The 141260-nt window shown below is 42.3% G+C and overlaps 9 protein-coding genes across 20 annotated transcripts in view; 1 reads left to right on the top strand and 8 right to left on the bottom strand.

Annotated features, from left to right (window-relative positions):
• tox4b (TOX high mobility group box family member 4 b) overlaps positions 1-8727 on the bottom strand; it is a 15991-nt gene extending 7264 nt beyond the window's left edge. The window contains exons 1-4 of one of the 2 annotated variants that reach the window (XM_085265016.1): positions 8594-8727; positions 4096-4164; positions 176-463; positions 1-90 (exon numbers count right to left, since the gene is read on the bottom strand). The exon at positions 1-90 is cut by the window's left edge and continues 171 nt beyond it. In XM_085265016.1, coding sequence (XP_085121142.1) covers positions 1-90; positions 176-463; positions 4096-4164; positions 8594-8599 — 453 coding nt within the window. In that variant the 5' untranslated portion in view covers positions 8600-8727. Of the gene's footprint in view, positions 91-175; positions 464-4095; positions 4165-5940; positions 8572-8593 lie in introns of those variants that run through there. The other variant, XM_085265012.1, reaches the window with a different exon arrangement.
• A 1406-nt stretch (positions 8728-10133) lies between these two features.
• slc12a6 (solute carrier family 12 member 6) lies at positions 10134-43491 on the bottom strand. 8 transcript variants are annotated; one of them, XM_085264990.1, is made up of 29 exons: positions 43331-43491; positions 38688-38704; positions 37968-38223; positions 29806-29900; positions 29200-29328; positions 27211-27357; positions 27073-27127; positions 25118-25248; positions 24605-24831; positions 24402-24520; positions 24102-24290; positions 22058-22222; positions 21512-21610; positions 20362-20419; positions 20084-20258; positions 19450-19568; positions 19263-19361; positions 19062-19181; positions 18764-18868; positions 17802-17970; positions 17523-17718; positions 17270-17439; positions 17059-17190; positions 16351-16458; positions 16155-16217; positions 13077-13151; positions 12708-12949; positions 12493-12626; positions 10134-12213 (listed from the first exon to the last, which is right to left on the bottom strand). In XM_085264990.1, exons 3-29 carry the CDS (start codon positions 38185-38187, stop codon positions 12122-12124), a joined length of 3633 nt encoding a protein of 1210 aa, XP_085121116.1. In that variant the 5' UTR covers positions 38188-38223; positions 38688-38704; positions 43331-43491; the 3' UTR covers positions 10134-12121. The 8 variants fall into 8 exon arrangements, with proteins under 8 accessions (XP_085121116.1, XP_085121104.1, XP_085121123.1 ...); XM_085264978.1 differs by having other exon boundaries at positions 37968-38704; XM_085264997.1 differs by lacking the exon at positions 16155-16217 and adding an exon at positions 15753-15776 and having other exon boundaries at positions 37968-38704.
• Positions 43492-45377: 1886 nt separating this feature from the next.
• nop10 (NOP10 ribonucleoprotein homolog (yeast)) lies at positions 45378-49613 on the bottom strand. The gene is made up of 2 exons (XM_085264964.1): positions 49378-49613; positions 45378-45699 (listed from the first exon to the last, which is right to left on the bottom strand). The coding sequence occupies exons 1-2, from the start codon at positions 49429-49431 to the stop codon at positions 45559-45561; spliced, it is 195 nt and encodes a 64-aa protein (XP_085121090.1). The 5' UTR covers positions 49432-49613; the 3' UTR covers positions 45378-45558.
• A 474-nt stretch (positions 49614-50087) lies between these two features.
• LOC146579781 (uncharacterized) lies at positions 50088-54403 on the top strand. Of its 2 annotated transcripts, XM_085264943.1 has the most exons (7): positions 50088-50178; positions 51140-51643; positions 51728-51828; positions 51968-52173; positions 52292-52420; positions 53467-53544; positions 53660-54401. In XM_085264943.1, exons 2-7 carry the CDS (start codon positions 51171-51173, stop codon positions 54164-54166), a joined length of 1494 nt encoding a protein of 497 aa, XP_085121069.1. In that variant the 5' UTR covers positions 50088-50178; positions 51140-51170; the 3' UTR covers positions 54167-54401. The 2 variants fall into 2 exon arrangements, with proteins under 2 accessions (XP_085121069.1, XP_085121076.1); XM_085264950.1 differs by lacking the exon at positions 50088-50178 and having other exon boundaries at positions 51144-51643; positions 53660-54403.
• Positions 52276-63594, bottom strand: LOC146579780 (lysophospholipid acyltransferase LPCAT4-like). Of its 2 annotated transcripts, none has more exons than XM_085264921.1 (14): positions 63191-63594; positions 61428-61791; positions 60967-61079; positions 60788-60848; positions 60397-60455; positions 59062-59096; positions 58531-58585; positions 58137-58219; positions 57242-57367; positions 56978-57131; positions 56696-56788; positions 56476-56614; positions 53395-55038; positions 52276-52390 (listed from the first exon to the last, which is right to left on the bottom strand). In XM_085264921.1, exons 1-13 carry the CDS (start codon positions 63278-63280, stop codon positions 54881-54883), a joined length of 1530 nt encoding a protein of 509 aa, XP_085121047.1. In that variant the 5' UTR covers positions 63281-63594; the 3' UTR covers positions 52276-52390; positions 53395-54880. The 2 variants fall into 2 exon arrangements, with proteins under 2 accessions (XP_085121047.1, XP_085121056.1); XM_085264930.1 differs by having other exon boundaries at positions 53449-55038.
• A 5862-nt stretch (positions 63595-69456) lies between these two features.
• On the bottom strand, positions 69457-80350 carry lpcat4 (lysophosphatidylcholine acyltransferase 4). The gene is made up of 13 exons (XM_085264908.1): positions 79879-80350; positions 78659-79022; positions 76695-76807; positions 75810-75870; positions 75574-75632; positions 74895-74929; positions 72941-72995; positions 72556-72638; positions 71601-71726; positions 71345-71501; positions 70507-70599; positions 70080-70215; positions 69457-69950 (listed from the first exon to the last, which is right to left on the bottom strand). The coding sequence occupies exons 1-13, from the start codon at positions 79969-79971 to the stop codon at positions 69799-69801; spliced, it is 1527 nt and encodes a 508-aa protein (XP_085121034.1). The 5' UTR covers positions 79972-80350; the 3' UTR covers positions 69457-69798.
• Positions 80351-83119: 2769 nt separating this feature from the next.
• On the bottom strand, positions 83120-89731 carry emc4 (ER membrane protein complex subunit 4). The gene is made up of 6 exons (XM_085264897.1): positions 89596-89731; positions 87844-87988; positions 86998-87112; positions 86230-86383; positions 85993-86153; positions 83120-83836 (listed from the first exon to the last, which is right to left on the bottom strand). Exons 2-6 carry the CDS (start codon positions 87945-87947, stop codon positions 83801-83803), a joined length of 570 nt encoding a protein of 189 aa, XP_085121023.1. The 5' UTR covers positions 87948-87988; positions 89596-89731; the 3' UTR covers positions 83120-83800.
• A 698-nt stretch (positions 89732-90429) lies between these two features.
• On the bottom strand, positions 90430-105336 carry cyld3 (cylindromatosis (turban tumor syndrome) 3). Of its 2 annotated transcripts, none has more exons than XM_085264877.1 (17): positions 105255-105336; positions 104786-105008; positions 104183-104300; positions 103688-103845; positions 100188-100688; positions 99901-100006; positions 98172-98632; positions 96507-96672; positions 96212-96353; positions 94995-95117; positions 94448-94539; positions 94290-94353; positions 92746-92944; positions 92549-92657; positions 92345-92463; positions 91723-91930; positions 90430-91639 (listed from the first exon to the last, which is right to left on the bottom strand). In XM_085264877.1, the coding sequence occupies exons 2-17, from the start codon at positions 104951-104953 to the stop codon at positions 91455-91457; spliced, it is 2919 nt and encodes a 972-aa protein (XP_085121003.1). In that variant the 5' UTR covers positions 104954-105008; positions 105255-105336; the 3' UTR covers positions 90430-91454. The 2 variants fall into 2 exon arrangements, with proteins under 2 accessions (XP_085121003.1, XP_085121011.1); XM_085264885.1 differs by lacking the exon at positions 105255-105336 and adding an exon at positions 105079-105228.
• A 225-nt stretch (positions 105337-105561) lies between these two features.
• Positions 105562-131020, bottom strand: LOC146579776 (adenylate cyclase type 2). The gene is made up of 26 exons (XM_085264863.1): positions 130792-131020; positions 127994-129244; positions 125152-125349; positions 124791-124952; positions 122641-122790; positions 121753-121907; positions 120284-120395; positions 120039-120166; positions 118355-118513; positions 118114-118273; positions 117208-117345; positions 117034-117059; positions 116835-116888; positions 115945-116008; positions 115738-115835; positions 115553-115637; positions 114852-114989; positions 113997-114074; positions 113494-113669; positions 111472-111556; positions 111204-111362; positions 109812-109958; positions 109588-109695; positions 109280-109394; positions 108923-109047; positions 105562-106928 (listed from the first exon to the last, which is right to left on the bottom strand). Exons 2-26 carry the CDS (start codon positions 128888-128890, stop codon positions 106794-106796), a joined length of 3852 nt encoding a protein of 1283 aa, XP_085120989.1. The 5' UTR covers positions 128891-129244; positions 130792-131020; the 3' UTR covers positions 105562-106793.
• Positions 131021-141260: the final 10240 nt, after the last annotated feature.

Genomic DNA, 141260 nt, shown 5'->3' with positions numbered 1-141260 from the left:
CAGTAAACCCTGGCCCATGTCACCTAGAGGGACGTCGATGGTTACCGGGGACGAGCTGCTGAACTGAGAGCCAATGGGATGACCGAGATCCTGGGATAGGGAGGAGGAGAAAAGGGGCGTTACTTAAAGAGGAGACTGAAGGTGGGTAAAGGTTAAAATGTCACGTATTCCTTACCATTCCCAGTGACGACCCTAACAAAGTATTCCCTCCTGACTGGGTCATGACTCCAAGAGTCAGGTGCTCCAGTCCCTGAGAGGCCGCACTAACAAAAGTGGACGCGAACGAGGGGTCGTCACCTTCAACGACGGCGTTCCCAGGTACCACCACGCTGTCCGAGGGTCCAGTTTCTGACAGCTCCCCGAAATGGGACACGACATCTGACACGGAGAGGGCAGAGTCCGGGTCCAGAGAGATGGGAGGGATCTCGAATTCCTCATCGCCAAGGCTGGGAGTGTGGAACGTCTGGTGAGCACGGGGAAGACAGAGGAGAGGAAGAAGAAGTAGTAGTTAGGATCTAACATCACTCCGACACTTGGTGAATAAACTCTCATATGTTGTGAAGATCACACTAAACCAACTCCAAACTTTTATCACTTCTAAGCCTCCCCGAGCCCCCACCCCTACCAAAGTTTTCTCTGACACTGATTTCATACTGTGTTTTCCATTTACAAGTTCTGACGATGATGGATTGTTCAGGCCTGGGAACGGGAAGCTCCTTGACAAGAACTTGCTAATAGCTGGAGTGGAAAACCAACAGAGGCAGCTGATCTTTGTTCAGTTAACCTATCAGAAGGAGTAAAGCTCAGTTCAATCAGGGTTTTTCCCTTTAATAAACAAAAAACTCACAGCTTTAGCATAGAAACTGTTAAAGCAGATTTAAAACCGGCTAAAACCAGGTGCTTGTTGAGATGTTTTACCTGATGATGCCATAGTCAGCTAAGCAGCTGCTTGCACATTTACATAATGACTGTTCCACAAAGTGCAGCCTGCTTCAGCTTTTAGGTTCCCGTCTATCCTGACGGGAGAGCAGCAGCGAAAAGATGTCAACTTAAACTCTGACTGGCCTCAAACTAAACGTCCATATTCATCATGTGTCTGCAGCTGCATCACTGAAAGCCCCCATCGTTTGACTCACACGCTAGATGAGTCAGTTTTGCAGCTTTTTAAATAGTGTCTCATGACTCATTCTCGATAAAAAGCCTGTTTTCTACAGGACAGAATTATCAAAAAGGTGCCTGGATTTGAGGCGGTGGGGTGTGACACTTAAAGCCTTTTTATAAACAGTTCACATCCCACAGGCTCAGGTGGACAGCAGGTTGAAATGACATGAACGTGGTTTAAATTAATCCAGCCTGTCTCCAGGAGAGTGGAACCAGAAAGGGTGCAGTGTCCACTCTGAGTCTGGGACAAGTTGTTGATCCAAGTGGAGAAAGTTTCAGGGTCTCCTTCATGAGCAGGAGAATGGAGCGGTGCACAGGCAATTCACCAGTCCATCTATGCTCCCACCCTCACCTGTGACCACGAGCTCTGGGACATGAATGAAGTTCCTGAGATGCAGGGGGGGAAACAAACTTCCTCCAAAGGCACCTCAAAATGCCCCGTAACATTCTGGAGAGATTACATGTCTCAGCTGGCCTGGTGTCTAAGCACTGAGCCCCAGAGCTGGAGGAGATGGGCAGGAGAGGGAGGTCTGGGTTTCTGTGCAGCAGAAGATTGATGGTTTAAGTAAATGCTAGAAAACTGCTGCTACTTAACGTGGCAAGATTGTAAACTGCTATCAAGTTGAGCTTCATTTGTGCTGTCGTAAAGGCTCAAGTTAAATTTACTTGCTTACGGTATCAAAACCTCCTCACAGAGAGCATCACTGTCACCTTAAGCTTACTGTCACAGAGGTGCTGTATTAATCATTGTAATCATCGTGAAAACCAGAGAACAGAGAAGGATATGGAAAGGATGCCTTTCTTCCTGCTCTATAAAGATATACCATCTCAAAATGAACAACTCAAACATGCACACAACACAACACAACACAGCCTGTTCCCCTACAGCACAGCAGATTTCAACATAAGCCATCTATTATTTAAAGCAGCAGCACTATAACCCAGCTCAGTGTATTCATCAGCAGAAATATCTTATTTTAATCGTTTTTAAATAGAGTGTTCGACAGCTTCTTGTGTCATTTTTCTCAGTATTAACTTTAGTTCCTCCTCCTTTTTATTTTGGGTAGTATAAAACTTTCTCAGGCAGCCTGTCTGCTGGAACAATGATGACTCTCTAAAGTTAAATGGACATTTCTCTACACTCAATCTTTGTCCCAATAATATATCTGATGAATGGCAGTAAAGGGTAGAGTTATTTCTGATTATTTATGCCCTGTTACAGTTTCTCTGATGCCGCTTGATTTTGCACCTGGTTTGGCTGCTGAACGGCTCTTTGGCATCTTTGCATTATGGCACTCTCCTACAGCTTTCCATTGAGGCTCTTCTGAGCTTTTTTTAAGACCACTCCTGCAACGCACATGTCAAACCTCACCTTTTAGTACCGGCTCAGCTTTTTGGGAAAGCCAATAATAGTGAGTTGTTTATTTTTTTTTACAAAAAAAGGGATCTATCTTCAAAGACAAAAAACCAACTGGTGTGAAGTTGAGCCAGACCATCAAGTGCAAAGAGGACTTTAGCTCCGTGCTGGATCAAACCCTCCCTGTAAACTTGTCCAGCCCCAGCTTGCGCTACAAATAACTCTCAAAGCTAAGTGCCCGTTTTCTCAAAAATAAACAGACTATAAACGTCTGAAAAACTCACAGGGTCACTTACAGTCGCTTATCAATGTTCTCCAGATGTTTTCTTAACAGTCTCTTTGAAACATCTGGATAAGAGATTTTACAGTGTGCCCTGTGGAAAAATTCTAACTGATGGCAAAGTGTGCAGTCTTTGAGAACGTTTGAAAATTTTCTTGAATTATTGGATATTAAATCTCTTCAGGTCTCCACACATTTTTCAAACTTAAATATATACATATATAATTAGCAAAAATACCCAAAACATTTGATTAAACTGATGCAAAATCAATGACAAGGGTTTCCAAAAGACCTTTTACCATGTGGAACAGCAGCTCTGCTTCCCTACTGTACAGTGCAGCTTCTGTTGATAAACAGTCTTACAAATGCTGGATGCTCACATTAAATGCAGCTACCAAATGACCTTTGAATATGTGCAAGTATCCAAATAGGACTAAATATTTATACTCCTGGATCTTTATGACATCAAAAAAAGGGGATGGCCCTAATATATAGTCATCTACTACGCTCAAGCCCCACCCACCTACCGTTCAAACCTCACATTTGCAGGAGGTAGCCAATCAGAAAGAAGCTGGCTTAAAGGTGGGAGGAACTGAAACAGCTCGTTTCAAAGGGCAGTAGAAGATAAACAAGGATTATTTTTGAACCGTTAATCATCAGAGTCCAAAAGTAAGACTTGGTCTTTTACGATCTTTCTAGGTGACCTATCGCCAAAATAAAAAACAGGAAGGTAAACTGTGCAGCAGGTGGTGAGATAAGAAAGAGCTTTTCAGTGACTTTTACAGTGGTCGGTTTTTCTTTTACATGCCTTTATAATGTCATTAAAGCCTATCACTTAAAATACTATGCACTGGCAGTTTAATACCATATTTTTAAAAAAATTGGTTTCTACTAAAGAAAAATCAAGTCTTCAGCAGATACATTTTTAGACAGTATTTTTTAGGGGGACAGAGTTTAATTTAAATCAGCTTAAACCCAGTTCTGTCAATAAAATGGCCAAAAATAACAGAACAGAGGCCAAATTTCACTTAACTAAAGCAACAAAGACTGTTTGCCTCAACTACATATGGACCAAATATGCATATGTCCACAGATGCCCTATCTGAGCCAGGAAAAAGCCTGTGTATCTATAAAATATATGAAGAAGTGACACAAAATTTTATCTATGCATTCCTTATTTTTGTCCTCTTTAGCACTCTTAGAGACTTCTAATGCCTTTAACTCTGGCAGGATCTGCTGAGAGGTGGGACCTCTGCAGAAACAGACCGATGCTCGTGTCTCAAGTATAAAGGCTTACCTCTGAAGAGGAGAGGAAGGGGTGGCCGGAACCAGGAATTGTCAGGTAGTTGTCGCTGCCTCCGGGGAACTGAAACGCAGGGGAAGAGAGTGTAACAGTAAGGGAGGAGGGGCGACACCATCATCACAGCAACACAAAGAGCTACCTAAACGCACCGCCAACAGGGGCACACCATAAAACACACATTTACCAGCAAATCTAGCTTAAACTGAGAGTCACAGAGGAGGCTGCCTCTTTACACCTGGTTAGTAAAGAAGAGCTAGTTTGAATATATTGAAAAATCTGCAATTGACACTCTGAGATGCATTTGACTTTAGTAAGAGTAAATATGTTTGTGCAGGTAAAAACAGGACTTCCTGTGGTGCCAGAGGCAAATCCAAAATGCGGTTTTTAAATGACGACTTCATTTATTAAGAGAAAGAAGTTATTCAAACCCATCTGCCCTGTGGGGAAGTAACTGCCCCCTAAACCTAATAACTGTTTGTGCCACTCCTAGCAGCAACAACTGCAACAAGTCTTTCACGTCACTGGAGGAGTTTTGGCCCCCTCTTCTTACCAGAATTGTTTTGATTCAGTCGCATTGGTGAGTTTTTGAGCATGAACAGTCTGTCTAAGGTCAGGCCAAAATGTCTCAATCTGGTTCAAGTCCGGACTTTGAACTGACCACTTCAAAACCTTCATTCTGGTTTTTGGCCTTGCTGGTGTGTTTTTGATCGTTGTCCTGCTGCACAAACTGAGCGCTCTTGAGCTTCCGGACATGAACTGATGGTCGGACGTTCTCCTTTATGGTTAGTCGTCCAAGTCCTGAAGAGGTAAAGCAACCGGAGACCATCACACTATCACCACCATGTGTGATGTTCTTTTTAATGCTGTGTTAGTTTTTTGTAGATGTAATGGGACCTAAACCTTCCAAATTCAGCTTCTATCTCATCAGTCCACAGAATATTTGCATAAATTCTTGGGGATCACCAAGATGTTATTTGGTAAATGTAAGACGAGATTTTGTGTTCTTCTTGGTCAGTGGTGGTTTGCTCCTTGACCTCTCCTCCCATGGATGCTATTTTCATCCAGTCTCTTTCTTACTGTTGAATCACTGACTCTGGCCTTAATAGAGGCAAGTGAGTTGCTTACGTGCTCTTCGAGTAGTTTTGGTAGGTCGGACACTCCTGGACAGGTTCACCACTGATCCAAGGTTTCTTCGTTTGTGGATAATGGCTCTCACCGTGGTTCAGACAGTCCCAAAGCTTTAGAAATGGCAGGGTAACAGTTTTCCAGATTGATAGATGTCAATGACTTTGTTTCTCATTTGCTTCTTTAGATCGTGGCATGTGTTGCTTTCTGGGATCTTTTAGCCTCCTTTACTATGTCAGACAGCTTCTACTGAAGTGGTGTCTTCATTCATCAGGCCTGGCAGTAATCAGGGCTGGGTGTGGTTACTGAAACTGAACTCTGCCTTCTAAAAAAAATGTGATTAATCACTGTTAATTCATGATTTGACAAAGAGGGCAATTACCTTTGTACACAAGGTCAAAAGTAATTGACTGAAGCTGAAACAGGTAGGCACAAAAAACAAATAAACCATCACTGGAGATCAGAGGGTTAAACAGAAGATATGGTTTCAAACAGCCTTATTTCAACACAGGAGAGGAGCATACACTCACATGTTGGCTCCTTAAGTCCAACATGCGTCTTTATCGATTTGTTTTAAGGATGATTTTTAGTCGCACAGATAGGTTAAAGGTTTCTAACCTAAGCTGAAACTATAACTCTCTCTAAAACGGAAATACTCCATTACTCAAGGGTCCAGTACTCGAATAAGCATGCACGGAGCGGCTGTTCAGTCACCTTGTTGTCGGAGTCGAACCCATTGAAAGACTGCGGATCCAGGAACTCCGGATCCCCGTCGTGCTGCCCGGTACCGTCCGTTAAATCCGAGTAAAAATTCAGATCCATCCTTTCAGCTGGGCCTCATGTGTGAGCTGTGAGGCCCCCCTTCTTCGCTGCGATACGACGTCAGGCTATTAACCGGATCTCCTTTCCCCTGATTTTTCCGCCCCTTGTCAGCGTGCGATTGACGGATAGGCTGGTTACCGACCAGCTCCGCCGTTAGCCCGGGTTCTCCTTTAAAAACCCGCCGACAGTGACAGCCGTGGCTGGCAGCCAGCTAAACTGAGCATGTGTGTGTGCGCGTGCCAAAAATAGCCCGGCCCGTGAGCTGGCCGGCTCTCTGACGAGGTAACGTGGCCGTTTAACCGTCTTTCTCGCTGACTTTGTCCTATCACGGTTTAGCGTTAGCTGGCTTTGACGCAAGCCTGCAGAGGCGCTCACATTTCAGCCCCCCTCCGCCAGACAGCCCGGTGCTCGTTTGTCTGTCTACCTGCCTGTTACTCCTCCGACGTCTCAGTGACCGTTTAAACGGCAAACCGACCGCGGTCGTGTCAAGGTGTCTGACAGCCAAGGGAAACACACAGAGTCCCCGATTTTTAAGCTTCGCTTTGGCTCGGGCCAGGATCCTCAATGGATCCCGAGAAACAGATCGTGGGTTGGATAAACAGGCAGCGGTCAAGCTACACTGGTGCAAAGCCGGATGTAGGGCGAAGCGGATTTCAAAATAATCGTGGACGAATAAAATCATTACTGGAGCTTCATGTCCTCTTTTACAACATCCATGGATCGTCTCTGTGGTCTTCCTCTTTTTCCTCCTCCCTGGCAACATCTTTTATCCAATATATCAATCACCCTCAACATTTCCAAACTGCTCAACCTCTTCTGTTACAAATCACCTGTCACACTTGTCTCCACCCTGCTTGCACTCTTCTTTACCTCTCTTTGTTGCTTTGTAAGTTTGCCCCCAGGTAACAAAAACGCCTGCACTTCACCCCTTCACTACCTCTAGTCTTTGCAAATGACTTTTCCCACACATGTATTCTGCCTCGCACCTACGGATTTGCGTTCACCTTCTCAACAGATCATACAGCCGCCTGCTCCTCCACCTGCTCCCTACTCTCACCATAGATCACGTTGTCTGGGACAGACTACCACCTCCCGCCTGACCTCATCTGTCAGCCTGTCCATCACCCTTGCGAGTATCAAGAGACTTGCACCTTAATAATGTCTCACTGTCCTCAAACACATTCTGCACCGCCCTCACATACTTCTCTACCACTCCTGACTTCCTAATGCAGTACAGGCACTGGAATTCGACTGGCTTGTTCCAGGTTTTTGATTTACCTCCCCTTATAAATCGAAAACCCTATACATAAAAACATTTCTATGGCAAACAGTAACTACATCTTATTTTGAAAGGTCAACTATAAAGAAATGAAGCATGGCTGAAAACGTTTACACAGTACTACAGTACTACTAACTATACAGTGCTCCGTGCATCACGTTTACCTTCATTTTAAAGTATGCTTTTTTTGCTTATGGTATCTAAGACAAGGATGTCAAACTAATTTGACATCATGGGCCACATAAAGCCAATTCTGATCTTAAGTGGGCCAGAACAGCAAGATGTTTAACTTCACATTTAATCCCTGGCATATCTAAATATAAGAAAAACAAGTGCAAGTGCAAGAAGATGTTATAGTTTTTCTATGTGATAAATGTGCACAATAACAGAACAACTTCTGGTAGCTAATTGCCCAAACAGTATAGTATTTTTAATGACTTCTTTTTTCCTAAAACAGAATATTTCTACAGTAGATATTGAAAAAAAAAAACTTTTATGTCATTTAATTGTTTATCTCTTGGGTAATTATTTGGTGTAGCATGAATATCAATAGGAAAAGCTAGAAAACTTGTGAGAATATCACTGAAAGTTTCAAATCTATTCTCTCCTTCAAATTCTCCACAGCATTCCAGTGGCCTGGACTGGAGTCTTTGTCGGGCTGATTATGGTTCCCGGCCCTTATGTTTAATACACCTGATATAACATGTCTAGATTGTAGAGAATTAATATTATGCTGCAGTAATGTCTCCTTTATTTTGAAAGGTTTAAAGGGAAGCTGGCTGCTACTGCTGTTCGGCATCAATTAACCCGGTTAGCACTCGTATGTTATCTAGATTAAGTCCTTTAACATAAAGTTTCCTGTCTGACATGGACTAACACCCCACATTAGGCTGGTTCTTACTGGATGGGGATGTTAGACTGTTTGTTGGCGTTTAACAGCCACCTTCAGCTGATTTAACTGCTCTATCCTGTGGCTCCTTCCTGGATACACGAGCTGCATATTTTTTTGTTGTTTAAACCGATTAAAGTTCACTAACACTGAGACTGCCTCAGGTCCGCCTGCTCGGACAGACAGCTGGGTTAAAACGAGGCTGAACATGTTAGCAGAAGTTAACGTGAAATCCGTGAACAGAGGAACAATGATCAGTGAGGTCAGCGCGTACAGCAGGCCGCCAATGATGTCTGACAGCCAGACTGCGCGTGCTATATTTTGTCATCTTGTGTGCGTGCGCAGCAGTTTATTTTGTTAACACCAGCCACTCTTACCTCCATGCTCACCCCGAAACCTGTTTAACTGTGTTTGTTTGTTTGTTTTTAATCCCACTTTTGCCAGGGAACTTCACCCAGAAGTGATTTCCTCAAATATCACAACATGGCACCGGCTTCCGGATTGTACGTGCAGAATCACGTGACCTCAGCAAGCACAAGTTGGAAGCTTGGCTTTCAAAATAAGATGTAGAAATTTATAGCATTGATAACAGAAAAGCAATTAAAAGGAAGTTCTAAAAAGGAGCTATGTTTTTTTATTCGTTTAAAAAACGAAATTGGGTCACGGAAAAGTAGTTTATAAGGCAAAAACAGTGTTTGTATCATTTTAATGAGCTTGAAAGTCAATATTTGTCTTTATTCTTCAGTACAGCCTGAACTCTTAGACAAGGTTTCTTGGATTGGATCAAAGACACATTTAAAACCTGCAGGAGACCGGCCCTTGAGGCCTGGAGTTCAACACCTGTGCTGTAGACCAATGGGCCTCTCTCCTGAGTTCTTCTGTACATTTTGACAATTTGAACCACAAATTTTACATTTGGATTCATCACTCCATAAATCCTGTTGTCACTGAATTTAAGTTAGTTCTGGTGTAATTTGGAATAGCTCAGCCTTTTCCCCATTTCCTTTCCTAATAATGGCCTCTTGACAACTTAATGAATCTTCAGTTAACAGTACATGCATCAGCTGAAGGTTCAGATGCATCTGTCAGGTCTTTGTTGGAGTGTTTTAGGGCATTTTTATTCACTTGTCCAGTTTCCTCAGATTCTTTTTGGGGTACACTGCAGGGTATGTCCAGATCTCTGCAGACCACTCACATCCCGGACACAAACTGTTCAAGCTGCTGCCCTTAGCCAGGTGCTACAGAGCTCTTTACTAAAACCAGCCGCCACAGACTTTCTTGCTCCGGGCTGTCACTCTGTTGAACACTAACCCACTGTTATGTCATTCAGGTCATATGCACATTGCACTATCCAGTTTGCACTGGTTCATGCTGGTTGCACTACACTCAGCCTATTTAAATATATCATTCACGCCCAGTTGTAGTTTTGTACAAGTTGTATAGTTTTAAAAAAACATTACCAAATTTAACAGTTTGACATTATTAACTGATTTGGCTGAAAAAATGAAAACCAGTGATGCGTTTTTTGACAGGTAGTCAGTAGATACACTAGTTCATCCCTTTAGTTAGGTGGCTTTTTTGGCTTGAATCATTCATAGGTGAGTGTTTTGTGGAGTGATAAACATTCCACTGAAAATGGTCCAGTACAAGGATGTGACTGAAAATGAGCAAAAAGAAAGCAGCTTATGTCCAAATAATTTTTTCTTTGGACAAACAGATCTTCATTTCAGTTTAATCAATTTAAAATCATCTGCTCAGCTGTTCTTGTTAAAGTCCACTGAAATGTCTACGGTTAAAAAGTCAAAACATAAAAAAGATTTGATAAATGTGTCTGTCTATAAACAGGCAAAATAATCCAACCACCTACACTATCAATCATCAAATATATACAATAAAACACAGATCACAGTTTGTGCATTTTTTTTTTCAAAACTGTTTTATTTATTCCCATTTTTTTTCCAAGCAAAGTTTTTTTTATTCCTTTTTATATTAATGTAATTAAAAAAAGATAAAACTTGGGATTTTTCATTTTTATGTACAAGCAAGAAAAAAAGAAAACAAAACAATGTTTAGGAAATAACAATGAACAGAGAACAACCCTGCACGGTAACACTGTAAAAAAGAAAAAAGAAAGCGTTAGAGTGGAATCAAACACCTGCAGTTCAGAGCTCCTCATTGTAGCTTGTGAGCCCACATTCTCTCTCTCTCTCTCACACTCACACACACACACACACACACACACACACACACACACACACACACACACACACACAAAAATGTATACACATGAAGTGTGGTGGTCCTCTCCACGATGGTCCAGTGTCTCCACAATACTGTTTCCCTTTACAAGGTCGTTATGGCAACAACCAAAAACTGTCCCCAGCCCCCCCCCCATCTCTAAACTGAACTCTACGCTAACGTCGAATAACTTACTAACTATTCAGGTGCAGTCCAGCGTGGGCCTGAGAGAAAACGAGAGAGCAGAGAGAAAACCTCTGACCATTTCCTTTGCACTGGTTTCATTTTGGTGTCACATCCACAGCTGTGAATGTGTTGAACCCTTGAACCTTGAATGTGGTGCAAAAGACCGAAATCCTCTTTAAGCAATTAAAAAAAAAAAAGGAAAAAAAAGAAGAAGTGGACACTGCTGTATCAGCAAGGTTTGATGGGTTTCCGGAATAAACCTTGTGATTTTAAACTGAGCTCTGACAGGTTTTCTTCTAATTATGGAAGTTCTGAAGGGGGAATTCTTGTAATTACCCTCTGCAAAAATGAGCTAAAACTTACCACCAGGGGGCAGCACTTCACCAGTGGGATGTTTGCAGGTAGGTGCCGCTTTGATTTTTAGTCCCACCCCCTCTTCCTCAACGTGCATTGCCTTTGGCCTGGCGCCACAGTAAAAAGAAATAATAATAATAGTAATAATTAATAAAGGTTACACTGACCCTGCAACACAAGGCCTGCGTGGCTGTCACTTTAGTTAATTTTTGATGTTTCAAACTATTTTTTAAAATACAGGAATTTACAAAAAGTACCTTTGAATTTTTATTTGATTTTTAAAAATGTAAATAAAACTCAGGTGTTATCAATTTTTTACACAACATAGTCCTGCTGAATGCCAATAAAATAGACCTTATCAGAATTTCTACTTATCCATTTAAATTTTATATATATAGCCTGAAATTCTGTCTTAATATGCTGTATTTATTAAAATATTCATCTGATATGAATAAATTCATTTTTGAGGTAAGATGTCTGAATTTTAAACACCCAACATTTTTATGTTAAAGGCTGTTGTGACTAAATTCTAAGTAGTAGCAGCGAAAATCAAAAAATAAATCCTTGTCAGTGCGTCTTAATAAAGCAGATTCTCGTCAGTTGTGTGCAAATACTCCTGGATATGAAAATAAAGAGTACCGATACGCTGGTAAGAGTAAACAGATGTGTTTGTGAGAAGCAACAAAAAGAAAACCATACTTGATTCTGACAGAAAACTGCTGTCTGCTTCCAAATTACATTCTGTACAAAAAGCAACCCTGAGTCTCATCAGCGGGTCAGCCGCTCCGCAGCCTCTCACCGTTAGCCTCTGTGGTCCGCCCCTCCAAACGCAATCGCTCCTAACACCACAGTGCTCCCTTCCTCATCGAGTCAGAGGACCCTCGGGTGGGTGAGTCAAACATAAACACACACACACACACACACACACACACACACTGCTCCTTGTTGGAATTGTGTTGGCATTTTTGTAGCTTGGACAGCATGTGGGATGGAAACCAGCGCCACGACAGGGAAGTGTGACAATCGACAATCGCTCTTTTTCAGGTTCCCAGATCCCATCGTCTTCACTCTGCTCTCTCCTGCACGACTGGCTGCTTGCTTGATGCTGGCTTCCTGTGTTTGTCTAATCAGGAGTAGATGGTGATGACTTCACTTCCTCCGCCTCTCACCAACAGCACACGCTCCAATCCTTCTGTCAGGACCTCCAGGAACTCCATGTCTGCTCACTGAATTAACGAACTTCTCATACTATGTTACTTTGATAATATAAATGAATTCTTTTAAATAAATGAAAAGCTTATACGTTTTAATAATCATGTTAGTAAGCAAAATTTAACTAAATTTCCTTTCGTCTTTAAGGCTTTAGTGATTTTGTAATTAATTTTTTAAACCCTGTTTAAGCCATCATAAAGGTGTCTGCTGTAACAAAAGTACACTCAGTGACTGCAAAAACAAGCGCCTAACATTTAATTTGGTGCAGACTCGGGGTTAAGGATACAGTTCTCATCTCCTTCGGTGTTCCTGGGAGGTCCAGGCATGTTGAGCAGGACGATCCGGGCGTCGTGGGATCTGTTGACGATGACCTCGTTGAGTTTGACGGCAGTGTGCATTCGCCTGACGTTGGAGTGGTCCCTGGAGGAAAAATGAGATGCGTTAAAGGACCTGGTTAGCGTGGATCTCAGTGTCACAGAGAAACCTGCTGTGTCTGCTCACGGCCTGATGCTCAGCATGTCCCTGAAGCCCTCGGGGGTGGAGCAGCCCGAGTGCGTCGCTCTGTATTGTGTGGTCTTCTCTTTGGTCCAGGTCATCTGAATGCGGCGGTGGTGCTCAGAGCTGCCGCTGCCGCCGCCGCCGCTCGCCGCCCGGTCTCGCTCGCCGCCGTCTGTGTCATCTTCGTCATCTGAGCCGATGCTCGTCAGACGCAGCATGGAGTTACGATCCTTCACCAGCTGGGCCTGGCGTGTGAAAACACACAAACACGCTCTCTCTCATCTCTTTTTCCAGCCTTTTCTTCCACCTCATTGGCAAACCTCTCTTTTCTACAGTCATTCCTGACTCCTGCCTCTCTCCGTCTCTCTGTACCTGTCTGTCTCTGTCTCCTCTGGAGGTGTTTGGCGTGAAGGGTCCAGGACTTTTGTACCTGGGGGAAAGATACGCCTACAGAAAACACAAGGTCACCTAACTCCCCAAAATCAAACACAGCCTGCATCTACTCTGGTGGGCACTGAAGCACAACTACAGGGACACGGCAGTAAATAAAAAAGGCCCGAGACAAAAAGCTTCTGAAAATCTGAAATGAGAATGAGTGTGAAGGGTAGAGGGAAACAAAGATGACAGAACAGTTAAAGGAAGAAGCATCTGACACATGTTAGCATTAACTGAACCCTTCAGATAAAGAACTGGACTGACAGTGAAATAAATGTGGATTTGATCTACATTAGGGAGGTCAAAGGATTCACTCTGTAACAATTCAGTGTTTTATTTAAAGCAGGGGTTTTCAAACTTTTCCCTGACACACCCCAATGAAGAACCCTGGAAAAAGTTCACCCCACCATCCTGTAATTATTAAGATCATATTATTTTATTGTGTCTCCCCATAGAGGAAAATCATGCTGGACTGCTGCATCAACGCTAGACAACACCAAACATTACGATAACATCACATGTAATGGAAGTGTTTTTAGGAGGCACAGGCTTCAAAAATTAAAGCTGCAGTTACATTAAAGCTGCTCCATGTGAATGTGACAGTGCTGGTGTACATTTACAGTGGGGCAAAAAAGTATTTAGTCAGCCACCGATTGTGCAAGTTCCCCCACTTAAAATGATGACAGAGGTCAGTAATTTGCACCAGAGGTACACTTCAACTGTGAGAGACAGAATGTGAAAAAGAAAATCCATGAATCCACATGGTAGGATTTGTAAAGAATTTATTCGTAAATCAGGGTGGAAAATAAGTATTTGGTCAATAACAAAAATACAACTCAATACTTTGTAACATAACCTTTGTTGGCAATAACAGAGGTCAAACGTTTACTATAGGTCTTTACCAGGTTTGCACACACAGTAGCTGGTATTTTGGCCCATTCCTCCATGCAGATCTTCTCGAGAGCAGTGATGTTTTGGGGCTGTCGCCGAGCAACACGGACTTTCAACTCCCGCCACAGATTTTCTATGGGGTTGAGGTCTGGAGACTGGCTAGGCCACTCCAGGACTTTCAAATGCTTCTTACGGAGCCACTCCTTTGTTGCCCGGGCGGTGTGTTTTGGATCATTGTCATGTTGGAAGACCCAGCCTCGTTTCATCTTCAAAGTTCTCACTGATGGAAGGAGGTTTTGGCTCAAAATCTCACGATACATGGCCCCATTCATTCTGTCCTTAACACGGATCAGTCGTCCTGTCCCCTTGGCAGAAAAACAGCCCCATAGCATGATGTTTCCACCCCCATGCTTCACAGTAGGTATGGTGTTCTTGGGATGCAACTCAGTATTCTTCGTCCTCCAAACACGACGAGTTGAGTTTATACCAAAAAGTTCTACTTTGGTTTCATCTGACCACATGACATTCTCCCAATCCTCTGCTGTATCATCCATGTGCTCTCTGGCAAACTTCAGACGGGCCTGGACATGCACTGGCTTCAGCAGCGGAACACGTCTGGCACTGCGGGATTTGATTCCCTGCCGTTGTAGTGTGTTACTGATGGTGACCTTTGTTACTTTGGTCCCAGCTCTCTGCAGGTCATTCACCAGGTCCCCCCGTGTGGTTCTGGGATCTTTGCTCACCGTTCTCATGATCATTTTGACCCCACGGGATGAGATCTTGCGTGGAGCCCCAGATCGAGGGAGATTATCAGTGGTCTTGTATGTCTTCCATTTTCTGATGATTGCTCCCACAGTTGATTTTTTCACACCAAGCTGCTTGCCTATTGTAGATTCACTCTTCCTAGTCTGGTGCAGGTCTACAATACTTTTCCTGGTGTCCTTCGAAAGCTCTTTGGTCTTGGCCATGGCGGAGTTTGGAGTCTGACTGTTTGAGGCTGTGGACAGGTGTCTTTTATACAGATGATGAGTTCAAACAGGTGCCATTCATACAGGTAACGAGTGGGGGACACAAAAGCTTCTTACAGAAGACGTTACAGGTCTGTGAGAGCCAGAGATCTTCCTTGTTTGAGGTGACCAAATACTTATTTTCCACCCTGATTTACGAATAAATTCTTTACAAATCCTACCATGTGAATTCATGGATTTTTTTTTCACATTCTGTCTCTCACAGTTGAAGTGTACCTCTGGTGCAAATTACTGACCTCTGTCATCATTTTAAGTGGGGGAACTTTCACAATCGGTGGCTGACTAAATACTTTTTTGCCCCACTGTAAGTTACTCCTCTGGTCTGAAAAGAGAAGTCACAGCTCACATTTCTAATATATGATTTGTTTTCCTTAAATGCCAGCAGGGGGCGACACCTCCTGACCCTGAGTTCAGCTCACTGTGTAAATTTTGTTTCTAAGAGCGTGAGAGGAGCGTATGCTTGCAGTTTCAGTCCCAGCTTCGTGAAGACACTTCACAAACCGACGGCTGACGTCACGGTGACCACATCGCTTTTTTCCCTCTCAACTCTTTATCTGAAGGGCTCAGCTGCACTCACAGCTGTTCAGAGGGTTTCACTCTTTACTTTGACAGCGTGTCCTGACTGCAGGCTACTCTACAGAGTCTAATCTGCTCTACTTCAGACAGGTGTTGCTTCTCTACTGCGCAAACTTACATCATCAAAACTCCAGCGTACCCTCTGAGGAGATGAGAGGCAAAAGGAGGCGACATGAACGTTTAACAAACATCTCAATGCAAGTTACCGTCTGCAGTGCTTTTTTTTGTCAGTAGCCCGTGTCCCTTACCATGAGTGTTACCCACCAGGATTTCTTTGCTATCACCTCAGTACACTGCACTTTAGTTTCTTTAGCAACCTTTGGACCTTAACACTGAGCTCTTTCTCCTTAAATCTAATTTAATCTGGAAGAAAACGGTGACCTCAAAGACAAAACATGGCGTCTGTACTGGGAACCTGATCTCCACTTTGTTCCAGCTTATTTTTGCAGAACAAAAAATATTATTTTTTATATTTCCTTAAACTCCTGAACTCACAGCTGACCTTGACCTCTAACCTCACCTGAGACCTTGTAGCTCCACCTGCCTCTGGCCTACCATTGTTGCTGCTACTGCTAGGGCTCTCCTGGTGAAAGTGGTGGACAAATGCTTGTTAAGACCCAGCTTGCATAAAGTTTCAAACTCCTAATCAACCCTACACAAACCTGCGGGCATTTTTCACACCACACAAAACCCCGCTGTAAGCTTTCCACACCTACCTCTCTGTCCCGATCAGATTTAGACAGTCGCATCTGTCTGAGCATCTGACACCTCTGCTCCATCATCAGCGTCCTCTCATAGGTATATGCACTGATGTCACTGTCGTGCTGAGAAGAGGTACATGGACATGCTCAGAAGAGGTGAGAAAACAGCTGTTGTAGAGATTAGTGGAAATCAGACTGGAATTTATATTTTACTGAGATCTGAGGTCCACATTTAACCTTATATTCACACAGTGGTTCAGTTTATGCACTTTAAGAACTTCATCCAGTTCAGAATTAACATTACACGCATGTCTTTGCACTGCAGAAGAAAGGGGGAGTGCCCGAAGGGATTTAAAGCAGGTTCCTTCTGTCTGTTTTCATGTTTAAAGAATTCAATCCACCAGAGGCCTCAACACAAAACTCTGGTGTACTCTGAAGTGCAGAGAGAGACACCTCCTGCTCATAGGCTTAATCATCACAGTAGAATCTCTTTAGTCAAGAAAATGAAAGTATTACCTGTTTATTTTTTATGTAAAAATCTGTGATTCAACAACAACATAAATACGATCTTAAAGGCTGTAAAAAATTATGCATCTACATGTTTCAGCTGGCGAACCAGTGCAGCCATTAAAGGTGAATATTTCAGTCAAAGTGCAAGTGGTCAGACCCGGTAATATGTATATATATATATATTATTTTTATTAGGGGTGCAACGATGCGTACCATCTCCACTACTTCCACCTCAGCATCGATGCGTAGCTGATAGGTGAAGGTTAACAAATCCTTCTTCATCTGGATGGAATTATCCTCCATCTGGGCCACTGTGAAGATTCGCATTGAACACTTGCGCCACACCTGGGCAGAGAGAGCAGAGGGTTCAGCGGAAACTTTAAAGGCTTTGTTAGAGTTTAAGATCAACACTTTGTTTTCTTGCCTTGTGTTGTCGCAGGAGGAAAGGCAGAAGCATCAGCATCCCGCCGTCATGGACGATCCACCACACATCGATGTAGCCCTCTGTGCAGGGCTCGGAGTTGCTAGGGAACAGGGAGATGTTTTTGGGCACCAGAAGCGCAAGGTGGGCCGCTGTGGTCACCCGCACTGTGTCTGAAAGGAGGAAAGAGGGCGTCGTTAGCTTGTTAACTCTGAAACAACCCCATTAACCACTTTGCTGTCCTCTCTTGACTCACTGATGAAGGTCTTCCAGGACTGTGGGTCCTCGCTTTGCCTCCAGGCGTGAGGCCAGCCCATCACCACAGTGTTGGGTTTCATTCCTCCCAGGCCACTTGACTGGATCATGTGGCTGATCCCATCACGTGGCTTTTGAGCCACGATGCACTGGCAGAAGCCCTTCACGCGCTCCTTATCCATCAGGTGCTTCAGAGTCTGAGGAAAGAAGGATAAAAGGTCCAACTCCACATTATCTGAAAGCAAATACATTTCCACCCATCAATAACAAACGGCCCTACCTGCTCAGCAGCGAGCGCCTCTCCATAGCTCTGCAGGTAGTTCCCGGGGACAACAGTGCCAACAATGGTCAGGCCTTTTCCCGCCTTTAGCTGGCTGGCAAACGTCAGGAGCCGAGGAGACTTGACGTGGGCGTCTTCGTCCAGTTTTAGTAACACCAAAAGCTGAGGCCTGGACACGGACAGACAAGGCGATGAACAAGAGCATGTGTGCGTTAGTGGATTATTCCTAAATATTAGTGACAGCAGAGCCTCAGATTGTCTGTCTTTATGCTGTCTACATTTTTGAATGGGTTTTGAAAACGTCACAGCCAAGTGCTCAGATAAACAAAATAAAAGTAAATGGAGAATTGGTCATCTATAATTCAATGCTAACTTGATAAACATCAGCTGAGGACTGTGAGACATGATGGAAGCGCTGGAAAGGGTAATAAAGAGGCCTTTCATTTAGCCTGATGTGCATCTCCCCAGTTGTGAAACCAAAGCACCACTATGAGGCAACTCATTTTCAGAGTTCGCTCACCCCCTGTCCTCCTGTCTTGATGCAGTTAGTTCAGCTCAGTCAGCATCATTTGAAGCACATAAAGAGACCCAACAAAGTCACACGGAGGCCCCATGGCTGGCTAACATGTCAAAATGTAATTACATAGCAACAAACTGAAATTCAATTTATTTGTGAAAGAAAACCAGTGTCCAGCAACCTGGAGCTCTCCCAGATCTGTTTGAAAGTGACAGTAGTGACCTGCAGTGTTTAATTTACTGATCTGCTATACCTAGTACTGCACACCAAAAGAGACTTGGCACATTAAAATCATCAGATTCTTGTTTATAATGCTAAATGTGACGCAGATTCTGATGATGTCTTGCAGCTTTACTCCCAGCACTGCACGCAAACTTAAGTGCAAACAGTTCATCAACTTCTAACAGGTCAACTTGCATCCTGTGTTTGTGAGACATTTCAATACCTCCAGTTTTTAGTATGCGGTGGTCCTTCTTCCAGCCTCAGCAGAGCATAACGGGCAGCGCTGAGTGACAGACCACGGATCCCATCTCCCCACTCCTTCTCTGCCCTGATACACAACCACACCCAGAAAATATAAGAGAACATACAGGTATATTTATTTATTCACAAACAGTATACACTGTACACTCTTCTGTTCCCCTGAAAATAAAATAAACATGTTAACACGAAACAGACATGTTTACACACCAGTCTGTACATGCACAATCATGTAGAGGGAGTACATCTCCATGGCAACATACCCTTGATACTCAATGTACTTGTAGATCATCCCGGCAATCACCATGGCAACGATTGCGTAGTACCAAGAGGATATGAACATGAGCGCCAGGCAGAAAGTCATCCCCAGAAAGGACAAGCTCCTGGACAGATGAGCAGAGCAGACGTCAGGGGGGGGGGGGGGGAGCGAGAGAGAGAGTGAGTGAGTGAGTCTTTGGTAGTACCAGTGGTAGTATGAGAAGCGAGGCCTCCAGTTGGGTGTCCTCAGGAGGGTCTGAAGGGCACAGGCCAGGTTCACAAACAGGTAACACATAAGGAAGAACCTGGAAAGAGGGTTGGAGATTCAAACTGAGGTGATGAAGGCAGACTAAATGTGCACATGCACACACATGTAACATAACTGCATCTTACATTGTCAGAATAGGAGCCACCATGTCCAGAGATGCGATGAGAACCCCCAGCTCAGCTATCAGAGCTGTCAGCAGCAGAGCCCACGTAGGTTCCCCGTTAGCTTTCCCGTGGCCAAAGACCTGCCAGAAACACACAGAGTTCAAATATACACACACAGACCCAGCAAATCACACTATGTTTAAGGAAATGGCAAGTACTGCAAATGAAAAAATAAAATCTGAGGGTTGTTATTACATAGAGAGTGGAAGGAGGCAATAGCCTGAGCACTGAGAATCAAAGAAATAATCAAAAGCTTCGGTGAAAGGCAGGAATTGGAGAGAATACAGCATCTCCAGGTAACTACAAATTACACTCAAACTACCTAAATAAATAAACAGAAAACACCATCACTTTAAAGCATTTTAAAGCACCACAGTTCCATCAAGGTATTTGCACACTGTCTTCCCCTGCTGCAAGATGTTTCTGTATGCAAGTGGAAAGAACTGAAGTATGCAGCATAAATACATCAGTAATTCAACATCAGTAGGGATTTCTGCTTCATACAGCATCATTAAGTTAATCCTGAGCACAACAAGAATAAAGGAGAAGTGCTTGGACAGTCCCTGTAATTAAACTGAAAACTAGCAGCTCTAACCCGGAGGAAGGGGATGATGTTGTCTTTGGCGATGGCCTGCAGGAGTCGTGGAGCGCCAGTCAAAGACTGGAGGCCCGCGCCACATGTGGAGAAGAAGGACCCGATCACAATGACCCACGGCGAGGGCCAAGCCAAAGTCCCCACCACCAGATTGCCTTTAACTGAATCTCCAAACCTGCAGAAGTAACAACACATGAAGTAGTTTAAGCATCAAAGTCCTTCTGCCTCACATACAACACAACACATGCAAATACAAACACAAGAGCAGGTGTACTGACTTGTCTCTGAGGACCACCCCCTCGATGCAGGCTCCAAACAACACGACATTGCTCAGATCTGGATGAACAGCAGGTCAGGAAAAAAACAAAACAAAACAATACAAAGTACTTTCAGTGCCACGAAAATCGGACTGTGCTGAGAAAATTCGAAGAACTGCCTCTCAGTCATACGCCTCCACTGCCCGGTCGAGATACGCCATCCAGTCTCTGTGGACTCTCCACATAAATCACAACAGCACTCGCCTCAAGGTGCTTTATATTGTAATATAAAGACCCTACAGTAGCACAGATGCCCCCCTATAAACAAGAACCTGAGGACAGTAGGAAGGAAAAACTCCCTTTTAACAGGAAGAAATCTCCACCTCACCCTCAGACACGACCAGTTGAGGGGATGAAGACAGGACAAAAAACACGCTGTGGAAGAGAGCCAGAGATTAACAGTAACTAATAATTAAATGCCGAGTCATGTGCCAACACTCAGAGTGAAAAAGATGAGTGAAGAAGAAACACTGAGTGCGTCACGGGAAGCTCACAACAGCCTAGGACTATTACAGAGTAACTAAGGGAGGATTCAGAGTCACCTGATCCAACCCCAACTATAATTCTTTTTAATTATAATTGTTTTATTTTCAAAAAGAAAGGTTTTAAGTTTTAAAAGCAGAGATAGTGTCTGTCTCCTGGATCAAAACTGGAAGCTGGTTCCATAGAAGAGAGGCCTGACACTGAAGCCTCTGCCTCCCATTCTACCTTTAAATACTTTAGGAACAACAAGTAAGGCTGCAGTCTAAGGGTGAAGTGCTCTAGTGGGGTAACAGCGAGAATGGTGAGCAAACTAAAGGTGAACTTTCGACCTTTGACCTTGATCTTAACCTTGGATTAGCAAATTTCAATCAGTCCACCTTTTAAAAAACAAAAAACACAATTCAAGGTATTCTCAGATGGATGTAAGGATGGACAGACAGCGTGAAAATAAAACAGGTGGACAGACTTAATCCACTAACAACACAACATTATTCTCATTAAATATTTCCATGATCAGCATTTAGGTTAAAAACTTCAGAATTGTGTTGTAGCATCTTAAATTGTGCTTTGAGTTGCTTTTGAATTTGAGTGCATGAAAGTTCAATCAAATTGTCAGATGAAAGGATACAGACTAAAGAGGTGGTGAGGATGGCGAGGATGGTTCCGATGGGGATGGAGCGCTGAGCATCTTTTAAATCCCCCGACCGGTTGGAGCCGGCCATGATTCCTGAGAAACAAAATCATTCAAAGGAAGAGGAGATAAGTGATAACTCAACAGCTTTGTGCTTAAAATATCAACTTTAATGTTACACTGAATATACCACAGTTTTTTAATAAACACCCTCATGAGTGAAATGTGTGATCAATATTTCAAATCAAAGAGAATCCATCTCCATATTTTTTCTTTTTTAAAGTGTTTTCAAGCTAAAAAGTGAAAATAAAGCCAACTGCACAGACACAAACAGAAATCCAAGAATAGATGCCTGACAGGTTTGATCCTGAATCAGCAGCTGCACCGTGAGCGGGAATCAATATCACGCCTACAGCGCTTTTCCTGTCAATGATCCGTTTTCATCACTGAACCAAGCCAATATTAGGTTTAAATTTCTTATATGCTTATATTTCTGAATTAACACTGAATGGAGCCCAGTTAGTATTTTAGGGGCGTCTGTACCTGTGACCGAGGGGAAGAAGATGCCCACGAGCACTGTGAAGGAGGTGGTGATGTCAGCAAACACGTACGGATAGCGATCAGAGGCTGGGTGTGCAACTTGAGAGGTGTGGAGGGATCTTTTCTCCAAAACATCCCCTTTGTGGAGGTATGTACTCCACAGGTTCTCTGTTAAGAGGGAGAAAAAAAAAACCCATGTAAGATCAGTCATTGACATTGGCAGAGGATAAACATTCACCTACACATTCACATTTATTTAGATTTAGAGGCCCTAATTAGTGTAGCATTAGTAAGCTGGTATAATATCTGCCTCCGTCTCCTTTGATAAAACATCCTCCAACTGCTGCTTATACAGGGATCAGTTGTAGGGGCGACAGCCCTAGCCAAGAAGTCCAAACCTCCCTCTCCATAGCCACTTCTCTACCTTATCCAGGGGGACATTGAGGCATTCTCAGGCCAGCTGAGATGTAATCTCTCCAGCATGCCCTGGGTCTGCCCCGGAGCCTCATTCCGGTATGACGAGCCCAAAACACCTCAGCCAGGAGGCATCTTAGTGAGATGCCTGAACCACCTCAGCTGGATTCTTTCAATGAGGAGTAGTAGTGGCTCTACTCTGAGCCCCTCTTCCATCACTGGACTCTTCACCCTTTCTCTAAGATAGAGTAAAGTCAAAGATTGACCAGTAAACTGTCAGCTTCACGTTTACATAGAGTTCTCTCTTTCCTACAACAGAGCAGTGCAGTGATGTGGTTCATTTGTCGATCTCCCTCTCCCCTCATTCGTGAACAAGACCCCCAAATTACTTAAACTCCTCCACTTGGGGCAGTGGAGGGACTCGTCCTTGACCTGGGGTGACCACTCCACTCTTTTCCACCTGAGGGCCATGGCCTCAGACTTGGACCTTCAAATTCTCATTTCTGTGAGCTGTGAAGCCTTCTGCCTCTCAGCTCTACCTAGAAATTCTGTCCTGTCTGTGATATTATGTTCATTTTATTCATCTAAGATGTTTGGCGTGTTCACATATTGGGGGATAAAAACTGGATTTCTTATCTTTCTCCTTAAAGCACCAACATAACTTCAGACCAGATTTCTTTTAAAGCATTCTGCTGCACCAGGCCAGCTGAGGTCCATTACTGTTACAGAGCACAGTATGTCAGGATTTATTTATGGGCTCAAATTGTGGTCATAAATATTTTGTACTTGTAAATCACGATTTGTATGTGTAAAAAGAATTTGTGTGTGTGTAAAAAAAGATTTGTGTGTGGACTCCATAAAGCACCCCTCCAATAGCCAAACCCACCTGTTCTCTGATTGGATAGTTAAATTTGTGATTGACATAACATTGGCCAATCAGATGAAAGGAAGAAAAACCGGGTCAAAATTCGTACTTGTAACTTGAATGCGCACACACGCACACACGCACACACACACACACACACACAGATTTACAAGTACAAAATATTTATGACCACAATTTGAGCCCATATTTATTTTACTCCTGTTATTCCGTCATTCAGCTGCTCAAGCTAAGTTAATAGCTACAAGGGAAAACATCAATACTAAGTTCTTCCTCTTTTAATCAGGAAGAATCAAGAATACATTTTGAGCCAGAGGGAGAGATACTGGTTACTTATCCTTCTTAAAGTCACTTAGCAAAAACAACATTAGCACAACAATTTAACGCCTGTTTAAATGTGACGGTTTAAAGTTTTAATCGATTATATTTTTTTAAATGCACACTCAGTAAATAAGTAATTTCATACTGGTCAGCTATAAGTGAGGTTCTAGCTTTCAGCCAACAACACTAACAGTGCAATCCCAGACTTTCCTGGAACTTCCATGGAGACCACAGACTAAAAAGAAGATGGACACAGCCAGACTTGGCTAATGACCACCCTCATCAGATTTAAAAAACAAAAACAAAGAGGCAATGGTAAAACACTCAGCTTGGCTTCGTAACAGGTGGATGATATCACATTGGCCGTGTCCATATTTTATATGATCTCTCATTCAGAGAATCACTGCACTCCTCATGCATGCACTCTACCTGATATGGCCCCACTAGTCAGTCCGGGGATCCCTTTAATCTCAGAGAAGTTGTTTGAAGTGAAGTATTCGTCACAGGTGGTGTTGAGCTGTGCGTTATGGCAAAATAACTTCCAAAGATGTGTGGTCTTCTCCACCATCACCTCTGGGACATGGCTGGGGTCAAAAGTGGGGCCCACTGTGCTGTTTTCTATCAGAGAGAGAGAAAAAAAAAAAACAGTGTTTCAGAAAAACACTGGTGTAACTCAGAGAGACACTCTTACTCATGACTCGTAACAGAAAGAAGCAAATCTGAACCCACCGTTAATCGTGAAGTTGCTGTCTAATTTCTCAGCTGGAACTTTAACCAGGACAGTTTTACTACAGTGGTTGTCAACAACATCATGGGCGTTGATAGTTCTGTTTCCCAGCATGCATACGCTGTGGAGGAAAGCCCAGTCAGTCAAAAATGTGACGCATAAATGATCGGTCAGCTCTGTGTTTTTCCAAATAATCAAGACTCACGGAAAATCCGGCACGCTGAAGGCAGAAACCAGCGCTCCGACATAAATGGATAAAATGGAGATGATGACACAGGCCAAGAAGACAGAGGCCAGTTTGTTCACATACTTGACCCCCACGAAAACCAGCAAGGCCATGAAGAGGAGAAAGATGGAGCCGTATATCCTCATGTTGTTCAACATGGCTGCTCCTTCACCTTCAAAGATCGCTGCTCTGGGTGCAATGTACATCTGTCAGAGGGAGAGGGAAGAGAGCAAGAAGCAGGCCTCACTTATCTGAAGGTTCAATAATATAAGTGTGTTTAGTGCAAATCAGCCAATCAGGTCACATGTTTATTTAAAATAACTGAGCTTATGGGTTTTGTGAGGTCCACATATAGTGAAGGCAATGAGTCGTTGCTACCTCGTATCGGTATAGAGTCACTCAATGATCACAACGTAAGCCTTTACATCCAGAAGAAAGTCTGGAGAACACGATACTAACTGGAACAACAACAAAGCAAACAAAGCAACTCACCAGAAGGATCTCGACAGCTCCCAGGATGTACATGGCTCCAGCGAAGGTTGTGCCCAAGTAGAAGCACAGGCCTACCGCCCCCCCAAACTCTGGACCCAAAGAGCGGCTGATCATGAAGTAGGAACCTCCCGCTGGAGGAGGAGGAAAGAAGCAGGAGGAGGAAGGTGTATTTAAGGGTTGGAGGAAGTGGAAATGAAGAGGGAGAAAGAGGGATGGAAAAAAGTGGGATGAAGACAGAAACAGATTGGAGGGGGGAAAAGAAGGGTGGAAAAAGAAAGAGAAAGAGCGGAGGCGGTGGATGGTTAGTAACATTATGATGTTGGGAGGCAAAAGGGGAGAAAAGAGGAGTCATACTATGCTTGTAGAAGTAAGCATAATGTTCTATGTGACACAAATACAGACAGAGCGGGCTTTCATTCAAACGGCATCTGCAAATGCACACGGCAGCAGCTGCTCAGCTCACTCCAAGTGCTGGACCAGGTCGAGCTTAATGCATCCAACCTTCTGACATCAAGCACCAGGCTGTACGTGAATAAGCCAACACTCGGGTAACACAGCCCAGCCCGCATTACGGTAAAATTAACATTGCCCCTACACAACTGCTACTCCAAGTGTGGCAAGACAAACAGCGGCTATTTGCTGATACCATTTGAACCACATATAACACAAATGAGGCAGTAAGAGCAGATACCAATACTCTGCTGACTGCGAGCATAATTCGGTGTTTGGTTTCCAAACAGCAGCATTGAACATCACACAAAAAGGAACACACAGCAGGGTCGATGTCACAAAAAAAATGTAATTGAATATGAATGTGGTAGATTTAGACATATTTAATGTGAGAAGTTCCTGAGCGAGGCCACAAAACCTGCTGGACTTTCAGGTCACTATGTCTGCACAGGCTGAGTGATTTTTAGTGCTGAGCTGTATTTGAGAACCCAAACACACTTTATTACTTGTTCAGCCTGACCTCAGTAAACCACACACACACACACACACACACACACACACACACACACACACGCTACCATCTGAGAATAGAAAGCATGACAGCTGGAAGCTGCTCAGGTGAGACAGAGCGTGGGGTAAAATGCCTGATGAGAGTCAGAACTTGTTAGATTAATTTTCTACTTTACAGAGGTTTTCTCGTTCTACATTCAATTATCAAACTGTGCCATGCTTGTTGGAAAATAAGTCAGTTAATCAAACTACTCTGACACTCAGGATATTCGCCTCGAGGCATTTCGGCGAGAGAAAAGGTCAATGGCAGATAAATATTCTAGGTTTTTAATGAAGGCACAGACAGAGAGGGAGAGCAGACAGAGGGAGAGACGGGACACAGAAATAACACTCGTTAGCAAAACGTCGTCAGCGCGCCCAAAGCTGGAAAATGAGAAGGACAACCGGGAAAGACAAACTACAAAAGTCAACACAACATCCACAGAGGCCACCAGACTCAGTCCACTGCAAAGTGTCCACATAAAAATGTGATTTATTGTGGAAATACACTTCAATTCAGAGACACTGAAGCAGACAACACAGAGGTGACCCTAAACTCAGCACCCTGCTGGATTTATAGCTTTTTGTAAAGAGTGCATTTTCTTTCTTTGCGTAAATAAATTACAGGATGAATAATATGAAGTTAAGAAATAAGTTACATTCATTATGTAAAGTTAATCTATGTAAATCACTTTGTGTAAATCTTAATCTAATAGATTAACAGTACCCATTGTGCTCTTCATACTGGTTCTAAGTGTGGATAAATGGGAAGGAAAAAAACATGGAAGAAGAAGAATGAGGAGGGGAGGAAAGAGTAGAGAGAAGAACAAATAAAGGGAAGGAAAGGAGGGAAAAGTAAAGAAGATGAGGAGGAAGAAGCAGAAAGACAAGAAGGAAGGATCTCTGGGCCATTGTGTCCACAGAATGAAGGAAGAAACATAAAGATAAAGGAATACCTGGTACGACTCCATTGGTTGCGATTGCACTCATTGATATGGCGGTCAACATTGTCTGGAGAGGAGAGACGGCAGTGTTTTAGAAAGGTTTCCTGTTTTTGTCTCCTTGGGGCTGCTTGCTAATACTCCAATACTCACACAGCAACAGCACATAAGAACAATACAGAAGGCCTGCAGCACGCCGGCAGTTCCCACCACCCAGGTCAACCGCAGGAACAAGATGACGCCGAAGATGTTCTGCAGACAAGGAAGGTACACGCCCATCAGCGTCCCCATCTGTGGCGACTGGAAGATTACACAGAAGAAAAAAGGTTTAAGCAGAAACGAAATCCAAAGACAGCACGTAATGTTACACTGAGGTGCTCATTTGGAATTTGTTCATTTATTTCAGTCCATCATACTACCTTCATCTGTAAATAAAACGAAACTAAACACATTAAACTGATGTTACATTAAAGGTTAATTCAGACTTTCGATGAACATCATTTTAGCCATTCTTCAACAACTTCATTTGTGTGGGCTCCCCCAGGGTACTCCAGCTTCCTCCCATAGTCCATGTTAGGTTAACTGGTGATTCTAAATTAGCTGTAGGTGTGAATGTGTTTGCCCCTTAACAGCCTCTCACGCCCTCCGACAGATGGGACAGGCTCAAGCCCCACAAGCAAATGCTAAAAACATTAGATTCATCAGAGGAAAGAGGAAGCTAATATTAGATACTGTAATTAGCCAATAAGCTTACATTCTGAATGATCTACATTCTGCTGTAAGCAGACCTTTCATACACTGCAACATGTTTTGACCTGCCACCTGTCCCACTTGGTGATGTGGACTTTGAAGGTTTACCCAAAAAGCAGTACTAATGCCTGGGCCCAATACTCTACAGACAGTCAACCGGAGAAGTTTTCCTATAGAAATGATTTATGCCATGATACTCACACACAAAGTTCAGAAAAAACATCATGTTGTACAAAAACAAGAGTCTAGCTGTATATCATGAGACCTGGAGTGGGTATAAAATGGATTTGGTTGCAGCTTTTAAACAGAGCCTAAATGTCTTACTGCTAGCTCAAAAATGGTTCAAAACTGCTGGAAAACAAACAAACAATCAAAAAAATCCCTCAAATCCATGTTTATGTACTCTGCGGACTCAGACAACTTTCCTGGTATGGTCAAATTGCCTCATTTAGTGGCGGGGCAGATGGCAAATATTTATTCCCATATGTGTCTGATTTTATATGGAATGACCCTAGTGTCCGAAAACCCATGTTTTAGGAAACCCATGTTTTTAACATTTTGTACATCTGCTTGCAGGAAGCACACATACATGGAGACCCATGAATCACTTCTACTCTGGTCCAGTTGGGATTTAACGCTGCTCCTTCTCCATTCAAATGTTTTCTTATCCAAATATTAATCTCTTAAAGCTGGTCTTTAAACTAGCCCTGCTCCACTGTCATCTTTCCAGGTAAGGTCTTGAAATCACTGCACGGCTCCTCCCTGCTGTACCAGACTTATGTTGATGCTTGTACTGAACACACGGTGGGGTCCAGACGGGAGGATTAAACATGTTTTGGTTTAACTTTCCCTGCCGTCTGTTGGCAAATGTGTCCGAGCAATCCGGCAAACGTGCAATTACTCTCAAACCGCCAAAACAGACAGGCAGTTCTTATCTGGGCCAGCCAGCGCCTTATCAGGAAGGATTGGGCTCCACACCAGGGTTACATCCAAACGCAATTTCAGCTGGAGGCAGCGAGTCAGGAGGGCGGCAGAAAGAGTCAGTTTTCTAGGACAGGGCCTCAAAAACTGATGAACAAATGGATGTCTTTATTTTTATTGTTTCAGGTGCAACATATGAACTAGTGACCATGTGAGGATCGTTACTGTCATCCAGATCAACTTTGTACTTACTACACCATTGCTACAACCAGGGCTCATCCTGGTTATGACACTGCAGTAAAAGATCATTGTTCAGCCAGACAAAGTACAGCTGGAATTGTGCACTCCATATGGGCAGATTGCCCAACATGCCTCGCCATCCAGTGAATCTCATTAAAACACTAAAGGGATTTAATGTTTTACGAGGTCACACTTGTGTTTACGTGTGTTTCAAGGTTTATTCGTTTGTACCTTGCTGGGTTTCTTTTTCTCGCCGATGCTCTCGGCCTCTTCATGCTCTTTGGCCCCCTGCGTCAGGTTGGTGTAGTTGACCAGGCGGCTGAGGAGAGAGGACACCTTCGGCCGAGTGTCCATCTCCTCCTGTGGGTAGAGGACGAACAAAAAGAGGAGACAATGAAGTATGGTGGAGCGAGAAAGAGATTAAAACAGATGGAGTAAAGATGGGGCAAATTTAAAAAAAGGAGGAAAGGCATAAATTACTGTGAGGCAGAGATGAAGTAAAGATAGGAGAACAAGTGAAAGAAAGATAAAATGACAACCGGAGAAAGGCAACAGACAGAATGAAAGAAGAGGAGGCAAAGAGGCATACTGAACCGGTAGATAAAGAAGTGGGAGAGAGAAGAAGGAACTCTGTAAGCTATAAAACCTGAAATTATCTACACCCACCAGCCACATGCTGGTTATTCTGGGCTCCAGTTAGCAGACATTCATCAAATAAACAGTCACCATCCTTTTCTATTCTTAGCCCTGTGCTGTATAATAAAACCATAAGAGTGAATACATTATAAGAAAGCAGCAAATACAGCCACTAGAAAGAGTGGCTGAAATGTTTTGTACCTCAAACAAGGCCAGGTTTTTGTCGTAGAAGTCGTCATCGTCCACCTGATGATTGCTGTTGATGTACACACTGGAGGTTTTCGAATTTCCCTCACCTAGCCAATAAAAGAAAGACAGAGAGAGAAATAATAAACAAAGGGAAAGAAAAGGAAAGGATGATGCAGCACGAATATGACTGAGCACAAAGGAAGCCTTTTTTTTTTTTTTTTTTTTTAAAAATCGCTGTCATCATGGCTCGGTGGTGTCGACTTTCAGCTGTTTCCCTCACAGACACAGTTTGATGCAGCGACCCCGTGTCGCTGGCTCGGTTCCTCCCGCCGGTGCAGACCGCTGCATCGGCAGCACCTGAGTCAGCAGCATCACTTCCCCCTCCCTGCTACGCCACACTCACGCTAACAGCAGCCAAGGGTCACACGCTTCACAGAAGGGCACTCAGAAGAAAACCAGAGACTGAGGGATGAGACAAGTTTTCCCTTCTTGTGTAACATTCCAATAGCAAAATAAATAATAACGGTGTGGATTCCCCTTAAATACATGTAAAGTTACCCCAAACTGAAATAATAACAATAAATAAATAACAAATCTTCCTATATTTACTTCATTTTCCTGTAAACACAGCAAACTTCCACCTCTTCACACCTGTAAAAACTGTGGTGCGGCCGGGGGGGGGGGGTTTGAGAGCATGATTCATTTTCAGTGTTTACTCTATGAATGAGTTCACACTAGCTGGTGAATCTAAAACTGCCTCAGCAGCTTTCACTGTCTATTTTAGAACATCTGCTGGTTACGTGCCAAAGAAAAAACGAATCAACGATCCCTGGGAGGAAATAAAGAAAAAAAAAAAGCCAGCATTTGTGTGGTGGGTGGTAACTTCCCATCCTGTTCGCAGTGCTACATTTGGCCAAAGATACCGAGTGTGATACTGACTCAACACAGGCAAAACCTCACTCCTAACAATCAACAGCTGAAGCACGATGGCATGCTGGGAGATTTTAACTAACGAGCTAATCAGGTAGCTCGCTCATTTGTTCATAAAACATGTTAACTGGCAGGTCATCTAATGCGTGCTCCTGATTTTCATGATGCTGCTCTTTACACACAGAAACTGAACCATGTCAGATGAACACAGATAAACGTGAATGCGCCACATCTCAACAAGCTCACACTCGCCCGGATAGATTTGAAAATGGCGTTGTCGTCTCCACGTCCACACTAGCGTTTTCAGTCGTTTTCACAGAGTTGTGCGTCCACATTGAAACGGACGAAAACGCTTACGGTCCAGTACTGTGCATGCGTGAAACGCAAGAAGATTCCACCTGCCTCATTTCTGTCTGCTGTTTCTTTACTTTCCGGCTCTCTGAAACGTCGCAGCAAAATGTCGAGGAAAAGCACCGAGTTTTTAAATGGACTAACAATGAGGTGGAGTTGTTGCTGTGAGTAACACAAAAGTACAAAGTTGCAAAAGCGAGTGAGAATTAAAGAATTTGAAGAAAAGCTATCTGAAGCGTGTACAGACTGATATTCATCTTTAATAGGGCTGTCAAAATTGAGCGCAAACAAAACAACTGCTGTATAATGCCCTCCGCTATCTTAGTTTAATTGGTCACATGACTGCATCACATGACTAACATGCGTCATCGTTTTCGAAAGTCTCAGTTTTCGCTGTCCACTCTGCGGCGCATAAGCACCCTCTTCAAATGTATGCGTTTTCGACAGCGTTTTCAAAACGCTGCGTTCTCCTTTGGGGAAAACGGCGTCTCAGTGTGGATGGGAGGCCAAAACGATGTGTTTTCATACAAAACGCATCAGTGTGGATGTAGCCTCAGTATGTTTAGCACTTAACCTGTTAATCAGGACTGTCGAGATTCACACTTTCTATCTGCTCAGGCTGTTGTGGAGAAATCATCTGAACTTTCAGTTTTCACAAGGGGGGGGGGGGGGGGGGGCGTTTAGATTTGCATTCTTTGGCTCGACTACATGAGCTCTGCATAATCAAGATTTCAGTTATAATCTTGAACACACTTCTTTAAGCCAACATTATTGGGATTCTGATTGGTTGGCCCTCACAAACAGGTTTGAACAGCAGGTTTACACAGTAAACTGTGACATCATACAAAGCCAAACTGAAACCAGCATCTAGGGCAGTCTGAAGTCTGAGCTTTTGGCTCACAGGGACCAATTAGGACATATTTAACATAGCGATCCACCATCAAGACAGGATACCTACTCACACTGTGTGCCTTCTTAAAAAAATTAACTCTTTTTAAATGTGGAAAATCATTTGACTGACAGTCAGCATCAGAGCTGAGAGCATCGGGGAAACTACCTGCTTCCATGTGGTTAGTTTTGTTGCGTCATTTGTGAGACCAGCCTTGGTGTGCACAGCTTACAGATGATGCTGCTCTTTTTAAAAAAGTTCAGTGATTCAGACAACAACATGTGACTCAGGTCAGACACTTCTCAACCGAACAGCCAACTCGGCTTACAAATACAGTCCCAAGTTTGTTTTTCCTCAAATATGAAAGTATACATTTCTGTTTCCCCACAAACAGGCTTTATTTGGGTGTGCTGCCAGGTATTTAAACTGCAACCCAAGAAATTGCGTGAGTCATTTAAGATTCTTTTATTTTGAAAGCTTGCTCAGCACTAACCAGTCAGACCCTGCTCTGCCCGTGTCAGCAGGATGTCATTTAGCTGAGTCTCTCAGCAGCAAGTTAATGTCTATGTGCCGTTATGCCAAAATCACTGATGCAGCAGAGCAAAACGAGAACTACTGTCGCAGCCTGCCGTTCCGCCCACGGAGATGCATCTGAACACCAATCCACTATTTATTGTCACCAAGTATGTTACTATTGCAAATAAAATAAACGCTGCAGTTTGACAGTATATTGGTGGATATCCATCGAGTTCTATACGCTTCTATCTACACCAGTACTGATCTGAAAACCTCCTCTTAGCCAAACTAAAAGCTGTCCAGAGACACATGTGAGCTCTTACTGCTGTCCTCTCTGTGCTCAGCTGTTCAACTTCATTCTATAATCCACACCCAGTTCAGCACAGGGGAACACAGCTGTGTGTGTGGCCCCAAGAGGACAGGTCCTCCGCCCACACCTGAGTATGATACTGTCTGTGTGTGTGTGTGTGTGTGTGTGTGTGTGTGTGTGTGTGTGTGTGTGAGAGAGAGAGAACGTACAGTCAGTGGAGCAGAAAGTTACTGGAGCCAGATGTAGCAGTGTGTGGACTATATGCATGCTTCAGTAGGGAACTTTATCGGTGTCAACATTAATGGATCACAGAGTCTATGACCTTTCTGAAAATAACTCTCCACATCTCCTGTCTTTCAGGGCTTTGGCTCATTTACTTCTACAACAGCATTTTTCTTCCTCTAACACGCTTGCTCTGCTATTTCTGCACAGACTCACAAACGGCCACCGCAGCATCACTAAAGCTTGACCGAAACTCAAGTCGGGTTAACTGGCTTAATATCTATTTATGGAAGCTTATTAAAGAGCGTGGGCCATGCTTACTACTATGAAAGAGCTTTACCGGATCATCTCTGCACGGTTATAACCCCTTTTGACACCTGCACAGTCACATCAGTAAAATGGAAGCTGTTTACCATTATCCTCTATTCTTCTGGATTCTTCTGAAAATACACATATCTGTGCATGTGAAGGGGTTTGTGATTAAGGAAAGAAGTGAATCAGTTCAGAACTGATGTGGCTGTATATTTTTTTGTATATTTTTATATATTTTATTTATTGACTCTATTTAATTTGTAAAATATGTGTACACACACACACACACGTAGAAAAACATTTAGTATACACATCCAGATTTCCCCCCCCCCCATATACTATTATATATTGTACATATATTTATTAGTTTCAGATTTAGCCATTCGTATATTTTGCCTGTTTACGTTGTTGTATTTTGCACAACTCTGTTGCTTGTGAAGCTCGCACACAAGAATTTCACTCGCATGTGCTGTACCAATGTACCTGCACATGTGATGTGACAATAAAAGTGATTTGATTTGATTTGGCAGTAAGGGAAGTGGAACATGCGCTACAATCACAACAGAATGAAATCCTCTTATTGTTCTCAGTTTCTGCTAACCGCAATGATGGTGAAGTTCAACTGTTGCTCAATTGGCTGACTAGCCCTGAGGGGAGCACTCTGGCCTCAAGTTCTCACTTAGAAAAACAAATGGAGAGCTTAACAGCCCAGAGAGCCATAAAACCTATTTAAAAATGCATTTTTCAACTTGAGACATGCATGAGCACATCTCAAGAATCTAAAAATAGCATTTCCCTTTTTATTTCCTAGAAAATGAACAGTCTGGGCAAAAAAAAGCTGTAGAAGACCTTTCTTTGTGTCCAGTGAAAACCAGTCTCACTAGTTCATGTGTGGGAATTTGTTGCATAGGAATTCAGCATTAGTTTTAACATGAGCCATCATAACTAATGTTCCCCTCATGAACCCACGCCCAGCGGGTGCCCTGCTCTTCCTGTTCAAACCAAACTAGCAATTCTGAATTTATTTATTTATTTTATTTTATTTATTTATTTATTTTTGGCCTGTCCCGTTTGGCTCTTTTGCCATCAGAATTGTTGTCTAAAGGCAAAGAAAGATGCCCAACGGATTTACTTTACCAAACTGACCATCCCAGCCTTGCCGTAATGGTCCATTTGATTCACCTTTTATTGTTTATTTTATTTTCACTTACTGAATACGGGACAGACTTGACTGGGGGAAAGAAGGGGAGAAAGAAAGAGGGAAAGAGAAACAGCTGAGAAGAGGGACGGGGGAGAAGGGCAAAAGACAAAAACCAACAGAACGGGCAGAGAAAAAAAAAAAAAAGCATATATCAATCACCTGGGTCACCTGCTGAGAAAGAAAAAAGAAAGCAAGCAGAAGAGAACAAGAGTAATAGAATAAACAATTCTGAATTTAGAAAAAGCGACAAAGCAAAGAATAAATTTTAAAAAGGCAAAAGAAAAACAAACAAACAAAAAACCCATACACAAACATACAGTACAAAGGAAGTACATGCTGAAGATCACCCTCTACAAATGCCTTCATGACTTAATTAACATGCTACAGCATGGTTCAGAACAATGGCGATGAATGAGTCTTCATCCTCACCTTAATGTGCCCACTGATCCCTGTCAGGAACATTAATTACAATCTCAACAATGTAACAGCTGATATATCAGTATTGCTTTTTAAATGGCAGATAAATGAAGAGAGATGAGAGAAACACCATTCAACACATTATGACTGTAGTTTTGGTTGTGCACCAGAGGGGGCACTCGTCCTCTAGGCAACTCGTGTTTGGAACGCTACAAACAACAACCCAGCTGATCCAAGTGGTGTCGAGCAGAGCTGCGAGTCGTAATATCTCAGTAAGGACTCATAAATGACTACACATAACAAATGTGAGGGAACTCTGTTCATGTTGTGTGTCTAAAAGGGAAAAAACAAAAGCAAAACAGAAAATATCAGCTGATATCAGATTTTTTTTTTAAATCAATAGATATCAATATCAAATTGGATATCAATCAATATAAAAATCTGGACTAAAAGCCCAACTAGTGCTTATAAAACTGTAAAGGCCTGAGAATGACAACTAAAAAAAGATCCAAGAATAACAACATAGTAGATGCTTGAACCTGGAAAAAAAAAGCATCTAGCAAGCAGACACAGAAGCACCATTATCAGCTCCCTTTCTAATATTGCATAGTCTTTATCTCACATTACTATGTTCCCTGAGATGTCTGCTGCTGCTGTCTGGAGGTATAAAAACAAAAACAAAGTGAACTGAACTAACGTGAACTGCATGAACTTGAACACAACTTAACTGACTTTACAGAGAATGTGTGGATATATGGATATTAGGGGTGCAACGATACACAAAATTCACAGTTCGGTTCGGTTCGATACTTTGGTGTCACAGTTCGATATTTTTTCGATACAAAAAAAATGTTCATGCCTTTTTAATTTGTCATTTATTAAAATTATAAATATATATTTTAACTCAAAAGTACAGTTTTTAAATTTAACCCTAACCCTTGTGCGTGTTTTTTTATTTTGACAGCGAATGCGCACCTGCGGACCACTTATGTGCAGCCCTGGTTATTTAGCTCATCATATTGCAGCCACAGAAATTATTTTGTCCATGAAGCCATAAAGCTGCACTTTCTTTTTGCCTTAAAGTCTGATTTGTCATAACTTCTCCGTTTTGTGGTAAGCTTTTCTTTGGCTGTCACTTCTTCACCCTGACCTGTCTTATTTGGCTCAGCAGAACTAAAATATATATCCTGCTGCTTTTACACACGCACTCACATAAGCTCAGCGATTCTCTGCGCGATCAACCTCTCACATGTTTAAGCTTGCTGCGGGAGATTTCACTTGTCATGTTTGCATAGTAAGCTAACGATTAATAAGACGATGTCAGAGGAATTGGTGCACAAATTATCATCACTCACAGATCAGTGCTGTCGCTCTCTATACACAGTTCGCACGATTGCAAAGTGAAAGCAAAAAAACAAGCGCAAATTCAAACGCAACTTCAATATGTCACATATTGACAGTGGCTCACCGATGCCAATGACATAATTACCCAGCTACATTTCTGAAAGAATGCAAAAGCATTGACATATATTTTTCCTACAATAGCCCGACGGGCAGGGAAGAGAAAGATTTTGGTAGCCCGACTGAAAAAAATCGCTAGCTCCGGGACGTCGGGCTAGCGATATTGCAAGCCCTGTATCTGATTGAGGAATCACTCATCTTTGGAAAAGAGAGTTTATTACAGAGAAATGGCTCTTTCCAAAATAAAAGCTATACTATCCGCTTCTTCTGGGCTATATTCTCAGCAGCATAAGGAGAATCATGTGCTAACAGCTGTCTAAATGACTCGGCTAAAGTTAGTAGCATGCTTGTTGTTTTTGTCTTTGCACTAGGATGATGTCAGCGTAAATGTGCAGTCATATTCGTTGTGTTCCCACTAGTGCTTTCAGGTTGATCTCGTTGAAATGACCTTAACGCCACAACACGGCAAATCTCCGTTAACGAGCTACCGCCGATCGCCCCGTGCATGGGGCTAGACGGCCAACACGTTAACGAGCTAACTGCGCTAACACACTAGTTCCCACCCATGTAATTGAGCATTGCATGGCACATCCAACATACTGTTTTACTTTAGTCCATGACTCGCTTACCTTCAGGGTCATACGTCACATGAAAACCAAAATAATTCCAAACGCCAGATCTGAATGTTGCAAGGAGAGCTTAACTTCTGTCTTGCTAGCTTGCCCTGCGCTCTTCCTTCTGACGATGCTGTCTGTGTTGAGTGCTCAGTGGATCTGCGCTCGACAGTGCAGCCTAGGCGGAGTAGTCGAACGCAGATTCACTGAGCGCTCAACACAGACAGCATCGTCAGAAGGAAAGTTGATAAAATAAATTACAAATGTTGTATTGTTCGATACATATGCGTACCGAACCGAAAGCACTGTATCGAACGGTTCAATATCGATACGAATATCGTTGCACCCCTAATGGATATATATAAATAACTAAAACAAACTGAACTGGGGCTCAAGTAAGACAGGAAAAGGACTGGCATTAGAGACTAGACAGTAAAATTCAGAAAAAAAAGAAAAAAAGCAGACTAGTCATAAGTCTCAAAGACTCATCAATATCTTTTATCGATGCCTGGATGTTTTTCTGACACTTGGACATTGCAAAGTCAATGACGCAGACATCATGCCACATAGGAAGTGACATGTCAAAGCTTTTTTCTGTTCTCTTGCCACACCGTTTTCAGACACCGAGCTGAAAAGTTAGGTAGGTCAAATTTTTTCCACAAAAAAAAAAATCAATCAATTAATCAATCAAACCTTATCAGAATCAATTTTAAAAACCAGTCATCATGTAGCAAAAGCCAGGAAACAACACACCGACTTAAGCAACATAAGCCTGATCCCAGCCCCCCTTTTCCGATGGTTAAATCATGGTCACTGCACAGGCCTGTCACACATAATGCAGCCAATGAAGAAACTTCAAAGAGGACGTGACAGCTGTCATGTCTCAAGTATAAAGAATAAACACCATCAGTTAAAAAGAAATGTCTTTGTGTTAGGTGTGTGTATCCTCACCTTGGTCTATGCTGCTGTGATCCGGGCTGTCAGCCCCTCCTCCTGCAGAAGTCGTCGTCACACCTCCAGAAACTTCGCTTAGTGGGTCACTTCGGTTGGCGCTGTCTGACTCAAAGCGCACACGGGAACCGGAGCGCAGGCTGATGTCAGGTGACAGGTCTGACCCCCCTGGGAGGTCCTCCGCCTTAGTGGGCGTCACGGTGAAGCGCACCGATGCCATTATAGCTCACTTGAAAGAGACAGGGGTGGAGGGGCACTATGTGGGAGAAGAGGGAAGGGGAAGGAGGAGTCACGGACTGGCCAGCAGGGCTGAGCTGAGCTAGGCTAGGCTATTTTGCAGTTGATGCTGAGGTAATGGCGTCCTCTACAATTTGCCCTTTTGACGCTGAAATTCTCCATTTAAGCAAACTAGACTTCTTCCACACGGCATGTGAAAGAAAAGGTACAACAAATAAATGTTTCCAGTGACACAAGCACAAAATGATCAAATCCCTGGCTATAAATTTGGGAATGTGTAGAATAAAAACTGAGACATGATATGACACAAACAGCTGAGGCTGTCTTTTATTATCAAGCTAAATCTTTAAACTGCCCTCAGTGCGTTCTCTCTTCTACCTGCACTTTGTTTCAATTCCTATGGCTCAGCAGTCAAGTGCATTAAACTTGTCTTTCTCTGCTATTTCTCAAGTAAACATAAGTAAAACTTGTCTGTCAAGCAACCTTAGAGGTAAAGATGTCTTTATAATGATATCACACATTAGAGGTCAGAGCCAGGGCAAAGGAAGGGAAGAAAGTGGTACAGTGAGGGGTACAGACAGACAGGAAAAACATAAAGCAGAATTAAATTTAAAAGAAACAAACAAACTGAAAGAAATCTGAAAAAAAAAAAAACAAGATAATAACAGCAGCTAAAATACTAAATGCATCCATAAACCAACGAGGGAGAGCTGGATGTGTCCATCTTTCATATACAGTGTGTGTTAACACCAAGCACTTCTTCTGTTGTACCATAAAATGCATCTATGCACCAGTCATGGTGCTTCTTAACTCAACATAAAAAACCCACACATTTCAACCCAATTCCTTTTCTCTACATGCCAATGAAACAACTCTATGAAAACGACTGTTCATCACAAGTATCATCTTCTCAGAGCAGCATGACTGCTCTCTAAGTAAAGGAGGTGTGAAACAGTAAGCACTGTGAACATCACTGTTGTCCAGCGCCTTCAGTGGTTAGTGAACTAGATATCCAGTGTGCTAACTAACCTGAGGGAAAGAAGTGACCCAGCACAGGTGGACATTGTGTATCTGAATTGTTGTTTTAGCTTGAATCATAATTTAATTATTAAAAGAGAGCGGTTCCAACCGGTTGTGCCAGTAGCTCCTGGCTGTTTTTTCTCACTCTGCATTCACAGACGTGGCCTCTCTTTCCTGTTTTATAACGCTACCCGTCTAACAGTCTTTGTCAGTCTGCATTCAGAAGTGGACGAGATGGGTGGAGAGGGGGTAAGGAGGGGGGTTTCTCAAAGATAAAGAAAGCTGCAGCGTGAAAAGCATCTGCTCTGAGGCGGGCGTGAGGTTATTTTCGTGAGCCTCCTCCAGCCATATTTGAGCTACACCCAAATTAGTTTCCATTATAACTCACCAGCATGTGTTTCTAATAAGAAAGCTAGATTGGGGGTGGGGGCAGACAACGTACAGCGAGGTGATAGAATGAGCTGGCAGAACATGTCAGAGCCTCAGCGCAGATATTACTACCTCAATCTTCAGTCTGACATTCACTGATAGACGACTGAGCCTTGCCTCCTACTAGAGATCAACACGCCCGTCTAAATCTAACCCAACTTTAAGTTCACGCTGATGTGTAGCGATGCCAACATACAGAGAGCAATGTAGAAACAATTCAGTGACCATGCTGTGGTCAACGAGCAAGCAGTGGCCTTTAAAACTGCCACTGAGGGCTGATTCCAAAATGACCCAGTCCATGTGAGCTGTATGTCTCCAGGCTTATCAGATGCTTCTATCAGTGTCAGTGTGTTTTTCTCACAGTTGTGCGTAACTAAATGACGCCATCAAACTCATGGCAGCAGAGCTTTCGCATGCCATGAGTCACATGCAGGATTTTATCAAATTCTGTTACTTGTCTTTAGAGTTTTGAAGATTCTCCAAACCTGTGGAGGCTTAAATTTTTCCACAATTAATCATAAAAGAATCAATAAAGAACGAGACAGAAGAACTGATAAATGCTTGGATATCCACCCAAATATATCCATCCCTGCTGAGAATGCCTCAATCCACAGATGCACAGTTTACTACACTTCTGATATAACACAGATACTTTGGCTTCAAATATGTGATGATACTGATCCACCACTGTGGTAAAATAAATCATCTGTAACCCTCACTGTTGCATGTTCAATGATCTTGTAAGTGAAATAACAGCTTCCCGACATGTGACAAGACCAACTATATGATACTGACCACCACCATGGAATCCCTGGGAAATAGCATCACTATTCCCAGAAGAACACTTGAACCTCAGGGCGCAGATAGTACGAGTGTCCAAAGTAGCTAGACTGGGAAGCCCTGGGCTGACCTATCCAGTTGATGACCACCTTTATGTGACTGCCAATGTTGGCTTCATAGACAGTAGAAAAGAATGACGTAGTGATCATGATGTCATGAGCTTGTTTCTGAAGTCTTGTTCTGAAACCTCCAGATTGATGTTTTCACCGACAACAGCTTGGTTTAAAAAACAAAGAAACAAAAAAAAAAAAAAAAAAAAAAAAAAAAACCCCAGCAATGTGAAGAGGACGAGGAAGGAGAAAGAGCAGGTCATCCACTAGTTGGAAGGTACTAATCATGTGTCTCTTTTGGCCCGTCTTCATCCCAAGAGTCTTTCCTCCCCACTATCACTAAGTACTTGTTCATACAGAGTCATCTAGTTTAGGAGTTTTCTCTGTATTATTGTAGGGTTATCTCTAGGGCTGCACGATTAATCGTTAGAAAATCGCGATCTCAATTCATACTTATGTGCGATCTCATTTCCAAATGACAACGATTTAAAAAAAGAAGAAGAAAAAAAAGACGACGATTGTACCGCATTTTGATCCAGGACGTAATCTGCATGAAAACAAGCGCTCACTCTTCCTGCTCAACAAATGACAAGGGCGGAGCCTTATACCACGTGATACAGAAGCTGGCTGCTAAAATTAGCAGGGAAAAAAACAACGGAGAGCACCTCAGGGATGACGAGAAAGTGACAGGAGAAAATCCGTCCCAGTCAACCACCCAAACATCAATAACGGGAACCTTATACAGCGCTTCCCCATACCCATCGACCTCCCGCAGGCACAAAGAAATTACGGAGGCTATCACTTATCACCTGACCAAAGATATGGCTCCCATCAACACTGTGCAAAACGAGGGATTTAGGAAAATGATCAACACCCTAGACAAACGCTACACAGTGCCGTCCCGCAACTATTTTTCTATTGTTGCACTACCTGCTCTATACACGCAGCGTGAGCAACGGTGGAGACGGAATTTCAAGCAGTACAACATTTTGCGGCAACGACAAAACGTGAGACATTTGTTGTTTTTATGTTTATTTATTGTTTTTATGTTCAGTCTCAACTGTTACGAAGTTGATGTGCAGTTAATAAGTGCAATAAATATTTATACTGGAAAAGAAAATCGTGAGAGAATCGTGATCTCAATTCTAAGCAAATAAATCGTGATTCTCATTTTATGCAAAATCGTGCAGCCCTAGTTATCTCACAATATAAAGCACTTAGAGGTGAATTCTTGTGTTTTGGCTCTAGAACATTTATAAATAAACCTGAAAACCTAAAATCATTCCAACCTGTGGCCATCAAACTTCCCATTACACCTGGATTTACTTATAATATTTTATCTATAATACACATAGCATTGCTTTAACCTTGGAATATTTAACACTGCACTTTTGGGTACATTAGTTTGACTGATTTTCACTTGTTTTACTGCATACAGTTTACAATATTTTCACTGAGCAGTGATTTATTTACAGTGACCCTTTACCCAAGCAGTGCCAGTAAAATTTTGGTGCCTCTTTGTTGGTCATTTTTTATTAATGCTGCCTTATCAACACTTACAAATGCCCAAGACAAACCCTCAGAGCTCAAACATTAGTCATTTGAAACGAATGCCTGGCTCTGGTTTCCTTTAAAGAATATGTTAAACACACACATTTACTCTTATGTGTGTCACTTAGATAACATTACAGCATATTCAGCCACCTTTTTTGTCCAAGCATAAGGATTGAGCACATTTTGTTCCTTTTTCGTGCTAACTCGGGGCCTATTTTTGTATTTTAAGCTGTTACCTTTGCATCAGGAGACAGTCATAATGCCTTGCTACCAATGTGGGCCAGTATTAATGATCATGGATTAGTTTGCCAAGCTCCCAGATCAATATCTGTGAGGCTACCTGACCTCCTAAACATATCTAACCGCCATGACTAAAGATTATTATTTTAGCTAAACTAGCAGTAACTAGCTTTAACCTCATCTAGTTCAAGATTTTCCCAGGTCTGAGATCAATTAAGTGAAAATACTGCCTTAATTTTACTATCGTTAAGGAACTTTACAGTCAAATTAGGGAGATTGGGTCCTCTTGCGCTTTTGGCAGGCAGCCTCCATCACGAGGGTAATGCGGCTGTAAGCAAATATGATCCAGAGACGAGGACATGGCCAAACACACCTTTACCAATTAAGAAAAGTCTTTAATTAACCAGTTTAGGGAAATCAAAGCTGGCTGGGATGCTCGCCTCTCTAACCACCGCCCATTGTAAGCCAATTAAGCTGGCCATAATAATTCTGGCTCGAACCGGTCACTGAACACCTGCAGACGACACGATATGGCCAGAGCCAGCGTTAGGATAAAATGCCAAGCAGACATTAACTCAAACCTCGTGAAGAGCGATTTTTACGACGTGGGGGATATGTTTAAGAGCGGCTTGAAAATAAAGACGTAAAAAAACGTCCAAAAACGCGTGGTTATTCCGGGATAAACCGGCCGGGTAATTAGCTCGTTACTCACAAAGTTGTGATTTTCCTTTCAACCAAGCGTCTTGTGTCGAAGAGCATCACGCCCAGCGCCGACCCATCAACCAGATAGCCATAGGTGGTAACAAATACACACACTCATACGTGGAGGTCGTATCGGGTGAAGCCGCTCGTCTACAGTCGGCGCGGCTAACCGAAGCTAGCTCAGCGGCTAGCCGTGCCATAAACTGTCAACTCCGCGGAGCCCCGGCTGCCTCACCGACACCGATAGAGAAAAAGCCCGGAGTTCAGACAGTTATCACATGAAACACATACCTGGCTCTGGCTTCCATGTGGCCCTATGCACATATGGCTGTTTTAAATCACTAAAAATTTGGGAGTGTCTCCCAGGTTTTCTCGGGACTTTTTTTTTTTTTTTTGGGTTGTTCAATCGACTCAACCATACACACGCGCGGGCGCCTGGGGGGTCCTCTATTCCTCGCCGTCGCTAAAACGTCTTGCGCATGCTTAGTGACAGACACGGGGTAAAAGATACTTGGGAAATGTAGTTCGAGTAGACAGCGGCTAGCTATCGAACAGTGAACACGAACAGTGCTGCTAAAAATATGAAATGCATCACTTATTTCTTTAAATATATTTTTGATCAATACCAGATTTAATACAGATTTACTTTTTACACACTCTTTTGCTATTTGTAATACATTTCTGGTACTTTTATATTTATCTGCAAGCTGTAGCTACTAGTTACTTTGCCATATTAAAAATACGTTTTAAGTACTTCTGTCAGCTAACATTAGTTTTGCTTCTTTCCTCACACTTATAGTCTGACCCTTTGGACTAGGCCCAAATCCACATATTGGGAACCAGTACCTGGCTCTAAAATATGTAACTTACATAAATTATCGGTGCATTAACAATTCAAGAATGTAAAATTAAATATCTGAAATACTATGCCCTTTGCTATTTTCTGAATTAAATTGTATGTTCTTCTAAAAATACTTCAGTAATCAATTCTTTCCATTGTTTCACTGTATTTTCTGCTGGGAAAGCTTTAAGTACTTTTTACGGGTAATTTGATTTTAATCTGACTAAGTAAATATAAGTAAGTAAATATATGGCTCAAGAAAATGAAGGGAAAGCTTGATCATTTCAGTGTAAAACGGTTCAACTTCAGGCATGTTAAGCTGTCTTTATAAGAGTCAGCCTGAAAATAGGTCAAAAATGTGCTGGGGTTAAATCCTCAGACCTTATGCTGATGCAGTAAACCCAGGGTTCATCTCATGTGGGAAAACATCAGGCCTCTTGTGATCAGAGTGTGCAGGCAGATTCTGGACGTGACTGTCCCTCACACACCCCAGACCGGAGCCCAGACCTTTCATCATGTCAGAAATGCTGTGCAGGAGCCCACAGATATCTTGATCTAGGACTGGGAGAAGATCCAGCAGGACACCATTCATCATCTCATCATGCAAGGTGATCCCTCAGGCTAACAGGAGTGACAACGGCAGTCAGAAGGGATAAGGAAAGAGCAATAGTCTGAGAAACCATTCCTCTTATTGGCTTTCTACAAATGATTTATGTTTCCAAACCGTACACTCTGATCTCCCTGAAGTTTATTTATTTAGCATAAATACTGTTTGAGTTTGTTTTTTTTAATAATATCCTCTTGTTTACTCCAAGGTACAACACCATGACATCTACACTTCCTTTCTATTAGTTTGCATCATGTTGTGCACACATCTTGTGATGTTGGAGTCACTTGCAGTTCCACCTTTAACATGTTGTCAGCAGCAAAACACAAGTGAAGTGTTAACCTGCTGGAGACCTCTGATCACAGCCACTCAGTACCAGTCAGGACTTAAAGTGTCTTTAACAGCACTGAATTTCAAAATGGAGCCAATCAGAATGTGGGACAGGTGGACAAAAGATATATAAAAAAAACAAAACAACACAAAACAAACAAAAAAAAAAAACCCTGTGCAGTCACACACAAAGAGTCACCTGGCTGTCGTATATCTACAAATCGATCCAGTGTTTGGCTGCAAAAGTAAAAGAATGATTTTTTAAAAAAGAAAGCTTTGAGAGGAAGTTATGGCTGTCTTGGGAAACAAATGGAGAAAATCTGCAGGCTCAGCTAAAGTGCTTCCTCAAATCTATCATCAGCTGTGTTTTCATAATGCCACAAATTACGTGATCGTGTTATTTTGGATATAGGGAAATCCTGTAGGACAACCTTCATACTACAGCGCCCCCTGGCTGGTAGGTTGGTGGCACATTAAAGACTATCTGCATTTAAATGCTTCATTTGTCCAACAAGCTGTCAGCCAGTCTGGATTTTAGACACACACAGGCAACACGTGAGGAGCTATGACGCAAAGATTTATTTAGCATGAACAAATTAAAAACCGCCACCCTTAAAAAAAAAAATGAACAAATTCCATCATCGCATCAATAGAGGGTACGAGCAGTCCTTTAAATCCGGCTCAGGTGTTTTCTCGCTCTTCTCCTTGTAGCTCCATCCTGATATGTCTTTCTCCTCCTCCTCACATGACAGGCTTGGGCTGCTGGGTCAGCAGTATGTTGAAGCGTTTCTTCAATATCACCCGGTGCCGGGAAAACTTGTCATCTGGGGAGAATCGAGCCGGGTGGGCCGAGCTGGTGGGCTCCCCATCTGGAGTCACCTTCTGTGGAAAGAGAAAAGAGTGTGCTTGTGCTTTTTAAGGGTTTCAAATCATGAAAATAGATTTTCAGTACGTTTTCAGATTTCTCCATGACAGCTGGCGGCGTTGCAGAGCTAACACAGGGAGAGAGAGACAACCATTGAGACCCAGGACCAGTTTAGAACTGCAGCAGTCAGAAGTCATGGTCCTCATAGCCCAGTGTTGGACCCTGAGACACAGACAGCAAAAGCTGTAGATGACGCTGAGGAGAACCACATCCAGCACCTGGAAAAATCAGCTGTAGTGGCCTCAAGAGTTGTGTCCTCTCCCTCTACACAAACAACTGCATCACTAAAGACCTGTAGGTCAAAATCATGAAATGTGCAGATGACATGACTGATGACTCTCCATACAGATGTGGGGTTGAACAGCTGTCCCTGTGGTGTAATCAGAACAATCTTGAGCTGAATATGCTCAGAAATGGAGACTTCAGTTGGAGCTGTTCAGCTGTTCCAACACAGACAAAATCATCAAGAAGACGCAGCAGAGGATGAACAGCCTGAGCTTTTGCAAGAAGTTCATTCTCTGCACTCTGAAAAACATTACTGTATGGTTTGGATTTAACAGGACGAGACCAGACTATAACAGACACTGGGGTCTGCAGGTAAAACAAACAAACGTTGGTGTCGACTCATCCTCCATGCAGGATTCGTACAAATCCAGAGTCAGGAAACAAGCAGGTGAAATTACTGCAGACCTATCACAACCTGAGAACCTTCACAGACATACCGCAAACAACCTGTTCCAACTCCTCCCCACTGGTAAATGCTACAGAGCACTTCATGCCAAAACAAGCAGACACCTGGATCGTCTCTTCCCACAGGCCGTCACCCTGTAACACCAACACTCTCATAGTGTTTGTACTTAAAACATCCATTATTACTGCTGCTGAACCAAATCGAGCTGTATACACCGTTTTGTTGTCTATATACCATTTACACAACACTGTCAAGTTCCCATTTATTTACTGTATGTATCGTAACCAGGTATCCCTTATTTATTCATTTAGTCCAACACCTTCACACTCATCTTGTTGCAATTGTCGGAGTCATGGTATTATTGTCTGAATTCACTGTTTGTCCAGTCTGAGCCCTATATTCCTCAATAAAGCTCCCAATTCAGACCAATTTGATCTTAAGTGGGCTGGAGGAATAAAACCATTCTCCAGTAACCTATATCTGAAAGAACAGCTCTAACAGTTCCCTTTTCTTTGAGTGTACAAACCATTTCCATGTTCACATTCAATCACTGAGATTTCCTGTGTCTGCAGACTGCTTCTGCCTCAGGCTGTGTGTTTACTGGCCCCAGGCAACTAGACCACCTCCCAACTTTACAAGCCAGCACAAGAGTTTCTTCACTTGTGACCTAACTAATAGGTAACCAACAGTTGTTGAGCTAAAACTTGCCCATAATTTCTCATTTCCTTCAAGGTGATTGGAAAGTCACAGGATGCAAGACGCCCTTGCTGTCGAAAGGGCTTTCCAACAGAGGCAGATTTAATAAACAACATGGTTAAAATGAAAAGCAACTCAAGATGTACATTTATTTATTAGGAAGAAAGATAAAACTACACGACAGCTACAGGGAAGTCACGCAAGAAAATGCTCACAGTGAATGTGACAAAAAAAGCATGAGGTACCTCAAAGTCGACTAAAAGCATTTAAGTAAAAACTGCCAAGTGTTGGACATGTCCTTACGGTGGACGAAACGCATCGAGGGCAACTCCAAACATTCGTTTGTGGGCGCATACCCTCTTACGTGCCCAACATATCTGGTTATTCTGTAATCGCAGCTAATTTCAAAACACCCCGATGAATACCACCAAACACAGAAACTGCGTCTGTGCAGTCCTAACCCAGGATCTGTCTGCTTAAAAGTTAATGTGTGATAACCTCACACTCAAGAGATGGAGGAAGATGGAAGCAAGAGCGGACCGCAGGGGAAGCAGGAGTTACGCTCTAAGGTAAGGACCGCTTAGCTGTGTGGGAATTCCAAGCTGAACGCCAACATCACCTCAAATTTCTACAGGTGTGCAATCGAGAGCTTGCTGACGAGCTGCATTACAGTTTGGTACGGAAGCTGCTCTGCCAGCAGAGCACATCACTGGCATGAGGCTTCCTGCCATTCAGGACATTTATCTTCAGCGATGCCTCCGTAAAGCACACAGCATCATCAAGGACCACAGCCGCCCAGCACATCAGCTCTTCTCCTTGTTACCATCTGGCAGACGTTATAGGAGCCTGTCTGCTCGGACTACAAGACTTAAAAACAGTTTCCACCATCAAGCCATACGACACCTCAACCACAACACTTAAACACACACACACTCTCCACAGGATGCACTCAGAAGCTACCCTGCAGCTTCACAAGTACTCTGTATAATCTGCACTGGTCACTCCCCTTTATTGGTATTTATATTTTTAAAAAGTGCAATACTGTAACAACTGCCACAAAAAACAAAAACTTTTGTACTGTTTAGTTTGTACTGCTGCTCATTCCTGTACAATATCCCATCTGCCCCCCACATCCCTATTTAAGATTTTCTTTATTTAATCACTAGTGTGTACATATATTTATATATACACACACACACATACACATATATATATATTTAGTCAGTTAACTGAAAATCTCCTTTTTCTTTTACTACATGTTATTAATATTTTGCTCTTACTATTTTTCTATTTATTTTTATTATATTTTATTTTTTTTCTACTGTACCAGTCTGCTGAGTGACTGTCTTCTGCTCGTCAAATCCATTTCTTTGCGATGTTGACCCTGTGCTAACTTGCATATGACAAATAAAACTGAAAGCTTAACGTCCCAAATTATCTCATGATTCCTGAAAATCAGACACTGAATCTGTGCATGCGTTGCTCGCTGAGGTTACCTGGTTGGTTTGCATTACTGAGGCACACTCCAGAGCAGTGCTGGACTACGGTGAAGAGGTGCAGTCCTCGTTGTTGGATTAGATTAACGGTGGTCTCACATTTATACAAAATTTACAGGGGCGACAATTATAATGAGCTCTTCTAATACAGCTGCTTATAGAGCTGGCTCTGCTGTGACCAGTCAAGCTCTAGACGGGCTGTCAGCAGAGAGCAGATATTAAAGAAAACTGTTGTTCCAACTTTCTGCAAAGTCACACTGCCCCACCACACCTGAGCTACATGCCAAAGCCTACTTTAACTTCTGCCCAATAAACTCTGTTAACTGTCGTGTTTTACTACTTTCAGCCACCTACTTTTATGTTTCACTTGCTCAATTTGACATATTTCACTATATTACACTGACCTAATAGCTTTAATTAAACGCATACGTCTTGTATTTTGTCGTGTTTATTTTGATTTCAAAGCAGTTTTACCTCAAGCTATGACAATTATCGAGTGATACTCCACTCGGGTTTTTAAACGTATGCGACTGTACAAACTGTGCGTATGGTGGCTTCGTGACGATAAAATCCCCGAAACGTTTTGCTGTAATGTTTACTGTATACAAACATACATATAAAAAAACAGACCATATTTTAAAGTTGGGCATTTTCCCAGGTGTTTCAGCTCTTTACATCTACGTTAACGTTAGCAGCGGAGACGCGTTTACAAAGAATAAAGGGAAACATGTCGGAGATAAACACAACTTTACCTTCAGAGTGTAGACTCTGTCCCCGTTTTCATTCAGGTAATACTGCAGAAACATCCCGACCGAGCTGGTTTGTTTTTACACTTCAGGGGTTCAAAATATGTATACGAAGCTGTTTATATCGAAAACAACGCAAAAATTGCTGTAATGCGCTCTTTTCTCTTGGATTTCCACGTGCAGCGGACGTTGGTTCGCTATGGGACGGAAGAGCGGATATCCGGTTCAGCACTTAGAGCATTCTGGGAAACGAAGTCTCACTAGCTTTTTCTACCCTTTGCATTCCGTTTGAATCTCAAATGATACCCTGGAGACAAGATCCGAACTCTGTTGCCATTAACGCGATCGCTTATTATTGTCACGTGACCCAGTTTTAAAAAATAAAATAAAATAAGATAAGATAAGATAAGATAAGATAAAAAGATTAAACCTGAAGTTTCTTGCATAATTTGCTTTTTTCTGTTAATGATTATGTTGTACTCCTTCATAAAACATTACAGCACTTTGTATCTGCAATCAAAAAGAGACAAATAAATAAATAAACAAAACAATGAGCCCACATGTCATAAAAAGTTGCAATGGATAAAAGCTGTACTATAAATAAAGTAATTTGTGTGTGTATGTGTGTGTATGTGTGGGGTGAGGGAGGGGGGGGGGGGCAGAATTCTTGTGCATCAGGTGGGTGAAATATGGAATGTTTACATACAAAAATTTGCCTTCATTTGGTTTCTTTTGAATTTTGGTCTGAGCAGAGTGTGCACCTACTACAGCATCTAAGAGAAGATTCGTTTATCTTCACTAACAAAGGTAAGGCAACCGAGAAATGCTATTAACTACAGTGTGCACTGTTTCTGTCGTGTGCATGTAACGCTGAAAGGCTGTCTTGTGTTTGCAAACACCACTGTGTGGATATCTTTCACTGAGCACTGATTGTTTTCATAAAGGTTGTCATAACTGCTCATGTTAAAATTAAACGGCATGTGTTGAAATTAGAGGTGACTCTGTACCACCAGTTCAGCTAACCCAGTCTTAAGCATCTAAACTCCCTCACCTAAACACTAAGTTAATAATAAAAACTTATCTGCATGCACTGAGCCCGGCTAAGTAATGTTGTTGTCTAACAGTCACACAGTTAGAGTATACTCTGCTAGAGCACACAGCCCACAGCATCACTGTTTTTATTCTTACTACGGTCTTTTCAAAGGCAGATCGCTCTTCTAAGCTTCTCAGGCTCGGCTTGTTTGTCGTTTCTGACATATGTCCACGTAGGTGACACGGTCACATCTCGTTGTGTTATTAATGACACATTTGTCTTTACACCACATTAAGCATTTACATGTTAGTTAATGTGGAGCTGTCCATACGTGGAGTTCCAAAGCACCTGTTTGCAAGAGTGAAAGCTGGCTTTAAGATAAGACACGAGCCTTTGGGCATCAGAAGAGGAAACGTTTTTATAATCTTCAGTTGTCTAATTTTGGGAATTGTGTATAAATTGGAGCCTCAGTTTCCTGTCCTTGGCTGCCAGCAGTGACACCAGATGTGGTCTTCTGCTTCTGTGCATTCAGATATGCTTTTCTGCTTACCTTGTGTGCACCTACAAGTGTTTATTTGAGTTACTGATGCCTTCTTATCAGCTCCAACCAGTCCGCCCATCATGCTTTCACCTCTGACATCTAAAAGAGTGTAACACAGAATGGTCTTTCTTGATCCTCATCGATCCTTTAACTGTTAAAATCACCAATATGAATCGCCCTATTATCTCTGACAGTAAAGAAGCAAACGAACCAGGCAGAACCAGGATGGATCCAGCTCAGTTGTTTCCATTCTCCCTGCAACATCCCAACCCCCACCAACACCTTCAGCAGCAACACTGGCAGCACCTTCAGCAACAGCAGCTCTATCCTGTGAGCTCAGCTGCAAGGGTAAATCCATTTGTCCCCCAAACAAGAGCTGCAGAAAGGCAAAGAAATAGAGTAGACTGGCATCCAGGAAAGGAGCAGCATGCTGTGCAGCATCTCCCAGCCCAGGTGGACTCCTTCCAAATCCTCCTGCCAGCTGTCTACCCGCCTCCGCTCCACCTCCAGCCTTTATCGCCTGGCGAGCCCCTGTATAGGCCCTACTCTTCTCAACAGTCCTACTGGCTGCCCATGCCCAGCTACAGTTACAAGGCCCAGCCCTACATACAGCTGCCCTTCAGCTCCAGGCCCGGGCACCTCCCACCAATTCTGTGTCCGCAGATCGTGCTGCTCCCTCAGACTCACTGTGCAAACCAGTAAGGGCTCTATTACTGCACATGTTACAATAACTAATACTGGATATGTCTTGATTGTGTCTGACCCCACCATTTGTGCCACAGGGTCTACATAAGTTCGCCCGCAGAGGTGACAACAGCATCAAGACAGAGGACAGAGGTGGATGCAGGGTCAGGAGGTCAGGGGTCAAAGAGCTGTGCAAAAGGTACCTGAACAGCTAAGCTGACCACCATCTGAAAAAAAATCAAATATGATTGAAATTTAATTAGACTTTTAGCAGAGTAGTGAGAAATAAAAGCTAATAGTTATTGTCCCGTTTTTACTATGTCTGTCTTCACTAACAGAGGACCAGAAGAACAATCCACACAAAGGCAACCCAGGCAATGAAGCCGAACCAGGCAATGAAAGCAAGACTCCCAAAGAAAACATCCCAGCCAGTCTTACAGAGGACTGTTGTTTTCCCGGACCTACAGCCTCTTTAGATGAGGAAGCAGTGAACAAACATTCCATTGACGAATGTTTTAGTCTCCTAGGGTCCTTCTTTGACCAGGTGAGCAGTTGTATTGAAACTGTAAACAGCCTTTTTCAACCAAGTCATCCACAAGTAGAAAAAATAAATTTTGTAAGCTGTGTTTGTGTATAGATATTTTACCCTTTGTCTGTTCCAGCTGCTTCCCACTCAGGCTGAAGACCCCAGGGAGGAGGAGCATGGAGAGGCTGGGTACCTGAACATGGAAAACAGTTCCTTCCTGGAGTATATGGATGAGCTGTGCAGAGACGAGGAGTTTGTCAGTAAGGTAAACTGTCCATGCATAACCCTTTCATTATATTTAGAGCAGGAAGACAGCATCACACCAATAAATTATGTGAAGTGTTATATATTTGTTGCCGTTAGCAACTGTTAAGAAAAAGCTGATGGGGACCTGTGATTTGAATTACTTGTAATAGCCAGCAGGGGGCGATGCCTCTGTTTGTAAACATTAAATCTGAATGCAATAGTCTGGAAAACAACCTGCTCCTTACTTGATCGGCAGGCTCAATAACCACCGTCATGATGAGTTCATGGCTCAGTCAATAATTTGAGGATTTACTGCATAAAACACAAAGCTATGTTTTGTATGTTTTGGGGCCCATTGTAGAGAAAAAGAATGATTAAGCAGGTGAGGCTTTAGTGTGAGTGGACAGTTTCCCTCAGATTGTCCACCATCCTCCAGCTGTTCAGGAAAATGTGTAACCTCCCTGTGGTCGGTTAGTGGTTGCTGGAGGTAGCTGGGTGTAGCTAGGAGAATGTGGTCCTAAGAAGGGTCTGGCATGTCTGCAAATACTTGTGGACTAATTGCAGAGTCATAGTGAAGCTTGTAAAAGTGCAGCTGACGAGTGTTTGCAGGCAAGCTGGCGTCTTCCATAAAAAACTACTGACGGAGGAGGTTTGCAACTGGTTAGCTACCACTTGCCAACTAGTTGGTGAATACAGATTTTTACTTAGAGTCCAGTTTTTTTCCTGGATGACCCTGAAGGCCCTTTCACATTGGACGCAGCTTACGCTGCGCTCACCGCTAGCTAAAGCAAAGGACACAAAATTTGTGTCCCGCTGACCACTACGCTCTGCTGGTACTAGATGTGCATGATCCTCGTAATTTCAAAAAATTGTATTTCTCTAACTTTGTATCCCCTACAAGAGTTTGTTTTGTATTATGTTCACATGTTTAATAAAAACATGTTTCACTCATAAAAAAGCTTTGCAACTATACTTGCAGCACATTTTGCTCACAGCACTTCCTGAGTATTAGCCCTTTTTATGATGTTTTGTTGTTCAAACTGTTGCCTTTGCTCTTTGTGCCAGGTGGAGTCCACGGTGAATATCGAAGCCCTCATGCCTCTCCTCTCTGCCAGCCAGGACCTTTTTGAAGAAGAGCAAGAGGTAGCATCCTTTAAATACTGATACAGTACAGTAACAATAATTAAAAAACAAAAACATAAGCATTTATTGAAAATGAATGTTTAGGGGATATTTTGTTTGTTCTCTTGCTCTACAGATGATCTTGCAGGAGGAGCTGCCTCCATGTCCTGCAAACAGCGATCATTTCTACGGAGAAACACCTTCGGTATCTTCACAGTCACTCTCTTTGGACGCTCCAGGCTCCCTCTTTGCAAGTAGCCCCAATAGAAACGGACAAAATTCATCCCAGAATGAAGTTGGGATCAGCTGCTCCCCCCTCCTGCTTTCAAACCTTTTAGAAGAACCGCCTTCACCCAAAACTCTCGAACAGGAGGTTCAGGCGAGCGAGGAGAACCAGACCAAACCCAAGACCAACATTCTCGAAGCGCTTGCTGCGGTCCTTAAAAGAACACGTGGAACAGAGAAAGACAAGGAGAAGAAAAAACTGCAGAAAAAACAAGGAACCCAGTCATTTAAGAGAAAGCGGAGCCGGGAAACAAAACTAATGAGCACTGCAGAGCAGTTTCTGGAGCCGGCAAAGAAGAAACAGCTCAAGAGTCCCAACGTTGAAGGGATTTTTCGCGACACAATGCCCCAAGTTTAAAAATCACCCGCGTCAAACAACCAAGCCGGCGGGAAGAGGGGACGCTCGGGAGAAAACGCAGGGACGGCAATGGAGCAACTGGAGTAGAGTCCCACAAAAAAAGCAGGAAAGCCAAAAGAAGCTAGGAGCAACAGTTTGAAAGAAAAATAAATGAGTAAGAGAAAAATGATGTTTATTTGTGACAAACACCTCAGGACTCTTAACGTCCATTTCCTGCTGCAGTTTGATCTGTTACAGGCGCTTAAGGCGGGAAAACAAACAAGGTTTTGTAAATGAATTCACAGTTTATTGTTAAATGTAAACATGGTTCATTCACACAGAATAAATCTTCCAGAGTATACTTTGTTTTTGCACATGCAATTATCATCATTACTATCATCATCATCATCGTTATCCCTTTAACAACACAAAAGTCACTAAAACACATATGAGTGGAAAGGTTATAAATAAAAAAACAGGAGCTGTCCTCACACCTCAGAGCACCACAGCAGCATCACTCAGACTAACTTTAAACCTCAGAGGTTCTTTTTTTGGCTTTTCTGTGTCGGTGCAGACTAATAGGATATGTAACACTTTTTGAAACATAACAGCTGGAAAAAAAGACTTAAAAGCTGAAAATACAATCTTTAGCTGTTTCTGTTCTGTTTCTATCTGGCCCCGCCATCGTGCACTCTGGGGAAACACAAAGAAGGTCCAATTACAGAGAGGAGATCATCATTCGGACTTCTTGTCCTCATTAACGGAGCTGTTCAGGAGGCTTCTATTGTTGTTCACAGACGTCCCGTTGGCGGATGGCAGTCTCTTGGACTGCAGGATCTCCTTTGTCACTTTCTGATATATCGGGTGGGTTGTCAACACGAGCAGCAAGCTCTCTATGGAAATGTGAAGACATTTTAGCTCCTCCCATCCCCCTCAGTTTAGTTTAACACAGCACAAGGCACCACAGCTCAGTGAAGACCAAGCTCAGGTTAAACACATGTATCCTCTAGGTTTGATGATTATTTTTTCTGATAGAAATTTGTAGTATAAAATATAAAGTTACTAATAAACTAGACAAAACTGGCTTTTCAGTCGGCTGATGCAGAGGCCCAGATCCCCAGGCTCGGGGAGCAAAGAGGTTATTTTAATCACTGTCAACAGTAAATAAGTACAAAAAACCTGAGCTGAGTAAAAGAGCTGTCACATTCAACTGAGGACTTCATCAAAGAAGCCCACAAACATGGTCCTGCAGGCTAGCTATGTGTTTATGCTCCTGTGTTAATGCAGCTAGTTTATTATTTACAGACGTAACTCTTTGCTGGTGGATGTGATGGCCCTCGTGGGTTCTTAATCCTTTGAGTTATCTTCCTTCCAGCCTTGTGTTTCATGTAGTGTTGCACATCAAATGTCGACATGCATTATTCCCATTGGAAACACGAAATTCAGTTGGAAATTCAGCCTCAATATTCCAGTTTGTGGTTTCAAAGTTTTTGTTATCCCGTGTTTTTCTGACACGATTAGTTGTTAGTGAGTCCAAACTCTTGTTTGGCTCCTAAGCTCACTTCACACATAAATGACAACAGGAAATAAACAGCAGCTATATTTGTGGGATTATTGAAGTTGGGCTAGCTGGGATATAACAGTGCACTGCCTGGTGGCTAGCTACAGGCTATGGTTAGGGTAATATAAACACATTAGCACAGTGAAGCTGGAGCATGAGCGTTTTCCCCTCAATAAAAATCAATGTGAAGGTCCCTGATGGGCAGAGACAAATGAAATCATATGGCAAACAGTCAGGAGAACAGCTGAGAGGATCGATCCACAACACAAGGTTAGTAATTAATATGCTGCTGTGTGGTTTGTATTACTGGCTATCAAAACGTCCTGATCCTCTGCTTCATGTAGCCACTGAAATCTTAGGCAGACTCAGAGTGATTCTTTTATGGGGCACTCACTTCTGTGTCTGGTGACCCGTGAACCTTGTAAGCCTTTAAACACTGAGCTTAAAGATGTGCTGCACATAAACGGTGCTAATAAACAGCCAGAGAAGCCCACAGTGACCACTGATTATTTTTAGGGGCTTGTTTAAATAAAATAAAACACAATACACTACAACACGTTAAAGCAGATATTAGCCTCAACCAAGCAAGGTCGATGCTTCATCACTTGACAAGCGGCTAAAACTTCCTGTGTCTGCACCTTTTTCGCTAATCCTCACACTCACCACGAGTTTGTAGTTTGTATGCAACAACGCTAACACGCAGCTCTATAATCTCCAGCGGCTGCACAGCGATGTGCCGTCAGCAGCTGCTTCGCCGTTTGACTCTCACCTTCAGTGAGCTGCTCCTGGTCCTCGGTGGCAGTGTCGTAGAGCTCCTCGGTGCTCTGCTGAGGAACACCCAGCAGTGCTCCCATGAGCTCGGTCAGCTCCTCTTTAGTCAGACTGCCTCTGCCCTCTCTGTCGAACGCCTGCAACACAAGACGGCTGTGTCATCACCGACAAAAACAAGAGGTCTGCTCGAAATATGAATCTAAGAGAGCAGAACTTACAGCGAAAGCAGAGTGAAACAGAGAGATCTCGTCCACATGTCCGATAAGGGCTGCCATATTGAAGTAGATGTGTCTGAGGTCCACAGTGTCATCCTGAAACAAAACAAGCACACAAAAACACGTTCTCTGTCACCTGAGCTTTTATTTTGGTGGCCTTTCTTCTGCTCTGCTTCCTTCAGCAAACTCATATGCTACTGAATAAACTGACAAGCCTCAAAAATCAAAACATCTGGAACATCTGTGGCTGAGGAAGAGCTTGGCTGCCTCTAACAATAAGAGTACCTTAGAGTAGAGGCTGCAGATGTGGATGGCTGTCTTTTTGTTAAGCCCGAGAATGGAGGCGAGCTCCTCTGCGTTGGCCTTTGCGCCCTCGGCTCCTGAGCGACACCTGTCAATCATCCTGTCCAACGCTGCCTCTACATCACGTGGGCCCAGACTGATAGGAGAGGAGGACAAAGACCACAGTGTGAGGAGAGGATGAGGAGGAGTTTCTCACGTGATAAATAAACCAGATTTAGTAAAAGGTAAATCCAAACGGGCTCTCACCCTTTTCTGTATAGAAGTGTCATTGCTTCTTTCCCAGGAGACTCAAGCGGGACAGAGAGGTCATTCAGCTTACTGACTGGAATCCGGCCTGCCATCACGTAGTCTGAGGCAGGGACTCCCAGAGCGCTAACATACAGAAGAAAAAAGCAAACAGATTACAACAACTGACACAAAGTCAAACAAAGATTTCCCTTTAATCTGCCTGAAGAGTCCTTTCAGGTCTGGAGTGATTCTATTTGAATTACTGGATGATTCTGTTATTATTCTAACATTTTCTTCTTTCTAAATGGAAACACTGGCTGTGAGCTCTGTTAGGATCAATGTGACTCCAAAGTGCAGTTTACACATACACCAACAAAAACAACTAATGTAGATATTTATTCTTCCTACACTGAAGTCATTATACAAATATTTGGTCCCTGAGATACCAGAAAAACCAACAGCAGGTGCCTTTCAGCAAGCCTTTTTTATTTAAAACAGCTAAAGCTAGTTTGAGTTTCATTTCAGAATGATAATGAGACATCTTTAACGACAGTACACTTATAAAAACACAACATCCAAAACTCTTATGAGGCGATCAATGAGCCTTAACTTGCTATAATCAGGTGGATTCATCTTATGTAAAGCACAATACTGCTAAAACAGCTGAGTGTGACATGTCAGGGTCTCAGATGAAGGCCCAGCTAAGCCGCACAGTCCTGCAGGACACTGGATGCAGAAAATAAGCAGTTTTTGTCATGTGTTCAGTGGTGTCTGTGATTCCTTTTAGTTTGGAGGGACACACGTTTTAGTTCGGCATGGCTGATAGCAGACGGCAGTTTCCAGAAGCAAGTACTGATACACTCAGGCGAACGAGTGAGTCATAATAAAAGCAGCTGTGTGACGTGGGTCTCACCTCGCCATGACTTTCTGAACGTTGCCTGCAAACAGTCTGGAGTCCTTCTTCTCCTCCTCGGACGGAGTGTAAACCGGCAGGAACTGCAGCACAATAAACAGGCAAACATTGATTTGTGTGTTTACAGCGTCTAGACAACAGTAACAGCTCAATAGAGAGGCAGGCACACGAATCAACACAAACGCACGCAGAGGATCTCGTCTGCAGACACGTGCGCTGTCAAAGCAGCTTCAAAAACTGAACACATAATCTCTGCCACACCTCCGCTCACACCCTCCACTGCTGATATCACCTGCGCCAAACGCACATTGTGTACACCTTTACATCATCAGATGTGCTGATAACGTCTAATGATTGATAACAAGCGTGGTGGTTAACCTCGGTGAGCTCTTACCTCAATAGTGATGTTGGTGCACGGCTGTGAAAGCGTGTGAAACAGCACCTGAAACCTAACGAGACAAAAACAGGAAGATATTGGTTATTTTTCCAAAATCCACACATCCATCTATTTTTTTTTATACAACTTTCAGCCCTAAGAAGTAATTCATTGTAATATATGTGACTCATTATTACATATTTTTCTTAAATAAACTGATTGCTGATGCTAAAAAAGGGACCTGTGCTTACATTCAGTCTCAGATTTAACTGTCTGAACTGTCTGTTAAATTCATTCTTTTTTAAGTAGCCCTCTGTATAACTAACCATTCAGGATTTATAACACTGATGCAAAGCTAACAAGCTAATACTCACTTTCTGTGTATTAGTTAAAACTCATGAGCAGCATTTCTCAGGCCCATGAGCAAATTCAGAAAGTAAAAGAGTTAAAAAAAAAGGTCCAAAGTCCAGGAGGCTTCCAGCTGATTCCTTGTGCTGCCTCAAAATGTCAAACACACAGATTCTGAGCTGGAGAAGTGAGCAGACTCACCAGTTGCTTCCTTTGTATGTCCAGCGAATAGTATCCTGAGGGAGAGTCAGAGAAAAGCTTGCATTAAACTGTTTAGCATCAGTCTGAGTGACGCATTTTCTCACAGCATGTATGACTTTAACAGTATTTCATTTCCCCCGTTTGCACACACTGACAGGACCCAGCGTGTGCAAACGCCACAGTGTGTTTAAATGGTGCCTGGCACCACAAACAGTTTCCTTTTAGACGGCCTCACAAGTACTTGTCAGTCAGTGACTATATCAAAGGCTCCCACGTGACATTAATAATGCTGATTTGGCTCTCTCAGTCTAAGATTAACTCTCCTTCAGTATTAAGATTATCACTACGATTGTCTTCATTCTGTTTTGTTGTTTTGTTTTATTATGTAACTTTACTGTCCTCCTCTGTGTAAGGACCTCTGGTCAGCCTGTACTCTGATGTGTCTGCAGAGCAGTTTAGTTTCATCGCTCTGACAAAGAAACTCTCTTGGATACTTTGAGGTCAGGAGGTAGAGCCAGAGAAAGCCCTGCTCTGTGACTCTTTCGCTGTGCTAGCTGAACAGCTGCAGATAGATGTAACCTTTTGACTGCAGCCATCTCAGCTAAAATAACTCACAAACCCTGCCTGGTACTGGGAGGAAAAATTACATTTCTGGTCTTCGCCTCCTGTCAAACTAGACTCGTATGTACGTCGCTGCAGAGGATGCTGTTATGGAACGAGATGCATGTAGTTGGCGGCGCTATCGCAGCGTGAATGTGATCAACTAACCTTCAGGCTTAAGTTACAACCTTTCATCTTGACTAATTTCTTAAAATGTTGTTATTACCATATAATCTGCCTTTCCATTAAACTGCTGCTCGTCACTCATCAGTGTCACGGCTGAGCAAACATCCTGATCTCTTACAGAACTATGCATCTCTTTAAGCAGAGACCAAGACCAGGAAATATTCACCGACAGATAAGCATTACTTAATGGAGTCCAGTATGATGTTATTAATATGCCAAATCATGACAGCCTAAGGTGCGAGGCTTAAACAGCTGCAGATAAATGTCTTTATTTGCAGCAGGTTTAACTGCATTCATTCAGATTAACTACAGGCAGCAAAACAAGTGAAAGCTTGCCTGAAAAACCCACCCCCAAATCAACACATAACTCTACTGGCAGGAAACTAAATGTTGCCTCTGCATTGTTGTACAATTACAATTTATTACATTTCATGTCATGGAGGTTTTGTCCTCGTCGTAATTGACAAAAAAGTTTGGTTTCATTCACAAAAAGCTGCTGTGTTGCTGATAACTAGCAGATCAAGCTGCTGCTTTAATGATTTTACTCACCAGCTCGTTGGGGTAATGCAACACGACGGGCTGGACGGGGACGCCGGGAACGAAAGCACCTGATGTGACAGAGACGCAGAAATAAGACAGAACTCCTCACTCACTTCTCAATCTTTGATTCCTCCTATTACGTCGAGTGCTCAGCGCCTGAGACACGGAGTGAGAGGAGTCGAAGCTCAAAGCATGTAACACGATTAGATATGCTTTTAACCTCCATGTATTTGTTCTTTTACAACCCAAATCTGCTGCTTAAGATCTCAGAAACAGTGTTTTTAACTTTTTTTAATCATCATTATTATTAGGTTTAGTTTTTAATGAAACATGGCATCACGTGAGATTTTATTTATGTTTTAGGGGGTTTTCTTTGTCTCTGTGTGTAGATTTAACTCACCAGTCTTGAATCTGAGCAGACAGCGGCCATTAGTTGTGGTTCCTTCAGGAAACATCAGTATCTATGCAGGTATGAAGAAAGGGCAGTTTCAGTCTTTATACTTGAATATATTAATGATCCCTTTTAGCAGAAAGACGACATGACCCACAAGAGTATCGAGTGACACAAAAACATCTCACCTGAGGCCAGGATCCATCGGAGGTGACCCTCTTGTTTAGCTCTGAGACGGCTTCTTTCCTGGACTCAGGATCCCTCCTGCTCACAAGAACAGACTGATTGCACTCCAGCAGAGCTGAAACATTTAAAAAAAATCCCAGAAATCTAATCAGGAACTATTAGAGCAGATAGAGCAGATTAGAAGCTCCTGATCTTGTCACTGGATCATCTTCATTTTTTACTTTAGATATTACTACACAGTACGTGGGCATCCTGTCTATACTGCAAACGCAAGCTAGACCTCAATAAATGACTAAAGTGACAGCTCAGCCTGTAAAATGTGAACTGTGTCTCAGTCAGCAAAACAAAGAAACACCAACAGCTCCCATCAGGATACTTTAAAAAGAAACTCTTTAGCGATCCAACAGGTGCTTCCAGGTGTATAAACAATGGCAAAGTAAACAAATTCCATCTCTCTCTTCACCTCCTATGACCGGCAGGTTTATGTTTTCCGACCGCGACACAACTGACGGCACCCCGGCTGGAAACATGATCACCATGTCCAAGAAGCTGCTGTGGGGCGCCACTACCAGGATCGGCGCCTCCTTCACATCCGCCTTACGACCTTTCACCTTAACCCAATGGAAGCCCACGCAGAAGAACACTGCACGACCCAGCAGCCACAGGATCGGGTGGAACAACCAGCGGCGCCAGCCTGATAAGGGTTTGGAGCGTTCCTCCTGAGACAGGCCAGCCAATCTCGGCACAGCGACGATCCAAGCAGCGATTAACAAGATCCACGCCAGGAAGACCCGTATGGGGAGCAGGGTGCAGCCCAGGATTATGCCCTGCAGGATCAGAGGGCTAAAATTAGAGTTGTTTAAACATAATGCAGGGGTCCCATCAAGTGAAACACATCATCATGGCTTTCATTCATTTTTAAGAAAAATAATTCTTAAAAAACACACAATTGATGAAAAAAACGCTTTAGTTCTCGTTTGTATGCGTAATAGTATGTTAGCATCATTAGAAGACCAAAATATAGATGATCTGGGTACAAGCAACTACAGTGAACTCCTCCGTGTCAAGGTTCAAACGAACTTTTCAAAGAAGATCCAAACAAACATCTGGTTTACAGATGTGTAATATTTATATACTCTGTACAGAAACACTATGATTTGGATTTATAATCTCTATAGCAAAACAGAGATGCCTCATTACGGAAGAACTGAGTTTTAAAAAAGTAGATGTGAGTTTGTATGTTAGCAGGTTAATGTGACTTGGTGTATAACCCATTATAAAAGGTCTATAAGGCTCGATAAGTGGCATGGGTAGATCTGACCATGAAAAACCTGACAAAAGATTTAACGTCTGACCTTCACTACATCATTTGCCTTAAGAAAAGTCACCAACATACAGTCTGAGAACAGACCTAAAAGTTAAATAGTTTCACCCCATCCCTGAATCAAAGCATTTACCTCTAATATAACCTTTAAATTCACTGCTGCTCCTAGAGACACACTTCTCTAAAATCACTAATGGAGCATTTTCCTCAGCCTTATTTAATCTGTTCAGTTTGTTTGGTTTTTAATCTATTTACAGCAAAAATATGTAAAAATTGGTTGATGATTTAGGTTATATCAAGTTATACATTCAGAGAAAAAGGTCAGAATAGAAGTTTTTAGATATTTTTCCCAATTTTAGGTAATTACTATTGGGTCCTTATACTTATTAAGTAATTAACTAATTTTATTTGCTAAATTTGATTACTAATTACAGTAAAAGCGTGGGAAAATCAGGTTACATTAATTGAGAAATTCATACCAAAATTTACAGAGGAAATAACAAAAAAGGACCAGAAAAGGAGATTTTTACATACTTTTTCTAATAATAGTAGATAATTTTCCTCAATAAATAAATATCCATCTAACATTCCCGTTTCATTTACTCACTTTGATTATTTAATTGGATTTTGATTATTTTAATTCTGATTATGTTTTAAGTTAATTTTAAGCAGAAATATGTGGGAAACTGAGCTTTTAAAACAAAATAAAACAGGCGATCACATCTGGTAGCATAAATTAGCATTTTGCGGATTACCTTTATAACCTCCAAAAACCGGAGACAAACCCAGAGTTAGCAAGGGTCCCTGGTTAAGCAGAAGATTAACTGTTTCAAGCAGGGCAGTAGGTCTGCCTGACATCCTGCCCTACTTCCAAGCATAAAATCAATACATGTAATGAGTACCTTGATCCACTGCGCCTTGGTCAGCTTCAGCTCATGAATGAAAGGGTTGGGGTACTCCTGTGTAGCAGCCCTGCTGCTCTTCCTCTCCATGGCGAACTAGCAAAAAAAAACAAGTTTTACTAACTATAAAAAGTTCAAAATGTGATTCAGGCTCCTTTGCTGCTGAAAGTTTATCTAAAAATGCCAGAGGAAAGAAAAAAAGAAAGGGAAAAACTGGTCAGGGTGCGCTCATTGCTCAGCACCTCTCTTTTTTCGGAAAAGTGTCCTTGGCAGTTTGGAGTTTGAAAACCTGAGTGTTAGCTGATGCTAGCTCGGACACCCTTAGAAACAAAGATAAGCTAGCAGAAACCACGAATTTTTCAGTTTCTACTGTCCTCATGGCCAAACCGCACACATACTAAAGAATTTATACCCTCTGTTTGTTACTTCATCACCTGTCCCGCCCCTTTACAAGTCGCTCAGCCCACGCCACTGAGCCCTGAAGTCAAAGTGCTGGGTGAGAGGTAAACTTTACCTAGGTGAAGGTACAGAAGCTCACTTACACCAGGGAACAGTTACAAATTACACTTTAAAATGTCATTTTAATTTCATAGAAGTCCCAAATACCCATTATATGCATCTCAGCCTGTCAAATATCATATTAGCTCTGTATATAACATACGGACCATACAGGTTTTGGCTGCAATTTAGTTTGGAGCCACCAGGAGGTGCTAGAGAGATAGTTACTTACGCTGAATGAGGTGGCTGAGTTAAATTAAAATATAATTTAATTTATAATTAAACTGAAATATTCATTCAAATGAGTTTCTATATTTAAAAAATAGAACACATTTTATTTTAGTTTTAACACAGCATTGACAGTGTGTTCAAATGCTTGAGTTAAACTTTTATGCTGACTGGTTTTATAAACCCACCTTCCATTGGCTATATGTTATTAAGGCACAGTTTTCTCCATTTCTATTTGGGATTGTACTTTTTCAAGTTTTACTACCGTCAGGCTAGTAGTTAGTGGGTAAAAAAATTAAAAACTGGTAATCTAACAGCAACCAAAGCTATACTCTTATTTGCAACCAATCAGCAACCTCCACTAACCACTTTTATCCAGTTTTTCCATATACATTTTTCCCTAGAAACTGGTGGTTGTATCATACCCAATATGAAAGACAACTCTCAAATATGATGTGACGCATTAACAAAAGATTTTTGTAGCCACAATAAGGCATCCACTGGTCTTGGACTCAGTTTGACGCCTCAGTGTTAGCATGTTAGCTGCCGTACTGTCGATTTTTGCAGCCAGAAGTTACTATATTTGAGTGTCATCAGTCATCAACACTAACAAACTACATTCATAAATGTGCTCAGAAGGGAAACCAGATGTCACCAAACTAAATGTGAGGCAAACACTGTGTATGTGGTGCAATTCTGAGAGTTAGCCTGAATATTATTTCAGTTATTTTGGCTGCACCTCTGCTCTTCTTTGGGTTTCAGTTTGGAAGCGTAGATAAATTGGCAAACCTTTTTTGAGCCATATCAGAAAATTTTTAGTAATTTTATGCAGTTTTGGGACACACATATAAGGCTAGCACGTATCTGTAACCGGAAGGTCGCCGGTTCGATTCCCCCGGGCTCTCTGTCGTTGTGTCCTTGGGCAAGACACTTTACCCTACCGCCTACTGGTGTTGGCCAGAGGGGCCGATGGCGCGATATGGCAGCCTCGCTCCTGTCAGTCTGCCCCAGGGCAGCTGTGGCTACAACTGTAGCTTGCCTCCACCAGTGTGTGAATGAATAGTGGAATTGTAAAGCGCTTTGAGGGTCTCGAAAAGCGCTATATAAATGCAATCCATTATTATCATTAATTTTAGTCCAGTCCTTGTACTTGACCATTGACAAAAGGTAGATTTTTTTGTTTGTTAAGCCACTTGGTACTCTCCTATGACCATTCAAGCATAAAAAGTCACCTAACTGGGCTCTTTGTTTCTAGCAGTTTGTCACAAAAACAAAACATAATCAGCTCAGATTTCTTTACTCGAATCTGTGAAAAATGTCAAAGATAACGCAGCTTGACATGAATAATTTAATAAGCTTTAAAAATGTGTTATTTGCAGAATTCCAACTTTTCTGCTACTACAAGTCAAACAAATATCCAACAATTGCATTTTACAATTAATACAATGTCATATGAGCCGAACTTCGCCAAAGCTTTGGAAGCTAACTGAAAATTAGCACCTGCCCTCATTTTCCCTCCAAATTGATGTTGTCTAAAAGAACCTCAGTCATTATGGGCATCACATCAGAAAACATATCATGAAAATGAGACAATCAGTTTCAGGACCCAAAATTAATGGAGGTGTTGGGGCGATCGTGGCTCAAGAGTTGGGAGTTCGCCTTGTAATCGGAAGGTTGCCGGTTCGAGCCCCGGCTCGGACAGTCTCGGTCGTTGTGTCCTTGGGCAAGACCCAGGACCCGTTGCCTACTGGTGGTGGTCAGAGGGCCCGGTGGCGCCAGTGTCCGGCAGCCTCGCCTCTGTCAGTGCGCCCCAGGGTGGCTTCGGCTACAATGTAGCTGCCATCACCAGTGTGTGAATGGGTGGATGACTGGATATGTAAAGCGCTTTGGGGTCCTTAGGGACTAGTAAAGCGCTATATAAATACAGGCCATTTACTAGTATCAGAGACAGCTACAGTAGTTCCAGTGTCTGGTTGATGGTATACCTGCTCACTTACAGTTATATATACAAACTCTCTCTTCTATTTTAATTCAGTTGCCAAAAACAGACAAAAAATACAGCTTAGCGCTATTTTTTATTCAGTTTTTATCTTCTGTACCAGACATCCAATCATATCATTAAATGATTTTAATCATGTGAAGAAAATCTGATATGGTGACAGCCCTAAATAACTGAGTGGTTTACTGTAAGTGGTCGGGGATGAAGTTAAAGTCCACCTCTGACTAAAGAAAACACATTTTCAAATCATAAAAACTGCAAATCCACCAAACTGATTTAAAACGAAACTAAAACCTAAACTAGTTATCACAGTTACAGCTAACACCAAGGTGTTTTCCAACCTTCCCACCTTCTACAACCTTTTCTCACTTCAGTCCGTATTTCTTCTGGCTCCTAACTCTACTTCTTTTGTCCTACTTTTCTATTTGCATAAACCCACTGGGGGTTATTTATTAATAGCTTGCTGAGGTTTCTCCCCTGCCCCTGTCTCTCTCTGGATTACTGTCCCTGCGTTAAAGGCCCTCCTTTCACCCTCATTTCATGAATCTACGACTCGTTTGCTTCTGCCTCATCACTCAACAAAATATTCTCCTAAACTCTTGGAGATCATCAGGATGTTATTTGGTAACTATGAGACAAGCATTTGTGTTCTTCTTGGTCAGCAGTGGGTTTCCTCCTTGGACTCTCCCATTTCTTTCCAGTCTCTTTTTTATTAATCAATCGTGAACTCTGACCTTAACTCAGGTTTTTACATGTTGTTCTGGGGTCTTTTGTGACGTCCCGAATAAGTCGTCGACGTGATCTTGGAGAAGTTTTAGTAGCTCGATCACTTCTTAGTGTTCTCCATTTGTGGATGACTGTGAAGTCCCAAAACCTTCGAAGTGGCTTTATAACCTTTTCCAGACTGACAGATGTCAGTGACTTTGTTTGTTAGCTGTTTAGGATCTTTTAGCCAGCCTTACTTTGTCACACAGCTCCTAATAATGGCTGGGCGTGCCTACTGGGCAGCTTTAAAAACAACTTTTTACTTGGTTTATCTTTGTCTAATATTAAAATCTGTCTGAAATTTGTCTAAAAATTTGTGAAAAATGTAGGTGTGACAAATGTGCAAAAAAAAAAACAAACCCTCAGAAATTAGAAAGTGGGCAAATAAGTTTTCACAGCTCTGTCTTTTGTTGCACACGTACACTCTTTATAGAGGCAATTTGCTATCAGCTGTTGATAGCAATGAGTTGATAAATCTGCACTCGACTGTGTCATCCAGATAAGGTGACTTCTGGCTCCAAAACCACCAAATGGCAGATGCCAAGACACCAAAGTTGAGGCTTCAAAATGAAGAGATTAGATCCAAAAATCAAGTCACAGCAGCTATGTCCATGTTTTATGCCCTCTGTGGAATACAGAGGGCACTGGATCACGGTAACAGCTAATTTAGAGCTCTGCAGTGAGTCTTGGTAGATCCTACAAACCAACTTATGTATTGATCCAGCTTGTGTTAATTACCGCATGGTTGTGTCCCAATGTGTTACACGTGGTACCCGACAGTAGAAACAAATACAATGCTGCAACTTTCTTGTTGATGTGCATCTCTATGGAGATATAACTGCACAGAGAACACAATCACATGGTAAATAACACAAAACGCAGCACACACGACCATAAATGTGGCCAATAAAGCGTTTTCAGAGGGGTTGCATTGCAGCCCCGACACTGACTGGGATAAACAAACACAACTCCTGATCATCACTGCCTGATCAGTGCTGCAAAGCAGACATAGATCATAAAAAATGTGACATGTTCCTGATTCTCTTCCTGAAACGAGACCTGGTGTGCTCCCCAAAGCCTTCCCTAGAACAGATACTAGTTTGGTTTTTCACAGAAACAGGATCAAAGACTGTCCCGATTCTCTCCCTGTTCCACTGAGTCATTGATTTTAGAACGAGCTTTAATGTTTTTTTCGTCTCACTCTGTCCTGTTTCCCTTTGTTCCTTTACAGCCTCACGCCACCATTCCTCTCCTCGTGTCTCACAGTCAAACTCTTTAGACACTTTCCTCATGTCCTACTTTCCAGCTTTTTGAACTTTGCCTTTTGCGTGCCCTCTGCACTAATTGTTCACTACGCTGGCAGAGACGTATTTATACAAGATTTGCCAGTTACTACTTGTAGGTTAAAAGTCGGTTAACGTTTAGCTTTCTCACTTTTCACCTTCAACCTTTGAACATGAATAATTAGGCGCTAAGAAGCAGAGAGAGCAAGATCAAAGTATGCTCCAAATTAACCTGCGGATATATAAAATTGAAGAAATTGAAGTATAAAACAGGTCAAATGTTCTAAAACATTGATTCTGTTCATACAGTTGTTTAATGTTTTCTATTTTTTTTTCATGATGTACAATTTTGGAAACTTTTGTCAACTTTTTCCCAACAAGCCGGATATTTCAAAGGGTGAGAGGACTCTTTGTATAGAGCTGAATTACTGCTGAACTTATCCAAACGCAAGGCTGGAACAAAGCGTGTAACATACTGTGTTTGTGGGCGACAGTCCATCTCCTCTTTAGGGATGAGGTTTCTCTGATTTCGAGTTTTTCGACCTGTCTCAGAGTTTAGAGAGCGCTGCAGCATGGTTCTGGATCTTCTTTATTATCTATATGTTTTTTTTCTTTCCTTGCATGATGGAGTTTTAACTCGCCCTTATAAACACAGCGATGCTGGTTTTGTTTGCGTTTGAGACGGCGTGCCCTCGAGGGGTAAAAGGTCACATACATTCACCCAGATCCAGTGCGTGTTTCAGAGATAAATTTTAACCCAGACTCTTTGCGGCTTTATTTTTTTCTTTAAATGTTCAGCTACTTTGCTCATGCTCTCTGGGAATCCTCGGTTTACAGCAGGCAGTGTTACTGATTAACGTGAGCAGTTGTGAGATATTCCACCAGATGTTTTAAGAGGTTTTGCACTACTTTTGCAGCCTTTTATCTATTTCATTGTGCTCTTCAGTTTTTAAATATCATTATCTTGCCCATTATTACTCAGCTTCTTTCACAACCCTGTGGAGCAACAGCGTGAGCACAAAGAAGTTAACCAGCTCACCTCCTGCAACCACTATATGCGCTTCTTTTGCAGTTTGGACTCCTGACATTTCTTTGGAGGTGGAGGAACACCAAAGTAATTGCTTAAAGGAGCTTACTTCTTCGACATCTTTAAGAGTTCTGAACAAATGTCTGTCCTCTTATGAAAATCTTATGTACGCAAACACGCGTTGCAACTTCTTATCTGGTCTTTTATTTTGACAGCACATGCGCACCTGTGTACCACTTATGTGCACCCCGGTTATAGTCAACTTTTTTAAAACTTATATTAGCTTTGTCATGTCTTTTATTGAGCTACACATTCAGATGGCACGTTATTGGGCATACGTGTGCAACTGTTTTTGAGTGAGTGCATATACTTCTCAAAACGATTAAAGGAACACTTCAAGATTTGACTATGTGAATGAAAGAGAACCGAGTCAGAATTCAGGAATGATGGAGGACATGACAGCAGCTCATTTACTTGACACTTTATTTGTCACGTGTAAACAAAAATACACAAATTCATGTAGAAAAATAAACCTTTGGACTCCTATAAAAACCCCACCTCAGCAAACATTCAAAGAAACTTTATAAATAACACGTTCAAGACCTTTGGACTTTAACAGCATCTGAAGCAAAGATTTATTCAGAGTAACACACACACACACACACACACACACACACACACACACACACACACACACACACCTGAGAGAGGAACTGTATAAATACTTCAATGAACACATCACGCCTCACATGTCTACAATCTTCTGTCCAGTATTCTGCCCCCCCTAAAATAACCCACTGCGAGGTCCTCATTCAGACTTCTTGCTGTTGTTGTAAACTGATCCGTTATTGTTCACAGACCTCCCGTTGGATAGAGTACCTGCAGCCTCCTCGGGCCTCAGGTACTCTTTCGTCACTTTCTGAAAGGTTGGGTGGGCAGTCAGCACCCGCAGCAGACTCTCTGTGGAAACAAAGCCACAGCAGGGATGGTTTTTACTACTGTCTAGTAACAGGCATTCACTGACCGCCCTGGTTCTTGAGGGAAATTTGTTCTTTTGCAGCTCATCTACACTGTTCAGCTGATTCTCACCTTCAGTGAGCCGGTTCTGATCGGAGGCGGCGGCGTAGAGCTCGGCAATTCTGTGCTGAGGGATGCCCACCAGCGCCTCCATCAGGTCTGACAGCTCCCTTTCACTCAAGCTGCCTCCGCCCTCTCTGTTAAACAACTGAAAAACAAACAGTGAACAATCAAGAAAACAGCAGGAGGTACAAAAAGGCTCCTTATGGAGGTGAAGACTGTTTTTGTGCAAGCCGATCGAGCCTAAGTTCCACAGTTTGAACTCAGGGAAAAGTCACAAATCCCACTGGGGGAGTCCGTCTTAAAAACTAAAACATGCAGGGCTCTTTAATTCTGTAATTTCTTACTGCGGAGTTAAAATTATATCCTGACTATGTGTCATATTTCTAAAGGCACACAGGGGAAAGTGGAGAAAGGTGAGGCGATCAGCAGGACTTACAGTGAAAGCAGAGTGAAGCAGTGTCTTCAGGTCAACACATCCAGTCAGGGGTGCGACACTAAAATAGATGTGCCTCAGGTCCACAGAGTCATCCTAAAAACACACAGATTACATCAGCACCTTCTCCCTCTCAGCTTTTTAAATGTTGCATAATCTGAAAAAGCACAGATGAGTTATTATAACGCCTCATTTATAAATCAAAACACCAAAATCACAATGCACTCCGCTTTATGATATGCCCCAAGATCTGTTTGCTCTCGGTAAACACAGCAGGGCTTTTTAAATCCAGGATCCTGTGGTTAGAAGAAGCAGCTGCGAGTTTGTGACTTATCGGTTAACATTCATCAGGGTTTAGTTTGTCCTTGCTCCTCTGAATAGATCTGCTCTTTCTGTGGATTGTGAGAATCATCTGTACCGTTCTCACTCGAGCGTCGCACAAACTCTTTAACAAGAAGCTGGCCGACGAGCTTTTAAAATGCTCTGCTCAACCTGCTGCCAGTAAGTACGAGTTACAGATGGATGGAAGGGTTTGTGTTTCACCTCGTCACTAATTGCTACACAAACATCTGCAGTTTCTAACGGCAACAGAGAAACGCGCTGAACCTTTGTCGTGCCCTCCCTCCTTGAAGAATCAGTTCATCGAAAGCGGCTGAAGCATTTCATTTTGAATCTTGTCGGCTTATCGACTTCTCAGATCTGAGTATAGTTGACTCAGCTGTCGCGAGTTCTTGTGAAAAACAAATATTTGGTGCACACAGTGTGCACTCAGGCGCAGTTTATAGCCATAAAACCTAAGAGGACGGTCTGACTCGGCTGCAGCGCGTACACCCGACCGTACCTTGGAGTAGAGGCCGCAGATGTGGACAGCTGTCTGCTGGTGGCTCAGCCCGAGCATGGAGGCGAGCTCCTCTGCGCTGACCTTTGCACCCTGAGCTCCTGAGCGACACCTGTCAATCATCCTGTCCAGAGCAGTCTGTACTTCATGTGCTCCCAGACTGACGGAGAGGAGGATAAAGGAGGTGAAGTAAGCTGATGTGTGATGGAGATGAAAGGTTTTAAAGTTTAGTAAAACATGAGCAGGAGTAATCTCTCACCCGTTTTTGTGCAGCAGCGTCAGCGTTTCTCTGGCTGGAGACTCCAGCGGGAGGGACAGACCACCGACTTTGCTGACGGGAACCCCACCCTCCATCACGTGGTCTGTAGCGGGGACTCCAAGGGCCCTAACACACAGGAGAAACAGCTACGTCACAACAACCAGCAGACACAAATCCCTCACCAAGAGAAAGCTTTTACTTTTCTCCTCTATCTGCCTCGTACATAAGATCCAACCTAAAACTACATGAAATATAATTTCCCGTGACCGCTCACACGTAACTACACATCATAAAAATGTGACATTGCAGAGATAACACATAAAATCACCAAACAGAGCCAGAAAGTATTTAAAAACTCAGAAATTCAAGGACCAGAAGGCATGTTTAAACCTGCAGTTTCTCTGCATGCCACCAGGTGGTGACAACTGTTGGTAAAAGATACGTTCTGGTGCTTTTGAGGTAAACTGCTAACCACTTGTTGGCCCTCTGGGATGTGTGATAGGTAGGATCAAGTGAATAAGGTTCCAGTCACACAGGCCTAGAGACTGGTCTGCAACCATCTGGCAACCGCCTGTTGCTATTGACATATGTGCTGCTGGGGCCTTGTGAGACCTTTCTATTGGCTTATCTGAATAAAATTAAGCTAAACGTGTGCAGTAAGTCTGTGCTTCAGTTTTATTTGTAACAATACTTAGTTGATGTGGTCAGTAGAAGTACTGCAATTTTTGAATCTCCACTGTTGGTTTTGCTTACATTCTTTTGGTGCTTGGACACAGGAATTACAGGAATGTACCTCCATTGTAATGCATGTCTACTGTAACATGAGCAACAAACCAGTTCCCCATAACAGGGAGAACCAGTAAGTGGGATTATTAAAAAAAAGAAAAAAGGAGGCATTCAACAATCCACTTTAACTTTAATTAATCAGCGGCTGCAGCAAAACTGTTAGGCTCACCTGGCCATGAGTTTCTGAACGTTGTCTGCGTACAGGTTGGGGTCCTTCTTCTCCTCCTCTGAAGGGTTGTAAACTGGCAGGAACTGCAGCACAATAAAGAGAAACACTGTTTGTGTAGTCACAGTAACAGTTCAACAGAGAGGCAAAAGTCAACACACACACACACTTTTTTTTTTTTTTAAACCACGCCAACTCTGTCACACCTCTGCCCACACCCAGTCACGACTGTAACCTGTCACTACAATTAACAATAATGTCAGATTGTGCTAAACACACACATGGGTGTACACACCTACATCACTGAGGTGTGGGTGTGTAAAAGGACATTTCCACAAGTTGTAGATATATACGCTTTTGTTTGATAAGCTGAATGACCAGTTCTCACCTCAACAGTCACGTTGGTGTACGGCTGGGACACCGTGTGCCACAGAGCCTCGGTCCTAACACACAGAGCAGAAGATTAGATTCATCATGAAAAATTAGCATTTTGTTTTGACTAAATCACAGTTCAGGCAGGATCCTGTGTGCAGGGGTGCTACTGTGGAGAAATATGTTAAAGGGATCTTGGTGTATAGCGCTCGATAATACTGTTTAAGAACACCTGTTTTGGTCCCGTCTGGTCCAGAGTCATTTTTGGAGGGGTATTATATTCACCTGAATAACAATGGCGCCATATTTGGCTGCTATGATGGGACAAGATCACATCTGTCCCACCAAAGACGAGCTGTGAGAGAAGGCAGGATCATTGGAGTGGAAAATCAGCATCCCCCCCTTCCCTGTGTACACTAGCTAACTTCGATTAACATTTTCCCCACCTACGTTTGTCCTTTGTTTTCTGTTCTTGTGTTTTGGTATACAAAAAGAGTAATTCTGAGTTTTGATGTTGTATATTTTGTGTCAAATCTCTAAAAACGCAATAACGAGTTGTCAGGTGCGGTCAGTATTACGCTGGAAAAAACGAGCACATTTCCTTAGAGTGCAAAGTCCGGAATGCTTCAGCCTCGTTTAGCTTCACAAGGGCTTCGAAAGGTCATAAACAAAAATGCTCTCTAAGAGGAAGGCTTCCTCCACTACCATGCTCTGACAATATCACACTTCTTTCTTCACTAACTTACATTTACACACTTATTACATTAAAATGTTGACCCTTATGCAGAGCTTTTTTAAAATAAACAAAAAAAACCCAAAACAAAACACTGGTTTCTGCTTTTTAAATTTTGCTCCATTCTTCTATATTGTCTACATCATAAAATTTATACAAATGACTTGATTATTTGCAACAATATTGCCAATATCCTTGCATTTTTCCCCCCAGTGTAATTGAATTATTGATATGTTGTATGTGTTAAAAACAGAAGCTAAACCTGTTGGTGTGGTGGGCGGTTCACCATGGCAACGTACGCTAGTCTGGAGCAAGTTATGTTGGAGATTAGCGACAGACAGGTATGAAAACGATGGCTGCTGACTAATCTGAAGAATTGCATCGACATTCCTGGATGATCTCTCAGCTCTGTGTACAGAGAGTAGGACAAACTTGAGTTTTTAAAGTCTTTTTCTCTCCCTGATGAGCATCAGTAAGAAATACAGATTCTTAAAAGCAACTTCGAAGGTTTATATTCTCTTCTTGCTCTCAGACTGTTAAACACCAACAGAGCTGCAGCTGGAAGGAAAAAAACAAACCATCTTCCAAACAAAACTTTGATGGGACCCTTAACTGTAAGCACATGTCTCTTAATATTCGAGCCGTGGCACCGAGAAGTCTTTTGAACTTGTGCAGTCAGACTTTTTGCCCACTTTCCATCCCAGCTTCAAACAGGCCAAACTTTATTGATACAAGAAATCTTTTCTAGTCTGACAAAAGCACTTGAAGCTCACACACATTGTGTGTTTGTTCTCTTCATATCTCTCTGACGTAGCGGTTTTATCTTTGTAAAAATATACACCCGTGCCCGTGATTGGTCAGACTGGCGACGCCACCTTTTTCCACACGAACGCGCTCATCTCAAGCGACGTTCGTGCGATTGCTTATCCTGATTGCAGATGGTAGCATAAGTGAAACCAGATAAAGCCAGACGTCTTGGTTGTGTTGGACTTGTTTCATAGCACAGGCCCTGCTGATCTGTTACAGCTGACAATGATAAGCACTGCATTGAGCTTCTAGAAAAAGCATAAGTATTGCTGAAAAGCTGCTCTTGCATAATTATTTTAAGCACCAAGTTCTTACTTGGAGCTTACCTTAAGTAGATTTTTATTTTCATTTGTTTCTGGGGTTTGCTAAACTAAACCCTGACATTAAACATGTGTGACAGATGTGCAGGTGAAGCAATGAAGGAACTCACCAGGCTGTGCCTTTGTACGTCCAGCGAACAGTATCCTGAAGAAGAGACAACAAATTTAAATAAAAATTTAAAGTTTTCTTATCTTTCCTCTGAGTTGCTTTCCCAGAGTGGGAGGGGTTATTATTCTTTTATTTTATAGCATATATAATACCAGTCAGTCCCGGCACACCTCAGTAGTACCCAGTGTGCAAACACAGTGCCTGAGTAAACATCACAGTGTGTTCACAAATGCAACCTCAGCTGATCCTCAAGACACGTTACGAACCCTGAATGAACACCAAGGCCATCCTTAAAGACATGATTCATTAAAGCCATTCAATCATATCATGTATGGGGTGCATGGGAAACATTTGGATAATGCTTGAGGCCCGTTTACCCAAACAGCACCTCCCTGGTACAGATCTCTCTGTGGATGAACAGCTGCAGTTTCAGGCAAACCAGCCCAGTGTGGCATAAACCTGAGCTGTGATCACAGACCTCTTTAAAAACAAAGACCCAGGAACATTTGAGAATATCTGTCACAGACCGAGGACACGGTCCAGGTACGATAAACGGAATCAGAGCCGACAAAAATGGCAGTCCTGTGTAAAATATGGAAGGGCTCAAATGATTAATATAACCTAAAAGAGCCAAAGAAGGCGTCTGCTGTCACCAGCAGCACGCCCATGGTGTTACTCACCAGCTTGTTGGGGTAATGCAGCAGCACAGGTTGGACAGGAACTCCAGCGAGAAAGGCACCTTTCATGACACAGATGGAGACAGGAGGAAGAGAGGAGCAGTTAATCACACAGCAGCAGCACAATGTGCAGCTTCGCCCTTCCCGCTCACACAGGTCATTCCTGCATCATTTGTTCAAACGGCTGGAAAACCAGCATGATGTCACCTACGTGAGTCGCACGCGTAGGTCCCACTCACCGGGCTTGAATTTGATGAGAGCACTGCCGTTAGTCGTTGTCCCCTCGGGAAACATCAGCATCTGGACAGAAATGAAAAGAAGCGGTGAGCTGAGAGAGCGATTTCCAGGCTTGTGAGGTCATGGCAGTGTTGCCACCTCACACGGGACTTTCAGACTGCTTATGGCTCCTTTCACTTTAAGCTCTTTGGGAAACATCAACATCCCTTATCTTCTCATCCACAATTTCACATAGTTATTTTACTTTTCTCTTCATAAACACTGAGTCTTTTAATCTGTGTCCCCTCTTTTTCTACCAGCAGTAACAGCTGCCCTGAGGTGACTTTTTCAGTGTGTAAACCAGGGGTCCCCAATCTCAGTCCACGAGGGCCGGTGTCCCTGCAGGTTTTAGATCTCACCCTGGGTCAACACACCTGAATCACATGATTAGGTCATTACCAGGCCTCTGGAGAACTTCAAGACATGTTGATTGTAATTTATCCATTTAAATCAGCTGTGATGGATCAAGGATACATCTAAAACCTGCAGGGACACCGGCCCTCGTGGACTGGGATTGGGGACCCCTGGTGTACACTGTCGTTAAGGACACAAATGTAAACAAATGTGTTCCCGTGAGGCAGAAAAGTGGATCATTTCCCTCTTCTTCCATCAAGAGGACCTAATCTAATCATGATCAACTGCTCACTTGTGACAAACTACAGATTTTTTCTAAACCACAAGCAGTAAACAACAGAAGGACCATTCCCATTAAAAGATTATCTTTAATCTGCTTTGCATTCCTCAAACTGCTGCAAAGTCTGACGGGATAATTTGGTAGAAATTTCACTTCTGTAAACAAGAACCCAGCCGAGGGAGGAGTGACATTCTGTCAGCCGCCAAAGTCTCACCTGAGGCCAGTAGCCGTCGGAGGTCAACCTCTCATTGAGTTGAGCGACAGCTTTTTTTCTCGACTCTGGATCCTTCCTGCTCACCAGCACAGACTGGTTGAACTCCAGCAGAGCTGAAACACAATTAAGAAAAGAACAAGAATCAGAACCAGAAAGCAAGACACCCTGTAAGACGCAGCAGATCAGGAGCGAGCGGTGTGGGCCGCTTCTTTATCTTTGGATCTCCTCGCATGCTTGCAGAACACAGGGGCGCTGAACTCCAGGCCTCAAGGACCGGTGTCCTGCAGGTTTTAGATCTCACCCTGGGTCAACACACCTGAATCAAATGATTAGTTCATTACCAGGCCTCTGGAGAACTTCAAGACATGTTGAGGAGGTAATTTAGCCATTTAAATAATCTGTTTTGGATCAAGGACACATCTAAAACCTGCAGGACACCGGCCCTTGAGGTCTGGAGTTCCCCCACCCCCTACTCTAACTGTTCGATGGCCAAATATCGCTCTGGATTGTTTGTGTGAAAAAGGTGGAGCGCGAATGCCTGCTGTTATCAGCACACTGCACTGTGAATACCTCCACAGCACAGGAAAATATGATGTCACCCAGGCACTTGTCATTACAAAAATGCAACCAAGTGACTAAAAGCAGATTTACAATCCAGAGGAGAAAAAAGCTTTCTTAAAAACTTATTTGGGGGCAAAGTTGGGAAACTTTTCAGGTGTTTATTATCAGTTGTGTGGTTGTTCTATATGTGCAGTTTAACCTGTGAAATTAAGTTAAATTCGATAATGCTGCAAAATAACAGCTCAACTAGAAGTGCTGAGGGGTTTCAGGATGGATTCCCAGCAGTGAGTTTGTTTTACACTGTGGTGGAGCTTTCTGACTGTCAGTCAGAGAATTCAGCTAATTCAGATGTAAAGACATGAGGATGAAAAAAGAGAGAAACAAGAAAAGATATAACTATATCTATAACTGCAAATACTGCGCATTACATTTGGACTTCTATGAAATTCAACCTAGATAAACAAGTAACTGGATAAACAAGTAACAAGTTCCTTGTAAACAAGGAAGTCTGCACTTGAAGCCTCGACCTTCATGTTGTCATCGGAGGCTGAGTCAGCAGAATAGCAGAGGGGTTCCCGTAAAAGATAAAACACGCGATCAAAGGCAGATTTCTCTCCTACAGCAGACATGGAGACATCTGAAAGGAAGCAGCATGTACGCCCTATGTAAGACCATAGCTCAGCAGCACCTTACATCAGCATGCAATAAGCTGTGTGGGCAAGTTTGCAGGGCTTCTAGCACGGCAGCAGCAGAATTCTCAAGAAAAGGAGGCACACATTAATCTAACAGTTAATTCCTTTATTCATTATCGGTGTCAGAAATGTGCGAGTGTGCTTCAGCTCCTCAGAGGCTACAGTGATGGCTTCAACGCAAACAAATTCACGGATCATCTGCCTCCATCTCCACCCTGTTCCTAGCATCCTCCTCTTCTGTCACACCAACCCTCTTCACTATATCCACAAATCTCCTCTGAGGTCTTCCTCTTTGCCTGGCAGCTCCATCTTCGACATCCTTTGTCCAATATACCCAGTGTTCCTCCTCTGCACATGTTTAAACCATCTCAGTCTCTTTGTCTCATTTCTACTCTTGTCCATTCTGATCATTCCCAGGGAAAATCTAAGCATCTCCATCTTTCTGTCAGTGCCATTGTCTCCAAACCACACATTACATCACATCACAGCAGGCCTCACTACCATCTTGTAAAGCTTCCCTTTCACTCTTGCTGCTATGCTTCTGTCATGTCATAGTTCTCTGACACCTATCCCTGTACAATGTATGTAATTTCTAACTGTTTTACTTGAAAATTGCCATTATTGTCGAGCCACAATAAAAAAAAAATGCGCGTGAAGGAAATGTATACATTGATAAATCTTAAGAACTAGCTAAGAGCTACTCTTGTTTACCTCCTATGACCGGCAGGCTGGTGTTCTCTGACCTCGACACCACCGTCGCAAGCTGGGCCGGGCAAAAAACCAGCATGTCCAGAAAGCTGCTGTGGGGCGCCACCACCAGCACCGGAGCCTCCTTCAGGTTTGCCCTGCGACCTTTGACCTTAATCCAGTAGAAACCCAGAGAGAAGAACACAGCTCTGCTCAGCAGCCAGATGATTGGGTGGTAAAACCAGCGGCGCCAGCCTTCTACGGGTTTGGAGCGCTCCTCCTCGGACAGGCCGGCCAATCGCAGCCGGGCGATGGGCCACATTATAAGGAAGAAAAGGACCGCCAAGGTGACGCGTATGGGGAAGAGGATGCTGCCGAGGATGATACCCTGTGAGATCAGAAGAAATACATTAAATGCGCAGTCACACATACGACCCAATAAATCTCATACCGCTCAGAAACTGGACTTTGCATGATTTGAAATTAGCAGCGCTGCGATAAATACATTTGTTTAAACCTAGTTTCATCAGAATGAATCACAGTGGACATTTTTGCTTAGCAAATATTTACAAATGAGGCACAGATTTCTGTCAAATAATGTAACAGACGGACTCCTTTATTGGTTAGTTAGTTCATTCAGTCACCAAAGTCCCATTTTGTGACAGGAAAACCCTGATTTGTGGCTATTAAATAGCCTTTTATTTGATGGTTTTACAACTTTAGTCTGAAACTACTGAATAAAATTAAGATTAGAGCTTTGCACCTGTGAAGTTCGTCCTGCGTATAAGGGGAACACACTCAGATGCCCATAGAGGTGCAGTTTTACACCCAGCCACACTGATTAAGTTTTCCAAAGTTGTGGAACCCTCTGGTATGTTGTTCTCATCATCAAGCCCGCTTATCCGTGCTGGGAAACATTTATGACTTTGCTCATTTGCTTATGATCTCAGAGAAACAGGGAGCTGTGGAAGCCTAAACTGAAGATTGTATCGATATGAGAAAAAAAAATTGGCAAACATAGAAGAAAATGGGAAACCGGAAGAGTCGCTTGATAGTAAATACTTCGTAAATAACTTTTTAGTGACTGGCTCCTCTTTCCGTGTTGGTAAAAATCATCATATGGTTGGTTTCAGGTGTTAACACTCGATGTTTGAATGACTGATGGTCACTAAAATTAAACACGTCATTATATGAGTTTTTCTATTTTATTTTCTATATTAAATCGATATATATTTGAGCGTTACCCGGATCCTTTGCGCCCTGGTCAGCTTCATTTTGTGAATGAACGGATGTGGATACTCCTGCGTTGCCGAGTAACCGTCGTCGATCCTCTCCATGGCGCGAGGTAAACTGGAAAAGTTTATTAATTTTCTTAAAGGAATTTTAACACTTAAAAAAGTAATTTACACTCCCTGAGGGGTTGATTAAAAAGTTACATAAAGCTGTCACTTCCCCTGTTTGCTTTTATTTTAAATTAAAAAGTTAATTAAAGTGCCTCGCGCACTCTATTAAAAAGAGCAGTTAGCTAGTAGAAGCCAAACGCTCGCAGCAAAAACATAAGACGACAACCATCTAAAAACCAACTTCTCCGGTCCTTCTCCTCCACATGGCCAAATAAACGCCACAGCAACGCCACCCAGCCTCATTTAAAGCTTCGCCTCACCCCGTCCGTCCCCTACGTAAGCTCACAGCCCGGCCCACCAGCAGGACAGCCAAGTCGGACCAGACAAACCGGTCGGAAAGCATGTATGGAATTGTTATTAAAAAAGAAATAAAAATCTGTGTGTGGGGGGGTGTGTGTGTGTGTGACAAATTGAGTGTTACCATACGACTGTCAAAAAAGTGACAAGTGATGTCATACAAAAAACCAAAACAAATTTCAGTAATTTTAACACATCTAGATTAACTTTAATAAATATAACCATAAAGTGCATGCGCAGAACCACCGCTCGAATCAGGATTGTCTCTCCCTCGAGGATCTCATCATTTGGATATTTACCAGATTTTTACCAGTCCTAGCTTTTTCATTTGCTACTTGTGACTCTTATACCAGTATGCTAGCTGGCTAAAGCGGGATTTATACTAGTCTCAGGTTGGGGTGTGCAGATGTTGGACAAGGGATTTAAACACATTTAGACAGTGTGCGAGACTGGGTGAATGAAGCTGGTATTACAAAACGCTCCGACAGCTCAGTTAGAGGAGGAAGGTGCTGTGTAAGCACCAGTCCCTCAATCTCTCAGAAGGATGAAGTCTGCTCAGTCCTGAAGATGTGCAGTGGAGGAGAGAGTGTCCAGATGTGTAACTTTGTGTCACTGTGTGGCACGGCAGCTGCTCCCTGACAGAGAAGAAGGCTCTTTAAACATAATCTCTGTACCAGTAATGCGGACGATGCTACCCTCTCTGTGTGTCCTCTGTGCTGTTTGTAAATTTAATGCACACTGTGTGGCAGTACTGTGATAAGATGAAGATACCTGTGAAGAAGACTATATTTAATATGTTTTGGCACATTTCTGAATCTCAGATGTTACATTAAGAGCCAAGCTTTCATGTTTATTCACTGATGACTACCAAACGCTGTGAAAGCCTCATGGCCTCTGGGGTTTCTGCCATACCTGATCCTTCTGTTCTGGGTGCTGATAAATCCACACCCACAAGAACAAGCAAAAGGAATGGAGGAATGGAAAAGTTTGGAATGAGGCAAAGACGGGAGTTGAAATTCACTGCTGGCTGAGCTGAACTTTTATTTTGATACTTACTTCCTGTAATTGGCTAAATGTTGATACAAGCGCGTTGTAAAGGCCTGCTTTCAAAACAGGCTCATAAATGTTATTCACCAAGACGGCTCTGTGTGAAGCCTGAAGCATCCATTCAAAAATTATTTACTGGTATCATTTATGTTATATATATGTATTTCTTATTTTCCCTTTAAACATATATGATTTAACAAAACACACATTTTTAATCTTCTCATCAGGGACCTATAAGTATATGTCCTGATAGCCAGCAGACACACACCCACGCATCCTGCTCACTACAGCAGGTGGTGAGCCCACGTCTCCTCTTCAGGCTGGGCCCGGTTGGGTCTCATGGGGTAAGACCCTGGCACTAGGCACTCTCCCTTGAGCTCCCTGCCAGGCCTGGCTCCAGGATGGGGCTTCAGTGGTTTTCTGAATCCCTCCACCAAGGTGTGGGGAAAGAAGCCAGTTGAGTGTGTACATACATATATAAGAGGTAGAATGTGAAGCCCAAAGTGGTCCAGGTGGTAAAAGAAGGATTAGGAGCTAATGTGATGTTCTTTGGTTTTACTCTGTTAGTGTTTTTGTTAGTTCCTGCAGCACAGTCAGGTATATCAAGAGTATAGAGGAGTTCTCCTGAGACAGGCTGTCACACAAGGAGAGCTGGATGGGGCTGTAGAGCGACTAACCCAGCAGGAGCTTCTGCTCCAACCAGTACCTTCATTTACACCAAAACAGCTAAAATGAATTCAAAGTGGTTTCTGCTTCTGAACCGGAGACTAATCTCGCTGAAGGATCTTTTAAAACCAGTTACATTAAAGGAATATCTTTGCTACCTCTGTGAATTCATGACTGTGGTTCAGGTTATTTATTTCCAGGATCTCTGAAAACATTCAGGACAGTGGGACTTAACTGAGAGTGATTAACATTTGAAGCCAACCCCAGTATAAATCCAGAAATCCTTTAAAGTGTTCTTTATGACTATGATAGACAAACATTTGAAAAAACCAAAAAGAGACTTGGGAGGCTTTGTGACATCTCAGAAAATCCAACAAACTAAATCAGATTCAGACCTTTTGAACTGGGTTTGTGGACAGGGTGCGGTAAATATCCAACTAAAAACAATCTTATCGGCCGTGCCTTCAGGTGTGCATTTTTCTCTTGCAACCAGTCATATTGTGTAATATCATATCACTCTGACATATTAAACAACTCTCGTGCTTATGGCTGAAAAATGTCATAACTGAGCAAATAAACTGAAGTTTTTCCCTCCAGATTTAAACATGTTGGACAAGAAGATCCAAAGTCTGACATGGTCCCCAGTAGTTCACACCTAAATCACCAAAAACATGAATGGTAAATGGCCTGCATTTGTATAGCGCTTTACTTAGTCCCTAAGGACCCCAAAGCGCTTTAGTCATTCACCCATTCACACACTGGTGATGGCAAGCTACACTGTAGCCACAACTGCCCTGGGGCGCGAGGCTGCCGCCACCGGGCCCTCTGACCACCACCAGTAGGCAAACACGGGGTTAGTATCTTGCCCAAGGATATTTGGCATGCAGCCAGGAGGCAGCCTGGGATCGAACCCCCGACCTTCAGATTAGTGGCTGACCTGCTCTGCCACCCCTACAGCCTTCATTAGAAGTTTTATAGTTTAGTTTCTGTGTAATTCCACTGAACATTAAGTATCTTCATGAAACAACTTACCAAAAAAACCACTGCAAAAATAATCAAACATCCAAACTCATTTGAATTCAACCAATAAGGATTTATTTCCTAGAATATTTTCATAGGGAAAAAACAAATCTGCATAAATTAAACAAACCTATAAATTAAACAGGTGAGTAAATGCTGTGGGCTAGCTTGGTGAGTTCATGTTAACATAATGAAGCGTTCACAACAAACTGAACGACTGATGGAAGAAAAACAAAAAAGAAAACTACTCTACTATTCATGAGAAATGACCTCCTCCCAGGGACTCCCTCGGGAGTTACAGGTAACACTCTGCCATTAGTGATGTTTACCCTCCAAAAATAACCTTGTCGATAATCTTGTATTTTTAGCATGTGAAGTATGTGTCAAGTGAAATTACAGTAGTTGAACAGAAGTAAATATGATGATCAGCTGGCTTTAAGAAAAGAAGAACGTCAGAGGTGACGGCAAACGTAAGCAGAGCAGCTGGCGGAAGTAACGTTTCTCTGATAAAAGGCAAATAGTGTATGTGTGTGTGAGATGAAACCCTGGCGGTGCCATTTTAGCTGCCGCGCTCGAGCCTGGATCTGCTGAGGACGGGAAAAAAAGCCAGCTGGATTTTCCTCCATGTCAGCTTTGCCGGGCGGCCTCGGTGGTGCGGCTCAGGTGGAGTATTTACAGTATCTAACCTCTGAAGGTCAACATATCAATCCTTTGCATGCACACGTGGTCCTCTTCACAACACCATCCCTCCTCCCATGATCTCCATCCTCTGTGGAGAAGACAAATGTGGGTACAGTGAGAGGCAGTAACCAGTGTGACAAAACACCGCAGGGACCTGTGTGACAACTGAAACACTCAAACTGGGAAACACTACTCGGTTAAACTAATTACCCATACTTAATTAATTGGCAGTTAGCTGCTGGTTTCAAGCTCTTATAGTCAGGAACACGTGGCTGTCACTGTGACAGGAAAATAAAGAAGCCTGAAACACTGCGAGCTGGAAAATGAGTGGACACTAGAAGGAGTTTTTTCACTAATAGTGTAAAATACAGACAATGTTTAACCTCGTTTAGCTCTTTTCCCCATACAGCCGACATCTGAAGACCTCCCCTCTGACACCTCAGCATATATCAATAAAAAGGTGCTTTGACCACCGTTAGAATATTTTCTGGGTTTTTTCTGGGTAGCTCCACAGGCAGACACCACCCTCACTAACTTCTGATGCAAACAGTCATTCATATCTCCCGTAAACAGGCCTTAAATATGACATAAACCACTCAGTGATGAAAAGAGCTTCAGATGTTACTCCAAGTCTGCTTTCAAGGGGTAAAGAGGTAAATGATGCCCAAGTTGGACTGTTTTCTAATTCACACAGGCCTACACACCAGTTAGCAACCATCAGGCAACCTTTCCCAACTGGTTGGGAAGTGGTTGCAGGAGGTTGCTGGGTAATACCAAGTGAAACTGGTAACAAAGTTACTTCCGGCTGTGCACTTATACAAGCGGTTGCCATAGCAACTAGCTCCGTATGTTTGATTCAGGGACATTGCATACTCTTCCTGAGGGAAATCCAGAAGGATGTGCATCTCCTCCCCAGAGCACATCAGGGAACTTTTGCTTACTGCACCTAAAACCAACTTGCAATCATTTTACTTGCAAGCAGACCTGCAAATGATTCAGTCACACTGTGAAGGAAGGAAGGAAGGAAACAGACTCTCAGCATTAACTGTTTGATGTTTATGTGCAGTCACCCCTCAAAGGCCCACTCTGAGGTATTTTAACATTAAAAAGGTAAGATTTTATTTGTTCCTGCATGTTACAAAGATGTTTCTGACGACCAAATAAATACATCATTGATAACGCAAGGTGTCTTCCATGACCTCAGGAGAATTTGAAACTAAGCCAATTCTGCCCCCTACTGAGCTAGAAACAGTAGTTCAGCAGGTTGAGGATCGTGACACGTCTGTTTTATAAGAACTTAATGAAGAAGCCAAAAAGCCTGAAAACATGAAAAAATTACTTTACAGACCAAACCTACTGGGCCATTTTTCAGGTATTGTGTTTCTGGCAGACAGCGCAGTGGTTCACACATTCACAGAACAAGTGAAGGGTCACCACTTCCACACACATCCCTTCAAAGGCTGCATTAGAAAGAATCTGCCAAATCAAACATGTAGCGCTGCTCACAGCAGCTTTTATCAACAAACAGTCCGATGAAGCCAAAAGCTGAGCTAATGGAAAGCTTGTGTCAGACTCTGTACCTCATTTTATTGGCTGTATTTTTAACTAGAATTACTCAAAATGTGAACAAAGTGTGAAAATCTGCTCAGTGGCAGATTGTACTGCTCCGTCATGACAAACAATGAGGTGTTTTTATTTTCCCCTGTAAACAAACCACTTACAGCTTTCCCTTTTTATTTGTAAGCAGGGGGTCCACAGAAATTTGGGGTAATGAGCTGCAGAAACCTTTATCTAATTTAATAAAGTTTAAGCCCAAACATCGGCTGTGCTGGTGGATTTCTTTGTGGACAAACTGAGACAAGTTTTATAAATATGAATGTACTTAAACTTTACACTTAAACAGAAGGGACAATTCTAAAGGTTAACATCATCATTTATTATCATTTTTTACTATTACTACCATTATACCCATTCTTATTACTACTATCATTATTATTAATATTACTACTAAAAACACTGGGTACCAGCAGTGCTACCTGTCAGCCTCCTAGTACACACATCTATGGTATCAATTATAGAATCTGCATCTCAGCCCTTGTTCAAGTCATTGCATATACAAGATGTACAGAAAACTTGACCTCTGGCCTTCAGGTCAAGGTCAAACTCATCTTAGATTTTTAGTAGATACAGTTAGGGTATCAATTTGAAGAACAATTTATCCCTGCTGCACGTTTACAACCTTACCTGCGGCGGATCTATGAACGCCAGCCAATCGGACGAGTGTGTCGGGAGCAGTCCCATCGACTGACACTTGTAGATGGCCAGCGCTGAGCCCAGGAGGTTTCCGATCAGGTAGACGAGGCCTTGGAGCCACTGCTGGCTGGAGCTCTCCAGCAGCTTGAAGGCTGAGGCGGAGAGGATGAAAGGAGCAGTTAGCATCCGGTCAAGAACATAAACGGTGTCTGAGCGCTGGATACTCACTGGCAGACATGGACATGAGAGCCTGGATGGGCCTCCAGGCCATCATGCACACCATCATGATGGGGAAGATGGAGATAGTGTTGCCCGACATGTACATGATGAACAGGTTCATGGGGATCTGCTTCAGGGGCCCAAGGGCCACGTCCCAGCACCTCTGCACCACAGCAAGACGAGAGAGTGGGCGGGGTCAGGCCAACTATCACATGTTTGATTTAAATCCCTGCTAAAGACCCTCTTACGTCCACCCAAAACTAAGCCTCGCTTTCTTTACTGAGCTCTTTTCTTTTCATTCTAAGCAGATCACCTTCATTCTAACACTCTTGTGAGGAAACATTTTGACTGTAGTCCTATCGTTTTAAATGTCCTATCAAAATAAAAGCGACTGTCTTTAAGGCACCTATTCCAAAGTACGGGCTGACCGCTCATTGTGAGAAGGCACATAGACTCTCCTCTGTGCCAGTTCCAAAATCCACATCCAGTTTCTGCCCAAAGTACTGATTCCACATGTTTGACAGAATAACTATGTACACCATGGTTATTATAGTCATTATAAAGCTAGTACAAAAACTATAAAACTACAGTAAAAACAAAATCTGGATGGTCACTATAAAAAGATTTGTTATTGTGTTTATTTCTCACAAAGTAAAGCATAACTAATTCAGCAATGGTAGCTTCACCTATGAAGTTAAATAGACATTAAATCCACAGACTGGTGGTTGGGACCATTCGAACAGGAGGGAAAATGTGTGTATCTGGAGCTTTTCTCACCTTCTCCACCAGGTTCTTGTCAGTCTCCTGGATGCTGGTGTCGGGGACCGGTTTCTCAGAGTAGCCGATGGGGTAAACCACATCTCCCTGACCGCCCTGCCGGTCACCGCGGCTCCTGCAGCGGGAATAAAAATGACCAGATTTAACCTTTATTCACCGTCTCATAAGCTCTGCCGTTTAATTTAATATCAGCATTTAAACCACTCAAGACAAGAGTGTAAAGCCCACATGCACACACTGTGAGGACGCCCAGGTAAACAAAGAGAAACTGGATTAGGTGATTTCTAAAAAGTTTGGAGGCAGAAATAATCTGTAGTTTAGGCGGGACATAAGTAAAAGGTTGCTAGTTTAAGTCTAGCAGGAGACACAAATGCCCTTTGGCGTTGAATCAAGATGAGCATTCGATGTACAACTTCTAAGTTTAGACAGGACACACTCCCAAACTGTTCACTGGGAATGGGACAATTACCTGCCAGGAAAGATTTTGAGCCATACTGAATGTAACACAATTACTTAAATTCTCAGTTTATGAAACTTTAAATAAAAGCAGCGACCTGTACTGAACTGAATGGACTTTTTTCAACTTTAATTACACCTGGAACACAGCAGTCTGGTAATGCAGGGAGGCAGAAATATTGAAAGGGACGTGCTGAAAAGTGAAACCATTACAGGATAACAGACTTGTTGTTTAATAATTCATTAAAGCCAGAATCATATCTTACATGTAAATTCGATCACCTGGACAGAGCTGTTACCTGCACTACTCTCACCTCTACGCCAGAGCTTTAGTCCACACCTCCTGGTGGTGTGGACAAATGTTCAGGGTACGTGTCAGTTTCCATTTACCTGGTGTTGCCCAGGCTCAGCTCCAGAGCCCACTTCATCCTCCTGGCACCGCTTCCTCCTCTTGTTGACAGAGCTCCTCCTCCTTGTCCTCCTGGAGACGCCATGGCAACCAACTACACTGCTGGACCTCGGAGACAGAAAGCACCTGCACAGATAGGATGCATAAATAACTGCAGACGTAAAAGGCTTGTGCAGCTTTCTGTTAAGCCAAAGACAAAATATGAGAATAAAACACCAGTCGATAAATGGAAGTCATTGATTTCAGACATCGAACAGGTTTCATCCTTTTAATCTTCCCCAAAAGGAAAACATTTTAACCACTTATTATAAAGTAATGTTACATTTAATCAGGAAAATAGAACCCACAAATCCATCAACACAGGCAACACTGCCTTAACACCACACAGCCACCTTTACTACTGCAGAAGCAGCAGCTATACAGTTGCTGTCACTTCAGACCTGTTTTAAATCTTCACAGAATAGATTAAAAGATGCTCAGTTGGTACCAAGAAGATGTTATGGACACCACTACACCACCAGCACCTGAACTGCAGATAAAGGCAGAATGGATCCATGCTTTCATGCTGTTTACTGGTAACTCTGACCCTACCATCTGAACGTCGCAGCAGAAATGGAGGCTTATCAGACCTGGCAACATTTTTTGTTGTCTAGTTTTTAAGTGCAGCACGGCATTTTCACTCAAAGAACTTGGCTCGCTACATATTTTCCATGCAAACTCTAGAGATGGTTGTGTGCCAGCAGATCAGCATTTTCTGAAATACTCAGACTAGCATGTCTTGCAGCAGCAAGCATGCCACGTTTAAAATCACTTAAATCAACTTACTTTCTTATCTGATGCTCAAGTTTGAACTTCAGCAGGACGTCTTGACATTCCTACTTGTCTAATGTATTGAGGGCAATGGAGAAAGAAAGGTGTACCTAATAAAGTGACCAGTGACCTGTCACCTTGTGTGTGTGTTTTAATGCTGTCAAATATCAAATCAAATCAAATCACTTTTATTGTCACATCACATGTGCAGGTACATTGGTACAGCACATGTGAGTGAAATTCTTGTGTGCCAGCTTCACAAGCAACAGAGTTGTGCAGAATACAATAATGTAAACAAGCAAAATACAAGAATGGCTACATCTGAAACTAATAAATATATGTACAATATATAATAGTATATGCATTTCTGGATGTGTATACTAATATTTTTCTACGTGTGTGTGTGTGTGTGTACACATATTTTACAAATTAAATAGAGTAAACAATAAATAAAAAATATAAAAAATAATAAGAGAAACAGAGAAGACCTTACTCTGCAACTAGCAGTGTGTGAACACACTGTGATCTCTACATGCTCTAACAGAGGAATGGCCCCTAAACAACATAAATTATTACTATCAGAGTTCCCAGTTTGTCTCCAACCTGTTCTTTCTGTAACAGATCGATCCTGGGATAACAGCCAGTTCTGTTTTTTCTGCAGATAAAATGTCGGAACAGCTTCGGTGTCTCTGCACCTGCTAACAGCGGCCACCTCTGTTGTTATAGACCTAAAACACTAAGCACAGTTTCCCGGAGAGCTAACATTAACGGTTCAAGTGTGTACTCAACACACTGCCAGCTATAAATACAAGCGAGCCGACCAGAAGCTAAGCAGGAGGTCACCAGCGCCTCACAACGCTGTCACTAAGCAGCACGTTATAGGTGAACGAGGCAGCGGAGCGTTATTTCAAAAAATGTTGTACCTTACAGAAACATCCAACACTCTCAGGAGCTTCTTTAATCGGTGTCGTTTTAACGGAAAGAGTCAAAGCTTCCGACGTACGCTCAGGTTTAGATAACCCCCTCGTCGCTCTCTCGACGTTTCCGGGGCTCTAAATGATGACGCAGTTTGCTGATACGGATATTACGTCATATGTCCGCTAAAATAAAATAAAATATTTCCTCAAGGGGAAAATATAATAATTAATTTTACTTTTTTAAGTTATAGAAAATAATTTGCGGGTTAAAAAAATTTACCATGTACGGAGAAGACTTAAAGTGAATATTCATTTAAATAACATGGATGGTTAATTGTGGCAAGACTATTTAATTTGAGGAAAATTGAACGGCAGTTTTTTCCCCCCAGGCGGTGTAGACAATATAATATATAATGTAGACTTCACATGCTTGTGATACCAGTGTTCTGTTTGTGGTTGATAGAGAAAATCCACAGAACAGTGTTAAAGGTATGGTGGGTCAGTGATTTTTTGTTTTATTTTGATATATTGATAATGTTTCTTGTCGTTTCCCGTTTAAATATTATATATTATAGTTTATTTAGCGAAAGCTTCACTGGAAGAACGTATAGAAAATATACAGAACCCATGTTTTTAAGGAGCAGATTTGGGAAAATTATGATTATTTCTCACTCAGCCGTTTAAGAGTTGGGAAGCACAGCGGTGTGGATTTTTTGCTTCACAGCAAAAAGGTCCTGGTTTAAATCCACCATAACCAGAAGAAGATAGATGGACATGTCCCACATGTTTTAGATTTCTTGACAAATTTGAACAATAAAAAAAAAGAAAAAAAAAAAAGGCAAAAACACTAAGACATAGGAACAATATCAAATCTTTATTCTCATTGCGTGTAGCTGGATTGCATTAAAGAACCTGTAAGCAATCTAACAGTTTAAACATCAATGTGCAATCTGTGCTGTCAGTTACAGGGAATGCTATTATATACAGATGAACTGACGTGTAAATAAAGCAGTGCAAACTGAACTGTGCAGAGTACAAGTGTTACATGTTACAGGCACAGTGGTTTCATACAGTGTGAGAGCATCATTAAGGCACAGGTAAACTCACCAGCAGGTTGGCAAGTGTACACAGCTCTTTACCTAAACATAAGGCTCTTTGTTCAACAGGCACAGTAGAAGTGTGGAAGTATGGCTGACTGCTTTCTGGATGGACGGTGGTTTATTCTCAGACCCTCACCACTTGTCGTCCTTTACTGGGCAACACTTCACGAAAGAGTTTAAAGTGCATCTTGTTTGTAGACAAACTGCAACTCCTGATATACAGAAGATGTGAACATTAAGGCCGTGCCATAAATCTGCAGCAGTTTGGCACTTAAGCAGTTTTAAACATGGATGACCCAAAAAATTAGCCCCAATAACAAACGTCAACCAGCTTAACCTTTGCTGTTTTACACCATCTTCTTAAAAACCTTTGGACTCTTGCTGCTACATCTGCTATTTTTACATCTCTGAGTGTGTGAAGCTGCGGGCAGCCAATTCTGGAGAGTGTTCCGGGTGATGAGCAAAGTTTCTGTTACAAAAAACCTCCTGGGTCTGTACATGAAGGCCAGTTTGTGTGTCTAACATTACCCACAAAGAAAAGAAGCTGCACTTCAACATTCCCGTCTCACTGGGAACTTCAGTCTCTAACCCCACTTCACAGGAGGGAGTAATAAAAAAAAATGCTGGTCATGGTGAGAATAAGGCAGATTTCATGTTACACCTGATATTCTGAAGTGCAACGTTTTATTCAGACAGCTGTGCGAAGGGAAGAACCTGAGGACAACACGTCCACTTCAGTCTGCACGTCTGTGCTGAGTGTCCGTGTCACTTGTACAGGCTGAGCTCGGGGCTGTGGTACAGGCACATGTACGAGTCGCAGAGCAGGCGACGCGCAGCCTCCCTCAAGGAGCTGGGGTCCACTCTGCTCAGCTCCTCCTCTGACAAGCTCAGGTAGCGGCCCACCTCGGGACAAGCCTTCACTTGGGGGATGTTGAAGCCGTTCTCTCCACCTGTGTGAGAGCACATGGAGAAACGTGAGCGCTTGCTCCTCGCTGGCTGAATGTAAGATTCGGTTATCGTGTTTGAGTTTCACCTTCCCGATCCGCCATGCTGTCGAAAAACAGCCAGTCGGTGTCGAGGGGCCCGTTCTTGACGAAGCTCACGTAATGGCTCGTCTCGATGCACGTCACAGCGAAGAGAGACATTCGCTGTCGCGTGCAGTGCAGGGGGCCTGTCCACTGTTCCCCGGGGACGCCAATCTTCACCGGGCTGTGGGACGCTCGTTTCCTGTGACTGTGGACCTGGTGATCAAAGTCAATGAGTAAAAAACACAGACTGTATATAAAAGGCGGCAGCAGCTACCATGAAGCCAACCACTGAATCACAAGTGCCCATACTTGGATGACAGAGTGGAGTGCTGAGATTATGTGAGGAGCAAGCAGCAGCATCTAGCAGTTACAGTTATAAACATATCTGATATTTAGTGCAGAGTAAGACACAAAATAAGAGTGCTTATTTGGCAGCCAACTTTCAGCACAGGGTACAATCTTAATCTGGTATCATGTACAGAGTACCGAGCGAGTCTACAGAGTATCAGCGATCCAGAAAACCACAACACTGGGCTGAATTAAGCTGGACTGCTGCAGACGATTCCATCTTTAAAGCAGAGGCTCTTTGGTGCATGTCTCTATAAACCTGAAGCAGTGAAGGGCTACCTGAACGTTGCAGGTCTTGCAGTACTGTTTCAGATGTCCAGGAGTGATGTCTACATCATCGTAACACTGCAGACACTCCCACTCGGCTACAGCCTGACAGATAGTACACTGCCTCAGAGCTGCAAGAGAAAGGAGAACATAAAACTTAAGCTACTTCAAATCTTCAATGAGCAGGAACAAATCGCTCCCTGTGATCGTCCTTACTGTCATCCAGCAGGTCTGTGATGTCCAGGCTGAGGGTCGGCAAGATGGCGTCAAACATTTTGAAGTCTTTCCCGAACCTCGGCATGAGCAGCAAGAGGCAAGAGGGAGCCTGGTGGGCACATCAAGCCACACATAAGAAAATATAGCAACTCCTTTTTACTCATATTGATGTGAAATCTCTGGCTTATTTCTATCACCTCAACAAACTTGAGGCCGGAGTGGAGAAAGGAGGACTCCAGCAGGGTCTGGACGCTGGCGACCCTCATGGATGACGCTGAGGAGAGGGGGATCGGGGAGTTGACTGGGGAGAGAGCCTCGGGCGAGGAAGGAGAGGGGGTAAGGGCAGGAGGGAAGAGCTGATAGAGGTGACACTCCTGTGGCTGCTGAGACATCGATCTGAGGAGAGGAAGAAGGCAGGGAATTAAATATGTAGAATGAGCTCAAGATTTAGGTGATGATCAGGCCTCAGCTCCTCTAACTCGAGCTACTGAATTTGACCTTTAACTGCTAAACCTTTAACGTTCGATACATTGTTGTGGAATTCATAAACAAATATTACCTCCTGAAGCATGTGGTTTTCTGTGTGGTGCAGCCCATCCAACATGTCTATGCTTCAGGTTTTATCAATGAAACACCAGCGTGTGTGTGTACGGTTTTTAAATGCAGTCTGCAAGCCAAGCTTGTGAGATCTAGCTGTCTAATTATGCTGCCCTCTGGCTGCACTGTGGATCATGTCTCGTTCAGTGTTGCTTTGTTATTGTTTCCCTCAAGACCTTGTTTAACACCAGAACAAAGCCACTGGGTGCAATCCTAAAACACTGACAGAGCAGGCATTACAACAATGACCACCTTTGATGCTTGGCTGTGTAAGCATATAGTTATCCATAAATATTTGGATAATAACAATTTTCCTTGTAGTTTGTCTCTGCACGCCTTCACAGTAGACTTTAAATCAAACAAGATGTGAGCTAATTTCCAGCTTTAATTCAAAGGGTTCAATGAGAGTATTGCATTAACTCTTTAGGACCTGCAGTCATTTTTACCCTTCAGCTATAAAAGACTGATGGGGTATTGTCATTACCCTGCCAACGATAGACAGGCGGGCGGGCCGCGTGGTCACGATAACTCAAGATCAGTGCAACACAGGACTTTCAAATTCATAAAACAGGTGCATCTATTAAAAAACACTGGCAAGTTTGAATAACAGTGACCTTGAAGTCAAGGTCAGAGGTCAAGTTTGAGATCCGTTGAGTCACTGAAGTACATAAAAGGGAGGTGAAACACTTCATGGAGCTCTAAGCAAATAACAACATGGACAAGCATGAAAACACTGAACGCAGTCTTCACAGGGACACTATAGATACAAGAGGCAAGTCAAATAGTTTTAGGAAGAGCCACAGTCTGTTTGACCTCCAGGCTGGAAGTCCCTTTTCCTTTAGTTAGATTTAGACAGTGTGAACTTCAACAACAACAAACAACAACCAGGCAAATATTTCCATCACCTTTGAACAAAAGTGAACTGGTGGCAGGTTGTGTTCTCACAGAGGAATGCATGAAATGTAGAAGAGCGACAGTGTTGGAAAAACGTCATCCAAATTCAACTTCCAACCGCGTCGATGCAACAGCTAACCTGTGTGTGTGATAATGACTGTGTGCAGGTAATCTGGGAACAACAGTCCAGTGAGAAACTGTCCATGCAGACAAAAAGAAAAGAAAAAACAGCAAGTGTCGGCAACATTACCTGATCTTGAGAAGCGGCTCGACTCGGAGAAGCTGGAAAAGCTTGTTGAGAAATTCTTCAGGATCTGACAGAAAGAACAAGAGAGGTATGACAGCATTCCTCGAAGTCTTTAACTATGTTTGCAGCACAGTCCCTGGTGGAGGAGAACACTTGCATACCTTTCTCCTGGTTGGTGAAGCCCATATCACTGTTCGCAGCTTCCAGCAGTCGCCTCAACGCCATTGTCTTACTGGCACACACATAGCCGTACCTTTAAAAACACGGCAGCACAGGAGCGCCTCAGACACGTCACACAGATATATAACAAGAATGTGAGCACAAACTAAAGTTATGAGCGCTTCAGCCTAGCGACACGTGAACATGTGGTGTTTAATGACTGCAACCTTTTGGGCCTCCTATTAGAATGACATTTGTGTTTAACGACCACAAACAGAACACTGGATTAAACTCCACATGCTTGTGATACCAAAGGTCACTATTCTGGATAAGTAGCAGTAGTGTTAGTACTGTTATCAGATAACCATGGCCACTGACTCGTGTTTTAAAGCCAGTCTCAAGTGGTCACTAGAGAAACTTCAGTTTTTGTTGTAGAGATGGTGACAACAGAAACTGATAGTAAGGAGACAGGAAATGGGCACAACAGTCCCTCCATCATACCTCCCCATTCATTTTAACCAAACAATGACCAGTGACAACAGCACAGACCTCCGCAGTGGGTTGACAATGTCGCAGCGTAGAAGGTCCTGAGCCTGACTGGAGCTCTGGTCGGTTTTAGGGTCGGTGGGCCAGAATAACACACAGTCAGCTGAACTGCAGCAGGAAAACAGACTGTGGAGACAAAAGCACACAGGTGGGGTTTAAAACAAGCAGCTGGGTGGAATCTTGGTGCACCCCCTCATTTAATGCCAGGCTCCTTCATTTCTACCTGTAGTTAGATTAGTTCAGCAGTGGTGAATCATCCATCCTCACGTGCACACTCTCAATGCAACAAATATACATCATGCAAAAAATATTAAAAGTGAGAATTATTAATAATTCATTTGGGGCATCATGTAGCCCACAAAACTGGCAAAGCTATAATTTGTTTATCTGCGTGACGGCTGCATAAACAAAGCTTTTTTTTAAACCAGATATCTTTGTCCAGAAGGAGGAAACTAAAACTCTGTGCAAAAAGAAATCGAACCAGTGAACCGCTGCAACTGTCTGGTGTGCAGGGATGCTTGGGTTCAGCTGTGCTTCACCGATCAGCCTGTTAGACCACTTCACCATTTGACTGAGCGATATTCTGTTCTTTACATGTAAATATCCAAACCAGGACACCAAGAAGAAAAAGATAAGAACGATTCAGTAAAAGCGCAATAAAATAAAATCATCATTGTTTTTATCAACGTGGAAGAAAAGAAGCCTTCTCAAACATTCTTGCACACAGCTTCACAATAACTGCTCCAAGATATTTATAACACTGAACATATTCCACAGTCGGACATGTGACATCATATGCGAGTGCACTTTCATGTCTTTGCTTTTGATATGTTCAACTGAAGGTAGCAGTTTTAGACTGCTGACCTTCCTCTAAGTCCCTGGTTTCCACGTGGGCGGAGTTGTGAGATGACGGTCTTAGTCATATCTACTCTCTTCCTCATCCAGCAGCAGAAATAAGCCTGTCACATGCATCACTTCTAATGGTCACATTTAATATGTATTGTATTGTATGTACAGTATTGTAACAGTATACACAGCAGAGGCACAGCATGTCTGCTGTAGATCACAGTGACAAAAAACATTCATTATCAGCCTTTTTGTGAACCATCTGAAAGATCTGGTATAAATCTGAAAAACCAGCTTTTGTCAAAACAACATATTTACACCAACAGTCTTCTTTCTATGAGATGTAGGACAGTAACTAATGTCTCAGATGTTACCTGAACAGCGTGGCATCCAGGTAGCAGGAGTTGAGGTGACCCTGGATGCCTTTCTTCCAGCCCTGGTAGAGCTCCCGGGCCTCATCCCCCTCCACAGGAGGAGTGTGCTCCTCCACGCGCTCACTGCCCCACTCTGCAAAGGCTGGCAGCCACAGACACAGAAGATGGTATTAGATATCAGAGCGTCATAAATGCTGCTTTAACAGCGATCATCAGCACGTAAGCAAAAATGAGACAGAGAGCTTTGACGGCGAGGTGCTGGCGTGGCCTTGTGTCAGATTACAGCCTACTTTACCTATAGAGTTGCATCGCTCCACTTGATTGACAGGCATCTCGGGGGCGGGGAATCTGGAGTCCCGTCTACAGTTGCGAAGCTTTACGAAAAGCCCCTTGTTGGCCGGGCAACGAAAGTGACGCTCCCCGAGGTAACTGCCATCCGTTCCAGCAGACAGCTCCTGTTCCTGACACACACACACACACACACACACACACACACACACACACACACACACACACACACACACACACACACACACACACACACACACACACACACACACACACACACAGAGTGGGGATTTATTAGCCTATTGCAAACCAGCATGATAGGAGGTCATTAAACTAATGGAGTGAAACCTGTGACCTGCTCCAGGCAGGCAGCCTGAGCCCTACGTACTGACCTGCCTTGCAAATCAAAGACATCCTCCCTCTGGGGCTCATATCACCCCCCTGTGTGATATGCGGCATATTTGTGCCTAGAGCCCACACATCAAACTCCAAGTTTCCTCTGCTGCTGTAACAAAGTATTTGATTCAGGTGTTGATGGTAAAAATGAATCCATTGGAACAATATACTGGAAGAAATCAGTTTCTGTACTGATGCTTGATGCGCCATTACAACTGCTATAGATTAAAAAACAAACAAACAATTAATGTAGCTGAAGCTGTAACCTCTGTAACAAAAAGGTGAAACCACAGCACAAGTGCCAAAAACTGCAGTACCTCTAATGCCCACTTGAGGCTGTCTCTCAGGATGAGTCAGTCCCCACAGACTCCTACATAGCAGATCTATCTCTATAACCTTAAGCTAATCTATACTTGGAGTGATTCATAGTCACATGGCCACCAGATACCACAGACAGTGAGCAGCATACTGCAACTTCAAGTGCAGGGGGCTAAGTAGTTGATGAGTTCCTGATGCCTTCATCTCTTCTTTTCAGTGCATGTGTAGGTCAAACATTTGTATATCCTCTTTTGAATCTGCGAGTTCAGCAACTCAAACCCTGCTTTGTTTGACCTATTTCACTCTTAATGGGACGATAATTTACAAAATGGACATCATGTTGTAGTAATTCAAACTCCTAACTAAAGACTGGGCCCATGAACCCGCCAGGTAAAAAATTGCTGAGGTCATGGATCAAGTGACAAGAAAAATATATACAGAGTATTTATGTAATAGGAGCTGTCCTCCAAAAACGCAGCATTAAAGCACTTCTGCAGAGGCTTCTCAGACCACCTGCAGCCAGCAGAACACAGAACAGGATCAAGAACAGGCAAGACTTTATCAGGAATCAATCCACAAGAACTGCCAACAGTTTCTTTGAAAAGAGAACATGCAGAAACATGAATGCTTGGTATGAAAGGTATCCTTTAACAAAGAGCGAATGATCTTAAGTGTAAACAAACTGCGGCTTCCTTTTCCGTTGCCCTCATAAAAGTTAACAGGAAGTTTGTGTAATAATGAAAAAGGATATGTGGTGACAAATGTGGTGATGGAAATAACCCGTTTTTGTTTAAATAATAATGCTAACACGACTTTACCGGCATAAGAAAACAATGATTCAGTTATAAGTAGCAACTGCTTTCAATCCGTCTGGGAAGTAAAAAACTGATGTAGAAAACTCTGTATGAGTGTACAACCTCAATAAGGGAATAAAAACTGAGGCACAAACTGTCCTTACCAGTTCGATTCCTGCCACTGGCTCTGAAATCCCGTTTATCCATCCAATCCAGCGGATAACTCCAAACAGCGGCGGATCATTCACTTCAACCATCGACCCGACCTCCAGATTGCTGCCCGATCCTGCCTCTCCATTCTCTGCTGCGTCGTCACCGTTACCCGGAGCCCTCAGCGGTGAGGCGGGTCCGTGAGTACCATTGGTGTGCTGCTGCTGGCCGGCTGTCAGGCCTTGCGGTTTGGGAGGGGGTAGAGGAGGAGGGGGAGGAAGCCCGGGTTTCTGGGTGGGTTTTGGCAGAGGCAGAGGGGGAGATTTAAGTGCTGGTTTGATTGGGGGCATCAGGGCTATCTTTGGTGCAGAGGCAGGCGGCGATACAGGGACTGATTTAGTAACTGGGGGGAGTGCCACCTTCAGGACGGTTCTGGAAGATTTCTGAGTGGGGTTGGTTCGATGGGACTTTGGTTCTGAGGACGCAGAAGTGAAGATGTTAGACGTTTATTTTTACTGTTATGCTCCTGCAACGCTTCGTCTCTACAAAGCTCAGGTGTAAACACAGTTGTGTCCACATAGCCCTCATTCACGTCCACTCGGCCCTTATGACAAAACACAATTCCTTGTTTTGACTGCGTTTTCATTTGGTTCAGTTACACATCTCTGTATTGCTTTTACTTAGTGATTGTTGGTGTTAATTGTTTCTTTTCTGCAAGATGTTTATAAAAAGGTGAGGTCAAAAAAAAAATGTGGCAAGTGACCCATTACAAGCAAAAACACTTCACAATTTGATGTAAACTTGGTAAGTGCCTCCTTCAAAGTTGTCATTTGCTGCTTTCTAGCTCTTCTAGCATAAAGAAAAAAGACAGCGACTTATCGAGCTTCGTTTCATTTTAGGAAGTGTATTGATTCACAGTTCATTTTAATTCCATATTTATTCATATAGTGCCAAATCACAAAAACAATATTGCAAGTGAAAGAGCCTACAATAATACAGAGAAAACCCCAACAATCATATAACCCCTCTGAGCAAGAGCTTTGGCAAAAGTGGGAAAGAGAAACTCCCTTTTAACAGGAAGAAACCAGAACTGCTGTCAGGTCGATCTGTGCACGTTAGGTGGACAGAAAAGAGGCACTTGTCTTTTCCCTCTTGGTGACTTCAGTTTATGAGGGAAAAGCAAAATTATTTCATCACCTCATGTAAACAGTTTAAACGTGTCTTAGTAAACCAATGAAAAGAATCCCCCTTAAGACACTGTGTGGTTATGTAGGCCCAAGGTTTATATGGTTGACGTGATGCAGGTAACACAAAAGTAATACAAGTATTGTAATGACTTACTTTCTGTAATGAAAGAAAAAAGCTAGATTTGCGTAGTTTGTAAAAGTTAACAAAGTCAGGTGTAATACAGGGTTTTTTGTTTGTGTTTCTGACTCAACCACAGAATCTAAAAATGGAAGCAGTGCTGAAAAAGGCACAAGGAAATTACCTTGATGTGGACAGCTGCCAAATTTAGGCAGGTTAGCCTTATTGTTTCTATGTTTCTCGGTCTATTCTCATTTGACCGTATTAATTGTGGAAAAATACTGGAACTAAATCTGCCATTTTTTAATTAAATTTTTCTATATAGAAGTCAATTTATGTTAAGAAGAGTGATTAAAATCTAAAGTTTAAAATCTAAATTTGTTGAGTTACCTGAAATAACTGAGGCCTGAACTTTCTGAGTGTAAACAGCTGCTTTACCTAAGGAAACCTTGTTGACTGACACCAGCGCTCCATAAAGGACTGAAGGAATGTGGCAGAGCTTCTCTCCCTTGTAAGTCCCGTCCCAGCTACCATCAGGAGTGTCCTAATGTACATAACACAGAGTCAAACATTAAATGCAAATAGAACGGCTTCACCATTACACTGTATAAGACCGTCAAAGCGAGGGAAAATATTTTTTGCTAACAGTTAAAACATGTCCTATTTTCTACAAAAAAACAAAACAAACAAACAAACATCTTCTCTCTCTCATGGGTCATACTGACCAGAATGGCTCCCACGTACATTCCTGATGAGGCCCGGCCTGGCAGGGGCCCACAGAACACCACTTCCCCTGCACAGACTTTGTCATCCAGGGGGAAACACACACGCTGACCAGGGCGAAACAGCGGGGGTGACGCAGGGCCTCGGACATGGTTTTGAGCTGTGATGGGTGCTGAGTCTGCAGTTCGTGGAAGGATGCTAAAGGGGGACACCTGAGAAGAGCTGTTGGGTGGATGCTGGTGGAAACTAATGTGACGACTGTGCTGGTGCTGCTGCTGCTGGGGCGGCAGCTGAAAATGGTTTGGGCGGCCATTGCTGCTATGGTGACCGTTGCTGCTGCGGTGTTCTCGCTCACGGGGTCGCTGGTGTCCCTCGGAGCTGCTGGACCACTGGCGGGGCCTGATGTGACTGGCCGGGACGAAGAGGGCGCAAGCTTCGGGGCAGGTGAATAACCTCTGGCCTTTGTAAGTGCCGTTGCTTTTTCCCCTACCCACCGCTGAGCCCTGGAGGACAATCACACACACAGTTAACATAGTTACACTGCAAGTGACACAGCAACTCAGCTCCTACATCTGTGGTTTGTATATAAACCTATGATTTGATTCCCCGGATATTTTGGTGCAGTTTTATGCTCGCAAACTTTGGAGCTTTATGTATGCAGTAATTGTGATGATTGTGCCAGCCACTGATTATTGTTGGCAATGGCACTCCCTGATGGCAGCAGCCTCCCCATCAGGACAGCAAACTGTAGGAAAAGTGTGAATTAATGAGTTACATTATTTATTTTTATGAACTTCCAAATGTTTCTTTTCAGATAAATGTAGCTTTGGTTAGTCTCCACCCTGTTCATTTTAGCTTTTATTTATTTATTTTGTTTTTTAGAAATGTTCAATAGAACACATTTAAGAAACTAATAACAAGTACTACAACATAAACACTTGAGTTAAAGTCACACCAAAGCCTCCTCACACAGGTTGACATAATTATCTGAAGAGCGTTCATGTGTACTATTGTTTTATTTTAGTGAGTACACATCTAGTTTTTATTTGTATTTCTGATACCTGTATCTTTTTGTCATATTTCATTTTAGTAGCTACAAGTCAAAGTCAGAGTCAACTTTACTGCAGCAGACATGAGGACTGCACAGTGGACTCAACAGCTTTACAAATATGAAAACACAGCACAACAGCAATGAAGGTTAGTCATCATATGTGAATGTCTGTACTGATGAATATTAAACTAAAGTTATGCAAACAAAACTATTGCACAAGCCAGCAACAGTTAAAAAGGAAGCATTGTGGAGGATGACTGTGTGTTTTCATGTATACAAACAATTATAGGATTGTGTGTCTGTAGTGCATGATTATGTGTATTTAAAATGAGTACACAATCCTGACTGCCTGTGGGAAGAAGCTCTTGCAGAACCTGGCAACCTGGTGCCTCAGGCTGTGACAGCGTTTGTCAGATGAACAAGGTCCAAACTGGCCAGATCGCAGCCTGATCAAGCATTGCTTGAACGAACCTTATCCATGGAGGCCTCACCCAACAACAACAACCTTTAGGACACAAAGAATCAGCTGCCAACACCACACTGCCGAAGGTATAGGACACTCCCAGAGGTTCACATCCCAAAGGTCTGCAGATAGTTTGGCAGCACAGGGGCAACCTGAACAACATTAGGAAGGGTTTTTATAAATATCTGTGGGTCACTTGATTTCACACACAGGGGTGAGGATCCAGTGGTTATTTTATGTAATCTGATGTGAGGAAAATACAGTCAATGGACGACATGTTTAACCAGCATTCAAAGTGGATATTTTCCAAATAGGTTTAAAAAAATTAATTTCTAATTTAATTTCTTCCTGTACTTAAGTACAAGGATTTCAGATGTGTCACCATTTTGCCAATGTCTGGAAGAAGATGGGAAAAACAAAAACAAAACAAGAAACCTCTGATGGAAGGAAACTGGTTGGGATGTTTAGGAGCCACCAAGGCTCAAGCCTGACATGGAGTGGAAACTGCTGCATGACCAGTGCTTCTGTCCACAGTGAAGACAGCGTGACCTAACAATGCACTCAGAGGGTGCTGACCAAGAAAGAAGCCCCTGCTCCATAACTGACACCTTCAAACGCGATTGAAATGGGGAACTTTTTTTTATAGTCAGACATGCAAACCAAAGAACACTGTAACAACTGTAAAGCATGGTGGTGATAGCATCATGCTCTTAGGCTGTTTTACTGCCAGTGATACTGATACATTGTCCTAAGTGGATGGAATAATGAAGGAGGGCTCCCTCCAAATTTTTCAACTTCCCCTCAAAACAGCTGGACAGTTGAAAGTTTACATAGTTGGGTGTCATCAGGACAATGTTCCCAAACACACATTAAAACTGGAATGGATGGATGAAGCTCACACTGAGCTTCTTGAATGGTATTCCCAAATCTCTCATCTCAACCCTAATAAAAATCTATGAACTACACTTAAAAGCTGGGCCTTGGCCAGGAAACCAACAAGTTTAAATAAACTCTACCAATTCTGCCAGAACAGTGGACTAATGGACTAGTTCTTATATAGCGCTTTTCCACTCTTCTGAGCACTCAAAGCGCTTTACACAACTTGTGCATTCACCCATTCGCACAAGCACAACTGACATTCACACACATTCATACTCCGATGAATGCATCGGAGAGCAATTTCTGGTTAGTATCTTGCCCAAGGATATTTGGCATGCAGACTAGGGGAAGCCGGGAATCGAACCACCAACCTTCCAATCAGTAGATGACCTGCTCTACCACCTGAGCTACAGCCACCCAGTGGCCAAACATTCAACCAGAATAATGCCAGAAGCTCGCTGATGGGTACCAATAGAGTCTGGTCATGGTGCAACTTGCAAAGCGATCCTTAAATATATATTAGTGGGGTGTATGTATATATTTGAGCCTGTATTTATACTTTTGACAATGTGCATATTAGAGAAAATCCAAACATTTTTTAAAACTTGTGCACCCAATTCTTGTTTTTTTTTAAGTCATTAAAGATGTATGCTGTACAATTATCCCACCCTGGAAAAAAGAACAACTGAAAGATATAATTATGAGTCCAAAATTACCCTGACATTCATTCCAGTGAAGAGTGGATGTAAACTTCTGACCACAACTGTAAATATTCTGCTGTGGAGGGTGGTTTTAACAGTGTAGCTGACTGGTGTACAGCTAGCACCCACAGAGCAATATCAGCACTGATCCTGTGAAGCTTCTGGGTAATGAGTCAAAAAAAAGATCCCAGGAAGTCTCTTCTTTTAGCGATTTTATACTCTGGCTCTTTAGCTGCCATCTTTTTTTTTTGCCCAGGTTTGGTAACGAACAGCTATTGTAGGTAGTGAGAAACCGCAAAGCAGGTTCAACAGTATCAGCTATACCATGCAACGCATAAGTAGTTCAAACTGCTGATTAAAGCAACTTAAAATATTTGAAAATTCAAACAATCCAATGATTAAGCCAACCTTGAGTTGGACCCCAAAATACACAGCGCTGCTTCCTCTGGTTAAGGGCCCGATGTACTTCAGCTCTGCCTCAGCCAGCTCATCCTGCTGACCTATTTGGACCCACAGCGGGGAGTCAGACGGCAGAGAAGCCAACTGCTGCAGCTTCCCAGGCTGGTCTGAAAAACACAGAACAATACAACAAACAAACAAATAATTAGCAGATTACAAACTTCTAATTACATTTGATTAACATCCTCTGGGACAGTTTTTGGTCACATTTCAGGCCATAAATGTACTTATAATAGAGAAAAGCTTCAGTGTGCTCTACAATTACTGCGATAAACAGCCATTACAGTGTGCACAGTGTGCAGTAAAAACAGGGCAGCTTATGAGTAACTGGCAGCACTTAAGAGACACAAATCTGAACTCTCTCTCCTTAGAAAGTGAGTTAAATCAAGCTTCGAGCACATTTTAAGTAAGCAGCTGTAAAATCTGCAGTATTTTGCTTCTTACTTAGAAGTTTTAGTCGAGCCTCTGGATCTCTAACAGCCTCCAGCAAGCCAGTGAGGTCAGTTGGGACATCAATTAAGACTCTCCTTTCTATTTTTCCCATGAAGTCATTGTCCAACACCTGCAGGAAAAGAGGAAAAACACATGTGGGAGAAAGAAACAGGGAGAGGAGGGATGGTGGTGTGGAGTATGAAAGAAAAATTAAGAACAAAACAACAGGAAATTTAAGTCTGACGATTTTAAAAGCAGGAACTCAGCAGCGGCTGGTGGATGCTCGAATCTGAAGTGGAACATAGTGAATGTGTTAGGAGCAACATAAGACATGGGCCACCCAAGTGATGCATAATGTATATAATTAACTGAGATTGCACAAAAACACCACTTTAAAAGTCTTTTCGAAATATTATCGCAAAATACTCAAGATTACTCCACCAATGTTAATTAATTTTAATCATTCTAAGTAAGAGAAATAAAAACAGCTTGTATTAGTAAAGTTGACGCTGACAAATGGTAGCACCTTTCAGACTCTCCTCCTAGCACTACACAACAAGTTCCTCCATGTGTCAAATCTTGTGTAAATCTGTGAATGCAAATATATGTTAATACCTTAACCCAGGGGCTGTCCCCTTTTTTATCCAAATCTTGCTCCTGGCAGATGAACCCCCGCTGTAGCGAAATGGTACCTTCCAGCTGGTCGCGCACCTTTATGTCGGTCGAGATCAAGAACGTTTTGGGGGGGCGGCGCTTCCTGATCTGCTCATGGGCCCCTGACATCTTACGTGTGTGTGAAGTGTGGCTGGTTCACAGTCGAATTAACCCCTTCATTTTTCTAAAAAATTGAGAAAAATAGTTAATTAAAAGATACGTAAAGAGGGTTTAAAAAGAAAAAAAGAAACAACCTGTCTGTCGGGCCAAGTGGCAGCAGCGGCAGGTAACGTTTAAATTTTCCTCACTGGCGTTCAAACTCAAGGTTTGTCAAAAGAAATGGCAAAAGGCTAACTTTCCGTCATTTCCTCAACAGACAAAGACACACGGTTAGTTTTGTAAGTTTTGTAGGCGTCTATCAGAAACTCACCAACTTCATGGGCTCCGACCGTCAACATTTCCCCTCACATTTAAAGGAGCTTCGCTGCAATAACAAACCATACTGTGAAGCAGGAAGCGGGCTGACTGACACCGGCGGGGGCCAATAGCAAGTTAGAAGCCATAACCGAGGGAGGAGCGTAGACCAATCAGAGCACTTGTGGGCGTCACCATGTTAGGCAAAGGGGGAAATTCCACAGTTCTTGTTAAAGTGCTCACTGATGCACGTAGGAAGCTTCCACACACACACACACAAACACCACATGTGTTTTTTTTTTTTTAATTTTTTTATTAGCTTATAAATAGAGTGAATTCTTCAACTTACACAGAAATACACATCCAAAAAAGAAGACGAAGAAATATTCTGAGCACAATCAGAATAGGATCCTTTAAAACATAAAATAAGTCTTTTTAAAGTGCAAAATTTCCAAATGTGCATCATGTGACTCTTTTTTAATGGCGTAATTATACTGATATTCTGATGTTTTACAGCATAATTAATGACAGCTATGGGGCCACACTCGATAAATAAATCATATTTCAGAGCTATATGGTTTTATTAAATCTCTCTGGCTCCAGCAGTGAGGACATATGACCAGCCAGTCCTTTTTTTTCAGAATTTCACAATAAAAGCACAGGTTAGAGAATAATAACAATAACTAAAAAAAATCGCAAAAATAAATATATTTTACACAAATATTTTTCTTTCCTATCCAATGGAACAGCTTGTGATTCCCTCAGGTTAAAGCAAAAATATTACCAAACCTGTTTCCAGCTGCACATATAAACCCTTTTCACAGGCGTAGCTAAAGTTATGAGCAGTGCCAGTGTTTTTCCTTCAATGACGAGTCATTATATCAGAAAACAGCAAATGCAGCAATACAGTAAAAAAAAAAAAAAAAAAAGTGAAAAATGTAAAGATATCTGAGCTAAAACCTAAATGTCTGTAGTGAAAAACATAAATAATCTAAAATAAAATCCTCTAAATGTAAATCCTATATGATCCTTCATATAACAGCAGTGATCTTTGGTACCTTCTAACTTCATACACGAGTACTGTGTGATTCAGCCACGATCAATGTACCAAAAAAAGCATATTTCATTTAATGTTTTGATAATAATACAATGAAAAGTGTCTGCAGCAGTTTCACATGAAACACAGATACAGTACAGAAACAGTAGGCAGCATGCGTGGAAAGCTCCCTGCTTTCGGCTGCTTGCTCGCAGTTGTGCGCCTTCCTTTGACCAGTCTGAGGTGGCTTCTCTTCGGTGAATGTGAATGATTGCCGGGTGTTGACCTTTGCCGTCACATCACACAGAGGCCGTGCAGGTGTCTATAATGACTGCCGGCCTGGCTGAACATACAGTGGTGTTTTATTTTAAGTCCTTCACACTGATTGTGTTTCTCCGTGTGGAAAAAGAAAAAAAGAAAACCCCAGAATGAGTCATGCAAGTGTGAGCTTGGCTGCTACAGACAAACAACAAGCACCTGCAGCTTGTGTCTGGGCCGTGGCCTGCAGTGAAGGCTTGATCAGAAATCAGGAGACGTGTGATCCGTGTTAACAAAGTAGGTGGTGAGCTCCCCCTTCCCCTTCACATTCACTTTTCCTCTGAGAGTGACGCCGTATCCCACAGTCTGAACCATCTGGGACGTCTCCTCGGTCACCTGCGAGCCAGAAAATGACAATAAAAAGAGTTAGGTTATATGTCTCTCCAGGCATCTTTAAGCTGCTGTGCCAAAAAAAAAACCACACCTGAGGCAACAGAAAAGCACAAGAGGCAACGAGCTGCCAAGGCAGAGCTCACAGCTCAGTATGAAAGAAAAGATGGTGTTGTGCTGGAGTCACATTAAGAAAAGTCCTGACCCCAGTTAATTCGATTATATGAATCCGACCACGTCCTGTCACTCAGCACGTCCAACCAATGACGAGGGGAGTAGACATCAAGACCTTATTGTAACGAGAACCCGATGGTGCTATCAATCAATCTATCTATCTATCTATCTATCTATCTATCTATCTATCTATCTATCTATCTATCTATCTATCTATCTATCTATCTATCTATCTATCTATCTATACATGGTACAGTATGATGTTAAAGCCTTAGATTTGCTTCCAAAGAGTCAGCTTTCTTGTCATTCTTAAAATGCTCTTGGACAGTAGTTCTCCAGGTTTTATGAAGGTATTTCAAAGTTTTCTTTGGACATTGGCTGCTTTTTCACTCGTTTTCAGTTCATTCTTTTTGCCTTTTAAGAGTAATGTTTGTTGTTTTTATGCTTGAATCCTTCAAGCATAAAAAAGGCTCCCAAACAAAAAGCAAGGGACCAAATTTAGCCACTTTGTTACTAACAACCTGTTGTAAAAACACTTAATTTGTTTTTCATTTCTTTAGTTGAATCTATTGAAAAAAAGCCAAAGATAGCATAGCTTGTGTCATGGTTCTGGGTCAATTTGACCCTACATTTTGAGTCTCTTGTGTTTTGGTAATATTTTGTATTATGGTTTATGTTCTGGTTCACTAGTAGTCTCTGTTTAGTTCCTTGATTATTAGATTCCCTCTTGTGTCTTGTTTTTCTTGCGTTCCACTCTACGTTTCCCCCAGCCCGTCATGTCCCCCCTTTGTCTGCCGTTCCTCCGCTCTGTCAAACTCGTGTGTTAGTCTTGCATTCCTTCATTTCCTGTTTTATTGTGAAGGTCTTATGTTCCATGTTCAGTGTGCTTACTTTAGCTTCCCTGGTCTCGTCATGTCTAATTTGTCTCAGCTGTGTTCCCATGTGTTTTCTGTTCCCTCGTCGTTGTACTGTGTATCTAAGCCTCTGTCTCCCACTGTCCAGTGTTGCGTCTCCTTCATTCCCTGCTGTGTGTTCTGCCTGCCTGCCTGCTTAGTTACTTGTACATTCCAGTTTTAGTTAGTTTTGCATTGTCTGATATTCTGCAATAAATTATAATTAACTTAAAAAATTTATTATTTGCCTCCATGAGTCTGCGCTTGAGTCCTCTCTTGCCTGCTTCACACAACCAGCACATGGCAGCTTGACATACATGAAATAGTGTTTTTGGACCAACAAGGTGATTCACAGGCAGCTATTGGCTGAAAACTTGGCATATCTCAGCCTGATGAGCGGGATGTCCTTAAAATACTGAGGAAACCGGACAAAGGAAGAAGTTGCAGGCCTAGAAAACCATTACATTTATTGTAGTGTTGTTGTGTGGCATTCTTACCAGAAAACTAAAAATACCCCTAAAAAACACACAACAAAAATAGTCTCCATTAAAATTTTATTAGATTTTTTTCTATCTAATAGAACTTTACCTTGAAATATTTGTTTTGTCGTATTGTGTCCTTATGTCATTTTATTGAGCCATATATTTTGTTCTTCTTCTATAAGCTATTTTAGGTCGTGTTTGAGTTGTAGCCGCTGTAACAAACCACTTTCCTAACCTTTGAGAGTCAGTAAATAAAGTTTATCTTATCTTACTGAACAATATTGAAACTTTCATCAGACTGGCGTCCTTTAATAATGCATTAATGCCTTTACAAACATCAATAAACCACCATACAATATTTTATTATCATATTATAGGCTTGTTACACCAAATCCATCAAACACTGGTGAGAGAAACAGACTCAGGATATATTCCAAAAAACAAAACTGACCTGGATCTTGTCCAGTACTCCTGTACTGTCCATCCTGCTGGCCACGTTAACAGAGTTCCCCCAAATATCATACTGAGGTTTATGGGCTCCGATAACTCCTGCAATCACTGGGCCGTGGTTGATCCCTGAAGGTGAACAGCAGACAGAAGTTATTTCAGGGTTATCAAGACTGTCTGAGGAGGTGAGATCAGCACCATCCATGCACCCGTGTTGTCTTTCTTTAAATCATTTAGCTGTTTATAAAAATGAAAAATAAACAGACATCATGCAACTTCTGATTCGACTCTGAAAATAACAATAAATAACCAGACTATAAATAATCTGTAACATCTGCATTATTCTTCTGCAGAGACTCACCAATCCTCAATTTAAAGCTGTTAAAAGAGTGTGTGTTGATGTTTTCTAGCTTGGCCATCAAAGCGATGGCGAACTCCACCATGGAGCGCACGTGGCTGTAGGACATGTCACATTTCTGTAGGGGGAGCCAGAGATCACAGTATTCAGTCAGAGGGAGCGTGTGCAGTTTGTTTACACTTTAAAAGTGGACCAGAAGACGGCTTTGCAAGCCTGGATTTGCAAATCCAAATTCCTTTCCTGAGTATGTCAGTCATCCTGTGTGCAACCTGCAGGTAATAACCTAAAGCTGTGACTTCAGGGTCACAAACCTTTCTTTCATCCCCCGGAGCCAACTGTGTCAGCCCTGCAGCGGCCATGTAGGTGCTGCCGATGGTCTTAATCTTCTCCACCGAGGAGAACTTGGGCTTTGAAAGAAGCTGCGTGAAAGAGACACAAAGAGGAAGAGAGAGTGAGAAAGAGGCAGAAAAGACAAAACGTTCCAGCAGGCTGGTGCTGACAGCAGCAGGACTTCACACCGTCAGCTTCCTCATACCTCATCGAAGTCTGATATGATTTCGTTGAGGAATCGCAAACACTCCAGGCCGTCTTTGTTTTCGCTCGTCTCGTTGTAAAACTCCTTGAACTGAGGCACCGATGCAAACATCACGCACACGCAGTCATATGACTGACTGTACAGGTCCTGAAAGGATGTAAAATAAAATTATGATTAAAAAAATAATTCCAGCATAAGCCTATTTTCATCCAATTTGCATGCAGGAGCCAAGTCAAACCTGTTCTGCTGCTTTTTGCACATGAAACTCCAAAAAGGTTTCATAACTGGAAACTAGCGTGTTGGTGCCAACACTCAACTCACTCAACATCCAAAAATCATTGATTTTTTTTCCCTCCACAGTGTTTTCAGACTAACTACTCTCAAATATGGCTGACTGAACGATTGAGGTGGTACAAATAGTAAGAAAAATATATGAAGCAGAAACTTTTTTCCCTTTATTTCCTGTCAAATATGTGCTGTTAACCAATAATTCACACGAGGTCAGAGTATGTACAAGTAAAGGCCATGAGAATTAAAACCACTCTAAGCACTGTTTTTGAGATTGTCGTCTACTCTTTCACTGTATGATGTCAAACAGAGTGGACATCCGTAATATGGCCATCTCAGCCAAGAATGCCCATCGTTCACAAACCTTCTGTTTGCAGGGGACAGCCAATCAGAAGAAAACTGGCTTAAAGGCAGAGATAAAGCAGCTTGTCTTTGATAGAGGATGAACTGAGGAGCTGCACCAAAGCCAAAAGACAAATATAGGGGTGTGCAACCGACTAGATTTAAACCTAAATTCTCTTTTTTGGCTTTCAAATAAAGTTTTTTTTCCCCATCAATCCATCCGTCTTCTGTCATTTATCCAATTCAGGGCTGCAGGTGGGTGGCCGAAACCTATCCAAGCTGCCACAGGGTGAGAGGAAGGGTACATCCTGGACAAGTCACCAATCTGTCACAGAGCTAACACAGAGGGAAGAACATGCAAGCTCCACACATAGAAAGACCAGATGGTGGATTTAAACCCAGGACCTTCTTGCTGTGTGGCTAAATCGCTAACCACTGTACCACCGTGCCGGTTTGTTAAAAATATTCCTTAAATCTATGTTCAATTGTGCCAAATAATCAAACGGGATAACTGATTTTTGCCTCAATCGAGCAGTTCTTGATAAATAAGAATTATTTTGAACTGTGAATCATGCAAAGCTCCAAGGACAAAAATGTGGTGCTGCAAATCCTCCTTACACACCCACTTTCATATTTCCTCATTAAATTCCTCGGAATGTCACACAGTGGAAGATAAATATGAATATCAGGCTTGTTTCCAACTGGATCTGTATTGAACAGATAAAGGACAGAAGCTGTGCACCTTGGGAATGTCTTACTTACCTGGTTATTGATGTTTTTGCCCACGAAGAAAGAGGCGACGTGGAGTGGCAAGACGTTCTGCAGGAGGAGCTTGTTGACGTTCTCCATGGTCTCCATCTCATCTCTCTCTGTCTTGAAGCAGCGCTCCAGCAGGAAATCTACACGGCAGCTCAGCTCATCCTGAGAGAGAAGCGAAGAAGCATTGGTTTAAACCCGGATCTGACATGCACGGCATTTCCTTTGTTAAAGAACTTCTTGCACACGGACACACACAAACACACACACTCACCTGTCTGGCCAGTATGATGCATACAATGTAAAAGATGGACAGCCAAATCCCAGACATGATTTGAGGGTCCTTCAGGACTCCGGGCCTGTGGAAAATCCCATGCATGTTATTATTTGTAGAACCGTGCAGGCTTCTAACATGTTTCCATTACATATGTTCAAAGACCAGTGTCTTGTATCACACACAGCCGATGCGGCCGGCGCCCCCAGGCGGGCCTCAGTCTATAGAAAGCCGATGAATAAGTAATGCTGATGTGAAACTCCAGACCAGGATTCACAATCTGGACTCTCAGAGGTAGACAAAGAGTAGGAAATCCAACACTTTGGCTTGGCAAAGCACACTATGGCCCAGTTCCACCTCATCTCCTACACCCTCTCCCTGCACACTTTTACTTCCTGTGGAGGCTCGTCCACATTCAGTGCTGTTCTAAAACAAATAGCTTAAAGCTGAAGTGGATAATTAAGACCCCCCCTATTAAAGATTAGCAGCACACTTCTAAAGTGGAGCGGCTGATTTGTGTCCGATCATTTATAAACCAAAATCCTGGTGATGTGTTTACCTTTTTTTTTTTTCAAAAAGGTCATGCTTCTCAACTGGAAAAGGGTGGAGGACTTAGGCTACGTCCACACTAATGGGTTTTCATTTGAAAACGCATCGTTTTCTCTCAGTTTTGGCCTCCCGTCCACATTGACATCGAGCATTTCGAAAACGCTCACGAAAACACATACATTTGAAAACGGAGCTGTCCCGTCGCAGTGCGGACACTCGAAAATGGAAACTTTCTAAAACGATGACGCATTTTAGTCATGTGATGCCGTCATGTGACCAATTAAACAAAGATAGCGGAGGGCATTATACAGCAGTTGTTTTGATTGCTCTCAATTTTGACAGCCCTAAAAAAGATTAACATCAGTTTGTACATGCTCCGGATAGCTTTTCAAACTCTTTAATTCTCACTCGCTTTTGCGCATGCGCTGTACTGGAACGTAAGCGTTTTAGCCGTTTCAATGTGGACGCACAACTCTGTGAAAATGACTGAAAACGCTAGTGTGGATTTTCAAATCTATCCGGGCGAGTGTGGACGTAGCCCCAGAGTTAGGAGCTCAGGGGCTCAGAGTAGACCCAATACTCCACATAAAAGGAGGCAGTTGAGGTGGTTCAGGTATTTGACTGGGATGCTTCCTACATGAAGTGTTTTGTTTGTAGATTACATCTGTCAGCCAGCTTGAGAACACCAGGGTGTCACACTAGATAAACTGAGACTAGAGGAGGCAGCCTGGGGGTTGAGGGAGGTCTGGGCTTGTCTGCTTAGACTATTCTTATTGTGGAGGGGAGGGTGGTGGTGGTGGTGGGGCTGGGGGGTGTTAGTAAAATACTGTTACACTTTTCTTTCATTTTTGGCTTTTTAAAAAGACACATGAAAACACATGTAGATGTTAGTTGCAGCTTTATTTATCATGAAAAGTTTAACATAAGAGGAAAAGTTCTGTCTTTAAAATCACATTTACAGCTTAAATGTGGTTACCAACATTTAAAAATACTAACCACCACCCCTCATGTCCTTTTATTTGAAAATCGTTCCTTCCCAGTCATCGTGTTCACAGCATTTTCTGAAAACCTGAGATTGACCTTGAGGTTAAGATTCAAACTCATTCAAGATTTATTTATTTTATAATTAAATTTTATCATTTTATTTTATTTATTTGTTTATTTATTTATTTGCATTTCATTATTATTATTATTATTATTATTATTGATCGTTTTACAATTCTTTATTTTTTTAAACATATTTATTTTTATTATTTTTTTCATTTTCATTTAGACACTATGGTATCAACTGATGCAATAGTGCCTTTTGAAATCTATTTATTAAAATCTGCTACAAACATGAGATATTGGAGGACTTGAACCTTGCAAAGTTATTGTAACCATTGCTCTGGGAAATGTGGAGAATGAGGCGAGTGCTTTGCTTGTTTATCAGCGTTGGCTTTTTCCATATGTGGAGAAGTGAAATGTACTCACTTGGAACCATTATAAAACAGTTCGATGAGGCAGGTTGATCTTGACTCGAAAACATAGAGGAAGAGGGCGAGGTAAACCACGACAGCCAGCGTGAGCAGCAGTGTTTTCACAGACATGCACGTCCTGGTGAACACAATCACTCCCAGCATGGCCAGCAGGCAGCAGTACAGGTAATACTGCATGTTTGGACAGAGGGAGGTAGCAGGAGAAATATGTGAGTACAACAGGTTAGGCGTGACTTGGAATACTTCGAGTGAAATGTTCCAATAAGTTCAAGCAGCTATGTAACTCTCTTGGCCAAATATCTTTCAGAAATGTAGGAGCTAAATGTCAAGTATTTTAGCAACGTTCAAGTCTGTGCAGAGACAAAAAAACAAGTCACATAGATCTATAGATAACAATGTTATGAAGAAATCTAACAAACTATCATACTGCCCCAAAGAAATGATAAAGTACATTATTTAACATGTAATAAAGGTGCAGTGAAGCATTTATTTACTCACAGGCAGCGTGTGGAGTTTCAAACTTTCCCACACTGTGGTGTTGGCTATGCTGGTGCAGTTATTTCCAGGAAGGAAGTGCTGCAAGAAATTTAAAGTTAAAACAGTAAATGAGATATAACAGAGTAAAGAGGCCCATTTAGTTAATCTACAAAAGATCAATAATTATTTAGCCATAAACTGTTTTGTTTTGAATGAATTTATAGCTAAACGCTATTCTGTGCCAAAGTCTTGAGTCACCCCTAATTTCTTTTTATTTTGTTAGGAATATAGGAAATAATTGCAGTGATTTACTGAAACAGATGCAAACGTGCTTTGAAATACATTATATAGGGCATATGTTGAGATCTGGGAGAGTTCTGGGGAGGCTGATACTGTTTCTACACTGAACAAAAATATAAACACAACACTTTTGTTTTTGCTCCCATTTTTCATGAGCTGAACTTAAAGATCTGAAACCTTTTCTACAGACACAAAGGACCCATTACTATCAAATACTGTTCACAAATCTGTCTAAATCTGTGTTAGTGAGAACTTCTCGTTTGCCGAGATAATCCGTCCCACCTCACAGGTGTCAAGGTGCTGATTAGACAGCACGAATACTGCACAGGTGTGCCTTAGACTGCCCACAACAACAGGCCACTCTGAAATATGCAGAGAAAAGTAGATTGGTGGATTTTTTCTCTAAGGATCATCTGCTGGTGTCCAGTGTGTCCTTAAAAAAGGTAACACTCATTATAATGAGAACTGTTGGTCAAGAGCACTTTAAAAAAATAAAAATAAATAAAAATGAAACAAAAAGAGAGTTGTTTTTTACTCTGAGACGTTACTGGCAGAACGACCGATGAAGGAACTTACAAGGTTGAGCATGGCCATCAGCAGAGTGATGAGCACACAGATAATGATCACAAACAACCGCAGCACAGCCCTGGTGGCGACGCCGCGGGATAGCCCAGATATCCACTGGACACCCACCGGCATCTTGGAACGCCATTTCTGTGAAACAATAAAAAAAAATGCTATCTTAATAAAGCTATTTGCAGCGATTTTAGTTGCTTTAACTGTGCATAAACAAGTGTCTGCATATTGAGACGTTTGCACTTTTCATCCAAACTGTGAAGCACTATTTAATTAAATTAAACTGAATTTAAATCGCTGCTCTTTTCAGAGTTAAAGTGAGATGATAACGTTGATAACACTCGGTAAAAGTGAAGGGGTACTCTTGTGCAGAAACGGACTGAGGAGATGGACAGAGGCGTGTTAAATGTGTCTCAGCGAGAGTTGGTATAAGATTGGGGTGTGCATGGTTTGGTTTTCATTGTTTTCTTTGCTTTTGTCTTGTATTAAAAATAAAAAATGCAGGACTAAATGTGCAAAAGCTCCTGTGTGTTCCTCTGGAGCCGTCAGTCAACCCTGAACCTGGACCGTTCACACCGCAGGTGCACGTACGCGTGTTTTCTCTTCATTTGAAGAACCACTGACACTGAAACCTGGACTGTCGATAAAAGGCGGATCACCTGTTGATATGTATTAAACACAGCCCGCCTGGGTTTGTTTACCTCCAAGTATCCAGTGAAAGCAATGAACAAGAACACCACCATCACTGCAAAGGTCACACCGTAGGACACCGCCATCACGAAGTTCCTGTGGAAGAGTGAAAATTCATAGTTCACACCACTTTCTCCCCAAATAATAAAAGACGTGTGCGCTTGTGAGACGGCAAGCAGGAAACAGTATTACTCACGTCTTAGAGACCAGCATCTGGACGGTGAAAAGAGCGACGAAAATTAAACCTAAGCAGCTCATTGAGTGGTGCAAACCTTCCACTTCTGAAAAGCGGAACTGAAAACAAACAAACAAAAAAATAGTGTAAATGGCTTAAAAATGCTCAATAGAACCTTAAAGGCGCTTAAAAGTCCAGTAATCTCATCTTTGACCTGAATGAATCTACCTGTTTCTCTAAGTTGATATCGTTGAACAGCAGAGTCAAACAGTTGAGCTTCTTTGCTCTCTTCCTGAGTGAAAGATTGGAAAACAATCAGAGGACGAATCACAGAAGCCAGAAATATTCAACAAATCAAGTTTCTTAAATTAATTTTAATGAAAAGCTACATACACCCCCACGGCGTCCACAGGAGTTAAGAGGGTACGGTTGGAGTCAGGCACTGTTAATGTCAAATGTCCTTAATTAACTGAACATCAGCAGGTGTCAGAGCACCTAATTTGCTGCTCTGGAGCAGTCAGGTGTTTGTTAACACAATGACATGATCTGACAGCAAATTCACCCCCGAGGTCAGACTGTGCTATGTTCAGAGAAACTGCACAAAGCTCAGACTCTACAGGCCTCAGTTGGCATGTTAAATGTTAAAGTTCATGACAGCACAGTTAGAAAAAGATTGAACATGTATGGAAGGCCTCTTCTCTCAAAAATGAACAGGTTAGGTTTACAAAGCGCAGCCAAACACAGACTATCAGCTGTGAAGCACGGTGGTGGAGGGGTCATGATTTGGGCTTGTTTTACAACCACAGGGCAACTTGTGCTCGCTGAGTCGACCGTGAACTCCTCTGTTTGCCAAAGTGTTCTAGAGTCAAATTTGAGGCCATCTATCAGTCACCTAAAGCCTGGCTGAAACTGGTTGATGCAACACAACACTGGTCCCAAGCAAAGTCCAGACCTCAACCTGAAACAAATGCTTGACTGTGCATAAATAAATCCTCACTGCCAAGAACAGTGGACCAAAAAAGTTCTACGAGCGACTGAATCGTGGGGTGTGCTGAGTTTTTCAGAGGACTGTTAAAACCGTTTTAACTCTACAGGAGCACAAAAACAATAAATCTTACCTTTTAATGTCCAGCGTGTCCAGCGATCCCCTAACACTGGTATCAATGACCAAACTGGGAAAGAAAGAGGAACATGTTAGACACATCCAGGGATTAAAGGATGGATGTTATTGTTCTATTTATTTCTATTAAACTTGAATAAACAACTAATGCTTTTTTGCATGACTTCTCTAGTGATCTTTGGTGATCTTTTACTAACCAGTCATCTTGTGAAACCGGGCGTTCCTGAATCAATCACACAAACAAACAAAGATAAACACAATGGAGTTAATAATGAAACGCTGATTAGAGGCCAAGCAAAGGAGGTGACGTGACACGCTGCATTTCTGAGGGAGAAACTAAGCAGCAACAGCACAAATGCACAGATACGTACGGTGGTTGACTTCTTGGGCCGTCTGGCCTCGGGGTTGCTTAGGCCTTCGAAGGGGTTGACGCTCTTCCAGGACTGGAGGTACTGAGACATCCGCAGTGACGCTCGCTGCCTGTTCTCCCCTGGTGTAAGATGGCTGGGCTGAAATTGGGGCAAATATTACAGCTTAACATGATTTGAACTGTGATTCATTTTCCTAACAGCTACAATACACGCAACTATCATCTTCCTAACAGTTTTTAATCTAACAGCTTCCCTTTTTACACGTAACGGTTTACATTGTGGTTGCTGTTGTGAAATTACATATTACAGCAACGTGTTGATTCCTTAAGCTGGGCACAAACACGGCTGAAATTCCTAACATGGAATGAGGCACAACATGTTTGATCTTCTGGCGCGGCACAAGAGCGAGAAAACACTCGAAAGATTCAATCTGGCACCTTCTGCCTTTTAAAGACAACGTGTCACAAGTTTGTTTAGTCGCGGGTCAAGTGAGCGGGAACAGTGATGGTATTTTCACGAGTCCTTTTGAGATGATTTCCCCGCAGTTGTAAAGAAATTCACAAGAAGACAAACACGTGTTTTATTTGAAGTCAGAGGTTGGGATTTCCAAGGTTCGAGGAAATGAAAGGTGTTTCAGCTTGATTGGCTGCAGTATTTTTAACAGGAAAATTTAATGTGGGTATTAATAAGGTTACCAGGGATCAAAAATACTACAAAAATTTGACTGATAAAATAAAAACATAACACACTGTAAACTGAAAACCAAAGTATAAGAAAAAACCAAACAGCTTCTGTGAATATCTGTATTTACCACATAGTTTATAAACTTGGAAAGGAGTAGGATGAAGTTCACATTTGTTTGATATAAATACCTGACCCGTGCCTCATAGATGGGCAGACACCTACCAGTCCGTGCCTCCTGGGAGGACGGTGTGGCTTCTTGGGGTCGATCACCAGGTATGTTTTTCTGCCCTTCAGAAGATGGTCCCGACTCCCCCCGTCCCCATCCTCAACTTCGTACGCTCCGTCCAAATGTTGGAGCGTCTCCTCTGTGATGTGGACCCGCCTATAGATGAACAGTAGAAATAATAAAATACACACAGCTCAGAGTTTCATTATGTTTAAACTGACTTTAAGCGTCTCTCACCCAGGGAGACCTCCGGACTCCATGTGGTTGGCTAAGGTGACGTCATCTGACCACACGTCGTACTGCCACTTCTGCAAGCCAATTACGCCGCAGAGCACGTTGCCCGTGTGAACGCCTACTCGCATGTTGATCTGCACCCCGGTTGCCTCTCGCAGGTTACTACAGGGAGACAAAGGCATGAATCAAATCAGTAAAGTTCAGCCCTGATCATTTCTGGCCTTGTTTCGTCCACAGTGCTAAGAAGATAAGAAAAAGTACCAAAAGACAAATAAAACAATATATATAAGTGTATATATATTATATACATTGCTTCAAAGACCCTTCAATAATACGGAGAAAACGCCAACAATCAGACAGCCCGTATTTGAAAGCACTTGGTGACAGTGGGAAGGAAAAACTCCGGACCTGCTCCAGACTAGGTTTTGTGTTCAGCATCAGTTACCATGGTGATTTAGCTAGGTCAGAAACGAGCAATTTTCCTGACATGGAAAACTCTGACGTCAAGCTCGACACAGCTCGCTGAGCCGTTAATCTCATAGTGCACCACTGTGGACCTCAACAAAGGGCAGAGACGGAAAGACAAGTCAACAGGTGACAACAATGAGTGAGGGGGAAACGGGAGAGGAAGGAATAGAAAGTAAAACCAGATCAGGTCACATGCAAAAGCAAACCTTCAAAGTAAAACAAGGAGCCAGTGAGACAGACAAACCCAGAAACAAAAGAAAGGAAAATAAGAAGAAATCAAAAATCAAAAACATCCAGCACTTCCGTTCCTTTGTGTTTTATCTTTAAAACATCCATTGTGTGTGTTTTATCTTTTTCCTTTTTTTTTTCCTTCCGTTGCGTTTAAAAAAAAAGAAACTTCTGTTCTGTTATTCTCTACTTCCATTTCTATTTTTTTTACACTGTATTTTATTAAACTTCTGTTCTTGGGAACTGCTAATGATGAAAGCAACAAAAATAAGAAACAAAGGGCTGCAAATACTTTGCAGAAGTGGCAATCCCCTGTTTGTGCAGTGAAACACAAGAAAAGATGGTGATGCAGCGGAAGAACATTATAATCTCATGTTAACGTTTCGTTAGTTTAAACAATAACCCACACTGACCGCCCTGTAGAAGCTGCTTCTGTACAAAATGTTGTTTTTAATTTATGCCTTAGAGGGGAAATCAAAAATGAAAGACTATTAAAATAACCCCCAATCATTAATGTCAATCACTAATCTTCCCATCAGACTGACACATGACACTGTAATGTAAATTTATACACCTATTTTTATCCAAATGTGAGCAAAACCGTGCAAACAAAGCCAGATATTTTGACATTTCATGAACATTGTGGGACAAAATCACACAAGACCTCACTGAAATAAACAGCACCAGTGTATTATGGACTCTTTATAGTTGCCACTGTATGCTCCCAGCAGCAGGATAAAGTCTGCTTTCAGTCGTACATTTGAATATGAGCGCAACAAGCACAAAGAGGAACTTAAACAGGGTACATCACATGCAAATTCACAAAACCGACGTGCTTCACTCAGATGGAAAATTATTTTTGGCACGTCAGACGTTTTAAACAAACGTAAAGCACATTTCTTTTTCTTACAGTCGTCTGTATGTGTGGAGAAAAACAAAATCGCCTGAAATACATATGAGTAAAACTTGAAATAACTTGAGATAAACTGACCTGATGGCAGTGCACATGTCCAACCCCATCTTAACACAGTTCTTGGCGTGGGTGGGAATGGGGTCAGGCAGACCAGACACACAATAGTAGCAATCCCCCAGGATCTTAATGCGAAGACACCCATTCCTCTACATATGGAAAGAAAGGGACGAGAAAGTGAGTCCGGGAGGTCAGAGCTGACACAAAGCAAGTCTTTGTGGGGAAATGAAAGGGTTATTTCAGGGTGGGTGAGCTGGTATTTGCACCTTGGCGATGTCGTCGAATCTGCCGAAGAGCTTGTTGAGCACAGCGACCAGCTCTTCGGGTGTGCAGGTGCTCGCCAGCTTCGTGAAGCCCACGATGTCGGCGTACAGGATGCTACATGAACCCACACAGACAAACACACCACTTTACTTTAAGCCTTATTAACTGACACTCATCCATTCATTAAAGGATCTGTTCTATGCCTTAAAGTCCTTCTAATCATCATAATCATTGCACGCCACCCTCACACCTTCCCATTTCTGGCGACTAACGAATAAACTGCCTTCATCGTCACCTCTGAGGTTTCCACAAGTGCACTGCAAGACTGTGTTAGCCTGCTACCAAGCTAAAATCAGGATGTTTTATAAGCATTTAGATAAAACTGCTAAGATACCTTATCAGCTAACTCAAACTCTTTTTACACACATAAGAACAGGTGTGTAAATGTTAAAGGTGTAGCCCTATTGTACAATCTAAATATAGACCTTTCTATGTTTAGATTGTACATTTGGTCATAATTTGGTAAGTCTGAACTAACAGCACCCTGCGGTAATGTTAAAGAACAACGTAAATATCACATATATGACGCCATATCAAAGTTGGTGCCATGTGGTTACAGATGATTATGTTTCTCTAGATCAAAGTGGTTCACAAACACAGCGCTGTGTTTGTGTTGTCTTCAGGAAGGGGCCCGGGCCTTGTTCTCACGTCAGCATTATGTCATTTGATCAGACATCAGACACAAACAGATGACGCTACTACTACATTTGTTTGTGGAGGGGGGGGGTGGTATAAACAGCAGAACCGTGTGCTGGAAACTTTCACTGTGACCTCACCCGTCCACACCTGAATTTGAGACAATTTAATACAGGCGTGCCAAACATAAGGGCCGTGTGCCGGAATTGGGCCGGTAAAGACGCCAATCGAATCTGACCCACTTTTAACTGTATTTTCATCAGTTTTACAGCTTTTCTGTCAGCTAACAAAAACCTTCTGTTTTATAATTACGGGTCAGTCTCATTAATGACCACCCAGAGCTTTTTCTGATATTTGACACATTTACTCCTATTAGATTTCTTACAGCAGCATTGCTTTGTTATGTAAACCTTATTTTTCTTATATTAAGGTATGTCAGCGATTCAAAGAGTAGTTAAACGTCTTCTTAGGAGAGTTTCTGACCCCCTTAAGATCAGTGCTTGCGTCCCACGATGCAAAGTCAGCTTGACATTCCTGATTTCCTACTTTTGAAGTCTTTTCTTGGTACACGTGTGTACAGCCGGCGAGTCCGCCCCACTAACCTGCTTGAAAATGTCTGCTATCTCTTATTCTGATGTCATTCACTGCATATTTTTACATTTTCAGGACTTTGTGTACTTCTTGAGATAGTTAATCCCACCAAACATGAATAATAGAACGATATCACAGTCGACATCACGAAAGGACAATCAGCACTTTCTCCGGCGATGCTCACCTGACGTCTCTGTGCTGCCGTACATACAGGCTGTGAAAGTTGTTTGAAGTTGATTTATTCTCGTCGTCGCTCTTGGGATTCGACAGCCTGCTTATTACCTCCGTCTTCAGCTCCACGGCGATGTACCGTGGCAACACGGACAGCAGGAGCTGCTCCTGTTGCCGGGGAAACAGACAGGACGGGGGTTACGTGTGTGTGTGTGTGTAGAGAAGGTGGGTGAGGAGTTCACAATGGCTGTAAAAGAAAGAGATGGCCATCAAAAGCCTCCTTGAAGCGCTGCCATGTTTACTCGGTGGATCAAGTTTCATCTATTTGTTTACTTGCTGTAAATGGTTCCCATTCAGGCTCGCCTATTATATACGCTGCTCGACTTCAGACAAGTGAATGATTAATCTATTGGAGTAATAGCAAGAAAAGCATACAGTGTCACATAAAGAGGACTTTAATGAGAGCGATTACACATACGAGTCAATTAAATGAGCTGCCCCCAAGAGGAATGGAGGAGAGATTAATTTATCAAATTATCTCATTTGTTTATTTTACTACTTTAGCTGTAGGATGGATTAAAGCACACTCTTGTATCTTTATTTCGGAAATTTGAAGCAGGAGCGAAGAAAATTAACTTTCTGGCTCGTCACGCTGGCAGCGAAAGAGACATCGAAACAAAATTATATTTCATTAAAGGCAATAAAACGCTCCAAGCCAAAATCAGTAAAGGGCGGGGTCAGATACTTTAGTTTTGTGTCATTCATGTAAGCAAATAACTGCAATGTGCTAAACAAAGGTAAGCAGAGCGGACGAATGCTCTGCCCAAATGAAACGACAATGAAACGGGTCTGAAAGGAATTCGTGGGCCTGATGTGAGTCACGTCTGTTTGAGAAGCTGACCTGCTGATATTTCTTTATTTCCTTCTGGGAGCGTATGGCGCTGAACTCCTCTCGCTTCTGATTGGATATCCGGAGGTCTTTCTCAGTCCTGTACAGGTGAAAAACTCCCACGGCGTTCACGCATGCAAACAGCACAGCGTTCGCCACCAGCTGAGAGAAGAAACAGTCAGAGGAGAGGGGGTGTTTATACTTAAAGCCGTCCTCTCATATGCGCTGTTATATGAAAATTAGAGACACAGATCACGAGATATGTTTCACTAACTGAGAACTGCAAACTGCACAGCTGCTTACAAACACATTTAATTTGATTTGATCCATGGATCATGAGCTTGAATGAATGCCGTGGCAATTTTTGGACTTTTAATGATTTCTTTGAGCTGTTCTTTGTCCACGGTGGACAAGGTTGAACATATACTGCTTAAAAGTATACATAGAGGCTCAAATATATACATGCACTCACTTAAACATTTAATATGTTCTACAGTGTCTTCTCACTAACTTCTCGTAAGTGGTCATGACTGACTCCAACTGGTAGTTTCTCTTTGCAGCATAAAAATGATTTGTTTGATAGAACTCATCGAGAAGATCTGAGAAGGAAAGATTGTAGACTTACAAAAGCTCATCAGTTTAAATGATTTTATGTAAGTACAAGTTATCCGATGTGTCACCACTAAGACCTGAAAGAAGACCCACGGATGTTCAGGAATAACCCACGAACCACCAAGGCTCAAGACTAACATGAAGTGGAAACTGCTGGAACACCAGCATCACTGTCCACAGTTTGAAGCCAATATTACATCATGGATTGAGAGGGCGTTGACCAAGGGAGAAGCCTCTGCTTCAATCTCGACAGGAATTTGCAGCTCTCCACATGGACGAGCCAAATGCCATCCAGAGAAAAGTTTTCTTGTCAGATGAGGCTGTTATGAATTGCAAAGCACGTACCCAAATACAGACTCAAAAGCCGAGCTGAATAAACAGACACTGACCTTTGTTTACAGAAGCAGAAAAATCCCAGACCCCCAAAACAAAGTCCTCAAATCCAAATGCGGAAACATGCAGGCAATGTACAGGAAACAGAGGAGGAAAAACAGTAAAACAAACACAGGCAAACAAAGGCTTTAAATAGACACGAGAGTTATCGGGAAAAACCAAACAGCAGGGCAATTACGAACCAGATGAACCTAAACCAGGACAGGAAAGGAAGGAAAACTAAACACAATGTACATGAGGCAAAAGACTAGCAAACAAAACAGAAGGGCCGCTAAGCCACTTACAAACAACTTGACATGAAGTAACCCTAGATACTGAGATTTCCAAACATACATAAAAACTGGTTTTGGATCCGATAGAGTAGGCTAACATTAAACTTCTGGAAAGACCTTCAAAAGTCCCCTCGACCACCTTATTGAGGCCAGGGGCTACTTATCTTCGCTAGCAGGCCTACCACTTATATTACTGCAGAGGTCCATGACCTTCGTAACACACAGTTATTACTGCTTTCTAGGGGATGCCTTCTTTGGGGATCTGCCAGGCCCGGGAGCCGCTGCCAGTCCCCATCCTCACTATGCTTAAAAGCCGGGTCTGTGCCAGGAAACCAACTTATTTAAATGAATTCTAGTGATTCTGCCAAGATAAGTAGTCACACATCTAGCCAGAATTATGCCAGAAGCTTGTTGATGGATATCAAAAGACCCAACATGTCAAGAGACAGTAACCCAATTATTAGTGGGGGGTGTGTCTATATCTGACCCTTGAAAATCCAAAAGAAATCATTAAAAGTCACGCACATGATGAGTGAATATGAACATCTGACCACAACTGCATGTGTTTATGACTTCACTAATAATAACAACAGGTGATTTACATTTTTCCAAAGTAACTGAGCCCTGTTGATACCGCTATATCACTCTATTTGAATTTGAGGTTTGTTTTTTTTCTTTTCTGGCTCATGCAAAAGGAAGCATCTCTCCAAAATTTACATATGAACTTCCAAAGCACACACACCAATTATAATTTCAGCACGACCAAACCCTTTTCATTAATAAGAAATAGGGAAAAACAATTAACGTCACAAGAGGAAGGCTAACATGACCCTCGTGCCGTTAGAAACTAGTTTAAATATATTCAAATATGATATGTGTGTGAACCTGCACAGCCAGATCTGGTGTCTCTGGTCTGGTGACAGGAACGTAGACGCTGATGATGATGACGTGCGAAACACTGGTCCCTATCCCGACCATGAGGGCCCAGGCCAGCGAGAGAGGCAGCACCGTGTACACGCTGAGAGAGAGGAAGAGGAAGAACGCGACCTAAGAAGAAAGAAACATGCAGCAGTTTAGAGCTTATCCCAGCTGTCCTGGGCGTCTTTTCACTTTTAACTTCTCCTTTGTTTCCCAAGGAGTTGCCACCACGGATAGATGTGTACGTTTATTTGGCGCAGATTTTACACCGGAGCCCATCCTGATGTAACCCTCCCATTTATCTGTGCTCAGGACCATTGGGACTCACCTGTTCCCACGCTGTCACTTGTCCGCCCGTGAAGACGAAGACCATCGCAGTGATGTATAGTATCCCCCAGACGAAGAGGGCCAGCGCTCCTCGACAGCGCCTCACCGTGGCCAGCCAGGGCAGGCAGACGAGCAGCATCGTGCTCAGGCAAAGAACAATGCTAACAATGGACAGAGCGCCCACATGTTCGCTTATTGTCTGTGAAGCGACAGAAAAAGTGAAATAGTGCTTTAATGTCACCAACGTCTTAGCTGTTTGAAAGTTTTAAAAAATGCTCTAAAAGAAAACTAAAGTGTCTGCTCCTGCACAAACTCCTGCACAGCATTAACAGTGGCAGGGAAAGGAGCACTTCCTATTAATATTAATGCATTTGGAAGAGCTTACTTTGCTGTTTACTATATCCAAAAAACACCTGCCTGCTTAGCACAAAGGAGCAAAATTAAAATGCTTGTATTCATCAGACGTGAAAGCCGGGCTCAGCTTCAAACAGGTGGTGCCATGTTTTTAATCTGCTTCAGCCACAGGAAGTAAAGGTATTTTAATTTTCACAATGACAGGGAGGATTGGTTATTTTTAAAATGGAAATATTAGTTTTGACTAAGGGTTATGGTCATCTATCCACTTTAAAAGTTGGTATTTATAAATTAAACAGGAGGGAGATTAGCATGCTAGCTTGGTGATGCACATGCAGTGTGCGGCTAGCGTTAGCACTAAATACTGCTGTGCAAACACAAGACTGGACAGTATTATGACTCAAATGTAGGTTTATGTGTTTCAGAGAACATAAAGTGAATTGAAATTCACGAGTACAATGAAAAGAAGTGCTTTCTCCTTTGTCATTATATAGCTTAGCTGGGCTATAAATGAGAAGCAAAATGTGATTATATTTTATTTAACTTCTTAGATGTCTTTTAGACCTCAAAACAGAAAACTTGTTGAGCAGGTAAAGGTGAATAGTGAATGTTTGGGATAAGCTCGAGTGAAAGCCTCTGTTCAAGCCTAAAAAGGCGATTAATCAACTTTCTCCCCCCCACCCAAAATTTAGACATAAAGGGAAGCCTTTGTAAATACCATTAGTGAAAATGTTACCTTGCATATATGTACATTTTATCTTGTATAATATTATTGTTCTTTGGTTATACTGGATCTATTTATTCTTGCTCTGTCCAATCTACTGCTGTAATGATATGAATGTACCTATCTACCTATCATTTATGGGACTAATAAATAGGGGTGGGGGAAAAAATCGATACTGTGTAGTATCGTGATATTTTGTTTGCTAATAATGTATCAATACAGGGACAGCAGAAATCGATATTTTGTTACAAAAAAAGTTTTTGTGGACTGGAACATGCTTCAGAGCATGTTGATCCTTTTTCTGAGCAAGAATCCTGACATTCCTTCACTGTCCAAATGTGTTTAACTTTTTTTATGGCAGCAATAAACATGACAGTTTACTTATTTTAATTTAAGACATGTTTTATTTTAATTAAGTTTAAAACTTTTTTATTTAATGTAAAATTATATTTTGTTTTAATTTACTTTCAAATTCTTCAGTTGCTGAATGGGCTGCATAGTTTTCATAAATTGCATAGTTCAGAATAGCTATAATTGTACCAGATGGTTGCATTGAGTTAAGTTGGAGTGTGAGACTTTGATATTAGATAAAATGAATATTGATAAAGTTTACCTTTATGTACAGAATCTGAATATCGCAAAATATTTTAAAAAATTGCAATAATATCATATCGTGCGTTAAGTATTGTGATAATATCGTATCGAGGAATGTATGGTGATTCCCACCTCTACTAATAAAGGATATCTTAACTTATATGATCTTATCTGAAAATGATAAAATTTTTTTTTAGCTTTTTAGATAATTTGATGTTTTACTTTTATTGTATCGTCTGATACGATAGCAACCGGTTCTTACAGATCACCCTTTTTTAGAGACAGAAAACAGTACTTAAAACAGACTTTTCAAAGGCAGGTAATACTTGTATGTACGGCTTTCATGTACAACAGTGACTTGCAATTGTAAGAAGTCATGTGGTCTAAGTGAAGTGCAACAGGAATGCTGTTGCGTTTTGGTGAAACAGGTTTAATCCTCCATTTTCTTGGTGCCGCTGGCTGTAAGATTTCTCCTTTGCTTACGCTCATGTTGATAATCTCAAAAGTGGCAGTTCTGATCTTTTCTTTTAATTCTTTGGCATCTACGTGACTTGCACTTATCTGACTCTATATGCTGGCTATGTTTTGCTGCTTTAGGTCTCAGTCACAGGCCACCTACTGGCAACCATCTGCGCAACAGAAGTCAGATTCACACACACACACAGTTATAGAGCTCTTTACTGTTTACTGAACTCTAAGAACTTTTAATCTCTCAGCCTATCACACCTCGATGGATGCATTTTGGGGTGAAGTATCTTGCCCAGGGAAACTTGGACTAAAATAGCCATCAATGAGGCTACTCTGCGTTAAGATAAGATAAGATAAGATAAGATAACCTTTATTAGTCCCACACGTGGGAAATTTGTTCTGTTACAGCAGAAAGTGGACAGTGCAAAGTTACATAGCAAAAACTAGAAAAAACTCTGAATACGGTAAGAATAAGATACTGATTATGTTGTCTGATCTACAATTTCAATCAAATTTTGAACTCAAGAAACTACAGATCCACGTTCTTTTATTTTGGAAACAGCAACTGTGTGTGATGTGGACATCTACTTCCCTCTTGCGTCAAAATCAGACATAAAGGGACCAGGAAATGGACCTCTGGTGCTCAGTGGGGTGCATTTCCCAAACTGAAGCATGGCTGGTTAGTGTTCACTTTAATTCTCACCCTTGTGGCGGCGAGGACGATGATAATGACCAAACTGAAGACCAATGTCAGCACCAGTCCAGACACCATTAACGGAGTCTCCTCCACGCACTGCAGACAAGCCCTGTGGGTGGCCTGATAGCAGCAGCACACGCCCTCTATCACAGTCTGCCTGGACAGGTTGCTTCGTCGGTCGTCATCTTCGTTGGCCCACCTGATGTCGATGCTGTCCCCGGATTGGCTGGCCCTGGGGGAAACACTGGGTAATTCTGGCGAGCTTCCACTCAGTGAATTTTTCGTTTTTGCTTTAGTAGTTATGTCAGTTTTAGAATTAATGCTATAGTTGTCATGACTGTTTTTAGGGGTTTGCTCAAGCTGAGAGGTGTTCAAGCTGGATTCAGACAGATTGATGGGAGAGATCCGGCTAGCCTTTTCGAATACATTTCCATCGAGCTCAGACAGCTCTTCATCACAGGAATCAGCGCTTAAACTTGCGCCACCGTAACCGGGAAGGGATTTTGAGCTGCCGTAGTCCGAATCACTGCAGCTGTTCTTTTGCATCGAATCCCTGCTGTCACTTTGTAGCTTATCACGATCTGCACCTGCTCCCCTCACCAAAGAGTTGGCTTTGTTTGGTTCGGGGGCCTGTCCAGTCTTGGCCACTCCCACCTCTACGGAAACCTGGGATGCACTGAGTCCTGACTCGCCTCCGATGACAAGGCTGCCTGTGCTACCATTTCTGCTTTTAGCAGAGCGCTTTAAGTTGTCTGTGAAGTCCTCCAGCTCAATGATGTTGCGCCCGTTGACTTTGCCCTCCCCGTCGTTGGAGACGACAACAATATTTGGCACCAAGGACAGCTGCGAAGCTTCTGCTCCAGGCTTCCCCTCGTCCTGGATGCCTCGGGACTCGTCTGGCATGGTGACCCAGTGTGAGTGCGAGGGCTTTCACAGTCTGCCAACCTGTCACTTTGCTTTTCCCCTTGTGCCCGTCAGCTCCTCTGCATGACAAAAACACACTAGAACAGTGTTTGTTTGTCTTTACTTTCCCTTGTCGGATGCTGTTAACGTCTGAGCAGCAAGGAGAAGAGTCAGAGAGTATTTCAGAGAGAGTCCAGCTCCTCTGTTTTCAGCACTCTGCAAGTCAGGCGATGAGGCTAAAGACGCTCCCTCTGGATGTGTTACGGACCCAAAGATTGTCGATAAGGAATCTTAAACTGCAAGATAACCTCTTTAGATGAGCTCTGATCCATACTGGGGGGAAGAAGGGTCTCCCTGTCAACAAGAAAAAGACAGAAAGACCACACATTCAGCAAAGGTTAAACCAAGCCAAGCCTTCACCTTCAGCTTCCAAAGCCTGATAACACGCGCACTCAGTTTGTACCTGCCCTCGGTTTTAATGCTATTTTAATGACTGACTTCTTCTAGTCCTTTCCCCATTATGCAAAAAAAACTTGTTAGTCTGGCTGCAGGCACTTCCCCAGTAACACACTGTTACCCTGTTCAGGTGTGTACTGGAATGACACGCAGCTGACGCACTCACTGAGCATTGGAAACATTTTTTCAAGCCACCACCTAGATGCAGTGGTTTGCTCTGATCTGCCTCTTCCCCTTTCCTCACTCTATCTGATTAGTGTGCAAAACATCATGACTGCCACTTCCAAGTCCCCATCAATTCACAGATTAAAATATCCTTTTGATCTGTCCAGTCTGCTGCAAAAAAAACATCAGATATCAGATTTAATAGCAGAGTCATGGAGGGATTACCCGGTAATTCATCTGATTCAAACCGCTCACCTTGACCAACCTGCACCCGGCGCAGGAGGTCAGCTTTAAGCCGCACACTTTGAGATTGAATGACAACAGCGTGGTTTCTTTCATTCACTCTCTAACACAGGAGCACTGTGTCTGCTCATGTGGCAGAGACAGCGCAGTTATTGTTCTTACTTTGTGGTCCTTTTCCAATGCCTGCTGGTTTCACTACTCTATTCTGTGTCTGTGAAGCACTTTACAGAAAGAAGAAGGGGCTTTCCAAGAAAATCAATGCAGATACCTGGTCCAGGTTCTCAAAACTGTGTAAAAGACTATTTCATAGTTAAGATTGACAGTTTAATAAAGTGTACAAAACAGGATCTCTTTTTTAACACTTACAGGACACTTAAAGCCATTTTAAACCACCTTTTTTAGGTTATATAACAAAGAAAGGCAATTTGAAAGCATACAAAAAAAATCTCGTTATAAAATTATTTTAAACTTAATTCTGTGTGCTGAATGCCACAAACTCGACCCACTGTCTTGACTTTGGCGACTAAAAATCATTGGTCAAGCCAAAGAAAGTCCCACAATTTAAGGATTTCTCGCACAAGTTCAAGGGCAGCTGGTGAAGTTTAGAAAGAGCCTCTCACAGAGAGATTTTACCTGCACGGAAAACCTGGAAATCAGAGTTTGTAGAGAGCTTTAAAAGCAAATTCAGACAAAAAAGATAAAAGGGGGAAGGTAACAAAGCCACCTCTGTCTCTGTTTCTGATGGATGATGGAAGCATCTGTCAGAGTTTAATAAACTAGTAATTGGCTAAAACGAGAGGGATAAAATATTAAGGAGTGAGAACAGTTTAAAATAGGTCTATCCGTTTGACGTGCGGCTCTTGCTTTTGTTGGGTGGTTATTGTCGCTTTAAAACCGATTTAACTGTAATAAATTAAAGCGGCGACGTGAACTGTGCGTCAAGGCGGAAAAAAGGCGCTTTTGCGCATTAACATCTGCGCTACAGTTACTCGATTTAAACGGCGTCAGTGTGTTAGAAAGACAGGTGAGATTCTTACCTCATTTTTTAATGATGTTAACGTCTCACTCACTGTCACTTACAGCCTTAGATCCCCCCCACACAGTAAACCTCATTTCCCTCTTTACGCGTAACTTCCTCCGTCATCCACGGAGCGCTCACACGCAGGCTTCACTTTCACAGAAGTTCACAAAAATTAATAATAAAATAAAAAAGGTGAAAAATATCCTGTGAATTTAGTCCTTTCTTTTCGAGAACAGACGTCAGAAACTTGCTGTATGTCTGTGCGCACCGAGCGACCGCTGGATTGGTTCTGGCGCGAGGCAGGCAGGCAGGTGAGCGGGGGCGGGGGCGTGTGTGAGCACGCGAGGACGAGCGCTCCGGTCAGGCAGCAGCAGCTATGCAAATATGATGAAGGTAAACAGAGAGGCAGAGACTGTCGAGGAGGACGGGTCAAAGGTCAGGCTGCAGGTGTGTCGTGTTTTCCTCAGCGATCCTGCGTGGAAGCTGAAGATCTGACGCTGTTTCGGGGTTTTAGAGGTGATATTAGCTAATGAGAGAGCTGCAGTGAACCTGGACTGTTTTCAGCAAAGCAAACCTCAGCTCTGGAATTTTGGATTCTTGTTTAAAATAACTGAATTCTGACTCCTGTGTGGATTTCACAGATGCCCCCCCCCCCCAGTTGCTGATTCTAATCTTTAGCTTTTGTGATCTTCCCGATTTCTTTGGGTCCCCCCCCCCCCATATTTATCATGACTTCAAGTTTCAGATCACGAATCAAGTTTTAATATAAGACAAAGATAACAAGTAATTTAAAAAAGCAGTTTTTAAATAACGGTTTCATTTATTAGAGACAAAAGCTACCAAAACTGAACCCACACTTCATGCAGAAACTCAGATGGGATCTTCTCTTTGGTCAGAAAAATGGTTCTTCTATTTCTTTTGTAACTGTAGACTGCAAAACAACTGGAGACATGAGATGAAAACAGTGCAAAAAAGAGTACACTGTGTGGAAAACTGGTGACAAAAAGTGGCCAACAAGAAACGCAAATATATGATGAAAACAGTATAGCTCAGCAGAAACAGCAAAGATGTAGGAAAAGAGAGAAAATGGGAGGTACAAATAGTTCACAAGGAGTAAAAATATGCAACGAAAGGGGAAAACATCACAGCTGTTTCATTGCATAGATGTAAGAGGTCGAAATCACTGCACCAACTTGCAGGTATACATAGAGCCTGTTTGTTGACCCCTCTCAGAGGAATATTTCTGCTATTTGTTGAATCACTTCACACTGACCTCTGAATCATTCAAATTCAAATTCAAATTCAAATTTTAAATTTTATTTGTCACGTACACAGTCATACACAGTACGATATGTAGTGAAATGCTTGGACAACTGCTCGTGACCTAAAGAAAACAAAAAAGGAAAAGGCTATGAATAAGATAGGAAATAAATATGAAAAATTAAAAAGGGTAAATTTAACTAGGAAGGAATAAAATATAAATTAAGGTTAAAAATGAAATAACTGTACAACACAAATTAGAATGAAGGGTAAATTTAACTGGGAAGAATAAGATAAAGATAAATATATAAATTAAAGTTGAAAATAAAATAACTGTACAACAAAATACACAATATAGAACTATATAAGAATGTATGAAGAAATCTAAATATAAATAAATATATACACAATAACAGCAGCTGTACAAGTATTAACCGGAAATGAAGAATATAGTGACCAGTGACCATTCAAGCATAAAACAGGGATGAACCAGTGTTGTGACAACTTAGCAAATAACCAATTTTAAATTGTATCTTTAGGCCAAAGATATAATAGATTGAAAGGCACACACCGCACATATAGTACGTAAGTAATATACATTTAAATCTAGTATCTTTCAAATCAGGTTTATTGGTCAACTAATATTTTTTCTATATTGGCAAACCAGTCATTTTATGACATCAGCAAACACACACATTCGTACCATGGTGCAGCTGCTGGTTTTACAATCCTGCAGAGCGTGCGTGATGAATGCGGGTGCTAAGATCAGGTATGCATGATAACACTAAATCTCAAATTACAAACACACAGCAGTGTGCTAATTGTGTACTGACAGGGACTAGAAAGAGAGAGCAGATTTCTCCTGTATTGGCTTCCTGTTAAATCCAGAATTGAATTCAAAATCCTGCTCCTCACATACAAGGTCTTAAATAATCAGGCCCCATCTTATCTTAATGACCTTGTAGTACCATATCACCCTATTAGAGCGCTTCGCTCTCGCTCTGCAGGCCTACTTGTTGTTCCTAGAGTATTTAAAAGTAGAATGGGAGGCAGAGCCTTTAGTTTTCAGGCTCCTCTTCTGTGGAACCAGCTTCCAGTTTGAATTCGGGAGACAGACACTATCTCTACTTTCAAGATTAGGCTTAAAACTTTCCTTTTTGCTAAAGCATATAGTTAGGGCTGGACCAGGTGACCCTGAATCCTCCCTTAGTTATGCTGCAGTATGCCTAGACTGGTGGCGACTTCCCATGATGCACTGAATGTATCTTCCTCAGTCATCTTTCTCACTCACTATATGTTAATACACCTCTCTGCATCGAATCATTACTTGTTATTAATCTCTGGTGGCAAACCTGACCTGGTTCTGCTGGAGGTTTCTTCCTCTTAAAAGGGATTTTTTTCCTTTCCACTTTCACCAAAGTGCTTCCTCTTAGGGGGTTTTTCTCTGTTTTCTTTCTATTATTGTAGGGTCTTTACCTTACAGTATAAAACTGAACTGACTTGATCTGAATTCTAAGAAACAGAGAAGAAGTTTACTTGATGTGTTTGATTTATTTCAGTGAAACTTTGTTTTTTTGCTGAGCCAGTTTAACGTTTCCATAAAAGCAGTCAGTTTCTCAGGAGTTGCTTAACGCAGTTGGGTGGAACCACATTACACAACTTCTTAAAATAAAACTAAAGATGATTCTTTAAACCAGCAACAGTGAGATTTCATGTTTTTTGAGTGTATGCAATCTACAGTCCATGTCAGCACATTTGAAGCTCTATTATGAAACCTCATGTATAAATTTGTTTGCAGGCTCAACACTTTTGAGAATGGGATCATCATGGCCCTGATGGATATCAGGTTAATGTTATCGGTTTTTATTATGGAGACACTGGTGTGGATGTCTCGTCATGGTGATTACGCTGTCTTTTTTATTTTTATTTAACTTGTTTTTTGTGTTTTGTGACTTATTTTTGGCTTCTGGAATAAATAAAGAATGATTATTTTTCTTTTAAACTTTTTATGTGCTAAAGGTGGCACTGTGGTGCAGCTGTTCTGGCTTTTACATGAGTTTCCTCCATCCAAAGATGTAGCTGAAGCTTAGATTCGGTGTATCCTATGTAGGCTGGACGGATGGCACTTCTGATCAGCTCTATGTAAACACCAATCAGTCTCAAGACGACTCAGAGTCAGAAGTGTTTTGGGGTGAAAATGCTGAATTGACAATGAGGCGATCTGTCACTTGACACAACTGTTAAAGCAGAATCAAGGTTCCACCCTTAAAAAGCACTTTTTAAAAAAATGTTTTGTACCTCTCAGAAGGAGTTTTTAAAAGCAGAATGGGAGGCACAGCCTTCAGCTTTGTGGCAACACCTCCCAGTTTCGATTTTGGGAATTTGCACTGTCTCTACTTTTGAAATTATGCTTGAAACTTTCCTTTTTGATAATGCTTATAGTTGGGGCTGGATCAGGGGATCCTGAATCAACTTTTTAGTCACGTTGCTGTAGGTTCAGATTACAGCTTGATCTTGCATGATGCACTCCCAGCACTACTGCTGGCGACAGATGGCCGTTCCTACCCGAGCCTGGTTTTGCTGAAGGTTTCTTTCTGTTAAAAGAGAGTTTTTCCTCCCCACTGTCACCAAGTGCTTACACATGTAGATTTGTTTTATTCTTTGGCTTTATCTAAATCGGTGTAAGAGGACTGCTGTTGTGATCTGGCGCTATGTAAATAAGATGAACTCAGAGCCAGCCCAAGGTTTCATGGAGCCCCGAGGTGAACTTGATTTGCAGCCCCTGTCTCTAGCGAAACCTATTACCATCCACCATTGTCCATACCTGATCATTTGTGTATTATACAGCTAAATACAGCCATTATCGTGGCTTGCTAGTGTGCTAGAAAGAAATAAAATAAACAGAGTGCATTTTTAAAACAAATGAAGTGTTTTTGAAATGTCCCAAAGGGCAGAACAGTCGCAAAGAATTTAACATAGACCTGAATTTATGATTTAAATAAATGTAAATAAATGAAACAGACACTACGTAACTGACTAGAGAGCTAACAACATCATCAGCATCACCTAAGCGCACCACACCTTGAATGACGTGAATGTGCGTCTGGTGCTTCTGTTGAACCCTTTAAAACCTGAACCAAGTTAAATATCAACTTGACGAGTTTTAATTTGTATCGTATTTACTACATTTTCATTTTTGGTGCATTTTATTGCTGAAACATGTATTGTGAAACTTTAAATTTAGGTTTTTGTTAAGGGGAAAAAACGAAACACTGACGCCAAAATAAAACAGGAAGCATGAACACTGAGACAGAGACCAAAGCACAAACTTTGCAGAGATGAAACGTAAACATGGGGAAGAAACAAAGGAAACAAGAAGGGAAATAACTAAATGGAAACGTAACATATACACGAATCGACTAAATGCAAGGGAACTGACACAGGAGGAAGGGGACATAGAGAAATTTAACTAAACACAATGCACACAAGACAAGGAAGTGACAAAGTAAGACAGGAAGTACAGACTACAGAGACAAACTGACACACAGACAGAAAGGGAAACAAACACGGAGACAAGACTGACTGCATACGGGGGACGCAAGGGAGGACACACGGAGACGAGACTAAGACAGACTGGACATGAAAGGGAACAAAATTAAACATCTAGAAACACGAATAACTAAACTAGGAGAATACAGACGAGACAATAACCACAGTAACTCCAAACTGGATGAAGAACACAGGAAAAAAACCTGAGAACCATGACATGCATCACATGTGATACACATGGAGTTACAGGGTTAACTAATGTCACTGATCTTAGTGAATATTAATGATAAATAGCTATATGTAGTAATTCATGGAGCCACTCTACTTTAAACCCCACTTACTATTGTCCACAAGGACGTCATTACTTTATTGTCTTACTTAGATATGATTTCAAACCATCTGCGTGTCCACCATCATGTGACAGGTGTCCAAAAAGGCAGCGAGTGCTGAAAAGTTCCCCCATAGAGGCTAATTCCCCCCTAACCAATGCCTGTCTTTTGTGCCTGGATACAGCCCAACATACAACACAATGGCAGCCGGTCATGGAGAGAGAGCAGGATTTCAGAACAGGCCAACAGGAAACAAGCTGCTTTCAGGAGACCTTTGCGACGTGTGATTCACTAACCAGCGTCACTCCATCAGTGCTGCTGATTCAAGCAAATGAAAGTTCACACTTATTTTAGTGGAACTGACACAATCTGATGAAATGAAACTGCGCAAGTTAAATCAGGAAACACAGAGGTGGAAAGTTACAGCCGATGATGCTGCTGTATCTCTTTTTTGGGTACCAGGCCTTAGAACAGCAGTGAACCGCTTGACTTTTTATGCATTATGAGTAAAGTTTATCGCAATATTGACAGTTTTTTCTCACGCTGTCTGTACCTGTCAGTCACTGGGATGCAGGGAGATGGGTTAAACTGGTTTTGCAAAGGCTGAGCAGACCTACAGTCTCCACCTTAAGCTCCTGCAGGGGTGACTAAGACGCTGCTGAATAATTTATGACAGGCAAGTTAATTAAGTGACCTTTAGTTTCTCTCTTTATGCCCGAGGGCCTGTGTGAGAACGCTCCCCACGTTGCTCAGTATGATCCTAAAATAGATGTGAGTGTATTTTCTCTATTGTTCCAAACTCAACCAACCAGTTTAAAAAGCATCTATTCTCAGCAACAGGTGGATGACACGTCCAAAAAAAGTAGCAAGTCATAATCTCTACCTCTTGTTGTATACAAACAAAGAGAGCATATGCATTGTTGAGTCTTTTAGTTTTCTTATCTGCAAGAGAGCAACTAAACAAACTAACAATAGCAGAAAAGGAAGCAACAGAAGGGAAAGAAACCAAAAAAGCAATACAATAAACAGGCCAGGATTCTTTGGAAAAACAAAACAAAACAAAAACCAAGATCTTTATCCTTTTGAACTATCCCGGAGAAAACATGTCTGAACTTCATCCCAAAATCGAGCTGCTTCGGGGTAGAAAGTTTGTGAAACCTCGTCCTGTAACTCTGCAGCTCCACGTAGAGCAGAGCAGGTTCTAATGTAGGCTAATTACACTGATAAAAACACAACATCTGTTTAAAGTCACTGCAGAGAGGTATGAACCTGAAACTGCAGCAAGGATCAAAGCCTGGTGTGCACAGACATGATAGCGGCTGAATCAGGTCTCAAAACGTGACAGAGAGCGACCTCTGGTGGAAACTCTTGCAAACTGCTAGTTTATTTCAAATAGAGATTAATGAAGTGATTCACCAGCTTAAAGTAAACCTGAATCTTATGTTTTATGTTTTTAACAGGCGACTGTTGTTGTGATTTGGTGCTATATAAATAAAATTGAATTGAATTTTTATTTTTATCGAAAGGCATGAAAGTTTTTACGTTTAAAGAAGCCCTGACGAGGTGGATGATAACAGAATCAAGTTGGAGTAAACTGAAAGCGACGTGCAGTACTGTGCGAAAATCCCATCACCTCAATATTTCTTTATATTTTGCTGTAAAAATAGCAAAATAAAAATAAATAGGTTTATTGAAAAATGTGCAAACATACTTGGGAATACCGTATATAATAGGGCAAACACAGAGTTTGTACAGTTCTATCAAGTTTGAAAGTCTTCTTCATTCGTCAGTTAAAGAACAAATGATCTGTTTTGTGACAGGCTGCTAGTAACAAAGTAAAGACACAATTTAAACTATTATGTGTAGATTTAGGTAAGCAGTAGGTGTGGACTTGTGTAGCTGCCGTGAAGCAGAGACGCAGGGCTTTTAAGTTTGTTTCCCCACTGCATTTCCTGTATACAGCCCCATGTTCTTCTCATGTCCAAACTGATGCTGACTGAAAAGACACCACATATGCAAATGAGTTATAATGCCCCTTTAAATTTACTCTCACATGCCTTTTAATGTTTCTCTGTCTGGTGCCAAGGCTCCAAAATGATGATTAGGGGAATATATAATGCAAATCTAAACCTTAATGAATGGTTGGTTTGTTCAAACAGGACTGGAACTAATATTATCCATGGCTGTGTTCCTCTCATTTCTGAAACAGAGCCGTCGTTATCAAAATTAATAATTCCCCTCTGGGTTATTCCTGTTGTTTATGGCTGCTGATATAAAAGTCTATAAATCTGATTCATTTGGGAAAGATAAAAAAATACAGCTTTTCCTTATTTGGGTTTTACAACATGTGTTTGTGTACTCAAAAAATATGAACAAATCCAACATGAGACCTATCTTTTACTCTAGATTACAAAAAATACAAAGCATAATGCTTTATTAAAAACAAACTACATTTTGAACTGCTTTAATTCTTCATGGCATAGATTCAACGAGGTGCTGGAAACATTCGTCAGAGACTTTGTTCGACACTGACATGACAGCATCACACAGTTGGACTGAGATCTGGTGACTGTGGAGGTCTTTTGAGGACAGTGAAGCAATTTTCATGCTCAAAAATAAGTTTGAGATTATCTAAACTTTGTGACACGGTGCGTTATTTTACAGGAAGCAGTCATCAGAGAGTACACTGTGGTCATACAGGGATGGACGTGATCAGCAATAACACTCAATTAGGTTGTGTTTTTAAAAAATGATTCCCATACAATTTATTCCTGGGCCTTGGTATGGATATGCTCTCTGTTCCTTTAAGACAGCCTTCTTCTCATTGGCTGGTCCTCACAAATAGGAGGTGTCAGTAGCACATCATGATAGTTATGTGCATATACCTACAAGTTCAATAGCCTTCGGAAGCCTGAGCTCCTTGTTTACAGAGATTACATCCACACTACATGTTCCCTGTTTCACTTAAACTTTTAGCCATGTTCCAAAATTGTAAGTGTAAAAATGATAGAAGGTAAGAAAAAGAAGAAAAAGAAGAGAGTGCTTGTTTTAGGATTTTTCTATTACAATATGATGACATCAGCTTTTATGGCACCAATGGGACATTATAGGGCAAGATATTGAAAAAATAAATCTTCTCTTTCATATGATATATTACTCAATATGGTTTCTTCATATTGGCTTTTTCTACTGGTCGATCTACAGTGGCTTGCAAAAGTATTCGGCCCCCTTGAACTTTCCCACATTTTGTCACATTACAGCCACAAACATGAATCAATTTCATTGGAATTCCACGTGAAAGACAAATACAAAGTAGTGTACACGTGAGAAGTGGAACGAAAATCATACATGATTCTAAACAGTTTTTACAAATAAATAACTGCAAAGTGGGGTGTGCGTAATTATTCAGCCCCCTTTGGTCTGAGTGCAGTCAGTTGCCCATAGACATTGCCTGATGAGTGCTAATGACTAAATAGAGTGCACCTGTGTGTAATCTAATATCAGTACAAATACAGCTGCTCTGTGACGGCCTCAGAGGTTGTCTAGGAGAATATTTGGAGCAACAACACCATGAAGTCCAAAGAAAACACCAGACAGGTCAGGGATAAAGTTATTGACAAATTTAAAGCAGGCTTAGGCTACAAAAAGATTTCCCAAGCCTTGAACATCCCACGGAGCACTGTTCAAGCGATCATTCAGAAATGGAAGGAGTATGGCACAACTGTAAACCTACCAAGACAAGGCCGTCCACCTAAACTCACAGGCCGAACAAGGAGAGCGCTGATCAGAAATGCAGCCAAGAGGCCCATGGTGACTCTCGACGAGCTGCAGAGATCTACAGCTCAGGTGGGGGAATCTGTCCATAGGACAACTACTAGTCGTGCACTGCATAAAGTTGGCCTTTATGGAAGAGTGGCAAGAAGAAAGCCATTGTTAACAGAAAACCATGAGAAGTCCCGTTTGCAGTTTGCCACAGGCCATGTGGGGGACACAGCAAACATGTGGAAGAAGGTGCTCTGGTCAGATGAGACCAAAATGGAACTTTTTGGCCAAAATGCAAAATGCTATGTGTGGCGGAAAACTAACACTGCACATCACTCTGAACACACCATCCCCTCTGTCAAATATGGTGGTGGCAGCATCATGCTCTGGGGGTGCTTCTCTTCAGCAGGGACAGGGAAGCTGGTCAGAGTTGATGGGAAGATGGATGGAGCCAAATACAGGGCAATCTTGGAAGAAAACCTCTTGGAGTCTGCAAAAGACTTGAGACTGGGCGGAGGTTCACCTTCCAGCAGGACAACGACCCTAAACATAAAGCCAGGGCAACAATGGAATGGTTTAAAACAAAACATATCCATGTGTTAGAACGGCCCAGTCAAAGTCCAGATCTAAATCCAATCGAGAACCTGTGGCAAGATCTAAAACTGCAGTTCACAAACGCTGTCCATCTAATCTGACTGAGCTGGAGCTGTTTTGCAAAGAAGAATGGGCAAAGATTTCAGTCTCTAGATGTGCAAAGCTGGTAGAGACATACCCTAAAAGACTTGCAGCAAAAGGTGGTTCTACAAAGTATTGACTCAGTGGGCTGAATAATTACGCACACCCCACTTTTCAGTTATTTATTTGTAAAAAATGTTTGGAATCATGTATGATTTTCGTTCCACTTCTCACGTGTACACCACTTTGTATTGGTCTTTAACGAGGAATTCCAATAAAATTGATTCATGTTTGTGGCTGTAATGTGACAAAATGTGGAAAAGTTCAAGGGGGGCGAATACTTTTGCAAGCCACGTCCCTACCCTCACCTATGGTCACGAGCTGTGGGTAGTGACGGTGGAAATGAGCTTCCTCCGAAGGGTGGCTGGCCTCTCCCTTAGAGATAGGGTGAGAAGCTTGTCCATCCGAAAGGGGCTCAGAGTAGAGCTGCTGTTCTTCGCATTGGAAGGAGCCAGCTGAGGTGGTTCGGGCAACTGACAAATATACCCCCTGGGCGCCTCCTGGGTGAGGTGTTCCGGGCAAGTCCCACCAGGAGGAAGCCCCTGGTCAGACCCAGGAAATGCTGGAGAAATTATATCTCTTGGCTTGCCTACGAATGCCTGGGTGTTCCCCGGACAAGCTGGAGGAGGTGGGTGGGGAGAGGGAGGTCTGGGCCTCTCTGTTTAGGCCACTGCCCCCGCGACCCGGCCCTGGATAAAGAGCACGAAGATGGATGGACGGTTTCTTCATATATTTCTTGAAGGTGAGCTTTGATCTTGGGGACGAACAATGAAGGTTAAGATCAAATGCTTAGCCCTCCTAGGCCTTACATCTCCCAAGGCCTGGATTATTGTTGTGAGGCTTGAAGATG

The sequence above is a fragment of the Mchenga conophoros genome, linkage group LG3 (genome assembly GCF_057382185.1).
Source record: "Mchenga conophoros isolate Kocher_MC1m ecotype Shallow Benthic linkage group LG3, M_conophoros_male_GT1.1, whole genome shotgun sequence".
In the NCBI taxonomy this organism is placed as follows: domain Eukaryota; kingdom Metazoa; phylum Chordata; class Actinopteri; order Cichliformes; family Cichlidae; genus Mchenga; species Mchenga conophoros.
Note: the sequence above shows the minus strand (reverse complement) of the source record. Positions and strands in the feature narration are given on the sequence as shown.

Excerpts from the sequence above, each read along its gene's own strand:
- slc12a6 (XM_085264978.1), bottom strand. The coding sequence starts at position 38,187 with ATGGCATCGGTGCGCTTCACCGTGACGCCCACTAAGGCGGAGGACCTC. Across the intron at positions 25,249-27,072 it reads AACCAATGGAGTCGTACCAG|CGGGAGGTTCCTACTTCATG; the intron begins GTATTCCTTTAT and ends CTCCTCCTCCAG. Across the intron at positions 17,971-18,763 it reads CCGCATACTAAAAACTGGAG|GCCTCAGCTTTTGGTGTTAC; the intron begins GTATTGAAATGT and ends GTCCGTGTCCAG.
- nop10 (XM_085264964.1), bottom strand. The coding sequence starts at position 49,431 with ATGTTTCTGCAGTATTACCTGAATGAAAACGGGGACAGAGTCTACACT. Across the intron at positions 45,700-49,377 it reads ACAGAGTCTACACTCTGAAG|AAGGTGACTCCAGATGGGGA; the intron begins GTAAAGTTGTGT and ends CTCTTTCCACAG.
- LOC146579781 (XM_085264950.1), top strand. The coding sequence starts at position 51,171 with ATGGATCCAGCTCAGTTGTTTCCATTCTCCCTGCAACATCCCAACCCC. Across the intron at positions 51,644-51,727 it reads CAGACTCACTGTGCAAACCA|GGTCTACATAAGTTCGCCCG; the intron begins GTAAGGGCTCTA and ends TTTGTGCCACAG. Across the intron at positions 52,421-53,466 it reads ACGAGGAGTTTGTCAGTAAG|GTGGAGTCCACGGTGAATAT; the intron begins GTAAACTGTCCA and ends TCTTTGTGCCAG.
- LOC146579780 (XM_085264921.1), bottom strand. The coding sequence starts at position 63,280 with ATGGAGAGGAAGAGCAGCAGGGCTGCTACACAGGAGTACCCCAACCCT. Across the intron at positions 58,586-59,061 it reads ACATACAAAGGAAGCAACTG|GTTTCAGGTGCTGTTTCACA; the intron begins GTGAGTCTGCTC and ends TTGTCTCGTTAG. Across the intron at positions 57,368-58,136 it reads GTTCAGAAAGTCATGGCGAG|CGCTCTGGGAGTCCCTGCCT; the intron begins GTGAGACCCACG and ends TCTGTATGTTAG.
- lpcat4 (XM_085264908.1), bottom strand. The coding sequence starts at position 79,971 with ATGGAGAGGATCGACGACGGTTACTCGGCAACGCAGGAGTATCCACAT. Across the intron at positions 79,023-79,878 it reads CCAGGGCGCAAAGGATCCGG|GGTATCATCCTCGGCAGCAT; the intron begins GTAACGCTCAAA and ends CTGATCTCACAG. Across the intron at positions 74,930-75,573 it reads TGCATTACCCCAACAAGCTG|GATACTGTTCGCTGGACGTA; the intron begins GTGAGTAACACC and ends TCTCTTCTTCAG.
- emc4 (XM_085264897.1), bottom strand. The coding sequence starts at position 87,947 with ATGGCGTCTCCAGGAGGACAAGGAGGAGGAGCTCTGTCAACAAGAGGA. Across the intron at positions 87,113-87,843 it reads CTGAGCCTGGGCAACACCAG|GAGCCGCGGTGACCGGCAGG; the intron begins GTAAATGGAAAC and ends TTCCCGCTGCAG. Across the intron at positions 86,384-86,997 it reads ACAAGAACCTGGTGGAGAAG|AGGTGCTGGGACGTGGCCCT; the intron begins GTGAGAAAAGCT and ends GCTGTGGTGCAG.
- cyld3 (XM_085264877.1), bottom strand. The coding sequence starts at position 104,953 with ATGTCAGGGGCCCATGAGCAGATCAGGAAGCGCCGCCCCCCCAAAACG. Across the intron at positions 92,658-92,745 it reads CCGGCCTCAAGTTTGTTGAG|GCTCCCTCTTGCCTCTTGCT; the intron begins GTGATAGAAATA and ends TGTGCCCACCAG. Across the intron at positions 92,464-92,548 it reads CACAGACCTGCTGGATGACA|CTCTGAGGCAGTGTACTATC; the intron begins GTAAGGACGATC and ends TTTCTCTTGCAG.
- LOC146579776 (XM_085264863.1), bottom strand. The coding sequence starts at position 128,890 with ATGCCAGACGAGTCCCGAGGCATCCAGGACGAGGGGAAGCCTGGAGCA. Across the intron at positions 117,060-117,207 it reads GGCCCAAGAAGTCAACCACC|GAACGCCCGGTTTCACAAGA; the intron begins GTACGTATCTGT and ends TGATTGATTCAG. Across the intron at positions 116,009-116,834 it reads GACACGCTGGACATTAAAAG|GAAGAGAGCAAAGAAGCTCA; the intron begins GTAAGATTTATT and ends TCTTTCACTCAG.